Source organism: Thalassophryne amazonica, chromosome 19, assembly GCF_902500255.1.
Source record: "Thalassophryne amazonica chromosome 19, fThaAma1.1, whole genome shotgun sequence".
In the NCBI taxonomy this organism is placed as follows: domain Eukaryota; kingdom Metazoa; phylum Chordata; class Actinopteri; order Batrachoidiformes; family Batrachoididae; genus Thalassophryne; species Thalassophryne amazonica.
In genome coordinates, this window is record NC_047121.1 from 10,824,754 (window position 1) to 10,963,090 (window position 138,337).

General features: G+C 43.8%; 3 protein-coding genes and 1 long non-coding RNA gene across 4 annotated transcripts in view; 2 read left to right on the forward strand and 2 right to left on the reverse strand.

The window, feature by feature from the left end:
* cfap100 (cilia and flagella associated protein 100) overlaps positions 1-9,920 on the reverse strand; it is a 61,955-nt gene extending 52,035 nt beyond the window's left edge. Inside the window, exons 1-2 of the mRNA XM_034195174.1 lie at positions 9,842-9,920; positions 6,281-6,319 (exon numbers count right to left, since the gene is read on the reverse strand). Of these exons, the coding sequence (XP_034051065.1) occupies positions 6,281-6,299 (19 nt within the window). The 5' untranslated portion in view covers positions 6,300-6,319; positions 9,842-9,920. The remainder of the gene's footprint in view (positions 1-6,280; positions 6,320-9,841) is intronic.
* Positions 9,921-33,845: 23,925 nt separating this feature from the next.
* Positions 33,846-34,709, forward strand: LOC117501058 (homeodomain-interacting protein kinase 1-like). The gene is made up of 3 exons (XM_034159860.1): positions 33,846-34,109; positions 34,231-34,422; positions 34,542-34,709. Exons 1-3 carry the CDS (start codon positions 33,846-33,848, stop codon positions 34,668-34,670), a joined length of 585 nt encoding a protein of 194 aa, XP_034015751.1. The 3' UTR covers positions 34,671-34,709.
* A 1,502-nt stretch (positions 34,710-36,211) lies between these two features.
* LOC117532136 lies at positions 36,212-38,205 on the forward strand. The gene is made up of 5 exons (XR_004566793.1): positions 36,212-36,315; positions 37,158-37,272; positions 37,371-37,654; positions 37,760-37,923; positions 38,005-38,205. It is a non-coding gene; the product is annotated as an uncharacterized LOC117532136 (long non-coding RNA).
* Positions 38,206-46,617: 8,412 nt separating this feature from the next.
* Positions 46,618-108,068, reverse strand: rin3 (Ras and Rab interactor 3). Its single transcript, XM_034195422.1, is given in 20 exon segments — positions 46,618-48,088; positions 49,800-49,914; positions 52,752-52,918; positions 53,002-53,133; positions 54,768-54,954; positions 56,518-56,639; positions 58,517-58,688; positions 64,452-64,632; positions 77,040-77,924; positions 78,029-78,197; positions 87,110-87,142; positions 87,145-87,200; positions 87,311-87,336; positions 87,338-87,388; positions 87,475-87,552; positions 87,555-87,587; positions 88,718-88,992; positions 88,995-89,022; positions 89,024-89,285; positions 107,757-108,068. Coding segments are annotated over 20 exon segments (3,267 nt in total). The 5' UTR covers positions 107,792-108,068; the 3' UTR covers positions 46,618-47,828.
* Between the last annotated feature and the right edge of the window lie 30,269 nt (positions 108,069-138,337).

The window sequence follows — 138,337 nt, forward strand, 5'->3', positions numbered from 1 at the left end:
ACCAAAAATTGTACTCTAAAAGTTCTAAATGACTTTAGGCCTACAGCTTTGACGTCCATTGTCATGAAAACCTTTGAGAAATTGGTGAGAACTGAAATTATTAATCAAGTAGGTGCCAACTTGGACCCTATGCAATTTGCCTATAGGCCAAATAGAGGGGTCGAGGATGCCACAGTCACTTTAATGAACTTACTTTTCAGACACCTTGAAGGGAAAGGTGCACATGCCAGACTTTTATTCATTGACTTTTCTTCTGCTTTTAACACAATTCAGCCCCACATTTTAGCTTCAAGACTTTTAGAACATTTTAATCTAAGTTGCAATCTTGTGGGCTGGATTCTGAGCTTCCTCACTAACAGGACACAAAAAGTTAGAGTAAATGGGGTCTTGTCTGATCAGACCCAGTCCTCCACCGGGTCACCACAAGGTAGTGCTATCTCTCCACTTTTGTATATTTTATACACTGATATCTGCAGAAGTTGGAGGGATGGTAGGACTATTCTTAAGTATGCAGATGACACTGTTATTGTCAGCCTGCTACAGGCCAATGAGGCTGGCCATGGTCCTGTTGTAGATGATTTCTTGGACTGGTGTGAGAAGTCTTTTCTACAGATGAATGTATTGAAGACTAAAGATATGGTCATTGACTTTAGGAAGGGTGCCCACAAACATGGAGCAACTCTCCTAAAAGGTCAGGCTGTAGAAACTGTGAGCACCTATAAATATCTGGGTAATGTCATTGATGACAAACTCACCTTTGAGTCTAATTGTGAAGTGGTGTGTAAAAGAGGATACCAGCGCTTGTTCTGTCTTAGAAAACTGGCGTCCTTTCACATTGACAAATCACTGTTAACTATGTTTTATCGTTGTTATATTGAATCTGTTTTATCTTTCTGTCTGTTGTCATGGTTTGGAAATTTGTCAGTTAAAAACAAAAAGTCTGAATCAGATTTTAAAATGGGCGAGCAAAATCACTGGAGGAGAGTCTCAGTTGTATCCAGCCTCTCTGTACATGAGGCAGGTCCAGAGATTGGCTGAGGCTAAAGGACACCTCACATCCTCTTTTTGATCAGTTTGAACTGCTCCCTTCAGGACGGAGGTATAAAGCTCCTTCCTGCAGAACTAAGTGCTACAAGAGCACTTTTATTCCTGCTGCTATTAGTGCTCTTAACAGATGACTCTGAATGTATATTTAATTAATTTATCTGCTACTTTGCATTGAGATGGCAGGCACATTGTGACTTTCTTCTGGATGCCATGCTATTGGCCTGTACTTGCACTGCTCATTGTATTTTTATTATATTTATTGTATTTTTTTTATCGGTATTTATGTGTTTATGTGATTGTTATGAATGTAGTGACTCACTGCCAAACCAAATTTACCTTTTGGTACAAATAAAGTAACCTTGAACCTTGACATTGACAGTGAAGGGCTCAGACTGGAGTCCTCCCATGACAACTCTGGCTTGCATTCCATCGTGTAGTTACTTTAAAATAGAGAGGAACTTGGGTGCCACACCGAGTTTGTGGAGTTGTTTCCAAAGCATGCCACGATTTATGGTGTCAAATGCTTTGCTGAGGTCGATAAATGCAATGTAAAGGTCTCTGTGCTGCTCTCTACTTTTTTCAACTAGTTGCCGCAGAACAAATATCATATCAGTTGTGGATCTGGACTTTTGGAAGCCACACTGCGTTTCAGGTAGAGTACATTCTGAGATGTACTCCACCAGCCGAGACAACATGATTTTTGCGAGTACTTTTCCTGCTGTGGAGAGGAGGGATATTCCGTGACTGTTTCCACAGTCTGCTCTGTCCCCTTTCTGCTTGTAGAGGACAATGATGTTAGCATCCTTCCAGTCCTGGGGTACTATCTCAGATTTCCAAATTTGGGTGATTAGAAGGTGTACACGGCGTGTGAGGAGATAACCTCCATGTTTGAACACCTCTGCTGGGATACCATCAGGTCCTGGGCTTTTGTTGCTTTTTAAGCTCCTGATGGCCTTGGATGTTTCACTGAAGTCAGGAGGGGTGTCTAAGTGTTGCATCTGAGGCATAACTGGCGCCTTGTCAAGGTTGTTAGGATCTGCAGGGTTGGTGTGATTAAGTAGGCTTTGAAAGTGATTGGCCCAGCGGTCAAGGATCTCTTGGCGGTCTTTGAGAAGACTGTCTCCAGCAGCAGTTCGGACAGGGGTGAATATCTGCTTCCTTGGACCATATAAGGCTTTGATGGCATCGTAGAAGCTGTGAGTGTCATTGCAATCAGCAAGGTGTTGAATCTCCTTTGCTTTTTCCAGCCACCAGGTGTCTTTCATGGTCCTCAGTGCCAGTCGTGCTTTGGCTCTAGCCTTAGCGAAGTTAGATTTTAAGCTGGGGCATTGTGGGTTAGAAAGTAGAGCTTTGTGAGCCTGCTGTTTTTCTTGTAAAACCGTGTGGATATGAAAGGAGTTGTTGTCAAACCAGTCTTGATGCTGTTTGGTCTTGGTGCCTAGGGCTTTTGATGCTGCAGACTGGATAGCTACAGATAGAGCTGGCCAGTCATTGGCATCAGTGTCCTCCTGGATATGGGAAAGGTTGCAGGCAAGGTGACGTCGGAGGTTGGCAATGGTGTCTGGGTTGGAGAGAGCTGCAGTGTTCAGTCTTTTCTTTGGGGCCGTCTTAGGGCGACAAGGAGGAATGTTCAGGTGTAGTTTGGATCTGACCATGCAGTGGTCAGTCCAGCACTCCGCCCCGTGCATGGCTCTGGTGATGGTCACGTCCTGTCTGTCTCTTTGGTGGACAATGATGTAGTCCAGGAGATGCCAGGGCTTAGATCTGGGGTGTTGCAGGTGGTTTTGAGATGTTTCTTCATCTGGAAGATAGTGTTTGTAATGAGCAGCTGGTGTTCTGCACAGAGGGATAGCAGCCGATGCCCATTGCTGTTCATTTTCCCTACCCCATGCTGTCCAATGACCTTGTTCCAGATTAGATGTTCAGTACCCACTCTAGCATTGAAGTCACCCATAAGGAGGAGTTTGTCTGTAGCAGGGATTTTCTGGATGACTGCATCAAGGCTCCTGTAGAAGTCTACTTTCAGTGTGATATCTGCGTCCAGGGTTGGTGCATAAGCGCTGATGATGGTGACAAAGCATTTCTTAACAAGAGGAACACGCCATGTCATGAGTCGCTCGCTGATGCCAACAGGGGATTCTGGGATATTCTGCAGCAGTTTGGTTTTCACAGCAAAACCCACACCGTGGATATGACGCGTGCCTTCAGGAACCCCTTTCCAGAAGAAGGTGTAGCCTGCACCCACTTCTGTCAGGGAGTCCTCGCCGTGTAACCTGGTCTCACTGAGGGCTGCAATGTCGATGTTATATTTTGTGAGCTCAAGGGCTGTCCTTCGTTTAGGCCTGTTGGATGGTTCAGACATGTCCAGTAGGGTGCGAACATTCCAGGTGGCAATGTTCAGATGAATATTCTTCTTAGTTTTTTGGCTGCAGTAAGGGATGCTCTGATGGCTGCGGCTGCCCATCCAGAGTATTGGGGGAGCAGACAATTTTTAGACCACCTTCTCCAGGTCCTTCCCCGTCAGGGGTGAGCAGTGTGGAGCTGCTCAGTCGCAGTGAAAGCTGCCGAGGTGATGCGCTGCCCCATCCCGCAACACAACGACCGTCGCTCCACTGCCGCCTGTGTGCATGGTTTGACTAGGCACTCCCAGCCACATCCTTGGCCTGTGCGTACTGCCATTCCACATCACCACAGGGCTTTGGTGGGGGGCTTGGGGGGTGGGGCAGACAGGAAAGGGAATGGATGGAACAAGGAGCTTACACAAAGGAAAAGATTAGGGTGAGGGTATGGGTGCGCAATCCTTACTCCCACCATTCTTTGCTCAAACAGAGTCATTATATATATATATGTATGTGTGTATGTATGTATGTATATATATATACGAGGGCTGTCAATAAAGTAACGGTCCTTTTATTTTTTTCAAAAACTATATGGATTTCATTCATATGTTTTTACGTCAGACATGCTGGAACCCTCATGCGCATGCGTGAGTTTTTCCACGCCTGTCGGTGACGTCATTCGCCTGTGAGCACTCCTTGTGGGAGGAGTCGTCCAGCCCCTCGTCGGAATTCCTTTGTCTGAGAAGTTGCTGAGAGACTGGCGCTTTGTTTGATCAAAATTTTTTCTAAACCTGTGAGACACATCGAAGTGGACACGGTTCGAAAAATTAAGCTGGTTTTCAGTGAAAATTTTAATGGCTGATGAGAGATTTTGAGGTGATTCTGTCGCTTTAAGGACTTCCCACGGTGCGAGACGTCGCTCAGCGCTCTCAGCCGCCGTCGTCAGCCTGTTCAAGCTGAAAACCTCCACATTTCAGGTTCTATTGATCCAGGACGTCGTGAGAGAACAGAGAAGTTTCAGAAGAAGTCGGTTTCAGCATTTTATCCGGATATTCCACTGTTAAAGGAGATTTTTTTAATGAAAGACGTGCGGACGGGTCCACGCGTCGGGACGCAGCCGCCGCGACGCTCCGCCACAGGAAAAACACCTCTGTTGAAAGCCTTAAGGACAAGTTGGAACATGTCCTGCCTGTTAAACAATTTCTCATATACTCACTCCACTGAAAGCCATCAAAAGCCGCCTGGATTTTACAAATGGTTATCAACACGGAGGTGTTTTTCCTGTGCCGCCGCACCGCGTCGGCTGCGTCCCGATGCGCGGATCCGTCCGCACGTCTTTCATTAAAAAAGTCTCCTTTAACAGTGGAATATCCGGATAAAATGCTGAAACCGACTTCTTCTGAAACTTCTCTGTTCTCTCACGACGTCCTGGATCAATAGAGCCTGAAATGTGGAGGTTTTCAGCTTGAACAGGCTGACGACAGCGGCTGAGAGCGCTGCACGACGTCTCGCACCGTGGGAAGTCCTTAAAGCGACAGAATCACCTCAAAATCTCTCATCAGCCGTTAAAATTTTCACTGAAAACCAGCTTAATTTTTCTAACCGTGTCCACTTCGATGTGTCTCACAGGTTTAGAAAAAATTTTGATCAAACAAAGCGCCAGTCTCTCAGCAACTTCTCAGACAAAGGAATTCCGACGAGGGGCTGGACGACTCCTCCCACAAGGCGTGCTCACAGGCAATTGACGTCACCGACAGGCGTGGAAAAACTCACGCATGCGCACGAGGGTTCAAGCATGTCTGACGTAAAAACATATGAATGAAATCCATATAGTTTTTGAAAAAAATAAAAAGGACCGTTACTTTATTGACAGCCCACGTATATATATATGTGTGTGTGTATATATATGTGTGTGTTATTATTATTGAGACAACTATAAAAATTTCTGACACCGTCTCCCCCAGTAATAAATTACAATTCGCCCTAATTCATCATAACAGAACTGACAAGTTAATTTTGTGCCAGCTGCTACTGAGCTCCAATAAAACATGTGTTAGGTATTTTTTATTATTATTTTTGGAACATAAACTCTTAACATAAAACAAAAATAAAAAACACACTTTTTTTCACATCGTCATTATTGGGTATTGTGTGTCGAATTTTGAGGAAAAAATATAGTTGCTCTTTCGATCTATGTGGTGCATCAAAGTTCACCCGTTCAAAGTTCTTTTAATTAATGCACTGCTTCAGAAAAAAAAAAAAAAAAAAAATACAAACCTACATTTTGATCAAAAGTGTCAGGTGTGAATGAAACCTTTCCTCTGCACTGTCTGTGTTTATGTTCATGATAATGTTATTAGTCGGTTTTCCCATTGGTCCACATTTATTTCTGAATTCTAACAATAAGGAAATCTGGCCCAGTTTATTAAAATAGCAGGCAAAATTAGTGTTTCCCACCATTCCTACTGACTACACCAGAGTTCGGATGAGCCCCATTACATGACTGCTTGTGCATGTGCACCTCCATACAGTCTACGTGGTACTCATGTGGTTATTACCACAGTTTTCCACAAAGCTGAAATGTTTCTGTTAACATCTCAAAAGTGTCTTCGCTAGAAGAACACAATATACTTTATACAATAAGATTATGTTGCAGAGGAGAATCAGGAGGCTTCTTCCCGATCACTGTATGTTGTATAAGTCCTCTACTTTAATGAGTTCTGGTCTTTATTCTGTCTTGTGATCTGTCTCTTTACCAGCTGGTTCTGGTTTAGCTGCCATACAACAGCACTGTCAGGACAAATTCTCAGGTCCTGCTGTTAAAAATACAAATCAAGTCAACAATGTGACGTTGTTTCTTATGTGTGACTGGTGGCATTTTAACTAATTCTTACCTGGTGGTGATGAGGACATCTTGGGGCTTGGTGTGTAATCTGGCAGCAGAAAAAATACACACAGTGACAACCAGTGAGATCCACTGAAAACACACTGAATCAGTAACCTTAAAATGTGAAACATGACCATTGACCTTTACAGCAACTGGTTACGTTTAAATCAAAATCCAATGCTGGACGTAATTCGCAGTCAGGGGATCTTCAGCAGCTTCTCCCTTCCTATATAGGCAAATCCTGCCATTATATTTTTAGTGTGGTTTTTAGAGCTCTCAGCCTGGAGTGTGCCTGCTGTCCAGGAAAGAATTAACTACCTTCCTTCCTAAAAACCTTTCTTTTATTTCAGTGATGTGGGCTCAGGGTTGGACAGTGGATTGTGAGATTGATCTAGAGCTGACTGTTGTCTTTGGTGAAGACACAGGTTCTAATAAAAGTCATGCAACAAAACACAGGAGCATTCAGCTGTTCCTCTGACAAAAAATATCCAATTGCTACACAAGCCAAATGATTACTGGCACAAGTACAGACTTTCAGATTTATTTTGAGGCCATTTATCTGCAACTCAGCATTATGTTGAGGGAGGTGATGTTCTAGTGGTTAAGCGGTGGTCTTCAGAACAGATAGTCCTTGGTTCAAAAGACAGCCAGACTGGAAAATCAATGAGGACCATTTCAATCATATTGAAAACTATACCACATTATTTGCCTGATCATAAAGATTCCAAAAAGGTATAATTTGGACTATCTGTGACTGAATGCGCTGGAGTTATGGGGTAAAAACAGCAGGAATGGTGACAAAGGTCTGTTTCAGTTTGTACAGGGGTCAAAAATTACAGTTGCTCCATTTTTTGGTAAAAACTGATGCAATTATTAATTATGTTAATAGGGTTTTTAAAAAGGAATAGTTTGCACCATGTGTCATGCTTAGTTATCATGTTGCGAGGCAACATACAGTGAGGAAAATAAGTATTTGAACACCCTGCGGTTTTGCAAGTTCTCCTACTTAGAAATCATGGAGGGGTCTGAAATTTTCATCTTAGGTGCATGTCCACTGTGAGAGACATAATCTTAAAAAAAAAAAAAAAAAATCCGGAAATCAGAATGTATGATTTTTTTTATCATTTATTTGTATGTTACTGCTGTAAATAAGTATTTGAACACCTACCAACCAGCAAGAATTCTGGCTCACACAGACCTGTTAATTTTTCTTTAAGAAGCCCTCTTATTGTGCACTCTTTACCTGTATTAATTGCACCTGTTTGAACTTGTTACCTGTATAAAAGACACCTGTTCACACACTCAATCAATCACACTCCAACCTGTCCACCATAGCCAAGACCAAAGAGCTGCCTAAGGACACCAGGGACAAAATTGTAGATCTGCACAAGGCTGGGATTGACTACAGGACAACAGGCAAGCAGCTTGGTAGAAGACAACCACTGTTATGATTATTTATTAGAAAGTGGAAGAAACACAAGATGACTGTCAATCTCCCTCGGTCTGGGTTTCCATGCAAGATCTCACTTTGTGGGGTAAGGATGATTCTGAGAAAGCTCAGAACTACACAGGAGGACCTGGTCAATGACCTGAAGAGAGCTGGGACCACAGTCACAAAGATTACATTAGTAACACATGATGCTGTCATGGTTTAAAATCCTGCAGGGGAGCAAGGTCCCCCTGCTCAAGCCAGCACATGTCCAGACCCTCTGGATGATCCAGAGGAGGCATGGGAGAAGGTCATGTGGTCAGATGAGACCAAAATAGAGCTTTTTGGAATCAACTCCACTTACCATGTTTAGAGGATGAGAACAACCCCAAGAAAACCATCCCAACTGTGAAGCATGGGGGTGAAAACATCATACTCTGGGGGTGCTCTTCTGCAAAGGGGAGAGGACGACTGCACCGTATTGAAGGGAGGATGGATGGGGTCATGTATTGCAAGATTCCCTCAATAAGAGCACAAAAGATGGGTCATGGCTGGGTCTTCCAGCATGACAATGACCCCAAACACACAGCCAGGGCAACTAAGGAGGGGCTCCGTAAGAAGCATTTCAAGGTCCTGGAGTGGCCTGGCCAGTCTCCAGACCTGAACTCAATAGAAAATCTTTGGAGGGAGCTGAAACTCCAAACCTGAAAGATTTGGAGAAGATCTGTATGGAGGAGTGGACCAAAATCCCTGCTGCAGTGTGTGAATGCAGTATGTGAAAACCTGGTGAAAAACTACAGTAAACGTTTGACCTCTGTAATTGCAAACATAGGCTACTGTACCAAACATGAACATTGATTTTCACAGGTGTTCAAATACTTATTTGCAGCAGTAACATACAAATAAATTATTAAAAAATCATACATTGTGATTTCTGGAATTTTTTTTTTAGATTATGTCTCTCACAGTGGACATGAACCTAAGATGAAAATTTCAGGCCCCTCCAAGATTTCTAAGTGGGAAAACTTGCAAAATCGCAGGGTGTTCAAATACTTATTTTCCTCACTGTATGTCACATGTCATAGAATCCAATGGATGTTGAGCTGCTTGTTTGACCTTTACTTTGGAGACCAAGCTTTCAACACTGTAAAAACTATTCCATTTATTGATCCTATTAGCTCAACCAATAATTTCAATTTGACTGGAGCATTTTTAAATTTTGAAAAGTTAAAGCTGCTCCAATTTTGGTAAAAAGTGATGCAAATTGCTCCAATTTTGGTAAAAAGTGATGCAAATGATCATATATATTGTTTTTATCAATTGTATATTATATAATTATTTATATTATTAGGGCAGCACGGTGAATTAGTGGTTAGCACTCTTGCCTCACAGCAAGAAGGTCATGGGTTGTTTTCCCACCTGTGGCCTTTCTGTGTGGAGGGATAAGTCAATTTTTGTCTGTGTTTGCGCGGGTTCCCTCTGGGTGCTCCGGCTTCCTCCCACATCCAACGACATGCAGGTTTGGTGGATTGGAAAATGAAAAAAGTGAATGTGTTTGTCTATATGTGGCCCTGTGACAGACTGGTGTCCTGTACAGGGAGGGGGTGAACCCCCCCCCCCCCTCACACCCCATGACTGCTGGAATAGGCTCCAGCCCCCCCCGTGACCCCTAATTGGAGTAAATGCTTGAAGATGAGTGAGTGATGTGATATATATATAGAGAGAGAGAGAGAGAGAGACATAAAAACAGTCAGAAAAACTCTCATTAAACAATACAAAATATAATATAATTTTCTATCAGGCTAAAATAAAAGAAAAACTGTATGTGTGTCCCTAAATATGTGAATGTTTAATTTTATTCAATTATACAGTACATGCATGCAAATTCAAAGGGTTAAACTGTCCTCTCTGTCTGTGGTTTAAGTGATAAAACAACAGATAATTCATATGGCTGTTTTTTTTTTTTCTTTCATTTTGTAAACAAATCGTATAACAAACGTCAGAATAAATCAGCAGGTGTGTTAACAATCTAAACAGCGTTCCCGAGTTGAGAGTTATACATTTAAAAGTGTAATCAAATGGGGAACATGGTTGCTTAAGTATTTGTAATAAAATAAAGTAGTTTTAAAGTTGACCTACCGTCAAAAAGCTTCAAAGAAATTTTGCCGTTTGTGTACCGTTGGCACGGTAACCGTCAGCTGCTGCCCCATTGGCTGTGTTGCCAGGCAACACACCGGATCTCACAGTGGTTTCCCCCTCCCCTCGTGTGATTCGCTTGTTGTTGTTGTTGTTTTTGAACGTTGGTGACGTTGGAGCCTGAAACCTGCTCAGTCTGCGCTGGAGACCCCTAGAAGACACAAACTACACGGAGCTCCATTAAAATCACGAAAATGTCATCCTGGTCATATGCAGACACAACTGGTAAGTTAATTTTGCTTCTAATCTCTTAATGTGACAGTTAATTTGAACAAAAAAGTGCTAATGCTTAATTAATTTATTCCTTGTTAACAGTGTTGTGATGGTTTTATTAAACTCACACCACTCTGGGATGCCTCCCTTCTTTATCACCAAACATTCTGCTCCTTAAATGTACAAATTAAACAGCAATGCAAACACTTAAACTTCTTTTAAAAAGTCAGAACTGCAAAAACTTAATTTTTCTGTATTATTGTCATTTACTTAATATCACTTGCAAGCTTATAAACAGTGAACAAAAAAGTAGCAGTGGCTGTTTTCACAAATATGTTAAAAAAAATTTTAGTTAATTTTTTTTCTTAATTCTCACTTCTGAGTAATCTGTTTATTTTGGTTCCTAGTTGCACTTGATTGAACGCTTCTCATTTGTCTTGTGTGTGTGTGTGTGTGTGTGTGTGTGTGTGTGTGTGTGTGTGTGTGTGTGTGTGTGTGTGTGTGTGTCAGTGTGTGTTCTTATTTAATATATCTGACACTTTGTTCTATTTTTTTCCTCTGGACCTCAATAGAGGACATCACGGGGAAATAAATTACTGACTGATGGTGCGTTCACATGTCGACGGTATAAAAACTGTCAAAGCGAGAGAGAAAACTGACCCACCTTTCGTCAAAAAAGTGACAGCTGCCAATCAAAATCGACTACGTCACTAAGCCCCGCCCCCTCTATGACGTCATAGCCAATCAGAATTGATGACGTCACTATGTCCCGCCCCTAAGCCCCTCCCCTAGTCCCGCCTCCAAGCCCCGCCCCTTATGACATCACAGCCAATCATAATCGATGACGTCATTATGCCCCGCCCCCAATCCCCGCCCCTAGTCCCGCCTCTGAGCCCCCGCCCCTTATGACGTCACATCCAATCAGAGTCGATGACGTCAGTATGTCCCGCCCCTAAGCCCCCGCCCCCGGCTCCTCCCCTAGTTCCGCCCCTGGCTCCTCCCCTAGCCCCACCCCCAAGCTCCTCCCCTAACCCCAGCCAAGCACCGCCTCCAAGCCATACCTCCCCTCCCACCCAGGGTCTAATATTTTAATGTCATTTTATTTCATGAATTAAAGAATGATTAAAAATACCTAGATCTTTTTAATGTATTAAAGAATTAACTAATTCTGAAATAATTAAACATAAATCACTGTCTATTATTTAATGCCCCTTTAATATTTTTAATTCTTAAATTATTACGTTTCCTTTTCTGTTTTTTAATTCGTAAATTAAAGAAGGGGAACAAATAGCCGTCTCTCTCGGCTGTAAGTCTTTGCAGCAAGACGGTCAAATACCCACGCATAGAGCCGCTCGCGGAAACATGACCCCACTGCTGTAAAACCTGTTGCAGACGCTGTGTCTGTGTGAGTGCGTGTGTGTGTGCGTGTGTGTGTGTGTGTGTGTGTGTGTGTGGCGGGACACCCGCTGAGCGGAGATGCTGCCCCGAGGTGATGAACCCGAAGAACAATAAACAATGCTCCTTATCACTCACGCCAGATGATGTTTTCTTTTAAGATATTAGCCGATCGATCATGGGGCGCGGGACACCCGCTGAGCGGAGATGCTGCCCCGAGCCCGAACAATAAACAATGCTCCTTATCACTTACGCCAAACGGTGTTTTTAGAGCAAAAGGTAAGGAATTACGCCCCGCGGACGAAGAAGGGTTTAAAAATCCCCTTTCGACGATAGAGTGACATACAGCATTCACCATGGCGAGACGAACTCCGATCCTCCGCTACATCTGCGAGACCCCGGTTAACATCACCATGACAACAGAAGGCTCGCTTGCCCCAAAAAAAGCGAGAATGTACGTCAGCCGTCTGAGCCAGCCGATACCGGAGGAAGATCTGACGTACAGCCTGGAGGGGCACGAACGTTTAACTTACACGTTCGACCCGTATTATGCCCAAGTAAGTTTCTTCACTCTGGCCGAGGGTGAGACTGCCACTCGAGGAACCCCACGGGTGGCGCTTACTTCCGCCGATTGGGGTGTCTTCTCCGCGGCGGCGGGCTCGATGATTCGCGACACGGTCAACCCTGAACCTCCAGGAGATCGGACGCCGGAAAAGAAGAAAACACGCTTCCAACTCACCTGGCTCAGCGCCCAGGGGCCTCGCTATAGGGTGATATTCCAGCGTGGACCTCCTGACACTGTCTCTGAGGGTGAAATTAAGTTGGAGCGGGTTAGTGCCAGCGGCCACGTCAGAAGCGTCACAGCTGCGGCTGAGAGCTGGCATGAGATGTTCAACACCTGCAACGACAGGATTACGGGCCTCTTTACAAGGTGTCTGGCCTGGAGGGACGTTATCGAAGTCCGAAAAAACTTGGCCCCTCTTTTTACTTAAAAAAAAATAAATAAAAAATAAAATAAAAAATAAAATAAAAAAAAATAAAAAAATAAAAAAACTCTGACGTAGCTCCTCCCCGCATGCACGGGGATTTCTATAAAAACCAGGGGACCACATCTCATTCAAGCATCGGACGACGAACCAGCATGAGCTCCTCAACCTCTCCCATTGCAGCGGCCGACGACATCGCTTGTGACTGCGCGCTCGACTGTGGAAGAGACCAGCCCTCCCTGAGCCAGGCTTCACGGACCCGCGGTGGGTACGAGAGCCCGTGGGGAGTTCAGCTCGAGGCGGTCTGGGGCGAGATCCATCCTTCTCACGCGCTCTCCAGCCCGGGAGGCGTGGGGTCTCTTCCCGCTGTCACGGAGGCCGCGAGTCCGCGGGAGGTACAAGACCTCGAGCCGGCTGAGAAATACGCCACATCTTTCGCATCTGACCGGCCAGACGGGTTCCTGTCAGAGGAATTCCTGAAAACGGTGAAAGTCGGCGTGGCACACTTACTTTTGGCTGTGATCAAAAGTTACAGACAAAAACTCTGTTACGGGTGTGAGATCGATCACCCCAGCCAGCGCCAGCACGAGTGCCTGGACCCGTTAAATGAATATTTCTTTACCGGACATTTTGAGAGATTAATGGTGAGACTCTGGAGACCGACCTTCATCCCAGCTGTGGTAAAGCTCCTAGCCCAGCGCTTCCTCAACCCATCGGCTGCGAGGGTTCAGGGGGCGGTAGAAAACATCCTCACTGAGCTGAAATACACTGATAATTTTGAAGCAAAGATCAACGAACTGTACACATGTTTCGGTGAAGACGCAGATCTCGACCTGGAGGGGATGGTAGCCGTCTATAACCCAGACGACTGAAGAAAAACCTGCTTTTTTTTTGTTTGTTTTTTTTTAAATATCATTATATTGTTTTACAGTCATGGGTAATTGTGTGATGATTCTCTTTCAAAGCTTGCGGGAAGTTTATATTATACGTGGACTCTCGTATAAGCTGGAGCGGGTAGTCATTCGCAGGCTGGAGATCCCAGACGCACCGCCTTTATGCGCTTTGGAGAGGGTCTTCGACGTTATCAGACGTCGCCCCGGGCCCGGAGTCTGGACAGATCATATCTACAGCGCGGCTCTCCATTCATCTGAAAAATCTCTGTACAACGTATTACTGAAAATCTCTGTTTTGACCACTGACGATTTTACACGGTGTAATACGATGCATCTGCTTACATTATACACTCTGTTTGTGGATGTGATAGCGTGCCGGGTGAAACAGATGGGGGTGTCCAGAGGGGAGATTGTTCCTACACTTTTACAGCTGAATACTGAAATAAACCGTAAATGCGGGGGAGATGTATTACTGAGAGTTTTCCAGTTTTGTACGTGAACGTATGCTTTTTTCCTTCACGTATGCTGTGTTTAATAAACATGAACAATTGCTTTTTTCTCTGTGTGTGACTTTAATGAATGTAATAAAGCACATATTCTAAACCTTATACAGCCTGTGTTCTTTCCTATAATATTGTTGAAAAAGGGTGAAATGTTTTTTCATATTGCAAGACAGAGTCATACAAACGAGGTTTTGGTGGAAAAAAGGTGCTCGTATGAATTAATGAGGGGTTTTAACACGGTCTCATTAAAAGCTCGAGGCTGCTCTGTGAGCGCTCTCCGCGGTGCTGAATCAGAGTTCAATTTAACGTTTCCAAGAGCTCCTATTTAAAACGTATACTTTTTTCCTTCACGCATGTTGTGTTTAATAAACATGAACAATTGCTTTTTTCTCTGTGTGTGACTTTAATGAATGTAATAAAGCATATATTCTAAACCTTATACGGCCTGTGTTCTTTCCTATAATATTGTTGAAAAAGGGTGAAATGTTTTACAAATCAAATTTATATAGTGCCAAAACCACAACAAAACAGTTGCCTCAAGGCGCTTCATATTGCAAGACAGAGTCATACAAACAAGGTTTTGGTGGAAAAAAGGTGCTCGTATGAATTAATGAGGGGTTTTAACACGGTCTTATTAAAAGCTCGAGGCTGCTCTGTGAGCGCTCTCCGCGGTGCTGAATCAGAGTTCAATTTAAAACAAAAGACTAATATTTATGGTCGCTAAAACATATAAAAATGCAAAAGGACTATCCGGTTCATCATTCTGAAGAGATCCGTCTTAAAAGATGGGTGATGAGGGTTTAATGAAGGATGTATATTATAGTCCGGTAAATCCGGGGAGTTTTGGAGGGCCGGAGCGTTTACGCAGGGCTCTGCATGATCAACACAGCTCTAAAATTCGTATGAAGCATATCAGAGATTTCCTGTCGGGGGAAGATGCATACACATTACACAAACCTGCCAGGACGCATTTTCCAAGAAATAGAGTATTTGTCACAAACCCGCTTAACCAATTTCAGGCGGATTTATGCAACATGCAGGGGTTATCAGATTTTAACGACGGGTACAAGTACCTGCTGACCGTTATCGATATCTTCTCAAAAAAAGCGTATGCCAGACCTCTGAAGTCAAAGCAAGGGCGCGAAGTCTCACAGGCCTTTGCCTCACTCTTAAAGCAGAGCGGGGTGCCTCTGAAGATGCAGACTGATGCCGGGAAAGAGTTTTTTAACAAACCGTTCAAGGATTTAATGAAAAAACACCGGATTCTACATTTTGCCACCGCAAGTGATCTGAAAGCCTCGGTTGTCGAGAGGTTTAATCGCACGCTAAAGACGAGAATGTGGAGATATTTTACTGCTAAAAACACGAGAAGATACATCGACGTCCTACCGTCTTTACTCACGGCTTATAACGAGAGTTATCATAAAAGCATTAAGATGAGGCCGAATGAGGTTAATGATCGAAATGTCGATCAAGTGTTTCAAAATTTGTATGGGGCATCCACCCTACGCAGGAGGCCTGTGAAGTGTAAATATAAGGTCGGAGATATAGTCAGGGTCTCCAAGCTCAGGGGAGTTTTTGATAAAAAATATGAACAAAGTTTTACAGATGAAATGTTCACGGTGTCAGAATGTATACAACGTACGCTGCCCGTTATAAATTGAAAGATTATGACGGTGAGATCATTGAAGGCTCATTCTATGAACCGGAATTGCAGAAGGTTAAAATAGCAAAAGACAGACCGTATCAGGTTCAAGAAATTATTCGTGAACGTTTTACCAAGGGAAAGAAATTTGTATTTGTCAGATGGAAAAATTGGCCAGAGAAATTTAACTCCTGGGTTCCCGCGGACCAGCTGATGGCCGTATAAATATGAGAACTTCCATCTTCAACCGACATATGAGAAATGGATCGGGATCTGAAACACGGATTTTATATGACTCTGCCTTCAAACGCCAGCCTAAAAGTATTCCCGGACAACACAATTTCATGCTACCAGGTGGACTTGGCTCGACACCTGGATCTAGAGGGTGACTGGGATGTGGCGCTGACGGAAATTTGTTATCCGCACACCTGGTTAAATATCCCGGAAAAGCCTTCCTGTACGTTCCAGGTGATGAAAATTACGGGCAAGAACAAACTCGCCGTTCACTCGCGATATTTTGACACGGGATATTATGATAACTTTGAGGTTATTGCAGGGCTGATAAACCCTCGTTTGAAGACTATAGATCCGAATCTGACTTTAAAATATGACGATATCCAGAAAAAGTTTCTGTGGGAAGGAGACGGTACCAGCCAGGTATATTTTGAAGCCCCGACGGCGTACATGCTGGGGATGCACCCTAATCAATGGCTGAGATGCGGACCCGGGGTCACGAGCTGTCCCCGCTACCCCGATATAAAAGCAGGGATGTATCACCTGTTCTGTTATACAGACGTTGTACACCCTCAGGCGGTGGGTGATGCTTTTGCTCCTCTCCTCCGAGCGTTCGAAATTGGAGGTCGTTTCGGGGAAATAATTACAAAGAAATTCAACCCCGCTTATTACATCCCGGTCTCCAAAAGACATATTGAGACAATACGCATCGAAATCAAAAGCGATCAAGATCAAACGGTGGATTTCAGATACGGTAAAGTGGTTGTGACATTACATTTTAAACCGGCGGGATAAAAAAAAAATGGCTGGGGCAGCGCACAAAGCCGACATTTATAGATTTGTGCCTTACTATGAAAATCAAGTCGGGAACGGCCTTCACGGCTTCCACGGCGCTCCTGTTATGTACGGGCGCGGGCTCGGGAACATATTTTCGAAACTGTTCAAATTTGTGTCGCCGCTGATTAAACAAGGATACACAATCGCCAAACCTCACCTGAAAAACGCAGCCCGAAGCATCGCTTCCGACGTAGTGAGCCGCGTTGTTGAGAGGGCCGGACGGAGTCAGGAGCCCGAGCAGCAGCGGGGGTCCGGGATCATGGTGCTCTCAAGAAGGCCCCGGAAACGCCCCCCGGGGAAACGGGTCAAAACGGTTAAAAAGTGAAAGACCCCCGGAAAAAGCAGAACAGTTCGAAGGAAGCATAAGAAGAGGAGGTTGTCCGGGGATATTTTCTCTTAAACAATGTCTCTTTTGCGAAATAATTCCCCCGAATGCACCATGAGCGAATTGGATTTATTCGCCGTCCCCGGGACCCAGCTGTCCATCGAGCAAAGCCAATACGTTGAAGTCAGCCCGTTATCAGCCCTGACGGACATGGGCCCTATCGAGTTTTTTATCCCCGGAGACGGTGAGAGGTATTTAGACCTCAATAATACGCTGCTTTATCTGCGAATGAAAATTACAAACGCCGACGGGACTGACCTGGCTAATGACGCCCGCGTGGGCGTCATAAATTATCCTCTCAATACGATTTTCTCACAAGTCGACGTGACTCTGGGTGACCGGCTGATTTCCCAGTCCAGCGCGATGCACCCGTACAGGGCAATGATTGAGACGCTGCTGAACTTTTCCCCCGCTTCATTGAAATCGCAGTTCACGGGCGGTTTGTTTTACAAGGACACCCCGGGTCAGCACAATTCGACCGCTGTGGATGACGCGGGCCCGAATAAAGGCCTCGTGAGCAGAGCGCGCTTTAGCGCCGAATCGCGTGAATTTCAAGTTCAGGGTCCGCTGCACGCGGACATATTTTTCTGCGAGAGGCTTCTTCTGAATAACATTGATCTAAGAGTTAAATTAATTCGAGCCAGCGATGCTTTCTGCCTGATGGGGCTGGCGGCCTCCACTTTCAAGCTGAAAATTCTGGGCGCGTCCCTATTCGTTAAGAAAGTCACCGTATCCCCTGCAGTGAGATTGGGCCACTCCGCGGCTCTCATGAAAGGGAACGCCGTGTACCCGTTATCACGAATCAACGTTAAGACTTACGTGATCCCCAGCCATTCCAGGATATGCAACCAGGAGAACCTGTTTTTAGGAACCATGCCCAAATATGTGGTTCTGGGTATGGTGAATCACAATGCATTCAGTGGGAGAAGAGATCTGTCCCCGTTTGAATTTGCACACTATGACCTGGAGTACCTCGCACTCAGTCAAAACGGGAGACAGCTGCCGGCTAAAGCTTTCCAGCCTGAATTTAACAACGAACTCTCTGTCAGGGAGTTTTACAATCTCTACACCGCGACCGGACGACACCTCAAAGACCAGCCTCTCTGTATAGACCGGGAGGATTTTGCGCGCGGCTACGCGCTGTACGTCTTCAATTTAAACCCGGAGGAGGACAGCGGCGCTCTGAGCCCCGTCTCCACAGGCACCCTGCGACTTGAAATGAGATTCAGAGTCGCGACTCCGCATACCACCACGCTGATAGTGTACGCGTGTTATGATTCTCTCCTGGAGATTAATTCCAAGCGACAGGTCCTTGTGGATTTTTACTGATGAACACCCTGGAATTGGACGCTGTTATGAGGGGCTTAATAGGAGACCTGTTTGCCGGTGTTTTTGCGTCTGACGAGTTATTCCGGATCAAGCCGGGCCCTCCCGTATATTTCATTGTAAACACCCACCCTAGACATTTACCGGGAGAACACTGGTTAGCGCTCACCGTTGAAAAAAATGGTCGAGCCACATTTTTTGACTCGTTCGGCCTCAGCCCTGACTTTGATTACTACCCTAAAAGCATCCTGCAATATCTGGAGAATCTCCCAGATGTTAAAAACATTCTGTATCACAACAAGCAGCTTCAGCACGAGTTATCCGACGTATGCGGACAACACTGCGTGTATTATCTGTATAACAGAGCCAGTGGGAAGTCGTACCGGGACGTGGTGTCTTTATACTCCGAAAATACTATCGCGAACGATGATTTGGTTTCTGATTTTGTGAAAAGATATCGTTATTGCCTTAAGAAAAGCTGCAATACCTCCTGTAACCAGCTAGCAGGGCCTCTGCATGAGTTTAAATATTGTCACGGCTTGTGTTAACCGGCGTTCCTATTTTTTTATGTTTTTCCGTGTGAAAATGTAACCCCCGTCTTAGAACGCTCTCCCGATCATACCTTTAAAGTTTTATTGCGTTTGGAAAATTTAAACCCCCGTTTTTTAAACGTAGAAAGAAGCCTTGACCTTTGACCTTTGATTTTTGTATGTGGTTTTTTCGCCTGAAAACGGGGTGGATGTGTGAGAGCGGCCTTCCGATCATACCTTTAAAGTTTTAACGCGTTTGCATAATGTAAACCCCCGTTTTTAAACGTAGAAAGAAGCTTTGACCTTTCGCCTGAAAACGGGGTGGATGTGTGAGAGCGGCCTTCCGAACATACCTTTAAAGTTTTAACGCGTTTGCATAATGTAACCCCCCGTTTTTAAACGTAGAAAGAAGCTTTGACCTTTGACCTTTGATTTTTTTTATGTGTTTTTTTTCGCCTGAAAACGGGGTGGATGTGTGAGAGCGGCCTTCCGAACATACCTTTAAAGTTTTATCGCGTTTGCACGCTTTAAAACATTGTTATTAAGTACAGAAAGAAGTGTTAATCTTTGATCCTAAATTTTTTTTATGTTTTTTTTCGCCTGAAAACGGGGTGGATGTGTGAGAGCGGCCTTCCGGTCATACCTTTAAAGTTTTATCGCGTTTGCATGATGTAAACCCCCGTTTTTAAACGTAGAAAGAAGCTTTGACCTTTGACCTTTGATTTTTTTTTATGTTTTTTGTGAAAAATGTTCCGAATGTGTAGAAAATGCACCCCCGATCATACCTTTAATGTTTTTGCATCGTTGTTATTAAGTAGAGAAGTGTTGAAAGTTGTTTTTTAAACCGTATACCGAATAAAAGTGATGAAGGCCGGAGATGAGTTTCAGTCTGTTTTATTAGTAACAATATACAAAAACGTGACTGACTGCGATGTATTTTAAAGAATCTTGATCATAATATCCAGTCAGTTTTTAATTCGATACCCTCCTTTTATGGTGAGAAACCTTCCCAGCGTTGGAAGTCTTTTTTTTTCTTAAGTTTCTTCCTGGCCGGCGAATCGGTTAAAAGAAGGGATTCATCCGGCGAGCTGCTCCGGCCTTTTTTAAGCTTCTGAAGCTGCTCGCGGGCTTGCGGGTTTGATACGCACGCCACCGGGATGTTCCGCTCCTGTAAAATATTGAGGAACTTCACCCAGCCTGTAGGGGGGCTCGATTTCTTGAACGAGGATCCGAGATGTTTCATAAGATCTATGGCGTGAGACCCCCTCACGACTTTCCCCTTGTAAATAAATTCCCCCGACGGACTCCAGCGCGTATCACCCTTCGATAATTTCCTCATAATATATTCAGCGTTTCTACGCTCTCTGGAGGGGATATTCTTCAGGACCTCTGTGACAGTCTCATCCTCCTCCTCCTCCTCCACCCCCTCCTCCTCAGGTTGCTTAGCGACGCGAGTCTCTTGCGGGGGTGAAACGCGTGATTCAAGTTCCCCCTGCTTGATCAGGGTTAAATAGCGCTGCAGCAGAGCCTCATACTTTTTAATTTTTTCATAAGGAGAGTGAGTACGTTCTTCCAGTATACCTCGCATTCGCGAGTCTAAATCATTTTCCGCTGTTTGTCTGATGTTATTTCCGCTCGGCGGAACGGAATGACTGAGTTGAAGCATCTGCTGTGGAGTGAGTAAAAACATCTTTTGCGCCGCTTTGAACGCCATTATCCTCTGGGTACTATTAGACTCGTTATAACGGGCAGGGCCGCGGCGAGCAGAGGCAGGAGAAAGCCGCCCGTCTGAATCAGCGCTCCCCGCTTCTTTTTATAACTGGTTTTTCTGTCGGCCAGAAGACGTACACTCTTTTTCGTTTTTTCAAGGCCCGGAATTGAGAGTCGCTCAAGGCGATATTCCCCTTTAATATATTCAAAGCGATCTCGGATAAAGTTTTCAGAAGCTCCGGCCTGCAGGTCTTCAGGCTGTGGTGACGCTCCCTCGCCCCGGCTCTGATTAGCGCTTTAAGAGCGGGGGCGTTCCTTTTTAAAAGAGAGCTCATATCCGTTTATCTTTCTGTAAATAAACTGTGGGCCACTCGTGCGGGAGTAATCCCGATCTCAGTCTGAACTGATCTGGACACTCCTGCGTGCAATCCAGTAATAAATACCCGTAAGGTACGCTCGTAGCATCATCAAGTGCCTCCAAAAAAAATTGTTTTCTGCCGGGAAACATTTGCTGAGCCAGAATGTTCATCTGTAACTTGTCTCTGGGATTTTTAAACAGCACCATATAATTACAATTCAAACTGATGGTTCGACTGTATTTCCCTTTATGAAACACGTTCTGTGTGATCATGATGACGCTCATATTCCGGTGATGTCTGTACTGGGTGAAAATTCTTACAACTTCAGGATGATCCGTTGCTTGAAAGATGAGATCGTCCAAAATAACCAGATGGCTCTGACCTTCAGGGAAAAGGCTGTCGTCCAGAAATGAGTCAGGGAGTCCTCTTACAAATTTAATATTTTTATTCTTCAGTTCAGAATACAGAGGTTGTTCAGACGTATACAGCCATACAATGTTGTCAGGCACATATCTCATAGCGTGGCTACAATTTTCCAGCAATGTTTTCACAAACACAGTCTTTCCCGAACCACTCGGTCCAACGATGAGACAGGAGAATGGGAGCTGAAGTCTGGGGTCAATCTCCACCGTATTTCCAGAGTGAGACATGTTTCAAAATCCGAACGGTTCGGTTTCCCCGTCCTTTAAAAGACGCCGCTTGTCATACACCACCCTGAAGGATTTTTGAAATGACACGTTTGTCAAACTGAAACTGCTTTTATGACGTTTAATTCCCTGCTGCGGCGTTATGATAGATGCAGCGAGGGCGGGATCTTTTATATAACCCTCGACCAGATCTTTGACGCTGTCAAAGTTTATTTTCTGACAGCTTTCGTGGGTTTGAGTGATCCCCTTCACACGCATGACCGTTTTACCTCGTGCGGTTTTATATGCGTAACTTTTAGGTCCCGCCGCTGCAAACTCTGTGATGACGTCGCCGTTCAACTCGTCGGTGAGCTGCCCCAGATAATTACCGGTAGGCAGCGGGGTTTCACCCCACCTACAAACGTAAATCAGGCTATCGGTATCATAATACAGAATCCTGTCAGGATTTGCCACAGCCTCCATAAAACCGTACAAGGTCAAACGCGCGTACGCCGTTGTAAACGCCGCAATGAAAATATTGACGGTTTTACCCGGTCGGCTGACGTGCCGCGGGCCGTACCTCCATTGAACCATAGCCGCCTGACTGCTGAGGAATGTTAGATATGTGACCTCGTACTCTTCAGAAAACAGATACCTGAACAGATCGTCAGCATTTTTAACAAGCGCGGTCTGCGTCAGATTTGCCCTCTGGGCGAATTTCCCCCAGAAGGAGTTGAGGCAGATCTTAGCCATCTGTCGTTTTGCCGGATTGTGACTGATTTTTTCTGGGTCTAAACGAATCTTCTGATTCAGCCAGTAGTCCGTGATGTATTTTTCTCTGCTCTCGGAGTCTTTATCAAATTCGGGAGGGAAACCAGAGGCTTCCTGCTTGTGTTTTAAGAAGGTGTTTATGTACCCCTCAAAGATTTTATCACTTTTTTCCTCAAAATGCCAGACTTCAAAAATCTTAGCTACAGCATAGCCTGTATCCAGAGCTTTGTGGAATTCCGGGGTCGTCCAAGTCCCAGACAGAGCTCTCTGCTGCTGACTGTGTGTGCACGCTGCAGCTTGATTATTTTCATCAGCGCAGGTGCGACACAGAGTAAACACCAGTTTACCGTGAGGAGTTCTGTGTGGGAGGACGGGGAATTTTAGCCCCTGGGGCGGGTACACGATGGCTTTGATGAGCCCGAAATAAGTCCTGGGGTCTCGGAAATTTCTCTTGATAATTTCCGGATGCCCCGTGGGATATGTGAAATTTACGTTAACGTAAGGATACAGCGAGGTCACGACGTAATAGACCGTCTCATCTTGCTCAGCCGTGTACCTCAGACGGGCCGCGCAAGTCCGACCGCCGTATAAAGCGTTGCGAGGTTCGAGGGGCGGCGGTAACCCCCTGCGGGCGAGGAAACACCGAACGCTCTCATCCCTCAGCCTCATTTCAAGCCATTGATGCTCCCAAATTACGTTGAGGGTGACGCCCGGCATAGCCCGCAGAAAGGCTATTTTTTTCTGACACGCTGCGTGGAGCTCTCCAAATGAGGTGTTTGTGAGAGGGTTTATTTCATGCTGTGTAAAACACCTTGCACACCCGTGGTAAAAACATCCGAGAAACTCCCACACTTTTATCCGGCCGTCAATCTGAGCATACCCATCAACATAATAACCTCCTATTTTTTTTCTCGCCCCTGTTTAGAGCATGATCGATGATAATGTTTTGCGTCTCAGCAACCCATTCTAACCATTGCACGGCCACGTCCGAATATTTTTTATGCCTCGTTCTATAATTGTCGGCGGAGGGGATCGCCAGCGTTTTTGGAGCAAGAAAGTTAGTTTGGAAGACTTTCATACACGCCGAGGCGATTGTAACGCAGGTAAAAGGATCCACGAGTGTTTCAGCGATGAATTCAGACATAAATTTGGAGCAGGCTGCAGCCAAGATTTTTGTATCGTTATCACAATACATAACGGCCTCGGCTTTAAAATCGAAAATTGCGTTTTTTTTCCGCACGTACCACGCGTTAAATTCCTCTCTTTCTCCCTCTGACATATTTGCGACCCCGTAAGCCGCTGAGTCAGGGTACGGACCGACATAGTTCAGATTTTTTTCTGAACTGAACAGGTGCGGAAAGTAACCTTTGCGGATGATTTCGTCTTTCAGCCGGATCCCCAGGGCTTTAGGCATCTGAGATAAGCACATTGTAAGGAAAGATAACGAATCTATATATTTCTGTTTAAAGGCGGCGTCTGTCATGAGTAATAGTTTACTCCCGGTCATAATCACAGCGGGGGTTACGCCCTGCTGGACTAAATACTTTAGAAGCAAATAGCCGTCAAAACCTTTTGAGTTGTGAGCGATGAACACGTATTCTTTGAATTTTCTCGTTCTAAAATGTTTAAAGAAGCGGGCTACGCAGTCTGTCCCCCATGCGCTCCAAAAATCACCCGTCTTTGTTACAGCGCTGACGTAAAACGGTACGTGTTCCCCGTTATTATCGACATACGTTTCAAAATCATAAAAAACATATTTCTCTGAATGCGTCTCTTCAGCTTTGAGCGGGGTCATATAGCAGAGGTGACCCTCGCTCGGCTCCTGGAGAGCCTCGCCGCATATATGACACCTCTTCTGCTTACACACGTGCGGAGCACTGTTTTTAGAAAACGCTATGTAATACTCACGTTTACATCGAGGGCATTTTTTTCTGTTATCACACACATTAACGAACTTACCGGCGGAAGGACGATACTTCGGCTGTTTATGCAGGCTGTAACAGGTGGGAGAGCGACACTCCTTGTTACATTCGCTGCAGAATACAGGGTTATTTTTCTCATAACACTGCGTGGATTCACAAATTTTACAATATGACGGACAATTATGGGAGGCGTGGTTATTGTACCCCTCAAAGCAAAACTTACATACATATTTCACTCCCAAAAATCTCTTTAAATCGATGATTCCGTAAAAATGATTATTAAACAGAAAAACGAAAAGAGTTTTCTGCTGCGCCGGTATTCCTGTCTGGAATTTTGTCAGCTTTCTCTCCCCTTCGGCTCTGAAAAACACCACAATTTTACAACCCAGAGCGTTTTCAAATTTTCCCACCTGCTCTAAAGATACCGGCGTAGCTTCCGTTAATCCGACGCTATTTTGTAACGCCAGCCCGCGCTGCTCCGCCTCGTGCGTACTCAGATGAGGATTCAATAACTGAACGAGGTTTATCGCGAAACATAAACTGTTGTCAGGATTATACACGATATTAAGGCATTTGGATTTTTTCCTCAGAACCTCGTGATGGAGGAGGTCATCTATTCTGCGCTTCCCCGCGCCGTTCTGGTTGCGGATGACTTGAACCACTAATTCCAGAGACTCGTCGGATAAAACGTTGGAATTTGATTGTATCAATCGTTCTAACAGATTTTGGAAGCCCGTCACATCGCCAGCGTCGTTATATGAGCTGATCAAAGCGGCCTCGTTGTAGACTGAGTCCCCACGAATCTCCATTTGGATAAAGTCCCCGGCCCTGGCGTGTGTTAAAGCCTTTTCGACCGAGTTATGAAGAGCCCCTACGACGTTACGGTAAAATTCGCGTAGTCGGGAATTTCGTCGGCGCGCTGGAAATTGAGAGGCAGCCTGATTTCGATATTGTTAAAAGCAGGTCTCCTGATGACGTTAGCAGCCCCACCGCCCGTCATGGGAGAGTGTCGGCTGGACCCCGGTCGTGCATCATCCCCGTCTTCCATCAAAACAGAGATCGCCGCGTTTATCGGGGTTAAACGAGCTCTGTTTAAAATCTCTTCTCCGCGCGCATTGCGCGGGGAGGGACTTCTTAAAGGTGAAAAAGCGCGAGCGTCGTTAGGCGTTTGATTTAATTCATCCACCGCGGATTGGACGTGAGGATTAACTTCACACGCGAGGAGGTTTACGGCGTTATTTAACGGAGTCAGGCGTACCTGGTTCAACGCCGTGGGACCGGACTCGTCTGGAGGTGAGGTGTGCGGGGGGTCAGGGGGCTCTTCAGTATCAGACTGGACCGTCGAATTTATAGCGTTAATCGCAGAAATGATGTAGGGGTTAATTTCTTCCGATTCTCGTTCAGCCGCTAAATTGTTAAGAGCCTCATTTAACGGTGTTAAACGAACACGACTTAAAAGTCTCTCTCCGGACTCGATGTTATTTCGAGGCGGCGAATTTAACGCCTCGGGTAATGGGCCATCTGCTCCAGGAGCGCTCCCCGCTGAGTCGATTATTGAAGCGTTTAAATCCAATACACGTCCGAAGTTATTTTCCCGATGTGAATTCTCTCCTTCCATCTTTTAAAATCTGTAGCAGGAAGAATCTACCTCAAGAAATTCAGTTAATATACCTCTTCAAATGAATTCTCCCGTTCCATCGGAATAAGAGAAAAAATAAAAAAATAAAAACAGACTACACATTTTCAAGAAAGTTGCGTGATGAGGTTAATCCCAGCTCAGAATATCTTCGAGCCTTGCGTCTCGGTGGAAAATAGACGGTCTCCCTCCACCGCGTGCTGAAAAAAGAGAAAATCGTTAGTTATTAAATATTTAAAATAAATAAATAAATACATAAACTCCGACTCCTTACCGTGTACATCCGCGGATCGTTTTACGGGTCTCTCCCGCTGACCCGCTTCTCCATGGGCTGTGACAGAAAAAATCGGGTTATTCCAGAGTTTTAATCGGGATTTAATCTCGATCGCTGTACTTACATCTGCGTGGTGAAGTCGGGGCTTCCAGCCTTCGAACTTCTTCAGGGGGCTCTGACTTGATTTCTAGAATTAACATAAATAAATGAATACAAAGCATCACCCTCGCAAGCGGATATTCTGTACTATTTCAAATATATTACCGAGGACGGGTCCGAACGCGCTCTGGACTGTCTGCGTGGTTTTGTCTAAAAAAAAAAAAAAAAAAAAAAAAAAAAAAAAGACAGTTTCAGACGGCGTGCATCATTTAAAAACACTCATTTCTATCAAAACAGATTACTTAAATCACTTACCCTGAAAGCTGATGCGGTTTTCGCACTCTGCTCGAAGACAAGAAAACTTAATTAAACAACATGGTTTTCCAGGATTTTTTCCGCAAATTTATTCTATTTTATACCCATAGCTGGGGGTCCAGGCATCTTCACTCTTCACCGGTCGTAGTGGAAATGCTCGCTGACTCGTTCCCAGGGACGTAAGTGATAAGGAGCATTGTTTATTGTTCGGGCTCGGGGCAGCATCTCCGCTCAGCGGGTGTCCCGCGCCCCATGATCGATCGGCTAATATCTTAAAAGAAAACATCATCTGGCGTGAGTGATAAGGAGCATTGTTTATTGTTCTTCGGGTTCATCACCTCGGGGCAGCATCTCCGCTCAGCGGGTGTCCCGCCACACACACACACACACACACACACGCACACACACACACGCACACACACACGCACTCACACAGACACAGCGTCTGCAACAGGTTTTACAGCCGTGGGGTCATGTTTCCGCGAGCGGCTCTATGCGTGGGTATTTGACCGTCTTGCTGCAAAGACTTACAGCCGAGAGAGACGGCTATTTGTTCCCCTTCTTTAATTTACGAATTAAAAAACAGAAAAGGAAACGTAATAATTTAAGAATTAAAAATATTAAAGGGGCATAAAAAAATAGACAGTGATTTATGTTTAATTATTTCAGAATTAGTTAATTCTTTAATACATTAAAAAGATCTAGGTATTTTTAATCATTCTTTAATTCATGAAATAAAATTACATTAAAATATTAGACCCTGGGTGGGAGGGGAGGTATGGCTTGGAGGCGGTGCTTGGCCGGGGTTAGGGGAGGAGCTTGGGGGTGGGGCTAGGGGAGGAGCCAGGGGCGGAACTAGGGGAGGAGCCGGGGGCGGGGGCTTAGGGGCGGGACATACTGACGTCATCGACTCTGATTGGATGTGACGTCATAAGGGGCGGGGGCTCGGAGGCGGGACTAGGGGCGGGGATTAGGGACGGGGCATAATGACGTCATCGATTATGATTGGCTGTGATGTCATAAGGGGCGGGGCTTGGAGGCGGGACTAGGGGAGGGGCTTAGGGGCAGGACATAGTGACGTCATCAATTCTGATTGGCTATGACGTCATAGAGGGGGCGGGGCTTAGTGACGTAGTCAATTTTGATTGGCAGCTGTCACTTTTTTGACGAAAGGTGGGTCAGTTTTCTCTCTCTAAAGCGGTCGTCATTTTGCTCCTGTCATCTTCAGTGGCAGACTTAGGAGATGATGTGAGACTGCATCATTTTTCATTGTCAACAGCACGGACAAAAATTTACTTATTTGAAAGATATAGCAGAGTTTCAGCATTTTCTGTTGGGAAAGTGTAGTGACACGGACCCACAACAGGGGGCGTAAATGAATGGACAATAGAAGGAGTTAAATTAGAACACTTTACTGTTGTGAATGCCACAACCAAACACAGCAGATTACAGAATGAATACAAGTCAGTCAATAAAGGTGTCGTGTGGGCAGGCTCGACGATAGGAGACGCCCGTCTGGAGACGAACCGGAACCACACGATTTCCACCGCCACCGAACCCGAGGGATACTGGAGCTGCTAAGTCCCGAAGTCCCCAGGTGGCCACCGTCTCGGCGTGTCGGATCTGGTACTGCTGGCGGAAAACAAAGACAGTCAAGTGTGGGTGTGTGTACACCCAGTAACAATTATGGTGGGAATTCCACCTCCACCTCTCACTCAATATCTTGCAGAGTACGCAGTGATTCCTCAGGGGAAAAGAGTGCCGTCCAGCACTCACTCAGCTTCCACCGACAGAGGGACCGGTACTCCTGCAAACACTCACAATATACAGATTATACACAAAAGGCTGAGGATATTACCTCTCAATGAAGTTGATATCTCGGCGATGTGGTGGAGGTGTCTTCCTGCTTTTATTCCTGGTGTGAAGTAGATGATCAGTGACAGCTGTCATGGTTGATGGGTGACAGCTGTCACCTCGGCTGTTCCTGGAGGCGGCAGCGCCCTCTCGTGCCTGAAGCCCGCACTTCAGGCAGGGCGCCCTCTGGTGGTGGGCCAGCAGTACCTCCTCTTCTGGTGGCCCACACAACAGGACCCCCCCCCCCCCCTCAACGGGCGCCTCCTGGCGCCCGACCAGGGTTGTTTGGGTGGCGACGGTAGAAATCGGCCAGGAGGGCCGGGTCCAGGATGAAGCTCCTCTTCACCCAGGAGCACTCTTCGGGTCCATACCCTTCCCAGTCCACCAAATATTGAAAGCCCCGGCCCATTCGACGGACGTCCAAGAGCCGGCGTACTGTCCAAGCCGGCTCCCCGTCGATAATACGGAGCCTCACTGCGGTAGGACTGAGGACCTTGAGGATGGTGAATGGTCCGATGTAGCAGTCTTTCAACTTCGGCGACTCGACCTGGAGTGGTATGTCCTTGGTTGATAGCCATACCTCCTGCCCGGGCTGGTATGCGGGGGCCGGGGACCGTCGACGGTCTGCATGGGCTTTTGCCCTCGTCCGGGCCCTCAACAAGGCCAAACGGGCGGTGCGCCACACCCGATGGCATCTCCGCAGGTGGGCCTGGACCGAGGGCACACCGACCTCTCCCTCCACCAAAGGAAACAAAGGGGATTGGTACCCCAGACACACCTCAAACGGGGAGAGGCCGGTGGCAGAGGACACTTGGCTGTTATGTGCGTACTCGATCCAGGCCAGATGTTCACACCAAGCCGTCGGGTGTGCGGAGGTAGTACAACGAAGGGCTTGCTCCAACTCTTGATTAGCCCGTTTGGCCTGTCCGTTAGTCTGAGGGTGATACCCAGACGAGAGGCTCACGGTGGCCCCCAGTTCCCGGCAGAAACTTCTCCACACCTGCGAGGAGAACTGGGGACCGCGATCCGAAACGATGTCTGTAGGTATCCCATGCAGCCGGACGACATGGTGGACCAGGAGATCCGCCGTCTCCTGGGCCGATGGGAGCTTCGGGAGGGCCACGAAGTGGGCCGCCTTGGAGAATCGGTCCACTATCGTGAGAATGGTGGTGTGTCCCCGGGACGGCGGGAGGCCCATGACAAAATCCAGACCGATGTGGGACCAGGGGCGATGAGGCACAGGAAGTGGCTGTAGGAGTCCCTGTGCCTTCTGGTGGTCCACCTTGCCCCTGGCGCAGGTGGTGCAGGCCTGGATGTAAGCCCGGACGTCAGTCTCCAGGGACGCCCACCAGAAGCGCTGCCGGACCACTGCCATGGTCCGTGACAGAAGTCCAGGACGGCAGCTCTGGCCTCTGGTGGGACGTACAGTCTGTTTTTCGGTCCTGTTCTGGGATCCGGGCTCCGTGCCAGGGCCTCCCGGACGGTCTTCTCCACGTCCCAGGTTAGGGTAGCCACGATAGTGGACTCCGGTAAGATGGGTTCCGGTGGATCTGACAGCTCGGTCTTGACTTCTTGTTCGTGCACCCGGGACAGAGCATCCGATCTCTGGTTTTTGGTCCCGGGGCGGTAGGTGATCCGGAAGTCAAAACGGCCGAAAAACAGTGACCAGCGGGCTTGCCTGGGGTTCAGTCGCTTGGCGGTCCTGATATACTCCAGGTTCTGGTGGTCAGTAAAAACCGTGAAAGGCACTGACGCTCCCTCAAGCAGGTGTCTCCACTCCTCAAGAGCCTCTTTCACCGCAAGGAGCTCTCAATTGCCCACGTCATAGGTCAGGGCTGTCAGGGGGCTAACTACCTGACTATAGCCCTTAATGAACCTCCTGTAAAAATTTGCGAAGCCGAGGAACTGTTGCAGCTTCCTACGGCTCGTAGGTTGGGGCCAGTCTCTCACCGCTGCGACCTTGGCTGGATCAGGAGCGACGGAGTTGGAGGAGATGATAAACCCCAGGAAGGACAAAGAGGTGCGGTGAAACTCACACTTCTCGCCCTTCACAAACAGCCGGTTCTCCAACAACCGCTGCAGGACCTGACGTACATGCCGTACATGGGTCTCAGGATCCGGAGAAAAGATGAGTATATCGTCCAGATATACGAAGACGAATCGGTGCAGGAAGTCCCGCAAGATGTCATTAACCAAAGCTTGGAACGTCGCAGGGGCGTTAGTGAGGCCGAACGGCATGATCAGGTACTCAAAATGACCTAACGGGGTGTTGAATGCCGTCTTCCATTCGTCTCCCTTCCGGATCCGAACTAGGTGGCATGCGTTCCTAAGATCCAACTTTGTGAAGATTTTGGCTCCATGCAGGGGGGTGAACACCGAATCCAACAAAGGCAACGGGTATCGGTTGCGAACCGTGATCTCGTTCAGCCCCCGGTAATCAATGCATGGACGAAGACCGCCATCTTTTTTGCCCACAAAAAAGAAACCTGCTCCCATCGGAGAGGTGGAGTTACGGATCAGCCCGGCAGCTAAGGAGTCCCGGATGTAGGTCTCCATCGATTTGCGCTCAGGTCGGGAGAGGTTGTACAGCCTGCTGGACGGGAACTCCACGCCTGGCAACAAATCGATGGCACAATCGTACGGACGGTGCGGGGGAAGGGTGAGTGCCCGATCCTTGCTAAAAACGTCCGCAAGATCGTGGTACTCAACCGGCACCGCCGATAGATTGGGGGGAACTTTGACCTGCTCCCTAGCCTGGGAACCGGGAGGAACCGAGGATCCCAAACACATCCGATGGCAGGTCTCGCTCCACTGTACCACCACCCTGGACGGCCAATCAATCCGGGGATTGTGTTTTAGTATCCAGGGGAACCCCAGAATCACACGGGAGGTAGAAGGAGTCACAAAAAACTCGATCTCCTCCCTATGATTCCCTAACACTACCAGAGTTACTGGTAGTGTCCTGTGTGTGATTAAAGGGAGTAGGGTGCCATCTAGTGCTCGCATCTGCAATGGTGAAGGAAGCGCCACCAGAGGGAGCCCTACCTCCCTGGCCCATCTGCTGTCTAGCAGATTCCCTTCTGACCCTGTGTCTACCAGTGCTGGGGCCTGAAGGGTTAAATCCCCGCTAAGGATTGTAACTGGGAGCCGTGTGGAAATGTGTGTGTGTCCCACGTGAATTTCTTGCCCCACCCTAAGCCCAGTTTCTAGGGGCGGGCGTTGGTGTTTAACCGTTCGGGGCAATTACTCAATTGGTGCTCCATTGAGCCACAAACAAAACACGCCCCGCGGGGAAGCCTCCTCTGTCTATTCGGTGGTCTGAATGTGGCCCTGCTCGTGTCCATAGCTTTGTCAGCAGGGGGAGCTGTCGCCCCACGGGACGTAGAGGCCAGGGAGCGTGGGAAGGGCGGACCTTTTTCGGAACCGGAAGGAAGAGGGACGGCGCGCGCCCGGCCACGCCCTTCATCTCGTTCCCGACAGCGTTCTTCCAACCGATTGTCTAACCGTATAACAAGATCGATAAGCCCATCTAATTCCCGCGGTTCATCCTTGGCCACCAGGTGCTCCTTCAGGACCAATGACAGTCCGTTTACGAAGGCGGCGTGGAGCGCAGCGTTATTCCAGCCGGACCTCGCAGCCGCGATGCAGAAGTCGACTGCATAAGCGGCTGCGCTCTGGCGTCCCTGTCTCATAGACAGCAGCACAGTTGAAGCGGTCTCTCCCCTGTTAGGGTGATCAAACACTGTTCTGAACTCCCTCACAAACCCAGTGTACGTGTGAAGGAGCCGTGAATTTTGCTCCCAAAGCGCCGTAGCCCAAGCGCGTGCCTCTCCCCGAAGCAGAGTAATCACATAAGCTATTTTGCTAGCGTCTGATGCGTACATGACGGGACGTTGTGCGAAGACGAGCGAACACTGCATGAGAAAGTCCGCGCACGTCTCCACACAACCTCCGTACGGCTCAGGAGGGCTTATGTATGCTTCAGGGGATGGTGGGAGGGGTTGTTGAACCACCACTGGAACATCCATATCCTGCACAGGGTCAGCAGGAGGAGGAGCTGCAGCAGCGCCCTGAGCGCTCGCCGCCACCTGCGCGGAGAGAGCCTCCACCCTGCGGTTCAGGAGGATGTTTTGCTCGGTCATTTGATCCAACCGAGCCGTAAAAGCGGTGAGAATGTGCTGTAGCTCACCAATCACGCCTCCTGCAGACGCCTGCGCTCCCTGCTCTCCCATTGGTCGTTCAACAGCCGGGTGACGCCCCTCGGAGTCCATGACGCTGGCCGAGATATCCTGTTGGGAAAGTGCAGTGACACGGACCCACAACAGGGGGCGTAAATGAACGGACAATAGAAGGAGTTAAATTAGAACACTTTACTGTTGTGAATGCCACAACCAAACACAGCAGATTACAGAATGAATACAAGTCAGTCAATAAAGGTGTCGTGTGGGCAGGCTCGACGATAGGAGACGCCCGTCTGGAGATGAACTGGAACCACACGATTTCCACCGCCACCGAACCCGAGGGATACTGGAGCCGCTAAGTCCCGAAGTCCCCAGGTGGCCACCGTCTCGGCGTGTCGGATCTGGTACTGCTGGCGGAAAACAAAGACAGTCAAGTGTGGGTGTGTGTACACCCAGTAACAATTATGGTGGGAATTCCACCTCCACCTCTCACTCAATATCTTGCAGAGTACGCAGTGATTCCTCAGGGGAAAAGAGTGCCGTCCAGCACTCACTCAGCTTCCACCGACAGAGGGACCGGTACTCCTGCAAACACTCACAATATACAGATTATACACAAAAGGCTGAGGATATTACCTCTCAATGAAGTTGATATCTCGGCGATGTGGTGGAGGTGTCTTCCTGCTTTTATTCCTGGTGTGAAGTAGATGATCAGTGACAGCTGTCATGGTTGATGGGTGACAGCTGTCACCTCGGCTGTTCCTGGAGGCGGCAGCGCCCTCTCGTGCCTGAAGCCCGCACTTCAGGCAGGGCGCCCTCTGGTGGTGGGCCAGCAGTACCTCCTCTTCTGGCGGCCCACACAACAATTTTCCACAGTGTTATAATTGAACTATGAAGCCCTGGCCCTGTGAAAGTTAATGTTTTGTGAGATTATAGATGATTTCCTCTCTGTAATATCAAACAAATTATTCACATTTACTGGATTAAAACCAGGTGAGTCTCTGCACTTAAATATTACATCTCTCACTGTCTGTCTTTACTCCTGGTTAAAGGTAAAACAACATCCAGTTTGTCCTTCTCGCAGCAGTAACCAGAAAAATTTTTAAATGTTTAACTTTTGAAGGCCAGTGCCGTCGTGGTGTGCGACTCCCGCACTCACAGCCAGAGGTGGAGGAATTTTTCCACCAGCCTCTCACTGAAAACATCACATTCACTTTACCATCAGCTGCTTACAGCCAACATATGAATGCATCATGAGTGAACACTTGATGTTAAACCAACCAAACTCATCCATTCTATCGGATCTCTCTCCTCTGACAGTGACCCATGATGCACTTCCTGCTCCTTTGCCATGTGAGGTGTATCCAGGACAAACCCTTTATGGATCCTCTCACTACCTCGTCCTCAAATTCATCGGTGAAGGACAGTTTGGCAAAGTGGCCAAATGTCGTAACATCGATACAGCTGCCACCGTGGCTGTTAAGATCCTGAAAAAGGAACAAGCTGCTGAGAGAGAGGTAGATCATCCACCTTTTTTTTCATTGATAATGATTCTAAGGCCTATAATGATGTAATCTGACCTCCTGACTGTTAGCGGTGTCATTTATCTGTGTTACACGTCTTGTTCTTTTTGACCAGTTGGCCATGCTAGATGCCATCAGGGTCCTCAATCCCGTGAAGAGCTGCGTCCTTCAGTTCCATGAGTGCTTTGAGGACCTGGGACGGACCTGTATGTCCTTTGAGATGCTGGACAGGAGTCTGGAAAAGCTGCTGGAGGACAAGGGATGGATGCCACTGCATCTTAAAGAGATCCGGCCAATCACACAGCAGGTATAAATGTGTTTTGGTTGACTGGAGACAATACTGTGCAGAACAACATGTTTGTATTTATGAATGAAAGCAGATGACAAATGGCTCAGAATATTGAGAACTTTGATTTGTTCTTGCAGCTGCTGCTGGTGTTGGAGTCTCTGGGTGGTCTTGGACTCGTCCACTCTGACCTGAAGGTGGACAACATCATGCTGATGGACCAACAGGCTGAACCCTTCAAGGTCAAACTATACTCAACAAAAATATAAACGCAACACTTTTGGTTTTGCTCCCATTTTGTATGAGATGAACTCAAAGATCTAAAACGTTTTCCACTTACACAATATCACCATTTCCCTCAAATATTGTTCACAAACCAGTCTAAATCTGTGATAGTGAGCACTTCTCCTTTGCTGAGATAATCCATCCCACCTCACAGGTGTGCCATATCAAGATGCTGATTAGACACCATGATTAGTGCACAGGTGTGCCTTAGACTGCCCACAATTAAAGGCCACTCTGAAAGGTGCAGTTTTATCACACAGCACAATGCCACAGATGTCGCAAGATTTGAGGGAGCGTGCAATTGGCATGCTGACAGCAGGAATGTCAACCAGAGCTGTTGCTCGTGTATTGAATGTTCATTTCTCTACCATAAGCCGTCTCCAAAGGCGTTTCAGAGAATTTGGCAGTACATCCAACCAGCCTCACAACCGCAGACCACGTGTAACCACACCAGCATGTTCACCTCCAAGATCATCTGAGACCAGCCACTCGGACAGCTGCTGAAACAATCGGTTTGCATAACCAAAGAATTTCTGCACAAACTGTCAGAAACCGTCTCAGGGAAGCTCATCTGCATGCTCGTCGTCCTCATTGGGGTCTCGACCAGTTCGTTGTCGTAACCGACTTGAGTGGGCAAATGCTCACATTCGCTGGCGTTTGGCACGTTGGAGAGGTGTTCTCTTCACAGATGAATCCCGGTTCACACTGTTCAGGGAAGATGGCAGACAGCGTGTGTGGCGTCATGTGGGTGAGCGGTTTTCTGATGTCAATGTTGTGGATCGAGTGGCCCATGGTGGCGGTGGGGTTATGGTATGGGCAGGCGTCTGTTATGGACGAAGAACACAGGTGCATTTTATTGGTGGCATTTTGAATGCACAGAGATACCGTGACGAGATCCTGAGGCCCATTGTTGTGCCATACATCCAAGAACATCACCTCATGTTGCAGCAGGATAATGCACGGCCCCATGTTGCAAGGATCTGTACACAATTCTTGGAAGCTGAAAATGTCCCAGTTCTTGCATGGCCGGCATACTCACCGGACATGTCACCCATTGAGCATGTTTGGGATGCTCTGGACCGGCGTATACGACAGCGTGTACCAGTTCCTGCCAATATCCAGCAACTTCGCACAGCCATTGAAGAGGAGTGGACCAACATTCCACAAGCCACAATTGACAACCTGATCAACTCTATGCGAAGGAGATGTGTTGCACTGCATGAGGCAAATGGTGGTCACACCAGATACTGACTGGTATCCCCCCCAATAAAACAAAACTGCACCTTTCAGTGTGGCCTTTTATTGTGGACAGTCTAAGGCACACCTGTGCACTAATCATGGTCAGCATCTTGATATGGCACACCTGTGAGGTGGGATGGATTATCTCAGCAAAGGAGAAGTGCTCACTATCACAGATTTAGACTGGTTTGTGAACAATATTTGAGGGAAATGGTGATATTGTGTATGTGGAAAAAGTTTTAGATCTTTGAGTTCATCTCATACAAAATGGGAGCAAAACCAAAAGTGTTGCGTTTATATTTTTGTTGAGTGTAATTGACTTTGGGGTGGCCTTCAAAGTCTCAAGCATTCCCCTTGGACTGATGGTCCAGCCTCTGGGTTTCAACCTATGTACGAAAATCATTCATTCATGTGTTTGCAAAGTTTGCTAAGCTTGCTGAGTTTGCGTTGTAATTTGGTGTGGTTTCATTTTGAAAAGTTTAGTTCCAAAACATCATAAAATTTGTTTTAATTGAATTTAATTAATTTAACTTAATTGGAATTTAATTTAAGTTTGGTTGCAAAAACATTCCTCCCACATCCAAAGACAGGCAGGTCAGACGGACTGGAAATGTGTGTGAATGTGTTTGTTTGTTTATACGTATGTGACCCTGTGACAGACAGGCGTCCTGTCCAGGGTGGACCCCGCCTCACACCCTATGACTTGTGGGATAGGCTGCAGACCCCTGTAACTCTTAATTGGAATAAGGAAGTATAGAAAATGGATGGATGGAATAATAATAATTAATTTGATTAATTATGATTATTGGTGTGATTATATGTATTATATGTATTTCAGTAGCGCTGATTCTTCTGTTCCATTGAAATGATCCATTAATAAACATTAATTCCACTAAAACACACAAGAAGTTTAGATCCAAATGCCTGAAACATGAAAGGACGCGGGAGCATACTTGTTGGTTTACATCACTGCAGTGGCCGTCTCTGATTGGTCGGAAGGACATGTTATAGTTTGTGTGCACTGAGCTGTGGCTCTTTTCACGTTATGGAGTGAATGTTTGTGATTACGTGTAAATCTGTTTTGGAAAATAATAATTTGAGACATGTTGGTGTCTGATCCTGACGTCATGACAGCGTGTTTTTGACATTTTTCAAATGGAAACAAACTCTTCTGTTTTCCTGTGCTGCTGTCTGATAAGTTTTCTCACGTGGTTCTTGTCTTCTCCCCTCAGGGCACCAGAGGTTACCCTGGGTCTCCCTCTCTCTCAGGCCATTGACATGTGGGGTCTAGGCTGCATCCTGGTTCACCTGTACCTTGCAGATCAGCTGTATTCGTCTGATGTGGCGGTAGGTGATCTCAGCACTGATGGTGCAACTGCTCACACATCATCATCGACAATCCCAAGTAGGATATCAGCTGATAGATATTTTCTTTCCAAATAAAGGCAGTTGCTGACCTTCTGGACACGCCAGAGGACTGACTCATCAGCAGTGGAGTCGTCACCCAAACCACCACTGCAGAGACTGACGACTGCCACGCTCCAACATGGACACTGAACGTGTCGTACCCAGAAAATAATAATCTTCTAGTTGCTGAATACAATTTTAAAATCAGTAACACATTTATGGACAAGTGTTTCAAGTGTTCTTTGTTCCTTAGAGTCCTGACGAATACGAAGATGATGGGGATCTGGAACATGATCTGTACTGTCTGAACAAGCTGATTGATGTAGGTGTTCCAGATGATCTTTATTCCTCCATCTGTTTGTTTTTCAGCAGCATCACTGAAAGACTGAATCAGGTTTCATCAGGTCGACATTCTTTTCAATTCCAGGTCTATGGAATAGAAGATGATGCTGAGTACGAGGACAGGAAGGCTTTTGTCAGCCTACTTAAACAGCTGCTGCAGCTGGACGCCAGGCAGAGGACAACTGCAGCCCGAGCTCTGAGACACCCGTTTGTGACAATGTCACATCTGGAGAAGAGCAGCAGCTCTTAGTAAGTCCACATGTCTGTGAACACAGAACAAACATCACACACTTTCAGACAGCTAATTGATCATTCCTGTGCTTTCCAAAGTGTGACAGAGTCCCAAGTGCTGATGAGTGTCTGTCCAGAGCCGGATCCAGCAGTTGGAGACAATGAGCTTTTTAGTGATGCATCTCAGGGAACTGATGGAGCTGCAGCAAGTGAGATCTTCAGGTGGAGCTGCAGATGGTGGGATTTTAAGTGGTGTGTCCAGAGAAACCGTTGCCTTTGGTGACGGAGCTACATCTGTTGGGACCTTCAGCCACGGAGCTGTAGCTGGTTGGACTTTATTGACGAGGCTGAAGAAACTGTTTCCTTTTTTCAGGGTTCGGGAAACAAAGTCTGTAAATAAAAAGTCAAAAGGAGAGACTGTCTTTCTGTGTCTTTTCTGTCCTCTTTGCATGAGGACACACAGCGCACACATCAGCCTGAAAGCACAGTATTTTGACATCAGAGGATATTTATAGAGATTGTGAATGAGCGTACGGTGACACTTTACTGCGGAACACACTGAGAGTGAAAGGAGACAACTGTTATAATAATCATAAAAAAAAAAAAACCATTACTGAGTGATGCTCTGTGAAGGTGAGTCAAGGTTAAAGTGGATGATTTCAACATGTGACACAGCTTCATCACCATGTCAATGCCAGCAGCAGACGAGTGGGATCCGAGGACGTGGCCCCCAAGAATAGAATTTAATTGGAAAGTGTGTGTGTGTGTGTGTGTGTGTGTGTACATATATATATATATATATATATATATATATATATATATATATATATATATATATATATATATATATATATATATATATATACACATACATACATGGGTGATTCTTTAACTATGGGCACTATTGGCCTTGTAAATGTAATTTCCACCACACCATTGCCTTACAATATAAAGTGCCTTGGGGCAACTGTTTGTTGTGGTTTGGTGCTATATACATGTGCTGTGATGTCACTGTTTATCTCCATAGAAACTACCCAAACAATCTTTCATACAAACTGTTTAAAGGGACATTACAGTGTTGTGGAAATTACGGCAATAGTGTGGGACAACTACATTTTGTTTAAAAAAATCAACAGTTGTATGACATTGAATACCCCAATTATGTTTTGATTATTTTACTGATATTTTATTCAGAGATATTTTAAAACATTAGAAAAAACGTTTTTTTACCATTCATTTTTTATCATTGAAGATCAAAAGTCTGGGTGTGGGACAAGCAAAAAACGGCAATATTTGCATATAATGATGCTGAAAAAAGGTGAAAAAGTTATCATAGACTATTAGAACAAATTTCTTAAAACACTTTCATTGTAAAGATAACTATAAAAGTGTGAAATTTCCCCTTTTTTCTGTTTTTCATACAATATGATCAAAGGACATAAGTGCCCGTAGTCTAAGAATCTCCCACATACATACATTATATATATATATATATATATATATATATATATATATATATATATATATAAATATTGATTATTCTGCCTAACAGAAACCTGGTTACAGCAGGATGAATATGTTAGTTTAAATGAGTCAACACCCCTGAGTCACACTAACTGTCAGAATGCTCGTAGCACGGGCCGGGGTGGAGGATTAGCAGCAATCTTCCATTCCATCTTATTAATTAATCCAAAACCCAGACAGAGCTTTAATTCATTTGAAAGCTTGTCTCTTAGTCTTGTCCATCCAAATTGGAAGTCCCAAAAACCAGTTTTATTTGTTATTATCTATCGTCCACCTGGTCGTTACTGTGAGTTTCTCTGTGAATTTTCAGACCTTTTGTCTGACTTAGTGCTTAGCTCAGATAAGATAATTATAGTGGGCGATTTTAACATCCACACAGATGCTGAGAATGACAGCCTCAACACTGCATTTAATCTATTATTAGACTCTATTGGCTTTGCTCAAAAAGTAAATGAGTCCACCCACCACTTTAATCATATCTTAGATCTTGTTCTGACTTATGGTATGGAAATAGAAGACTTAACAGTATTCCCTGAAAACTCCCTTCTGTCTGATCATTTCTTAATACATTTACATTTACTCTGATGGACTACCCAGCAGTGGGGAATAAGTTTCATTACACTAGAAGTCTTTCAGAAAGCGCTGTAACTAGGTTTAAGGATATGATTCCTTCTTTATGTTCTCTAATGCCATATACCAACACAGTGCAGAGTAGCTACCTAAACTCTGTAAGGGAGATAGAGTATCTCGTCAATAGTTTTACATCCTCATTGAAGACAACTTTGGATGCTGTAGCTCCTCTGAAAAAGAGAGCTTTAATCAGAAGTGTCTGACTCCGTGGTATAACTCACAAACTCGTAGCTTAAAGCAGATAACCCGTAAGTTGGAGAGGAAATGGCGTCTCACTAATTTAGAAGATCTTCACTTAGCCTGGAAAAAGAGTCTGTTGCTCTATAAAAAAGCCCTCCGTAAAGCTAGGACATCTTTCTACTCATCACTAATTGAAGAAATAAGAACAACCCCGGGTTTCTTTTCAGCACTGTAGCCAGGCTGACAAAGAGTCAGAGCTCTATTGAGCTGAGTATTCCATTAACTTTAACTAGTAATGACTTCATGACTTTCTTTGCTAACAAAATTTTAACTATTAGAGAAAAAATTACTCATAACCATCCCAAAGACGTATCGTTATCTTTGGCTGCTTTCAGTGATGCCGGTATTTGGTTAGACTCTTTCTCTCCGATTGTTCTGTCTGAGTTATTCTCATTAGTTACTTCATCCAAACCATCACATGTTTATTAGGACCCCATTCCTACCAGGCTGCTCAAGCAAGCCCTACCATTATTTAATGCTTCGATCTTAAATATGATCAATCTAGCTTTGTTAGTTGGCTATGTACCACAGGCTTTTAAGGTGGCAGTAATTAAACCATTACTTAAAAAGCCATCACTTGACCCAGCTATCTTAGCTAATTATAGGCCAATCTCCAACCTTCCTTTTCTCTCAAAAATTCTTGAAAGGGTAGTTGTAAAACAGCTAACTGATCATCTGCAGAGGAATGGTCTATTTGAAGAGTTTCAGTCAGGTTTTAGAATTCATCATAGTACAGAAACAGCATTAGTGAAGGTTACAAATGATCTTCTTATGGCCTCGGACAGTGGACTCATCTCTGTGCTTGTTCTGTTAGACCTCAGTGCTGCTTTTGATACTGTTGACCATAAAATTTATTACAGAGATTAGAGCATGCCATAGGTATTAAAGGCACTGCGCTGCGGTGGTGTTGAATCATATTTGTCTAATAGATTACAATTTGTTCATGTAAATGGGGAATCTTCTTCACAGACTAAAGTTAATTATGGAGTTCCACAAGGTTCTGTGCTAGGACCAATTTTATTTACTTTATACATGCTTCCCTTAGGCAGTATTATTAGACGGTATTGCTTAAATTTTCATTGTTACGCAGATGATACCCAGCTTTATCTATCCATGAAGCCAGAGGACACACACCAATTAGCTAAACTGCAGGATTGTCTTACAGACATAAAGACATGGATGACCTCTAATTTCCTGCTTTTAAACTCAGATAAAACTGAAGTTATTGTACTTGGCCCCACAAATCTTAGAAACATGGTGTCTAACCAGATCCTTACTCTGGATGGCATTACCCTGACCTCTAGTAATACTGTGAGAAATCTTGGAGTCATTTTTGATCAGGATATGTCATTCAAAGCGCATATTAAACAAATATGTAGGACTGCTTTTTTGCATTTACGCAATATCTCTAAAATCAGAAAGGTCTTGTCTCAGAGTGATGCTGAAAAACTAATTCATGCATTTATTTCCTCTAGGCTGGACTATTGTAATTCATTATTATCAGGTTGTCCTAAAAGTTCCATAAAAAGCCTTCAGTTAATTCAAAATGCTGCAGCTAGAGTACTGGACGGGGACTAGAAGGAGAGAGCATATCTCACCCATATTGGCCTCTCTTCATTGGCTTCCTGTTAATTCTAGAATAGAATTTAAAATTCTTCTTCTTACTTATAAGGTTTTGAATAATCAGGTCCCATCTTATCTTAGGGACCTCGTAGTACCATATCACCCCAATAGAGCGCTTCGCTCTCAGACTGCAGGCTTACTTGTAGTTCCTAGGGTTTGTAAGAGTAGAATGGGAGGCAGAGCCTTCAGCTTTCAGGCTCCTCTCCTGTGGAACCAGCTCCCAATTCAGATCAGGGAGACAGACACCCTCTCTACTTTTAAGATTAGGCTTAAAACTTCCTTTTTGCTAAAGCTTATAGTTAGGGCTGGATCAGGTGACCCTGAACCATCCCTTAGTTATGCTGCTATAGACGTAGACTGCTGGGGGGTTCCCATGATGCACTGTTTCTTTCTCTTTTTGCTCTGTATGCACCACTCTGCATTTAATCATTAGTGATCGATCTCTGCTCCCCTCCACAGCATGTCTTTTCTTGGTTCTCTCCCTCAGCCCCAACCAGTCCAGCAGAAGACTGCCCCTCCCTGAGCCTGGTTCTGCTGGAGGTTTCTTCCTGTTAAAAGGGAGTTTTTCCTTCCCACTGTAGCCAAGTGCTTGCTCACAGGGGGTCGTTTTGACCGTTGGGGTTTTACATAATTATTGTATGGCCTTGCCTTACAATATAAAGCGCCTTGGGGCAACTGTTTGTTGTGATTTGGCGCTATATAAAAAAATTGATTGATTGATTGAAATATCCATCCATCCATCCATTTTCTTCCACTTTATCCGGAGTCGGGTCGCGGGGGCAGCAGCTCAAGCAAAGCCGCCCAGACCTCCCGATCCACACACACCTCCCTCAGCTCCTCCGGGGGAACCCTGAGGCGTTACCAAGCCAGCCAAGAGACGTAGTCCCTCCAGCGTGTCCTAGGTCTTCCCCGGGGCCTCCTCCCAATGGGACGTGCCCGGAACACCTCTCCAGCGAGGCGTCCAGGGGGCATCCAAAAAAGATGCCCGAGTACCTCAGCTGGCTCCTTTCGGCTCGACTCTGAGCTCCTCCTGAGTGACTGAGCTCCTCACCCTATCTCTAAGAGAACGCCCAGCCACACTTTGGAGGAAACTCACCTTGGCCGCTTGTACTCGCGATCTCGTTCTTTCGGTCATGAGCCAAATCTCATGACCATAGGTGAAGGTCGGAACATAGATCGATCAGTAAATCGAGAGCTTTGCCCCCCTGCTCAGCTGTCTCTTCACCACGATGGTCCGATACAGCGACCGCATCACTGCAGACGCTGCACCGATCCATCTGTCGATCTCATGCTCCATTCATCCCTTGGTCGTGAACAAGATTCCGAGATACTTAAACTCCTCTACTTGAGGCAAGGACACTCCACCGACCTGAAGGGGGCAAGGCACCTTTTTCCGGTCGGGAACCATGGCCTCGGAATTGGAGGTGCTGATTTTCATCCCGGACGCTTCACACTCGGCTGCAAACCACCCCAATGCACGCTGAAGGTCCTGATTTGACGAAGCCAACAGAACCACATCGTCTGCAAACAGCAGAGATGAGATTCTGTGGTTCCCAAACCGGACTCCCTCCACACCCTGGCTGCGCCTAGAAATTCTGTCCATAAAGGCAATGAACAGATCCGGTGACAAAGGGCAGCCCTGGCGGAGGCCAACGTGCACTGGAAACAGGCTTGACTGTTACCGGCAATGCGAACCAAACTCCTGCTGTGGTCATACAGAGACCGGATAGCCCTTAGCAAAGGACCCTGGACCCCGTACTCCTGGAGCACCCCCCACAGGGTGCCCCAAGGGACACGGTCGAACACCTTCTCCAGATCCACAAAGCACATGTGGACTGATTGGGCGAACTCCCATGAACCCTCGAGCACCGATGGAGGGTGTAGAGTTGGTCCAGTGTGCCGCGACCAGGACGAAAACCACACTGCTCCTCCTGAATCCAAGGTTCGACTACCTGTCAATTCTCCTCTCCAGTACTCTGGAATAGACTTTACCGGGGAGACTGAGGAGTGTGATCCCCCTATAGTTGGAACACACCCTCCGGTCCCCCTTGTTAAACAGAGGGACCACCACCCCGGTCTGCCAATCTAAAGGCACTGTCCCTGACTGCCACGCAATGTTGCAGAGGTGTGTCAACCAAGACAGTCCCACAACATCCAGAGACTTAAGGTACTCAGGACAGATTTAATCCCCCTCAGGAGCCTTGCAACCGAGGAGCTTTCTGACCACCTCTGTGACTTCGGCCTGGGTGATGGATGAGTCCGCCTCTGAGTCCCCAGTCTCTGCTTCCTCTTCGGAAGACGTGACGATGGGATTGAGGAGATCCTCAAAGCATTCCTTCCACCATCCGACAACATCCCCAGTCAGGGTCAACAGCTCCCCACCCGCACTGTAGACAGTGCGGGTGGAGAGCTGCTTCCGCCTCCTGGGGTCTCAGAGGGTTTGCCAGAATTTCCTCGAGGCCGATGATAGTCCTCCTCCATGGCCTCCCCGAACTCCTCCCAGACCCGAGTTTTTGTCTCTGCGATCGCACAGGCTGCAGCACACTTGGCCTGCCGGTACCTGTTATCTGCCCCCGAGGTCCGACTTACCAACAAAGAAAGTAGGACTCCTTCTCAGCTTGACGGCATCCCTTACTTCTGGCGTCCACCACCGGGTTCGGGGATTGCCGCCACAGCAGGCACCAGAGACCTTGCGATGACAGCTACGAGCAGCCGCATCGACAATGGAGGTTGGAGAACATGGTTCACTTGGACTCCATGTCTCCAACCTCCCCTGGGATGTTGGAGAAGCTCTCCCAGAAGTGTGAGTTGAAGACCTCGCTGACACAGGGTTCCACCAGTCGTTCCCAGCAGACCCTCACAATACGTTTGGGGCCTGCCAGGTCTGACCGGCTTCCTCCCCTCCCAGCGGATCCAACTCACCACCAGGTGGTGATCAGTCGACAGGCCCACATTGCTCTTTTGGGCTGAGCCTGGCCGGGCTCCGCGGGCTAAGGGCCGACCACCAGGCACTCGTGCGCGAGCCCAAACCCCAGGCCTGGCTCCAGGGTGGGGCCCCGGCTCCGCCATACTGGGCAACGTCTCGGTCCTTGATTTTGTACTGGTCATGGGAGCTTCTGAACTGCCCTTAGTCTGACCCGTCACCTGTTTGCCTTAGGAGACCCTACCAGGGGCACAAAGCCCCCAACAACATAGCTCCTTGGATCATCCGGGTACACAAACTCCCCCACCATGATAAGGTGGGAATATATATATATATATATATATATATATATATATATATATACAACATAAAAACCAAACTAAACTGAATGATCAAAGAAAACAAGGAACTTTTTCCTGTGGTCCTAAATAAAAATAAGTCCAATGTTTTACATATTTTAAAATAAAAATACTTCATTGTTATATTAAATTACAATATTAACAGTGTCAGTGAATAAAAAAACATCCTTTGTCAAAATCATGAAAATGTAAAAAACGTAATAAAACTGAATGATCAAAGCAAACAAGGAACTTTTTCCTGTGGTCCTGAATAAAAACAAGTTCTCCAATGTTTTACATATTTTAAAATAAAATATTTCATTGTTATATTGAATTGCAGTATTAACGGTATCAGTGAATAAAAACAACCTTTGTCAAAATCATGAAAATATAAGAAACAAAACAAAGATGAGGATGTCTCTGTTGTCTTGTCAGAGGGAAACAATAATAACTTTATTTATCACCCTTTCAGAATATATACACTTGTATTAAATGTAAAAAGCAAAATCCTTGAATTCTTTAAACATCAATCAGAAATAACCCCTAAACCTCACTATTGGATATATATATATATAATACACTGGATATAAACAGCACAACGCAAACAATTGAACATTCTTCAGTTGTTACAGTTGTGTTCTTCTGTACACTGAGGACCCCCCATGTCTCTTTGTTTATTTACAGTTTCACTCAAAATAACAAATCTGCACTGAAATTTATGCAAAGAAACCATGAGGTTTTGTGGTGGACCTGTGAGAAGTGATAGAACCTGGAAATTTAAAGAAAGTTTGTTTAATGCTGTCATACAAACAAAAGCTAATGTGTATGTGTTTGTGTGTGTACAAATAAATAAATAAAAACAGTAAGTACCAGGTGTTGATAAATAAATGCCACATCCCAAAGAACATGCTCCATCACAGCCAAGTGAAGAAAATCAACTTTTATTTAAATTATGTTTTGATTGTGAAAACTAATGAAATGGGACGAAAAGAAAAGTACAGTGAGGAAAATAAGTATTTGAACACCTGCCAACCAGCAAGAATTCTGGCTCACACAGACCTGTTAATTTTTCTTTAAGAAGCCCTCTTATTCTTATTGGAGTAAGCAGGTATAAATAATGTGTGGCTACATGAAAAATAATAACTACAACTATTAATAATAATCATAATGTAGACTGGCGTCCTGTCCAGGGTGCACCCTGCCACACACCCTATGAATATGCTTGATATTTGATTTTGTGCAGCACTTTTACATATAATTGAAAATTATTAAATTATTTTTATTATGGACAGAACGTGGGCACCATAAGTGAAAGTTAAACTAGGAATGAGCCTCGTGAGACATTATGTAACCCTTTGCCTGACTTGGCTTAAAATGAATATCATGTGACATACTTTGTTTTATTCATGTCAAAAGAAAACAAGAAGCAGCCACTTGTTGTAAAAGTCCATTTATTTACTGTGGATATATAGAAAACAAAACAAACATAGTAACTGTGCAAATCAGTTGAAAAAGAAAACGGGACCTTTAGTGGCCAAAACTATATTGCATAAAACTCAAAATCTTACCAGGTACACAGGACTGTATTTGTCTAATTTCTAGTCAAAACATCTTAATCAATGTATATCATATAAGACACAACCACATAAGTAAAATATGAGGTGGAAGTACTTGTTTTCTTACTTGCTATTTTGCACAGAGGAGATGGACCAAATGCATCCCCCCCCGCCCCACCACCCAGATTAATAAAATATTCTGATTCTGATATTAGATCATCCACCTGAAATATCTTCAGTGAAAAAATCTTAGAAAGTGCTTCTATTTAAAACACCTTGATTTCATGTTTTTTAAAAATTCATAAATTACATATTTCCTTACCCCAGCAGAAGGTGAGAGAGCATTAATCCCCATCACAATGAAGCAAAAACATAACAAAATCATGACCTGTGATGGTAAAATGCAGTCTGCAGTCCCACCACTAGATGACACTAAATCATACATACTGTAGCTTTAAATATTTAAGATGCATAGTCTAAAACAATTCCTTATATAAGAGAAATTAGATAAACATACTTGGTTGGTTTTGAGTTTTTGCAGTGTACTTCCACAAAGAAAAAATCTGCTGTTTTTAATACTGAAATAATGTGTTTTCTCATTTGATACAAGTACAAGTTGTCTTTGTCTCCTGTATGACGCAGAGATCACATGTTTGAGCATCAGAGGGACAAAATCACTTCTAACTATTCTAACAATAAACATGATGATAATAGTCTGTATGTGCAGTCTGTATTATAATTAGACAGACAGAAAACTGTATCTCCTGCAGTGCCCGGGGTTCCAGACCCCGTGTTGACATCCAGAAGTCTGTGCTGTTTCTTTTTTTTTTTTTTTTGTCGTCTGTCACTGCATGTAGTCTGTGCTGTCAGGATGATTAGCTGCTCCGACATGAAGCATGTGGACATTATGTCCAAACACTGATGGATACTGAAACGGAACACCTCTTTTTATTTTAATCTGTACTTTAAATGACATGAACAGATCTGACATTAAAGCAAAGTCCTAAAATTTTTTTGGCTTCTTGATTTCACTCAGTGCTTTGGGTCAGTCTCCATGTCCATGTCATGACCACAGTGATGCCGGAGCAGTTACAAACTGATCAGACTCTCCTCTTCTGCTGCCGTCGAATCACCAGCTGCCGCGTCAGCGATGCGGCAGCTTTCTGCAGGTTGACCTGGGGGCGGGTCACAGGGGCCGCTGTGGCACCGCAGGTCGTCACCCTGGTTGGCAGGGTGATAGACGAAGCAGTAGGCACCCGGCTGGAGGCTGTTCTTAACACTGAGAGCCAGATCTGTCAGGGCGAGGGGCCGGAGAACACCGTCTGTATACACACTGAGTGTGTAGGAGTCTGAGACACACAGGAAGCAACAAAATAACACAACTGACCAAATGACTCATTTAAATATGAGTCAAAGTGTGAAACAACATATGAAACTAGAGCACAAACCTCCACCAAGACCAGTGTCAAATTCCACAAATTTTTACAATAGAAAAAAATTTCAAGGTCATAGTCTTGTTAGAAGTGGCTTTTCATAAGATAAATTATCATACAAATTCTAATCCAATTACAATTTTTTCCACAAATCTGATTGGTTAATCGTGTGAGATTTAAGGCTGTATAATATTGGGGTAACAGTGGCAAAATATTTGACCATTTCACATTTGGATGTATTACTCTGCGCCCTGACCGCTGTTCTGACGAGATGTCATTCCTGTCGAATATCATTCCTGTCCTCCGCACAACTGTGCATGCATGCGTAGTATTGTCAGGACGTGAAACTGTCGATTTATGTGATGAAACGCACAATTTGACAAAACACCAGCCGCGCGCGCTGCTAGCTGTTAGCTGAGAGCAAGAGAAAGTCGCGTACCGACAACACCGCCGCCGCCGAAATGGGTGAATTTAAGCTACCATACGAAAGTATCGATGTGGATTCTGATACAGAATTACCGTTTCACATTTGATGGATTTTCACGTTTGATGGATTACTCTGCGCTCTGACCGCTGTTGGAGCGATCCTGCCTCGGCTCGACGGTAAGCCTCGCCGACCGAATTACCTACAGAAAAATAAACCGTGCAAACGATGGAATTGAATTCGAATGGGAATAACCCCCTTGTGTCTGATGATTTGCGGACGTTCATGTAGTTATACGGTCACAAATAGCCGTTTTACGGTGATACGTAAAACTCCTTTTTACCCCGCTTACACGTCGCCGGTAAAGTTCAATTTGCGACTGTATAACCAGCATGAACATCTGCAAATCAGACACAACAGGGTTATTCTCTAAATATATCACGGCTGAGTGGATCCTTGTCATTTGATTGGTGCTTTGTATGTCACATGCAACCCAGTCTCACGGCATGTCGTGATTCAGCAGCACAAAATATACATTAATCTATTGGTTTGTGATATTGTGACGAAAATGGCCTCATTTTCGTCACGACAGCACAAATTCATTCTCATTCATTCCGTGATGGCTGCACGAAATTAAAAGTGAAGTGGGGGGGTGGTGGTTAAGGTTAGGGTGGGGAGGAAGGAGTAAGATTAGGCTATGGTTAAGGTTAGGGTTGGGGGTGGGAGTAGGGTTAGTAATAGTGAGTTAAAAAAAAACCCTGTCACGAAAATTTGACTCATTTTGTCACGGGAGCACGAGACTGGGCTGGTCACATGACATGGATCCCATTTGTGCTGCATTGCATTTAGCGTGCAAATTTGGTTCCATACATTTTGTACCATTGTACACTGCGAACCCCACCCACACACACACTATGGAGGTGCGTTTAGCTAAACATGGCAGAGTTTGTTTTGCTGACGGATGATGATTTGTACAAGCTAACACACACACACACACAAAAACATCCACTACACCAGGGTAACCATAGTTTGATTACTGAAAACCAGGACTCATCAAATGGTTGGAATCTGGCTTGGGGTTTGAACTACTTTCAAAGTTCAGCAGCAACTCAAAGTGGCTGAACACTGAAAAATCCTTCATCCCTCAAAGTGTGAAAAGCCTGGTACAGACCCAAACCTCGTGAGCACTGTGCATTAGATCACCTTGTTCAAAGCGTGCAGCGCACTGGTCCGACAGCTGCTGGACTGTTGTTGTCGGGAGGATGCCCAGAGTTTTGGGGTTGATTCCCATCTCAGGACAGCACACTGTTAGGAAGTCCTGCACAACAAACACACAAGTTAAACAAGTTCACCATGTGCGAGTGAGGATCTTTGATTCAGGACGACAGCATGACAGAAGGACACTCTGATTGATGGAGATCCAAACAGACAAAAAGTGTGATAGGAGAGTGATTTAAAAGGACAACAGCTGGAATCATCTTGGCTTTTTAGAATCCTGCAGATATTTGCAGATTCAACATGATTCAAAAAAATCAATGTGTTTTTCTGAGTTGAAAACAGTTTGGATGGTTTGTCATTAAGTAGTGAATCTGAATAACATCGTCTTTGTGCAACAAAGTAACATCACAAGCACTGCATGTGAACTTTATTCAGGGGCCTGAAGGGGGCACTGTTTGTTTACACTGGTAATGGAAGCATTGTAACACTGAAGAGAATGCAGTGAAATTCAAAATCCTTTAACATTGTACACACACACACACACACACACACACACACACACACACACACACACACACACACACACACACACACACACACACACACACACGTCTTAGGTTATGGCTGTCAACCACCCAGGCAGACAACTGGTCCACCATCATCTCTTGAAAGTAGCCCTCTAAGCGCTGCAACCAGGTGACATGTTGATTCCTTTCCAGCCGCTAGGATCATCAACACTGAGGCACTGACATACTGGATCATGTTCAGTGCCACATGACCAAGAGGTCATAGGTGACATCCCTTCACAATGCAAGAGATACAACTCAGGTGCCTCTCTCGACATTACCTTTTGTTTTTGGCCCAAAGTCATTCCAGTGATACCAAAGGAACCTCCAGAGAGACCACGTACAGTAGTGTTCAGAATAATAGTAGTGCTATGTGACTAAAAAGATTAATCCAGGTTTTGAGTATATTTTTTATTGTTACATGGGAAACAAGGTACCAGTAGATTCAGTAGATTCTCACAAATCCAACAAGACCAAGCATTCATGATATGCAACACTCTTAAGGCTATGACATTGGCTATTAGTAAAAAAAAATAGAAAAGGGGGTGTTCACAATAATAGTAGTGTGGCATTCAGTCAGTGAGTTTGTCAATTTTGTGGAACAAACAGGTGTGAATCAGCTGTCCCCTATTTAAGGATGAAGCCAGCACCTGTTGAACATGCTTTTCTCTTTGAAAGCCTGAGGAAAATGGGGACGTTCAAGACATTGTTAGAAGAACAGCGTAGTTTGATTAAAAAGTTGACTGGAGAGTGGAAAACTATATGCAGGTGCAAAAACTATAGGATGTTCATCTACAATGATCTCCAATCGTTAAAATGACAAAAATAAAAAAACTAAAAAAAAAAAACAGAGACGCGTGGAAGACAACGGAAAACAACCATCAAAATGGATAGAAGAATAACCAGAATGGCAAAAGCTCACCATTGATCAGCTCCAGGATGATCAAAGACAGTCTGGAGTTACCTGTAAGTGCTGTGACAGTTAGAAGACGCCTGTGTGAAGCTAATTATTTGCAAGAATCCTCCGCAAAGTCCCTCTGTTAAATAAAAGACGTGCAATTTGCCAAAGAACACATCAACTGGCCTAAAGAGAAATGGAGGAATATTTTGTGGACTGATGAGAGTAAAATTGTTCTTTTTGGGTCCAAGGGCCACAGACAGTTTGTGAAACAACCCCCAAACTCTGAATTCAAGCCACAGTTCACAGTGAAGACAGTGAAGCATGGTGGTGCAAGCATCATGATATGGGCATGTTTCTCCTACTATGGTGGCCTATATATCGCATACCAGGTATCATGGATCAGTTTGGATATGTCAAAATACTTGAAGAGGTCATGTTGCTGAAGAGGACATGCCCTTGAAATGGGTGTTTCAACTAGACAATGACCCCAAGCACACTAGTAAACAAGCAAAATCTTGGTTCCAAACCAACAAAATTAATGCCTCACAGATGTGAAGAAATCAGAAAAACTGTGGTTATACAACTAAATACTAGTTTAGTGATTCACAGGATTGCTAAAAAAGCAGTTTGAACATAATAGTTTTGAGTTTGTATCATCAACAGCAGATGCTACTATTATTGTGAACACCCCCTTTTCTACTTTTTTTTTACTAATAGCCCAATTTCATAGCCTTCAGAGTGTGCATATCATGAATGCTTGGTCTTGTTGGATTTGTGAGAATCTACTGAATCTACTGGTACCTTGTTTCCCATGTAACAATAAGAAATATACTCAAAACCTGGATTAATCTTTTTAGTCACATAGCACTACTATTATTCTGAACACTACTGTACCACAGACATCCAGTCATCCCCTCAGGTCATTGGTTAGTGTCAAGGTTTCACAAGAGGAATCATTAGGATCCTAAAGACTGGGAGCTAAATTCTCCAGAGAAGGTATTAGCATCGCCAAACACCTTTATACAAACCTCATGACTCCATAGGCTTTTCCTAAGTTAGGTTCTTCTTCAGTCTTAAAGGCCAAAGTCCAAGATGTAGTCTTAAAAACGTGATCAAGTTTCATATTTTCATAACTTGATATAACAACAATGGGGAGGTGATGGTCGTCAGTCTAAATCCGTATCAGAGCAGAAAGTCACTAAGGGCCCTAAGGGCCTCAGCCCCCAAGTTACTGCCAGTGTGCAGCTGAGCACCTTGATGACATCAGTGTGTGAATTTGGGGGATGTGAGGTATTACTGTAAAGCGCTTTGAGGTTCTGATTCAGATGGAAATCCAGTCTATTTAACAACAGGAATAAAAAATAGGTCCAATGAATCGTCAGCGTGGTCATGTGACAGCCATCTGATAGTTTGAGTTCATGCCGTTGTGACAACATAGATGCTGACTGGTGTGCACATGAGTGTGTGTACCCGGACAGATGCGTGGGCCATGCGCTCCTGGTTGAGCGTGCGTCGTCTCTCCCAGCGGTGGATGGAGTCCTGAACCTCCCTGCTGAGCTGCCGTGTCGCTGACCTCTGCTGGTCAAAACTCTTTATGTGCTCCAGAGCGCCGTATGTGGTGGTCAGATAGTACGAACCTGCACGCAACACACAATGTGACAGCGTTATGTGGCCATAACACAGCGTGCGTGACAGAAAGTTTGTGTGTGTGTGTGTGTACCTTCTCCTAGTGTGAGCGACGGGTCCATCAACTCCATCATGTATTCAACATCCAGCTGCAAGGCCACCAGATTGGATCTCGCCAGGACGTACATCATTACAGGCAGGAAGTCATCAGCGCCGTGGGCCCGCCCTAAACACACACACACACACACACACACCCATATTGAACATACGTTTACATACAACACAGCTAAAAACCTGAGTTTTAAGTCAGAATGTCAACTTTATTTCATATAATTAAAAAATGTTTTTTGAATTACACTAATATATATATATATATATTATATATATTGTTGAGTATTTTGCATGTTTACATTTTTGTAAGTTGAAACTTACAGGATGTTGGTACAAAATTGTCACAGTTTAAAAAACAGTGTCAGCACAGATTGAGAATGGGTTTAAATTTAACTGTTTGACTGTAAAACCTAATTAGTGTGAAAAAAAACCAATAAGGTAACACTTTGCAGGGACGTTTCTAGAACATAGGTAAAAAGAAGTTAGAATAACTTAAATTAAAAATAAATAATTTTGCTACATAATGACACTAAAAGATTTTAATTAAGTTGGTTCAACTTAATAGTAACACAGAAAGCAAATCAAGTGCACGAAACCACAGAACTAAATGTTTTGCTTCATCTGAGTTAGTCTGATACTAAAAGTCAAACTAACTCAGGTTGTTAGTGAGTTAGAATAAAAAGATACATGCAAATTGTTACCTTATTTTATTTATTCATCTATTTATTTTAAATTTGAGCAGTGCATTCTCTTTTTTTTCAGACTGTAATTCAGAGTTTCAGTGGGTCAACAGTTTCCACACACCGAGATGAATGTAAAAGCTGTGAACAGTTCCACAGATTGAATTGTTGATAAATGTTTTCAACTGACTGGCGGGACAACTAAAATGACTGAGTGGGGTCATTTATGGCACTGTTATATTTTATACTTTTTAAATGGCTCTGTTTATGTTCGTTGCACCTTTTCTGCTTCCTTTATCTTTGACAGATATTCTGAAATGTTGCAATATAATTAATTATTGAATTTATATGATAAAATCAAAGCCATTAATGAAAAAAGATCTTCCAGGGCCTAAAAGACCTGACATAACTTTCCGTTATCCTTTCTGCATCAATGGGACAATTACTGTTTCACAAACAAACAAAAAAGCTGCTGGACAAGTAGACTGACAAATGGTAGGACACATTTTTCTGACTGAAAATATCATAATGGCACACATAAATATTTGACTGGGGTCATAGATCACCCCACTCAGTATCTTGACAGTTAAGAGCCGACTGGAGAATCAGAACCTTCTTAGATTTAAAGGAGGAATAAAATTAAAGACTGAATCAAAGGCTTCCAGAGCACAATTTTGGATCTTCATGAACCAGGTTCCTCTTTAACAGTCCAACAGAACCTCAGGATGAATTAGTAATGACGGTGTTGAAGACAACACACAGAAATCGTGCTCCAGCAACACGAGCTGAAAGGCTGTCAACCAAGGAGGAAGTCTTCTTTTCTTCTTCTTAAAATAGGCTGTGTGGAAACTCCCCTGACCTTGTGGCTTAATGAGGCTGGTTACTGTTCATGAGTTTAGCTAAGTGTTGGGGATTATCCTTGATGTTGTGTAGATTCTTTCATGGAGTAGAACCACTGAGGAGCTCATAAGTGACCTCCTCCTCTGTTTGCTTGGGGTCTCCACAGTGGGCCCATTTACTATGACTGATGTATGTTTTTTCACAGTGTCAATGGTTTAAGGATGATTACCTGGGCAGCTGACAGACATGGAGTCGTAGATGATTTTACAGGCCTTGAGCAACAATTCTATCTTCTTCTGAGGAGAATAATCCAGATGGAGGTTACTCAGTTTAATGCTGATCTTCTCCATAGCAGGAGCCTCAGGGACAGCAGTGGTTACCCCTAAAGCTGTGGTGGTGCTGCCCAGGACAACAGACTGGAACAACAGTACACACAACGTTATCAACACCGCTGGTACTACTACTACTACTACTACTACTACTGCCAAAAGCTCCATAACATCAGTCTGCCCAACCTGGATGAAGGGATGGAACCAAAAGTGCACAATGACTGGACTGATAGATGATTGTAAGGATGGATTCTTGAATTAAGAAATGACATGATGAAAGAATGTATGGATGACAGAATAAAGGGCTGATAAAAGGACGGATGTTGTGAGGTGACAGATTAAAAAGATGAAGTGGTTAATGGAAGGACATCACAGAAAGGAAGAACAAGAGATGATCAATGACAAAACTTATGATGGAATGATGTACAAGGGCAGATTGAGAAGTTTTGAGCCTGACCCTGGAAAAGCAGGGTGTAGTTCTCCATCTTTTATAGTCTGACAATCCAGCATTTCTCGAGAACGTGTTAAGTTTTAACTCAGTGGGTGCAATGTTGAGAAATGTTGGTTTCCCAGAATGCAAAAGATGGAGAACCACACCTTACTTTTTTTGGGTCAGGCTCAAAACTTCTCAAATTGCCCCTCGTGCATATGGACGCAAGAGGCATGGATGGAAAGATGAATGATAGAAAATGATAATGGGTGGGCCAACAGATGGATGGAAGGGCCAAAGAAAACATGGACTGATGGATGGATAAAGGAGTATGTGGGAGATTAATAATGATTCAGTGACACATGATGAAACTAAGAAGGAATGATGAATGATAGAAGGTTGAACAGATAAACACAGTAATGGGTGAAGAAGAAGAAGAAGTAATGCTCTGAAGCCCATCGGGCCCATGCTTAACCCTGGATACCATAGTGTGAAGTAAATTGGAGTCTATGACTCCACCAGGATGGGACACCAGTCCATCACAGGTTACTTCCCCAGGGAAGGCTAGTACCCATTTATAGCTGGGTAGAATGAAACACTGCAGATGGAGCATATTGCCCGACAGACGGGTAGCCTGGAGTCAAACCACAGTCTCCAAATTGTTAGTCCAACTCCTGTCCAGAGATCCACCTGCTCTGCAGTCACTGGATGAAGGGACAGACCCAGTAGATGGTGCATGATGGAAGGATAAATGGCTGAAAGGAACAAAAAACTAATGGATTGATGAACAAAGTAAGGTTTGAAGGCTTGATGGATGGATGTCAAGTAAAGGCTGAAAGTAAAAATGGAAGGAAAGATGACAAAATGAGTAGAAGTCCTACCACATATTTATTCCATCCTGCCACTAAACTAACTGATTCTAACTAGTTCAACTCTTCAGGCAGGTGGATGAGTTCATCAGGGAAATCAGGGGCACAGCTATAATCAGTGGATGAATGGATAGACAGAAGATCATGATGGAGAAGATGGATAATTAAAATGTAGATAAATGGATAGAGAGATACAGTAGATGATGGATGCACAGACTGATGCCAGAAGAATGAATGATGCATGTAGACAGGTGGATGGATGGTTTAGTGTTCCTGCCTTCCTGTACTTCTATTACTGCATCTTTGAAGAGTACTAATTGAGTTATTTGTGCTCCGGTCCACACGTGGCACCTGGTTCTGTGTGAGTTTCTTCAGGCTGCTGTCATTCTCATGCAGTTTTTCCAGACTCTGATAAATGGGCTCCCTGAGGGGCTTCAGCACGCTCTTACACAGAGCCGCTTCCACGATGCTGTCTGCACACACACAAGGACAAAATATTAGGAACACTTTCATTATGAAGCAACAAGACATCTAATCATCACTTTGATCATTAGCTCAGAGTTGAAACATCTTTCTAAAGTACCGTCAGTACAACTAAGTATCACTGTAGACGGCTTTGGCTGAAGAATTCTTGTATTTTATTGCACTGGAGTAGTTGTTTTCCAACTGGGGGATCAGGTTTGCAAGAAGGCAAGTGGGAGTGATGATGGAACATTTTAGGTTTTTAACAATATCTTTCTGTGTGTCAATCAAAAGGTAAGTGGAGACCTCAAAACCAAACGACCTCGGTAACAGCGGTACTGATATGATCTCGGAGCCGCTACATCATTGGAAGCTTTTCAAAGCACAGCGTGTTTTCTGCAGTGGACTTTAAGACAGGTTGAAGAGCGCATGCTGTTCAGTTTTAGAAATGACATTAAAAAAAAGCGGGGGTGGGTGGGATAACAGGAGATTTTCATAGGTTTTGTGTTGTGGTTCCAAGATTGTAGTGGTTCCAAGATTGCTGGTCCCAGGGTCACATGGTTCCAAGGTCTCTAGGAACCAATCAAGAAAGAGGCTGAAGCTGTTGAACAGTTGCTCCAGTCAGATCCATCGGAGCTTCTACTCCTTCAGAGGAGATCTCTTAGTGGCTTCCCTCACTGGTCTCCTTCATACACACTCATTCAGTTTCTGAGGACGTCCTGCTCTAGACAGACTGACTGATTGGTTGAACTGAACTTCAAGACATATTCAGTGACTTGGACATTTTCAATCCTTGACTTGTCTAGTTGTAAAACTTGGTGCTGCTGCACCAAGTTAAAAAATCCACTGGCCAGGCAAAATAATTTTGCATTTTGTGATAAAAGCACCCAAATTTGATACAAAGTAGCCAACATATGAAAAAAAGAAAAATTTGGATATTGTGAATTTTCATCATGGTTGTCATGGCGAACATTTTTCAAAATGAAAATTGAAAAATGCTCCAATCGTATTGAAAAACATATTGCATAATTTGTCTGATTATAAAGAGTCCAAAAAGGTATAGTTTGGACCATCTATGATGGGATGTTCTGGAGTTATGTGGTTAAAAACAGCAAAAATGATGACAAAGGTCAATTTCAGTTTGTACAGGGGTCAAAAGTTAAAGTTACTCCAATTTTGGTCAAATAAATATGTTTGGCTACATCTTTGCCAAAATGTATGCTTTTATCACCAAATGCACAATTCTTATGAAAAAAAAGTTATGCCATCCCACTAACTGTGATGTTTTAAAGGAAATAGTGAGGCCCTTATATAGCCATGTTTCAATGTTATAAATTTGTAATTAATTTAAATGAAGTTCTACATTTTTACCATTTGAGAATTACATTTAATTTCTTTCGTATTATTTTTTTAATTGAGGGGTTCAGAAGCAAAACCCAGTATATCCAAAAAACAAAACAAAACATAAATTCTTAGTTGACACAAACATGCAGTTGGCTGCATCGGTATCTATCAGCGTGCAAAATATTAAAGAAATTTTAACAGGCCATTTTCATTTATCAATGGAAAGCTGGACATTTTCTCGTGCCCTTTTCCTTTAAATCTCCATGTAAAAAATTACTTACTAGGTTTTGCATCTGAACCCTTCAATTATTGCTTTTAAAGTAACTGGATTTTTATTTGTTACATTTTGATTTGGGCAAATCTCTTTGATCTGATGTTAAGATATAACATGTGACACTCAAAGTGCATGATTATTTTTAAATGTGTCTCTCAATGTTGCACACATCACATTCACAGTGTGACAAACTGTTTACACACACAAGTGTAATAAAATGCTGAGGTCAGAGATGAAGCTGGGTTTCCTGTGGGACGTGTGAAGTTTCACCTAGTTTTTCTTGTGTGTACTGGTGTTGTGGTTCCAGCATGACCTGCAGCTCTGTGCTCTGCAGGAGGTAACTCTTCAACTGAGTCATCATCTGTCTGATCTCCTGCAGCAGCTCAGTAGAAGACGAGTGATGCGACATGGTGTCCAGAGTGAATGCACGGTGCTCCTTCACCTAAACACAAACAGACACACAAACACAAAGCTCCTCATTCCTCAACCAGGAATTTTTCTGTCTGTCCTTTGGAACCAGCTACTTCAGAGATCAGTCATACCACGCCATGCAAAGTTCATCTCGGAGCAGAAAGGACTAACTGAATGTTAATGTTTCTTTAATGATGGTGAAAAACAGTGATGTGCATTTGGAGCATGTCCAACTTCAGTTTGCTATTTCTGTGCCATGTAATCTGAGTGTAATATAAAATGCAGGGTGCAAGGCGTAAAAGTTGTGTATTTAGTCTCTTAATCAAGGATGGTTTTTTAAAAGTTTTTTGCAACAAAAATTAGATACTCAATCAGAGCCTGCAGCTGGGGGTAATCACAGGGTAAACGTAGAACATTGTGAGCTATCAGGAAAATTTTAAAACATATTTAAAAAAAAAATTGTTGTGTTGGGATAAATTGAGAACGTCACCTAAATTGAGGATCAGATGTGCTTGTGTAAAAGTAGGTGAAAGTGGACAAAGAGGGTGCCCAAGGTCGGTCCTCAAGATCTACCTTCCTGACACTCTTAGTTGTCTCCCTGTTCCAACACACCTGAATCCAATGAAGGCTCATTAAAAGCCTGCTAACGAGTATTTTCACTGGATTCAGGTGTGTTGGAACAGGGAGACAACTAAGAGTGTCAGGAAGGTAGATCTTGAGGACCGAACTGTGCACCCCTACACATGCTGTAATCTGGACTCCTCCTTCTGATCCTCCTCCTCAACATGAAACCAATAAAAAGGATGTTGCACTCTTCAGTGGAAGACAGTTTTGAAATTGTAACAAACACTTTGCAGGTTTTTGGAAAAGTGTAGAAAAACCCCAGAAGTAAGGTGGGTCATTCCATGTGAAATCATCCGACTTTCATCCGAGTCAGTGACCCGGGAGGGTCACTGACTCGGATTCTCAGGATTTTTTTATTTTACAAGTACCCACATATGTCTGATGAACACATGCAAAATATTTCTGCTTAATTCCAAGTAGTTTTTTAGATATGTTTTTTAATCAGGGTACACCTACGTATTTTACACTCGCAAATACATGTTGAGCTTTTTTTTCATTTTAAAAAGGCATTATCTCAGCTAAAAATGCATATATAAAGCTCAAATTTGGAAAACACCCCATTTGGGCACCCCAGATACAGTAGTAATTTCAAAAATGGGATACAAAAGCTAATTTTTCATTCTGTAGCATCACAAAAATGACAGTTTGTCTGTTCTCCTCGCAAAAATTACAAAATTTCAAAGAGCTGTACTAAAGAAGGGATTCAGTGGATAATCTTCATATTGTAGAATACACAAATCTGGAGTACTAGTTATATGTGTGTAAAACATTGTGGTCATAACCTGAAGGGTTTTTTGAATTATTCACCTCTTGAAAATCGAACAGGATTGTAGAATGTCAAAAATAGACCTCCAGTCTCTTTATGATTTGACCACGTGGGCTCAGCCACTTCATAATTTTTTTGTGGGGAGCATATTGATATACCAACTTACAACTGGAAAAGTACTGCAGATGTGGTGAGAGAGACAGCTAGGACAGTACTGGGTATGACATCTGGACAGTGGAAGGAAGACAAGGAGACTTGGTGGTGGAATAAAGAGGTCCAAGGAGAAAGAGGTTGGCGAAAAAGTTTTGGGATAGTTGGAGAGATGAAGAAAGTAGACAGGAGTACAAGGAGATGCGGCGTAAGGCGAAAAGAGAAGTGGCAAAAGCGGAGGAAAAGGCATATTGCGAGCTGTACAAGAAGTTGAATAGTAAGGAAGGAGAAAAGGACTTGTTGCGATTGACCAGACAAAGAGACAGAGCTGGAAAGGATGTGCAGCAGGTTAGGGTGGTAAAAGATCAATCAATCAATCAATCAATTTTATTTATATAGCGCCAAATCACAACAAACAGTTGCCTCAAGGCGCTTTATATTGTAAGGCAAGGCCAAACAATAATTACGTAAAAACCCCAACGGTCAAAACGACCCCCTGTGAGCAAGCACTTGGCGACAGTGGGAAGGAAAAACTCCCTTTTAACAGGAAGAAACCTCCAGCAGAGCCAGGCTCAGGGAGGGGCAGTCTTCTGCTGGGACTGGTTGGGGCTGAGGGAGAGAACCAGGAAAAAGACATGCTGTGGAGGGGAGCAGAGATCAATCACTAATGATTAAATGCAGAGTGGTGCATACAGAGCAAAAAGAGAAAGAAACACTCAGTGCATCATGGGAACCCCCAGCAGTCTAAGTCTATAGCAGCATAACTAAGGGATGGTTCAGGGTCACCTGATCCAGCCCTAACTATAAGCTTTAGCAAAAAGGAAAGTTTTAAGCCTAATCTTAAAAGTAGAGAGGGTGTCTGTCTCCCTGATCTGAATTGGGATTGGGATTAAAAGATGCACATGGTAATGTACTGACAAGTGAGAAGTGTGTGCTGAGAAGGTGGAGGGAATATTTTGAAGAGCTGATGAATAAAGAAAATGAGCGAGAGAAAAGGCTGGATGATGTGGTGAGAGTAAATCAGGAAGTACAAGAGATTAGTAAGGAAGAAGTGAGGGCTGCTATGAAGAGTGGAAAGGCAGTTGGTCCAGATGACATTCCAGTGGAGGCATGGAAATGTCTAGGAGAGATAGCAGTAGAGTTTCTAACCAGATTGTTTAATAAAATCTTGGAAAGTGAGAGGATGCCTGAGGAGTCGAGACATGGTGTGCTGGTTCCGATTTTCAAGAACAGGGGTGATGTGCAGAGCTGCAGTAACTACAGAGGCATAAAGTTGATCAGCCACAGCATGAAGTTATGGGAAAGAGTAGTAGAAGCTAGGCTTAGAAAACAGGTGAAGGTCTGTGAGCAGCAATATGGTTTCATGCCGAGAAAGAGCACTACAGATGCAATGTTTGCTCTGAGAATACTGTTGGAGAAGTACAGAGAAGGTCAGAAAGAGTTACATTGTGTGTTTGTGGACTTAGAAAAAGCTTATGACAGTTTGCCAAGAGAAGAGCTGTGGTATTGTATGAGGAAGTCTGGAGTGGCAGAGAAGTATGTTAAGGTAGTGCAGGACATGTACCAAAATAGTGTGACAGCAGTGAGATGCGCAGTTGGAATGACAGACTCATTCAAGGTGGAGGTGGGATTACACCAAGGATCAGCTCTGAGTCCTTTCTTGTTTGTAATGGTGATGGACAGGTTGACAGATGAGATCAGACAGGAGTCCCCATGGACTATGATGTTTGCAGATGACATTGTGATCTGTAGTGAGAGTAGAGAGCAAGTTGAGTCTAGTCTGGAGAGGTGGAGATATGCTTTGGAGAGAAGGGGAATGAAAGTCAATAGAAGCAAGACTGAGTACATGTGTGTGTGAATGGGAGGGAGCCCAGTGGAATAGTGTGGTAGAGAGGTGAAGAAGAGAGTGCAGGCAGGGTGGAGTGGGTGGAGAAAGGTGGCAGGAGTGATTTGTGACTGAAGAATATCAGCAAGAGTGAAGGGGAAAGTTTACAAAACAGTAGTGAGACCAGCCTGGTTAGTGCCACCGTCTCTAAACCAGGTTTAGAGACGGTGGCACTAACAAAAAGACAGGAGGCAGAGCTGGAGGTGGCAGAGCTGAAGATGTTGAGATTCTCTTTGGGAGTGACAAGATTGGACAAGATTAAGAATGAACATATCAGTTTTGGAGACAAAGTCAGAGAGGTGAGATTGAAATGGTTTGGACATGTGCAGAGGAGGGACCCGGGGTATATAGGGAGAAGGATGCTGAGGATGGAGCCACCAGGCAGGAGGAGAAGAGGGAGACGAAAGAGGAGGTTTATGGATGTGCTGAGGGAGGACATGCAGGTGGTTGGTGTGACAGAGGAAGATACAGAGGACAGGGTGAGATGGAAACGATTGATCTGCTGTGGCGACCCCTAACGAGAACAACCAAAAGACAAAGAAGATATTGATATACAAACTTTATGTAATTTTTTTATGTAGATCAAATGCCTTCATAATGAAAAAAAAATTGCAAAGTATGGCGTGAACCAATTTGGAACCTGTATCTGCATATTCAGAAAGCAACAAGAGAAAGCTCTGAGTGGAAGCATAAAGCTCAAATTTGGTATTTACAATATTTGGCACCCCAAAATAATGGATCAACTTTGAAAGACAGATTACTGAGCTTATTTTTTCTTTCATGGCATAAGCAATTCAGTCATCAACGCAATTTTGTTCCAAAGTTTTGAAGAGCTGTACTCCGAGAGTAAACTGAGACATAATTTTGATATTTCAGAATTTACTATGCTTCCATTCAGAGTCGGTGACCTGGGAGGCACCTGATGACTTCACACGGAATGACCCATGTGAAATGGAATTGTACATATTTGAGCAAATTGTGCAATAATTGTGAAGTAGATCAAACTAAATTTTGCCTACTCTTTTAAAATATTGGACCTAGTTTCTTCAATTTGTAATATGGTTGGAACTTGGGGCTGAGAATGGGTGAGGGGAGACCACCCTAAGAATAACATGAAATAAAACAATCTGATTTTTTTTTTCTGTTCCTGAGTTTGGTGCATTGTTATTTAGGTGGCACGCTCAGAGTGAGAGGTTATCTAAGGAGAAAATGCCCCCCCCCCCCCCCCGTTTTTTTCCATTTTCCATTACCCCAGTGTCTACAACCAGAACTGTAAAGAGATTGTCCGTGTCCAACTACATGAAATTATGCAAACATGAAACATAAACTAGAGCACCATGCTCGTAGGAAAAAAAAAAAAAATCAAGGTCAGAGTCCTGTTGAAATGGCTTTTTATAATCTAAAATATAATACAAAATATAGATCAAAAAGGCCTATCAATGTTAATATCAAATATCTGCTAAATCCACAATGCGGATCAGATGCAGATCAAACTTAGTGTATTCATTGAGAGTGCCGGTTTGCACCTTATTATCACAAATGAGAGTGACTCAGACACTTTTTATTGATTGAGATGTAATGTAAAATGTCCACCAAATGGGCTTTCAATATTAAATTCAAATGTCTACAAAATCCGCAATTCAGATCAGATCCAGACCAAACTTTGTCAGGCGATAGTGACTGCCAGTCTGCACCTCACTGTCAAATATGAGAGTGATTGGGGCACATTTGATTAAGATATAATGTAAATATACATTAAATGGGGTTTTTAATGTTAAATTTAAATGGCCACAAAATCTGTAATCCAGATCAGCTCCAGATGAAACCTTGTCAGTCGATTAAAGGATACCATCCTACATATTTTTGAAAATTCATTCAATGTTAAGGATAGGGACTTTTCCAGTATTTTTCTTGACTATTGACCTATGACCTTGAAAATTGAATCAGTTGTTACCAATCAGGATATGAATCCTCTGATAGAATTTCATGACAATATATGAAAATTGTGGGCTCCAGGCTGTTCACAATCAAACGGGTGGAAAACATAACCTCCACCCCACTTTGTGGCGGAGGTTATAGTGATGTCTTGCAACGGGTGCTCCTCGATTTTTTTATGTAATCGCGTATGGCTGCACCCCTCAGCTGTAAAGGAATATTGGGACGGGTCTACTCAGTGTTGCATGTGGACATCTAACCTTTGATTTTGTGTGATCAAAACTCTGGTGGACTCACTTTGCATCATTATAGACCAGAGTCATTACAACGTCTGTCTTCAGATAAAAGGCAGATATTCTACAGTACGGCAGGCTGCACCATCACCTCAGATCCAGGTCCTTACGATGGCTAAAGGTCTTCTCTGGTGTACTCACCAGGTTACCAAAATAGCTGGTGGGGTCTCTGGCCAGCTCTACGATCCGCTGTGTAAGGCGGCGGTCGTGGCTGATGAGGCTGGTGAGAACGGTGGAAAGGCGGTACCGGGCTCGGTCCAACATAATGGTGGTGGGGGTTCGCTTCACCGCTGCTTTGGGGCTTCGGCTTCCTGCACAGTGACTAGAGATAAACACAAACTAAATATTTCCTTCATATTTGCTACTATTTCTTCCATGGTTCACTTAAAAAGTTACAAAAGTATGATGTCCAACACACTGATCGGTGTGAGCAAAGATTTGACTGTGCACAGGAAAAGATGAATTTATCTCATTTTGTTTGAAACACAATGGGGTGGGGGGTGGTAACCTTTTCAGAGTCTTGGCACAGCAGTAGGACCTAATAGGATTCTCCTACATTTTGTACACAACAGGACAGACTTTAAAAGTTGCCACTATAAAAGTGTAGTCCAGTATTCATCGGTAAGACATTTAGGGTCTGATTTACTAAAAGACTGCATGGATGTAATGTGTGCAAACACCATACACTCACAAAAAAAACTGTTCCTGCTGATTTAGCAACAGAGCACACTATGGATTGGATCTTTCAAATTAGTGCAGCAGACAACAGGATATTGATAAATGGTGATAGAAGCACCAAATTCAGCACCAATACTCCTTAGACATTACTCTTTAAAAACAAAACAAAACAAAAAACAAAAAACGATGGCTCCATAAATTTCAATAGGCAGCCAGGTAGGGGTCAATTTAAGAATTACACAGGGGTCAAGATGCTCCAATCACATTGAAAACTATACCACATTATTTGCCTGATCATGAATATTCCAAAGAGGTATAGTTTTTTTTTAAACTACCTGTGACTGAATGTTATGGAGTTATGGGGTGAAAACAGCAAGAAAAGGTCAATTTCAGTTTGGACAGGAGTCAAAAGTTAAAGTTGCTCCAATTTTGTTAAAAAGTGATACAAATTATTGGTTGAGCGAATAGGATTAATAAATTGAATAGTTCTGACTGTGTTGAATGTTTGGTCTGCAAAGTAAAGGTCAAACAAGGTCGACGTCCATTGGATTCTATGACATGCGACACGTTACACCATAACGTTATATGACGCATGGTGCAAACTATTCTTAATTCAAGTACTGTGAAATACAGCACGTATTGTCCATTTAGATATGCAAGAATATGCAATTTGGGGTTTGTCCACCCGAATGCACAAAACGGTGGGAGCAAACATGCAAATAGGTGGTTTGCACACACAAGATTTATCAAGGTCAAAAGGTATTACTGAAAATGTCTGTATTTTGCATGTTTGAAACCTTGGCGTTAACTTATTGCATTGACAGACTGCTGTTTCCAGCAGCACCGAGACCGCTGCCTCCTAGAACACATAATAATAAAAAAAAAATTCACTGTAAACATTGGGCATATTTAAAGAGTCAGTGGTATATGTCGTGCTCATTTCTTCAATTATATATGTCTCCATGTGTAACAGGTGGATCACACACAGATTAATCAGAGTCTGCATGAGACATCATGGCACAAAGGTAGCACAGCATGTTGTGCTCATGTGCTGGCTACTACACAAAACAAACAACTATCTTCAAAATGGTAGATTGTTTATTTTAATTACCTGTGCATGAACATGCTCAGTTATGTAGTAGAGCTGCATAACATAAGCACAAGGTGCACATTTTCAAACGACTGATTTCATTTCATTTTGGTGCTTATGGCCATTAACACACACAAATCCTCATTTACATACAGCTCTCTACATCACGTTAGCGCCCACTGCCCATTCCACATTAGTCTTAGTAAATCATCCGCAAACCTGTGCCCCCTCCATTGGGCAAAAGTTTGGATTTCCCATGCAGTTTTGCACTCATTACCATATTTCCTTGATTAAACACCTGACCTTAATTAGGGGCTTGTCAAAACTACATCTGAAACAAATAAACGCCTGACCTTAAATAGCACCGGTCTTGTTTAAAGGCCAGGTCCCTCATGTTAGACGTCTCTTCCTGGCTGATTGTCTGTGTGGTAGGCGAAGGTCAATACGTGGGTACGTGACAAGTGCCCAAATGGCGGCCTCCTGCTCCAGCGTATGTGCTGACGTACAATATACAGTAGTGTTCAGAATAATAGTAGTGTGATGTTAAGACTGAAGAAGAACCTAACTTAGGAAAAGCCTATGGAGTCATGAGGTTTGGATAAAGGTGTTTGGCGATGCTAATACCTTCGCTGGAGAATTTAGCTCCCAGTCTTTAGGATCCTAATGGTTCCTGTGTGAAACCTTGACACTAACCAATGACCTGAGGGGATGACTGGATGTCTGTGGTACAGTAGTGTTCAGATAATAGTAGTGCTATGTGACTAAAAAGATTAATCCAGGTTTTGAGTATATTTCTTATTGTTACATGGGAAACAAGGTACCAGTAGATTCAGTAGATTCTCACAAATCCAACAAGACCAAGCATTCATGATATGCACACTCTTAAGGCTATGAAATTGGGCTATTAGTAAAAAAAAAAAGTAGAAAAGGGGGTGTTCACAATAATAGTAGCATCTGCTGTTGATGCTATAAACTCAAAACTATTATGTTCAAACTGCTTTTTAGCAATCCTGTGAATCACTAAACTAGTATTTAGTTGTATAACCACAGTTTTCATGATTTCTTCAGGCAATTAATTTTGTTGGTTTGGAACCAAAGATTTTGCTGGTTTACAAGTGTGCTTGGGTCATTGCCTTGTTGAAACACCCATTTCAAGGGCATGTCCTCTTCAGCATAAGGCAACATGACCTCTTCAAGTATTTTGACATATCCAAACTGATCCATGATACCTGGTAATGCAACATATAGGCAACACCATAGTAGGAGAAACATGCCCATATCATGATGCTTGCACTACCATGCTTCACTGTCTTCACTGTGAACTGTGACTTGAATTCAGAGTTTGGGGGTGCGTCTCACAAACTGTCTGTGGCCCTTGGACCCAAAAAGAACAATTTTACTCTCATCAGTCCCAAAATATTCCTCCATTTCTCTTTAGGCCAGTTGATGTGTTCTTTGGCAAATTGTAACCTCTGCTGCACATTTGTTTTATTTAACAGAGGGACTTTGCAGGGGATTCTTGCAAATAAATTAGCTTCACACAGGCGTCTTCTAACTGTCACAGCCTTACAGGTAACTCAGACTGTCTTTGATCATCCTGGAGCTGATCAATTTTTGATTTGATTTGATTGTTTATTTAGTCCCCATGGGGGCAATTCAGGTGCAGTCGGCAGTAAAAATTGCATCATAAAACACATCATACAAGTCATAAAAACACAGCAGAATAAATATACAAAGCAAAAACCAAGAAATAAGGTGCAAGTCAGTGTAGACTTAAGTGCAACAGTGAGTCCTTAGGTGTTATTTAGGAGAGCAATGGCTGTGGGAATTAAAGAGTTTTTTAGTCTGTTGGTTCTGCATCTGGGCATTACCAGGCGTCTGCCCGAGGGCAGAAACTTAAGTTGTGAGTGCAGAGGGTGTGCCGAATCCGCCATAATTTTCCTGGCTTTTGACACAACCCTTGTTTCACCAATGGGTGAACCTTTGCCATTCTGGTTATGACCTCCGCCAAGGAGGTTATGTTTTCGGTCGCGTTTGTTTGTTTCTTTGTCTGTCTGTCAGCAGAATAACTCAAAGTTTTAAACAGATTTTGATGAAATTTTGTGGAGTGGTTGGAAATGACAAGAGGAACAAGTGATTAAATTTTAGTGGTGATCACGATCCGGATCCTGATGCTAACGCGTTAGCATGTCTATGGCATTTCAATGTTAAAAGTTAGCATTAACCAGTTGCAGCTGTCATCACGTTCGGGTGCATTTGTTTTCAAATTGTAATATTTCTTAAATTTATTTTTGTTTATATATTAATAATCTAATGATTATTATATACAATTTTAGAGAAAGAGACAGAAAGAAATAGATCACTGTGCCAAGGAGGGGAATCTCTTTAGGGTCAGTGACCCTATGGCCTTGTTTAGAGAAGTGTTTCATAAATGTTAAAAAATTCATATATTTGCAGTTTAGTTGAATAATAAATTGAATTTTGTCTCATTTGTTTTTGTCTATAAGCACATGCAATATCAATATCAGTGCTCAGATGACAGTAGCTTCTGGGAAAGGTGCAAGTTGAAGGTAGATACAGTTTTCAGTTAATTTTTTCTAAGTCTGCTGTGGCATGTTACCTTAAAATCTTAAGATGAAACAGCATGCCAGGGTGTCAGTTGCAGAGGAACAAGTTTTTGTTTTAATGTTTTTTTTTTAGTTATTTTCATGAAGCTTGATAAAACATTTGGCTCTGGCCTTAAGCAGAAGCACTAATGTTTTGTGGCATCACACACCTGGAGTTATGAAGTTGTAACATTGTTTTTGGGGTTCAGTCTAACTCAGACGGACTCGACATTCTGTCTGTGTGTCACCTTCACCTCTGGTCTGCTTTGGTCCACCACGAGTGTTTATTCTGGTCACTGCCTCCTTTTTATAAAAGGTAATCTGGGATCAATACCTCGATATCTAAGCAGTTTGAATGTTCATCTGACTCTAAATGTTGCATCCTGCATGATTATTAAAAGCTGAAATATAAATAAGATAATACCCAGTGTCACGCCAGTTCATGATGCCATCACAAAAACTAAATTAATCTATGGTTCGTGATACCACGAAAATCAAAAATGATGCTTTTCGTGACGGGACCACAAATTAATTTCTTGGCAGGAGCAGGAAATGCGGGGTGATGTGGGGGGGCAGTGTTGGGTTAGGTTATGGTTAGAGTAGGGGTTAATGGAAGGGATTGGGTTAGAAATAGTACAATAAAAAAAAACACGTCACAAAAATGTGACTCATTTCCTGATGGGAGTACGGACAAACAGCATGAGACTGGGCTACCTTTAGCATAGTTGCTGTTGTGAAAGTGTAGTGACACGGACCCACAACAGGGGCGCAAATGAACGGACAATAGGAGAAGTCAAATTTGAACACTTGACTGTTGTGAATGCCACAACTACACACAGCAGATTATAGAATGTATACAAAGTCAATCAATCAAGGTGTCGTGTGGGCAGGCTCGACGATAGGAGACGTCCGTCTGGAGAAGAACCGGAACCACATGATTTCCTCCGCCACCAAACCAGGAGAATACTGCAGCCGCCAGGTTCCAATTCCCCCAGGTGGCCACCGTCTCCGCGTGTCGGATCTGGTACTGCTGGCGAAGAGCAAAAACAGTCAGGTGTGGGTGTGTGTACACCCCGTAACAAGTGTGGTGGTTATTCCACCTCCACCTCTCATCCACACTCGTGCAGCTACTGTCTATCACTTATCTGGCAGGATGCAGAGCGAAGCAGTCGCGGCATACGTCGGTTCTTCAGGAAGCCGGTTCTTCAGGAAGACAGCTGCAACAACGTATTTACTGAAAACGTTAGTAACACTCAGGCTGAGAAAGTTACCTCCTTGGTAGAACGATATCTCGGCGACGTGGTGGAGGTGTCGTCCTGCTTTTATTAGGGGTGAGGCGCAGATGATTGGTGACAGCTGTCATAGCCGATGAGTGACAGCTGTCACCCCGGCCGCTCTTGTGGGGCGGCAGCGCCCTCTCGTGCCTGAAGCCCGCACTTCAGACAGGGCGCCCTCTGGTGGTGGGCCAGCAGTATCTCCTCTTCTGGCGGCCCACACAACAGGACCCCCCCCCCCCCAACGGGCGCCTCCTGGCACCCAACCAGGCTTGTCTGGGTGGCGACGGTAAAAATCGGCCAGGAGGGCCGGGTCCAGGATGAAGCTCCTCTTCACCCAGGAGCGTTCTTCGGGTCCATACCCCTCCCAGTCCACCAAATAATGGAAACCCCGGCCCATTCGACGGACGTGCAGGAGCCGGCGCACAGTCCAAGCTGGCTCCCCGTCGATGATACGGGCAGGAGGCGGCGCCGGGCCGGGTGTACAGAGGGGTGAGGTGTGATGTGGTTAGTCTCGACACATGAAATACCGGATGGATCCGCAGTGAGGCCGGGAGTTGGAGCCTCACTGCGGCGGGACTGAGGACCTTGAGGATCTTATAGGGCCCAATGTACCGGTCCTTGAGTTTGGGGGAATCGACCTGGAGGGGGATGTCCCTTGTAGATAGCCACACCTCCTGCCCAGGCTGATATGCGGGGGCCGGGGACCGTCGACGGTCTGCATGGGTCTTCGCCCTCGTCCGGGCCCTCAACAAGGCCGAACGGGCGGTGCGCCACACCCGACGGCATCTCCGCAGGGTGGGCCTGGACCGAGGGCACACTGACCTCTCCTTCCACTACAGGAAAACAAAGGGGGGCTGTACCCCAGACACACCTCGAATGGGGAGAGGCCGGTGGCAGAGGACACTTGGCTGTTATGCGCATACTCGATCCAGGCCAGGTGTTCACTCCAAGACGTCGGGTGTGCGGATGTAGTACAGCACAGGGCCTGCTCCAGCTCTTGGTTAGCCCGTTCTGCCTGTCCGTGTGTCTGTGGGTGATACCCAGACGAGGAGGCTCACGGTGGCCCCAGCTCCCGGCAGAAACTCCTCCAAACCTGCGAGGAAAACTGGGGACCACGATCTGAGATGATGTCTGTTGGTATCCCATGCAGACGTACGACATGGTGGACCAGGAGGTCCGCTGTCTCCTGGGCCGACGGGAGCTTCGGGAGGGCCACGAAGTGGGCCACCTTGGAGAACCGGTCCACTATCGTGAGGATGGTGTGCCCCCGGGACGGCGGGAGGCCCGTGACAAAATCCAGACCGATGTGGGACCAGGGGCGATGAGGCACAGGAAGCGGCTGAAGGAGTCCCTGTGCCTTTTGGTGGTCCACCTTGCCCCTGGTGCAGGTGGTGCAGACCTGGATGTATTCCCAGACGTCAGCCTCCAGGGACGCCCACCAGAAGCGCTGCCGGACCACTGCCACGGTCCTTCGCACCCCTGGGTGGCAGGAGAGCTTGGAACCGTGACAGAAGTCCAGGACGGCAGCCCTGGCCTCTGGTGGGACATACAGTTTGTTCTTTGGCCCTGTTCCGGGGTCCGGGCTCCGTGCCAGGGCCTCCCGGACGGTCTTCTCCACGTCCCAGGTAAGGGTGGCCACGATAGCGTACTCCGGTACGATGGGTTCTGGTGGATCCGACAGCTCGGTTTTGACTTCATTTTCATGCACCCGGGACAAGGCATCCGACCTCTGGTTCTTGGTCCCGGGGCGGTAGTTGATCCGGAAGTCAAAACGGCCGAAGAACAGTGACCAGCGGGCTTGCCTGGGGTTCAGCCGACTGGCAGTCCTTGATATACTCCAGGTTCCGGTGGTCAGTAAAAACCGTGAATGGCACTGACGCTCCCTCCAACAGATGTCTCCACTCCTCAAGAGCCTCTTTCACTGCTAGGAGTTCTCGATTGCCCACGTCATAGTTCCGTTTTGCTGGGGTCAACCTGCGGGAAAAATAGGCACACGAGTGAAGAACCTTATCGGTCTCTCCGCTCTGGGATAGCACGGCTCCTATCCCTGAGTCAGAGGCATCCACTTCAACCACAAACTAGTGACTGGGATCGGGCTGCACCAAGACGGGTTGCAGTCGAGAAGCGCTGTTTCAACTCCCTGAACGCGGCATTGCACCGATCCGACCAGGTGAAGGGAATCTTTGGTGAGGTCAGGGCTGTCAGGGGGCTAACTACCTGACTATAGCCCTTAATGAACCTCCTGTAAAAATTTGTGAAGCCGAGGAACTGTTGCAGCTCCTACAGCTCGTAGGTTGGGGCCAGTCTCTCACCGCCGCGACCTTTGCCGGATCCGGGGCAACAGAGTTGGAGGAGATGATAAACCCAGGAAGGACAAAGAGGTGAACTCACACTTCTCGCCCTTCACAAACAGCCGGTTCTCCAACAACCGCTGCAGGACCTGACGTACATGAGTCTCAGGGTCCGGAGAAAAAATGAGTATATTGTCCAGATATACGAAGACGAATCGGTGCAGGAAGTCCCGCAAGATGTCATTTACCAAAGCTTGAAACGTCGCGGGGGCGTTAGTGAGGCCGAACGGCATGACCAGGTACTCAAAATGACCTAACGGGGTGTTGAATGCCGTCTTCCACTCGTCTCCCTTCTGGACCCGAACCAGGTGATATGCGTTTCTAAGATCCAGCTTTGTGAATATTTTGGCTCCATGCAGGGGGGTAAATACCGAATCTAACAAAGGCAACGGGTATCGGTTGTGAACCGTGATCTCGTTCAGCCCCCGATAATCAATGCATGGACAAAGACCGCCATCTTTCTTGCGCACAAAAAAGAAACCTGCTCCCATCGGGGAGGTGGAGTTCCGGATCAGCCCGGCAGCTAAGGAGTCCCGGATGTAGGTCTCCATCAATTCACGCTCAGGTCGTGAGAGGTTGTACAGCCTGCTGGACGGGAACTCCACGCCTGGAATCAAATCGATGGCACAATCGTACGGACGGTGTGGGGGAAGGGTGAGTGCCAGATCCTTGCTGAAAACGTCAGCAAGATCGTGTTACTCAACCGGCACCGCCGACAGATTGGGAGGGGACTTTGACCTGCTCCTTAGCCTGGGAACCGGAGGAACCGAGGATCCTAAACACACCCGATGGCAGGTCTCGCTCCACTGAACCACCACTCCGGACGGCCAATCAATCTGGGGATTGTGTTTTAACATCCATGGGAACCCCAGAATCACACGGGAGGTAGAGGGAGTCACAAAAAACTCTATCTCCTCCCGATGATTCCCTGACACCACTGGTAGTGTCCTGTGTGTGATTAAAGGGAGTAGGGTGCCATCCAGTGCTCGCACCTGCAATGGCGAAGGAAGCGCCACCAGAGGGAGCCCTACCTCCCTGGCCCATCTGCTGTCTAGCAAATTCCCTTCTGACCCTGTGTCTACCAGTGCTGGGGCCTGAAGGGTTAAATCCCCGCTAAGGATTGTAACTGGGAGTCGTGTGGAAATATGTGTGTGTCCCACGTGAATGTCTTGGCCCACCCTAAGCCCAGTTTCTAGGGGCGGGCGTTGGTGTTTAACCGTTCGGGGCAGTCTCTCAATTGATGCTCAATTGAGCCGCAGACAAAGCACGCCCCGCGGGGAAGCCTCCTCTGTCTATTCGGTGGTCTGAATGTGGCCCTGCTCGTGTCCATAGCTTCGTCAGCAGGGGAGCTGTAGCCATACGGAGCGTAGAGGCCGTGGAGCGTGGGAAGGGCGGACCTTTTTCGGACCCGTAAGGAAGAGGGACGGCGCGTGCCCGGCCACGCCCCTCGTCTCGTTCCCGACGGTGTTCCTCCAACCGATTGTTTAACCATATGACGAGGTCGATAAGCCCATCTAATTCCCGTGGTTCGTCCTTGGCCACCAGGTGCTCCTTCAGGACCGACGACAGTCCGTTTACGAAGGCGGCGCGGAGTGCAGCGTTATTCCAGCCGGACCCTGTCTCATTGACAGCAGCACAGTTGAAGCGGTCTCTCCCCTGTTAGGGTGGTCAAACATGGTTTTGAACTCCCTCACAAACCCAGTGTACGTATGAAGGAGCCGTGAATTCTGCTCCCAAAGCGCCGTAGCCCAAGCGCGTGCATCTCCTCGAAGCAGATTAATCACATAAGCTACTTTACTAGCATCAGACGCGTACATGACGGGACGTCGTGCAAAGACGAGCGAACACTGCATAAGAAAGTCTGCGCACGTCTCCACACAACCTCCGTACGGCTCTGGGGGGCTTATGTATGCTTCAGGGGATGGTGGGAGGGGTTGTTGAACAACCAGTGGAACGTTTATGTCCTGCACAGGGTCGGCAGGAGGAGGAGCTGCAGCAGCGCCCTGAGCACTCGCTGCCACCTGTGAGGAGAGAGCCTACACCCTGCGGTTCAGGAGGATGTTTTGCTCGGTCATCTGATCCAACCGAGCCGTAAAGGCGGTGAGGATGTGCTGCAACTCACCAATCACGCCTCCTGCAGACGCCTGTGCACCCTGCTCTCCCACTGGCTGTTCAACTGCTGGGTGACGCCCCTCGGAGTCCATGATGCTGGCCGAGATATCCTGTTGTGAAGTGTAGTGACACGGACCCACAACAGGGGGCGCAAATGACGGACAATAGGAGAAGTCAAATTTGAACACTTTACTGTTGTGAATGCCACAACTACACACAGCAGATTATAGAATGTATACAAAGTCAATCAATCAAGGTGTCGTGTGGGCAGGCTCGACGATAGGAGACGTCCATCTAGAGAAGAACCGGAACCACACGATTTCCTCCGCCATCGACCCAGGAGAATACTGGAGCCGCCAGGTTCCGAGTCTCCCAGGTGGCCACCGTCTCCGCGTGTCAGATCTGGTACTGCTGGTGACGAGCAAAAAACAGTCAGGTGTGGGTGTGTGTACACCCCGTAACAAGTATCGTGGTTATTCCACCTCCACCTCCACCTCTCATCCACACTCGTGCAGCTACTGTCAATCACTTATCTGGCGGGATGCAGAGCGAAGCAGTCGCGGCATACGCCGGTTCTTCAGGAAGACAGCTGCAACAACGTATTTACTGAAAACAACGTTAGTAACACTCAGGCTGAGAAAGTTACCTCCTTGGTAGAACGATATCTCGGCGACGTGGTGGAGGTGTCGTCCTGCTTTTATTAGGGGTGAGGCACAGATGATTGGTGACAGCTGTCATAGCCGATGAGTGACAGCTGTCACCCCCGGCCGCTCTTGTGGGGCGCAGCGCCCTCTCGTGCCTGAAGCCCGCACTTCAGACAGGGCGCCCTCTGGTGGTGGGCCAGCAGTACCTCCTCTTCTGACGGCCCACACAACAGTTGCTTTGTGATGTCACAATGATCTGAGCGGATAATAGTATGGTTGATGGCTGATAGGCATTCTGGAGCAGAAAGTGGCAGTAATGCACCATTAAGCTGCTTGCCAACTGCCATAAAACAAGAATGACAATGATGATGATACTACTACTACTAGTTGAAGTAGTAATAATAATACCTGAATGAGGATGTGCTGGGTCTTAGAGAATGAGTGAAATTAATAAGCATGCTCTCAAACTGAAAGACAATGCTCTTGAATAAAGAGAAGGAATAAAGGAATAACGTTCATACGCTGTTGAATCGAGGGGGAATAATCTTCATGCTACCCTGGACTCAACTTGTTTACATTTTGTGTGACAGCTGTCACTCATCGGCTATGACAGCTGTCACCAATCATCTGTGCCTCACCCCTAATAAAAGCAGGACGACACCTCCACCACGTCGCCGAGATATCGTTCTACCAAGGAGGTAACTTTCTCAGCCTGAGTGTTACTAACGTTGTTTTCAGTAAATACGTTGTTGCAGCTGTCTTCCTGAAGAACCGGCGTATGCCGCGACTGCTTCGCTCTGCATCCCGCCAGATAAGTGATTGACAGTAGCTGCACGAGTGTGGATGAGAGGTGGAGGTGGAGGTGGAATAACCACAATACTTGTTACGGGGTGTACACACACCCACACCTGACTGTTTTTGCTCTTCACCAGCAGTACCAGATCCGACACGCGGAGACGGTGGCCACCTGGGAGACTCGGAACCTGGCGGCTCCAGTATTCTCCTGGTTCGATGGCGGAGGAAATCGTGTGGTTCCGGTTCTTCTCTAGATGGACGTCTCCTATCGTCGAGCCTGCCCACACGACACCTTGATTGATTGACTTTGTATACATTCTATAATCTGCTGTGTGTAGTTGTGGCATTCACAACAGTAAAGTGTTCAAATTTGACTTCTCCTATTGTCCGTTCATTTGCGCCCCCTGTTGTGGGTCCGTGTCACTACACTTTCAGAACAGGATATCTCGGCCAGCATCATGGACTCCGAGGGGCACAACTTGTTTACATTTTGTTGCACTGCTGGTGCAGTCCTGCACTGCTGTCTTGCTTGTTGCAGGTGCAACAGCTAGGCTAAGGTAAGGCTAAGCAACAACTGGAGAACAAGCAATTTACTTTTGAGTCATTCGCGCCTTACACAACAGCATTAATTAGCTTATTAGATTTTGCTTGCTAAGGCGGTGTTCACCTTTTAAATAAAAAAATAAATAATGGGCTAATTAAATACATTTCTGCTCATGGAGCATGAACTGGTAGCACGTTTAAATGTGACATGTATGTTTTTTCAATAGCTTGTAGACCAAAAACTGACATTTGGATTGGTAAGCTGAAAGCCCTGATTTAAATCCCAGAGAAAATGTGTGTACTTTACTCAGTGAAAGGAGAAAAAAAAAAAAGCCCACAATCTTGAATGATTATCAACAGTTCTTTGAAGAGGAATTGGTCAAAATTCCAACAGAATACCGTGAGAAGCCTGTGGAACCAACCGACTGAGACTAGTTAAGCAATTAAAGGTAATACCATTAAATACTATCAATGTATATAAAATTTGGAAATAAAAAATGGAAATAGTCTAATTGATAAACCTGTAATATTAAATGTGTGGAGGTTTCAGCCAAAGTAAATTTACAACATCCACTTAATGGAAGTGAACCAGCAACCTGTCTGTTTACACTCATCAGGCCTGTGTAGACCTACTTGTGGTTTTGGACCTGCTCCTGGTTCGGCTCTCCTTCTTCCTCTGTGCTACTGGTAGAACAGGAGTCAGGATCAGTCCCCAGAGCAGTGCCCCCTTGTGGAGAGTACAGCGATACGTCTGGGCGTCTTGCTGGGGAGGGCGGTGGCACTCTCATCCCAGCCTTCTGACTGGCTGGACCTCCTGCAGCTTGACTGGGGCACACAGGTGGCTCTGGGGCACAGGGTTTCCTCCTGGGTGGGGGACCGGACGGGACGGTCTCTTTACCAACGGCTGAGGTCTGGACGCCGGGTTTCTGTTTGTCTTCATTTCCTTCCGGATCGATTGTCACCTCTTTTTCATCCTTAACTTCCTTCTCCGATTGTCGTCTGCCCCTTTTCATCTCCTCCTCCTCCTCTTGGTGACCGTCTTGACCATCCCTCTCACACACGGGAGCTGGTTGACTCCCAGTCATCTCCTCTCCTCTCGCTCCTGTCCCCTCTCTGGCAGAGTTGTGTTCCTTCTCTCCCTCCGTCGCCTGCGCTCTCTCTCGGTCACTACTCTTCTGAGAGGAGTTGCGGCGTAGAGGAGCAGGAGGCAGACGAGGAGCAGCTCTGCTCTGAGCTGGGATAGGAGGCCTCAATGGAGGAGGTGACGTTGACGTGGTCTTCCTCTCCTCTGTGCCACCTCCTCCTCTCTTTCCTTCCTCTTTTCTCTCCACTGCAACAGAAGAGGAACTCTGAACCGAGGAGGAGGAGAACAGGAGGCCCATGCCTGATGCTGATCCGAGGCTGGGGGGTCGGGGTGGGGGTCGCTTGTATTTATTAAGTGACGTTTCCTGGTGGGATGTGCTACGACCTTTGACCTCTGGGCTGACCTTCACTGGCATTTCTCCATTCTGCAGAGAGGAGCTGACGACGTTCTGAGAGGAGCTGATGTTCTGTGAGGAGGTGACGACGTTCTGAGAGGAGCTGAGAATGTTCTGAGAGGAGAGGTGACGATGTTCTGAGAGGAGCTGATGTCCACTTTGATGACAGCGGGCTGCTGTGGCTCCTTGCTGACGTTCTCCTCCACAGGAACTGGGTTGATGTACACGTACAAGCTGGACTGATCTTTGTGGTTTGGATCCAAAACCAAGTCCTGATTCTTTGGCTGCTGGTTCAGATCAGAGGTCCAGAATTCTGCAATGCATGAAATTTAGTTTTGTCATTTACTGTTCCACATTATTGGTAAAATTATTGTTTGTTTGCTTTCATGTTAAACAGCATTATTTCACTTGTTTTTTATTTCATATGGATGATTTTTGACAACTCAGCCACATGGGGTGTGCAGCCAGTACATTCTGAGTGCCGGTCCCAAGCCCGGATAAATGAGGAGGGTTGCGTCAGGAAGGGCATCCGGCGTAAAACAAGCCAACCCAACTATGCAGACTCAGAATCGAATTCCCATACCAGATCGGTCGCGGCCCGGGTTAACACGTCCCGCCACCGGTGCTATTGCCCACAGGGTGCCGGTGGAAATTGGGCTACTGCTGGGCGAAGACGACGAAGAAGAGGAGGGAAACGTTGCCATGAACAGCGGGAAGAAGAGGAAAACTAGAAGGGTGGAAATGAGAGTGGGGACTTTGAATGTTGGTAGTATGACTGGTAAAAGGAGAGAGCTGGCTGATATGATGGAGAGGAGAAAGGTAGACATATTGTATGTGCAAGAGACCAAGTGGAAGGGAAGTAAGAGCAGGAGCATCGGCGGTGGGTACAAGTTGTTGTACCATGGTGAGGACAGGAGAGAAATGGTGTTGGGGTCATTTTAAAGGAAGAGTATGTTTAAAAGTGTGTTGGAGGTTAAGCGAGTGTCTGACAGGGTGATGAGTGTGAAGTTGGAAATTGAAGGGGTGATGATGAATATCATCAGTGCATATGCCCCACAGGTAGGTTGTGAGATGAAGGAGAAAGAAGATTTCTGGAGTGTATTAGATGAGGTGGTGGAGAGTGTGCCCAAGCATGAAAGAGTGGTGATAGGAGCAGACTTCAATGGGCATGTTGGTGAAGGGAACAGAGGTGATGAGGAAGTAATGGGTAGATATGGTATCAAGGATAGGAATGGGGAAGGACAGAGGGTAGTTGATTTGGAAAAAGGATGGAAATGGCTGTGGTGAATACTACTTTAAGAAAAGGGAGGAGCACAGGGTAACATATAAGAGTGGAGGAAGGTGCACACAGGTGGACTACATTCTTTATAGGAGATGCAAGCTAAAATAAATCACAGACTGTAAGGTGGTAGCAGGAGAGAGTGTCACTAGACAGCATAGGATGGTTGTTTGTAGGATGACTTTAGAGGTAAGAAGAAGAAGAGAGTGAGAGCTCAACAAAGGATCAGATGGTGGAAGCTGAAGGAGGAAGACTGGTGTGTGAAATTTAGCGAGCAGGTGAGAGAAGCCTAGTTGGAGGGGAAGCAATTTTGGACAACTGGAAAAGTACTGCAGATGTGGTGAGGGAGACAGCTAGGGCTAGTACTGGGTATGACATTTGGACAGTGGAAGGAAGACAAGGAGACTTGGTGGTGGAATGAAGAGGGTCCAGGAAAGCATAAGGAGAAAGAGGTTGGCGAAAAAGTTTTGGGATAGTCGGAGAGATGAAGAAAGTAGACAGGAGTACAAGGAGATGCGGCGTAAGGCGAGAAGTGGCAAACGCAAAGGAAAAGGCATATTGCGAGCTGTACAAGAAGTTGAATAGTAAGGAAGGAGAAAAGGACTTGTACCGATTGGCCAGACAAAGGGACAGAGCTGGAAAGGATGTGCAGCAGGTTAGGGTGGTAAAAAGATGCACATGGTAATGTGCAGACAAGTGAGGAGTGTGTGCTGAGAAGGTGGAGGGAATATTTGAAGAGTTGATGAATAAAGAAATGAGCAAGAGAAAAGGCTGGATGATGTGGCGAGAGTAAATCAGGAAGTAAAAGAGATTAGCAAGGAAGAAGTGAGGGCTGCTATGAAGAGGATGAAGAGTGGAAAGGCAGTTGGTCCAGATGACATTCAATGGAGCAATGAAATGTCTAGGAGAGATGGCAGTAGAGTTTCTAACCAGATTGTTTAATAAAATCTTGGAAAGTGAGAGGATGCCTGAGGAGTGGAGAAGAAGTGTGCTGGTTCTATTTTCAAGAACAAGGGTGATGTGCAGAGCTGCAGTAACTACAGAGGCATAAAGTTGATCAGAGCCACAGCATGAAGTTATGGGAAAGAGTAGTAGAACCTAGGCTTAGAAAACAGGTGAAGATCTGTGAGCAGCAATATGGTTCATGCCGAGAAAGAGCACTACAGATGCAATGTTTGCTCTGAGAATACTGTTGGAAAAGTACAGAGAAGGACAGAAAGAGTTACATTGTGTGTTTGTGGACTAGAAAAAGCTTATGATAGGGTGCCAAGAGAAGAGTTGTGGCATTGTATGAGGAAGTCTGGAGTGGCAGAGAAGTATGTTAGGGTAGTGCAGGACATGTACAAGAATAGTGTGACAGCGGTGAGATGCGCAGTCGGAATGACAGACTCATTCAAGGTGGAGGTGGGATTACACCAAGGATCAGCTCTGAGTCCTTTCTTGTTGCAGTGGTGATGGACAGGTTGACAGATGAGATCAGACAGGAGTCCCCATGGACTATGATGTTTGCAGATGACATTGTGATCTGTAGTGAGAGTAGAGAGCAAGTTGAGTCTAGTCTGGAGAAGTGGAGATATGCTTTGGAGAGAAGGGGAATGAAAGTCAGTAGAAGCAAGACTGAGTACATGTGTGGTGAACGAGAGGGAGCCCAGTGGAATAGTACAGTTACAAGGAGTAGAAGTGGTGAAAGTAGATGAGTTTAAATATTTGGGGTCAACTGTTCAAAGTAATGGAGAGTGTGGTAGAGAGGTGAAGAAGAGAGTGCAGGCAGGGTGGAGTGGGTGGAGAAAGGTGGCAGGAGTGATTTGTGACCGAAGAATATCAGCAAGAGTGAAGGGGAAAGTTACAAAACAGTAGTGAGACAGCTATGTTTGTTAGGGTTAGAGACAGTTGGCACTAACAAAAAGACGGAGGCAGAGCTGGAGGTGGCAGAGCTGAAGATGTTGAGATTCTCTTTGGGAGTGACAAGAATGGACAAGATTAGGAATGAACATATCAGAGGGACAGCTCAGGTGGACCGTTTAGAGACAGAGATTGAGATGGTTTGGACATGTGCAGAGAGGACCCAGGGTATATAGGGAGAGGATGCGAGGATGGCGCCACCAGGCAGGAGGAGAGGAAGAGGGAGACGAAAAGAGGAGGTTCGTGGATGTGCTGAGAGAGGACATGCAGGTGTTGGTGTGACAGAGGAAGATACAGAGGACAGGGTGCAGATGGCAAACGATTGATCTGCTGTGGTGCGACCATCCTAACCGGGAACCAGCCGGAAAGACAAAGAAGAAGAAGAAGAAGAGGGATGATTTTTGACGTGTGTCCATCTGTTAGACTGTGAGTGACCTTCTTCTTTAATGAACCACGACTTGAGTAAAGTCTTCTGGTTGTAAACTCTACTACTTTTACCTTAAGTTACTGAGACTCAGATTAATTTAGTAAAATTTGAACATGCTAATGCTTGAGTTATATGCTGATAAGTAATCCAAGACACGGGCATCTCGGTATCAGTGGACAGTGGGACCTGGCTCCACCACTAGATGTCACTGTGGAGAAATGAAGCTCAAACATTACAGTAATTAATTTCTTTGTGCATTCACTATATGTATGACAACAGTAACACTGTAAAAAAAATATTTAAATGCTGCCAAGGATCAAAACGTACACATAGTATCATGGCACAGCATTGGCTAATCCCATTTGCTGCCATATCAACTGAAAATGAATTCATTCATGGATTGGTGGAGATTGATAGAGAACGTATGGACGTCTGTCAAGATGAAAAGTCAACATGCATCTTCCCTTTTTCAAACAATGAACATCAGTGATGAGTCTCCTGCAGAATGTGTGTGTGCACACGTCGAAGGCGTGTCCACCCAACCCAGTTTCACGGCAAGTCGTGATTCAGCAGCACAAAATATACATTAATCTATTGGGTTGTGATATTGTGACGAAAAGCACCTCATTTTCATCACGGCAGCACGAATTCATTCTAATCATTCTGTGATGGCTGCACAAATTAAAAGTGAAGAGGGGGGTCAGGAGTGGTTATGGTTAGGGTGGTGGTATGAGTAGGGTTAGTAATGGTGAATTAGAAAACCCCGTCATGAATAATTTGACTCATTTGTGACAGGCGCACAAAAAAAAAATAAACGTGAGACTGGGCTGGTCCACCACACCACAAAACAGCCGCTGGTCTTAGATGGAAACCACCCAGGCAGACAACGAGTTCACTGGCACCTCTCCAAAATAACCATCTATCGTCCATCAGCAGATGAGACGAAGGAATCCCTGTGGTATTTTCCTGATGCTGGAGTCCTCAACATCGAGGTAACTGCATGCTGGATAATGCCCAGAGAAACGCGCCATATGGCCAAAATGTAGCTGGCGTTCCCTCACCTACAGAAGTCTCCCTCAGATGCAAATTTGTTCCAGTGGTACCTGAGGATCCTCCAAAGAAAACCGAGTTCAAAGATCTAGTCATCCCGTTGTAGCGAGTCAGCTGGGGTCTCACAAGCATACAATACGACAGAAACACCGAACCCGAACAGGCTTGGATGTAATTACATGCTATTTTGGATGTACATTGAAGCCCGAAGGCAACGGTGTTTTAAGCCTTTTTTTCTCAGTGAAGGTATGCGCTCTGTGAGTGCTGTAGTTTATTTATCGCCCCAAAACCACTAGTTTGATGTGCTGATTCCAGCAGTGTCCCGAGACTTTTTTCTGCTCCCAGTATTCCCAACTTGTAAGCGTTACAACCACCAACAAGCATTTGCATTTATAAAGATGGCATTTATTAGTGTTCATCAGACAAATGCAGAAGTTAAAATAATTAATGAACTTTCAAGATTGATCATTTAAGTAAAAACAAAAAATATAAAACCAAGTTTTACATCCCCGGTTGTGCTAAAGCTATCAAACCTGTGCTGTTTCCTAATGCTGTTAAAATATTTTTTGTTATCGTTCTGATTAATTTATTTTGAATTTTATTGTTTCAAGTTCTGTGTTGTATTGACTGAAAAATTTATGCCATGATTCCACACAGTCCGATACAGTAGGTGGAAGTATGCATGTATGTAATGTAAATTAGCCCATTTTTAAAAAGCCTGCCTATAACTTGACAGTTAAAGGCAGTAAAATCTGCCAGCCCACAGAGTTGATGTGACCCACTTACATTCACTCTCAAGCACCTAAACCAGAGTTGAGTCAGATGGAAAGGAAGAATCAGTTTGTCCGAGTCGCTGTGCAGCTACAGCATTTTTTTTGTGTGTCCCTCAAGAATCGCTTTGAAAAATCTTTCTTTCGCCATCATTGCACAGTCAGCTTCGACTCATGATGAGATATAAACTAAATTTAAGAACACTGACAAAGTTAAAAATAATTTTGGATGACTTATAGCAAGTCACTTGGCACTTCAAGCACAACGCTCTAGATAACTCTGGGACTTCATGAGATAACTACGGTGCTAATAGTCAGGTTTAAACTCGGATTTTGATGAACTTATATCAAATCAGTTGATACCACAAACCACGCTGTGGCCTCATAAGCTAGCTAAACACGCTAATTAGTCATGTTAAAATTAAATGCCGATTATCCCAGTAGATGGAAGGAAGGGACTTCTGGGAAGGAAAGGGTGACTGCCTGGACCGCCACAGCTACCGCACACTAACCTCTGTGGCGGTTAAGGTGCTAGCCACAGGATCAGTCCCAGCATTAGCTGCCAGAAACCAGAGCAATGTGGCTTCACACCAAAGAAGTCAACCTCTATGGCATCCTAGATTTGTGAGTACTCAATGAACAGAAGCAGAATATTGACAGTTCTTCCCTTGCAGCCGATGTTTATTTTTGCATAATGTTTGATTGGGTTGACAGGGTAAACCAATCAAACATTGGGCAGGTAGGATCCCCCAGAGCGGGGGATCCTACCTGCCCAGATGGAACGTATCTGCGGGCTATGTTCTCGACTCCTGGGGGTCTTGGCGTATTGCATGCTTGGCACCTTTCTACATTGAGGACGTGAAGGATTTATTCATTTTTGGTCTTATGGTAGCAGGGCTGGTACTTTCTGGCTTATGTGCTGCCCCAATTTACCGGAAAATTGGCAAGATGGCGGCATCAAGAACCACAGCCCCTCACTTGTCTGTCATGATTAATGAGGTTGGCAAGGCAGTGCATTCTCAGACTGCGATGACTCTTGATGATGCAAATTGGATGACATCTTGGAGCAAATGCGTGCCTTGCAGTTGAAGTTGAAGGTTTCAGAGGCCGGTGAATATTCTTAATTCATAATTGGGATTTGGTTGTTCAAGTGGAACTATTAACAAGTGTTTTTCACTGCTCAACCACAACACTCCAGGCTTATCAAGCCTGAAGGACAAATTGCCCGACTGTTTTTCCTCCAGAGGAATGTCTTTGGCTTTGGTGAGATATTCGGCTCCTTTCTTATCTCAACCCACAAAGACAGTAAACTGACAGACTTCCACATGGACAAGACTGAAGCATGCTCCATTTTTTCCCCTATACTATACCTCCCTTCCTGCCCCCCCCCATCACACACCCCATCCCAGCCACCACTCATGCCACCCCATTTCCCCTCTGGGGGCTGCGCGGTTTTTAGCTGCGGCAGGTTCCCGTTACCCCCAAGCTAGCGGCGATGCGACTCAGTTGCAGCGCCTTCACCCACTTTGCCTCAATCGGCTGACGGACTGCTTCAAGTTTAGTGCACATAAACAATGTCAAATGTATGTGTTGTCTTTAATTCTGATGTGTGCCATTATTACGGTAACAAGTCATAATTGTGGATTAATTGCTGTGTCATGAGGTACTTGGAGCTTAAACGTAATTGCCCTTTTTGGGGATCAATAAAGTTGTCTGACGTCTGACGGGTTAGTGTCAGGCACATCCTGACAATTCCCAGGATCTCAGCATGTTGCTGTTCATCGTAGCTGGCACAGGTACTATGAGCATTGTGAAGCGCACAAATGTCTCACATGTTCCCGGTGAATATGGTGTTTGTCGTGGTTCCTTCATGCTCTGGTCAATGTTGCTTGGTCTTGGTGTTGGACAGGGTTGTGTACAACATGGCTTGTGTGCCTTCTCAGAAAGAAAAGCTACGGACTCCGACTTTGTTTGATGATACTGTGTGGAATCGACTGCAGCAATCCAAAGGCTGAGTGAGGTATCAGACTGTCCTGAATTAAGACAAGATCCAGCCTTTCAAAGACTCCCGGACTCAAGCAAGTATAGCTGTGTCGCAAAGTGTCAACCTCTAGAAACCTTCCGTTATCAGCAGTGATGTTCTTGTCTCTGGGTCTTTGGCCTTTGAGTGGAGAGGTGTTGGGGTACAGCTTAAGCCCTCCTCCCTTTATACTGGATGGCGTCCTTTCAGAATCCCTTGTATGTCCAAAGAAATGGCCAGGATGCACAAGGGACACACAAGGATGAAAAATGTTTCTGTGTAATGCTCCAGCGTCCTTTGAGGGTTGGTTCTGTGTTCTAAAATGCAATTTTTTGGCATTCTGTTAGCGACCCTACATGTCCACTGAGCTTCCTCTGTGCGACCACTGTGATTTCCAGCTATCTTGACGATCATTCTGCTTCCTCTGTGCTTCTCTCTGCATCCCCTTTGCTTCCTTTGTACCATGTATGTTTGCAGGGGTGGGAGGGGGGCAGAAGAAAAGAGCAGAGCTTTCCATCACGTTCTCAGCAAGAATTCGAGAACGCGCTATGACAATTCTGGTGCTTAAGAATGCAGTGTTCCATTCATTCGTAGAAAACGTTCAAGCCTACTGCTCCAGTGAGTCGTCATGAAAAGAAAACACCAACAAAATATTTTTCAGGCGTTTGGCAATAGTAGAATGCATACTGACAGCAGCGGATAGATGGCCGCTTTTTGAGAGATGAGGAGGACCAGTCTCTTCCTGGGTGGTTTCCATCCAGGATTTGTGGCAGTTGTGTGTTGTGATGGATGCTGCAGTGAGCAGCACTGGTACATGATACCTGAACTGATTCATATAGTTTGTGCGAACTGACATTATTGAGCCCTTCTCAGATTGTAGCGGACCACAGGTTTCGCCACTATCCCCAGACCACACATTCTATTTATTCTTTAATTCTGGTTCTAGTTTCTCTTTTGTTCACTTTTTGCCAACATACTTGGCATCACATTTCTCCCTACGGTTGTCTGCTTGTTAGCTGGGCGTGGTGACTAGCACACAATGTGTCCACTATTCAGCATGCAGGCAAGTGACATGTGATATTCAATGACAGTTACATTTATCCCCCACAACCCGTTCCTGGATAAGCGGTTGAAGATGAGTGTGAGTTAGGTTTATCCATCCATCCATCCCATCCATGCGCTTACTCCAATTAAGGGTCACAGGGGAGGGGAGCATCAGGGGGCTGGAGCCTATCCCAGCAGTCATAGGATGCGAGGCAGGGTACACCCTGGACAGGATGCCAGTCTGTAGCAGGGCCACATATAGAAAGACAAACACATTCACACCGCATGCCACACCTACAGACAATTTAAAGTTTCCAATTCGCCTAACCTGCATACGTCTTTAGATGTGGGAGGAAGCCAGATCACCTGGGTGGGAAGTGACCCCATGGCCTTTTTGCTGCAAGGCAGCAGTGCTAACCACTAAGGCACTGTGCTGCCCAATTATGTTTCAACAGTAACCCAGCATCCAATAACCATTCATAACTTGTTAACTGACACCCACATGAAAGCAGGTGTCTCCACTAACCAGCCAGCAGGTGGCTATGGGATATTAGGTAGGTAAAAGAAAGCTGCTCATTCAATTCATCTGAAGACTCAAATATTACAGATGTGATAAGCTTTGTCCTCATGATATAGTAAGTCCCTTCGGCTGCTCCCTGTTTGCACGCGGGGTTGCCACAGCAAATCCAAGGTGGACAAAATTATTGCACAGATCTAAATGCAGCGTTATTACCTGCTCCCAGAGCAGAGACGACCTCCAGCTCTCTTTTCTGGTTGCCATTGGTAACGACCTGGGTAACCTCAGTGGGACAGGCAGGATGTCCCTGAATGGTGGATTCAGGAATAAAGAGCAAAGAGTATTGAGATAAAGCGCATGATTCTGTGTGGACTGCTGATTTTTGTGTGTAGTGGCGTGTGCGCCACATGCTGACACCAGTAGAAGGACACCAGTTTAAAGACTGTCATCAAAAACCAGAGTAGAGCCGTCTAAGTGGAGAAATGAAACAGAAAACTGTCTGACGATGGCCAGAAAATGGTCCGCAACGTGTGCAGTACAATCCAAGCTTTGCGGGTACATTGCAACTGTGTAACACTCACCTGTCTGTGTTGTTTGACCGTCAGGTTTTGCACAAGCGGGATGCCGTCCTCATCAGGCAGGCGGAACGGACAGCTCCGTGACCCCGTCCTCGGTTGCCGTGAACCATGAAGGCCTGGAAAAGTCAACATCAGTGGTTACAAGACTGAGGTCAGAGAAAAAAACGCTGACTCAGGTGCTGCAAAATCTGCAGTGCACATCGAAATCCAGGACTCATTATTTTTTTTTTCCCATTTAACCAAGCAACACCCTGATTCTAAATATCTATGAACAAAATAATCAACCAAATCCTGAGCCTGGATTTATATTGCAGTAGGCTGAGTACTCAAACTTTAGTCAAAGACTAAAACTGGTGGTGTGATATGTGGACAGACGAGGCAAGTCAGCCCGTCCACATGGAGACGTGGACTTAGACGTATTTGCAAAGTCTTGTGTCGTTATAGGTGTTTCATCACACAAAACCAGCGTTTTCAGAGTCCAAAACTGCTACTTTTAAAAACAAGTCTCAGGGTTGATAAATCTGAAAACCCCAGATTCGTGTTTTCGTGTGGACAGCCTTACACAGAACCTTTCTGAAATTCTGATGTCATAGGCGCCTGTCTGTATCCTCCAGCTGGTCATAAAAATGACATGTTAAGAGTGTAATTTAACCTATAACATTTAACATTTATTACTTCTGCCTACTCCATTTTGAACCAGGAACTTCTGCACTGGAAAACAAGTGTTCTTAACCAAATAATTATCAATCATAATGACTCAATCACCATGATATTCTTGCAAGTTTTTGCAATGCTCATCATTGATTTGACATTTAGTCACTTTTCACTGTTGGTGGAAAGCACAGCAGGCCCATACGTATTTGGACAGCAGCACAATTTTAGTATTTTTGCATCCATTTCATTTTAAGTCCATTGTGGTGGAGTGGAATCAAGACGTGTTTATACTGCAACAGACGGGTGTCCTGTCCAGGGTGCACCACCATTCACCCTAAGACTGCTGGGACAGACTCCCAGCCCCCCATGACCCTTGATTGGAGTAAATTGATTCATGAATGAAGATGTGCTTGTAGTGTCAACTTTTAGGCCCATTTGTATACACAGTGGTGCTACTTTTGACAGGAGGACTTCCATGTGAAATATGCTGAAAAATAAGTTACCAAGGAAAGTCATTCCAAAGAGTACTTAAGTTTGACTTGGAGCCTTTCACCCAGCCATTGTTGAATTTTTGTGTAAGCATGCATCTTACCCCCGTCATCTCCTTCTCCAGGATACTCCTGGTTTTGGTTTTGCTGAGTCCTTTGGGTTTCCATACTGAAGTGGTCTGAACTAAACAATCTGTAGGGCTCAGTGCTGGACAAGCTAGACAGGATGGGGGGAGGAGAGAAGGAGGTAAAGGGCAAGAGGACAAAGAAACTGTGGGATTTTAAAGGAGGAGGAAGACAAGGAGTGGAGTCAGAGGAACAGGAGCAGGGGTAGCAGTGGTCAGTAGGGGAGAAGGTGTCGGGGAAACGGGTGTAGGGAGAGAGGAGGTGGAAGAGTGGGGGGAGGATTGTTGGAGAAAGAGAGGAGCCAAAGGTTTAGAGACGGGAGGAAGAGGAGGACGGCAAGGACGGCGGAGAGTGGATGGAGGAAGAGGAGGACGAGAGGGGAGCAGGGAGGGCTTCACGGTTACTGGCAGAGGTTTGGGTCGAGATGGCCGCGAGGGAGGCTGTGAGGAGGGTAGGGGAGGTGCAGAGAGAGGAAGAGATGGAAGGATAAGGGCTGGAGCAGCATTGGAAGGAGGGTCCAGTGCGCCACTCTCAGGGCTGGTTTGGCTGTTGACAAAAACAGAAGGAGGAAGTCAGTCTGGAGGTGCAGGAGCACATGCTGAGGCTGTGTTAAGACCTCAGTGATTCATCTTTCACTGGCTGGACTTAACGGTTTCAGACCACAAGTATTTAAGTTGGTGATGTTATATTAGGGTTTATAACCCATAAATTTGTAAATTTTGTGTTAATCAAGGTCATATTTTTTGGCCACCTCAAAGCACAAATCTTAATTATGATTCAGAGGTCACCATCAATTTTGTGTTTTGGTAATGCATCCATCTATCTAGTATATATCTATCTTTCTATCTATGGTTTAGCAGACCCCATTGCAGAGAACCACAGTGATGGAAAGGAAAAGTAGGTTTATTGTCCCTACAGGAGAAGAAGCAGACAAACAGACTTGGTGGTTAACAGGCAGAGTTCAGGCACATGGATGATCAGTCCAACAGGTAACAGTCTGTTGAACGAAGGCAGCAGAGGGTTATAAAAAACAGGCAAAAAGTTAGCAACAGAGAGTTCTCATATCAAGCAATCCATCCAAACAAGGAACACAGGACGTCACCAAAGGTTTCTATCAGGAAGGCAAAAACTGGAAACAAGAACTGGGATATTAATGTGAGAAAGCAGGACAAACCTGTACAATCTGAGAATGAGGGAATGCTCTAACAGTGCTTAAGTAGTCAACCAAACAATCAAATGTGAAAGTGTGGAAATGTGAAACCAGAAGGCCAGACACACGAAGTTAAGCTACACTAAACAAACAGAAGAACTGTCAAAGTAAAAACTCAGCAGGATATTTATCACAGAGCAGAATTGGCCAGATAACACGGCGAACAAGAGCAATCCAAGATTTTTAATGTTTGCCAATCTGGATCCAGATCACCTCCAAAAATCAGTGGAGTCTTCCATGCCCTAATATCTATCTGTGGTGCAATTTTGGTGAGAATCCATGAAGCAGTTTTGACGTAATCCTTCAAAGCCTATGTAAAGTGAAATCATGATCCAGAATCCAGATCCGTATTATCTAAAACTTTAATGGAGTCTTCCATGCCCTAATATTTATCTATGGTGAAAATTTAATCAAAATACTTGCAGTAGTTTTGATGTAATCCTGCTATAACAGACAGACAAATAAATAAATAAATAATCGTCAATGATTTTATTGCATCCTTGGTGGACATAATAAAAGTAACACATGGAGAAGAATACTAGAGACAGATTAACGCAGAGAATATCACCAGAACGTGACCCATGGCACCATCCCACAACGAAACGTCCACTACCAGCAAGGCAAGTTGTATAGTTTTACGGACACACTCCTGCCACAGCATTGTCAAAATGAAAAACCTTTCAAAACACATAATTTCAAACTAAATTAATGCAATATGTATTTATCATTATGAGTCTTTTTGGAACAATTTTACTAACTAATACTTTTTGTCCAGGTAACTTGATCCTCTTCTTTCGACAAATTTGGATGTTACATAGAGTTATATTCTCTCAAAATTCTACAATGCCAGAATTATTATGTAAACTCATAACAGGAACTTATGGTTATTAATGTTTCAAATTACATCACGTTACAGCTCAGCTTGTTATTATGTTTTCCCCTTTCGTCCATCAGTGTTCGCTCACTACTGTGGATGTGGTATAGAGCCGCTTGGGATTTGGCTCAAGTTTTACACTGGATGCCCTTCCTGACACAACTCCAGCTCCACATGGACAAACATGGCTGCGACAGTACTGTAAAACTGTTCCAATGTAAAATTCACATATGCCAGGGCCAGGCACAGTGGCACAATATTCATACTGTACATAAAATGACATCAGTAGGGAAAAACTGCCTGAAGCCATCAAATCACAAAGTAAGCCTGGACGTACCTGCAGAACACGTAGTGCCACATCAAGCTTACTGTTATCAAAAAAACACACAAACACATTTGTTCAACAATCTTAATTCAAATAAAGTGCATGCTTTATGAATCAAAGGCCAAATTCAAAACCAAACCCTGTATTATTACCGTATGTCATCTGTTAATTCCCTCCTGTGTTAGACTGTCTTTGGTGAATTCTTCCATGTTTGTTCCGTGTATCTTAACTTCCTGTTTCTGGCCTTCTGGGTTCATTTACTCTTGCTTTCATTGTTGTTGTTGCCTTAATAGCTGCCGTTAGAGCATTCACTCTGTGCCAGATTGTCTAGGATGGTTCCTGCTTTCTCGCATTCTGATTGCCAATGTTTTTGCCTCTTTCTTGCAGACCCACATTGCCTGTTCAAGGTTGGATAATGTCTCTGCTGCAGCCTCAGAAAGACTTACCTGTTGGACTGATCACCAGTGTACCAGAACTCTGCCTGTTTCCTGTTGTTTAACTGCCAATTATCTCTGCAGAACAATACACATGCTTTTACCAGCCTTCCACTGTAGTTGTCTGTATAGGGGGACCTCTGTGCTCAGTTGGTTACACTTGCATAATTTTGTAATTGCTTACTGAATTTAAGTGCAGTAAGGGAACATGTTAAAAGGGAAGTTATTAAGCACATTTTATTAACTTTATTTATTTATTTTTTGATTGCACAACAAATTCACACTGACACACATACCGGTGCTGACTGAGTTCAGGATTTTGATGGGTTGTGGTAAAGTTGGTATTGTTTTTCTCCTGTAATTTTATTCCCTGTTCATACAGTGCTCTCCTAAAGTATTGGAACACTTGGTATTTCACACATTTTAATTTGTTTATGGCCATTTCAAATACAAAAAAATAAAAACACAAAAACATACTAAAATCTAATCTAATAATATCTTCCTTAAAATTGCTTAATTAAAATATAAAAGCCAAGATGATGAGTTGCATAAGTAATGGAGTATTTTGATATAATACCACTAAATAATCAGTTTTAATTTAATTTAATTAATTTAATTAGCTTATAATGGGCCAAATCACAGCAAAAGCCATCTCAAGGCGCCTTACATAAAACAAGTCAACATAAAATTGAATAAATAATTAAAAATGAATAAAAAATTCAAATACATAAATAAAAACAGAAGTAAAAGAATAAAATAATAAAAATAAAAACTATCCATAAGAAAGAGAATAAAAATAGGTTTTGAGTCTTGACTTAAAAATGTCCACAGACTCAGACTGCCTCACAGACTCAGACTGCCTCACGGTCGCAGGAAGACTGTTCCACAGGGTGGGTGCACGATACGAAAAGGCTATTCTTCAGTTTTATTGCCAGTTTTCTTCAGACAGGTCAGGGGATGGATACATGAACATTTCCAAGTCACTGAATATGTTTTGGACTTTATTCAGATCAATTATGAAGAAATACAAATAGTAAGGCTCTCTGTGGTAAATCCGTGTGGAGTAGACAGTTCTCAAGAACTATCACATTGATGAGCTTATAACAAGTCAAAGCTCTGTATGAAAACAGGCATTTTCATACAGAGCACAACACAACCATTATTTTCTGTCTTGGAGGGACTGTTTATGGTCTTTTTAATGAAGGTTTTCATTACTCTAAACAGCAAAGATGTAGGTGTCAGTTGATGGATTTTAATTGGTCATGGTTGGATAGCTGTAAAATAATGTGAAAAGGAGGATCTAAAGTTGAATTCAGGATAAACAGTTTATTGGTTTTTGCACTTTGGTTAAATCTCGGATAACGACAAACTTTGTTTTTACAAAGAAATGGAAGCTCTCCCATCTTCTGAAAATAGAATTTAATGGTTGGTTGGAACTTTCTGTGCCTATTGTTTAATGTCTTAGATTTTTTTTGTTTGTTTGTTTTCACGTCATTTATTTTCTATTCTGCTTTTACCGTTATACTATTTAGTTTGTATATTAATTTGTAACTCCTCCTTTTTGAGGATGTAACTTTGAGGACTGTGTATATATATGTGTATATATATATATATATATATATATATATATATTTGCTTTTAATGTTACTAATAATTCAAAATGTAAAATTTTCTCTCTCTCTCCCTTTGTTTTTTGTCCGCCATAGCAATTGACAGATTTGCTGAAAATGAACAAAATTACAGTTTACAATTCAGAAATTTCATTTAACACAGCTGTTAAGTAGATTAAACAATATTAAGTCCCTTCGGCTGCTCCCTTGTTTGCACTCAGGGTCGCCACAGTAAACCCGAGGTGGATCTGCATAAGTTTCACTCCGGATGCCCTTCCTGATGCAGCTACACATTACATGGACAAAAAGTGTCAGGGGTGGGATTTGAACCAGGAACCTTCTACAATTCAACCGGTTGAATTGTAGAAGAGACCAAGAGATTGTCATGGCGGTGCACAGAATTGCAGCGGCTAAGTGCCTTAGAGGTCGGTGCTATGTGTGGATGTTTATGTACGTGTCTTTCTTAATTTTGTGTACGTTATGTCGAGCAAATAACGCCTACAACAGACATGATCTTCTTAAGATTGGACTTCGCAGTGAACAAGAGACAAGTGAGTTCATCAAAATACATAAGATTCCAGTGGAGTTAGCAAGGAGCCCCGGCTCTCCTGTGGTTTACTATTCCAGCAAGGAGGAAGTGCAGGTGGCGTGGAAAAAGAAGGCAGAAGCGAGGCTGCTGAGCTGGCGCGCTAGTAAGGCTACGGAGGCAGCCACTTCGACCACCGCTTCCCAGCCTATTTCTCACGAATGCAAGATCCCTTGTGAACAAAATGGATGAGTTAAGATTACAGTAAACAACACTGTGAAGGACGCATGCATCCTGCTCTTCACATAGACGTGGCTTCAGAGTTCAATTCCGGACTCTGCTATCGAGATAGCAGAATTGAGATATTCCAACATTAAGCTGGGCTACAGGGCAAGGGCACTTCTACATCTTGGCCAGTGTGACCACCTGTCCTTACTGCTAATCCCTGCATATGCCCCCGTCAGAAAAACTGCTTCCATCATCACAAAGACTGTTGCCGCATGGCCAGAGGGTGCCTCCCAGCAGCTGCAGGACTGCTTTGAGAGGATCGACTGGGGTTTTTTCGAACATCATGACCTGGAGGCGTTCACAGACAGGGTTCTGTGCTACATCAAACACTGCATAGACACTGTCACAGTGAACAAAATATCGACCTACAGACAGGAGGTGGAGCAGCTCTCAACATGGTGCAAGGCTAATAACCTGCTCCTCAACACAGCAAAAACTAAAGAACTCATTATTGACTACAGGAGGAAGAAAACAGAGGTCACACCACTATTTATAAACGGGGACTGTGTGGAGAGGGTATAGCAGACTTTTGCTTTCTTGGAGTGCACATCGAAAAAGGCCTTCCCTGAAGCGTGAACACCACTGAGCTGCTGAAAAAGGCCCAGCAGAGATTGTACTTCCTGAGACTACTCAGGAGGAATAACATCACACAACATCTGCTGGTGACCTTTACCATGCCTGCATAGAGAGCATTTTAACATACTGCATGGGCGTATGGTATACAAGCTGTGCAGTGGCTCAGAGGAAAGCGCTCCAGCGGGTCATCAATACCGCCCAAAGGATTGCCCTCTCACCACACTTGAAGAGCTACACAGTGACCGTTGTCTCAAAAAAGCCAAGAACATTATCAAGCACATACACCATCCAGGTCACTCCCTGTATGACTGTTACCATCAAGAAGAAGGTACAGGTCACTGATGTAAGGACAAAGAGACTCAAACACAGCTTTTATCCATCTTCAGTAACTATCCTCAATGCCATTAGAGGACAGTGTGACTGTGCCAACTATGTATGTGGAGGTGTGTGTGGTGTGAATGTATGTATGTATGTATTATGTATGTATGTATGCATGTGTGTACAGTATATGGGGACGTGGGTATACAGTGTTTATGTATGTACTCGTATATGCTGTTTTTACCCATGTGGACTGGGTATGTGTGCGCTGCTATATGTTCCTTTTTTTTAGAACTAGTAATTTTAAGTGTTTAATTGTTTTTATATATGGATTTGGTGCTTAGGGCTTGTTCTTGCCACGATCAGAGCCTCTGTGCTGTTCTTTTCTAGTCACTGGTCTCCTCTATCTGTCGATTGTACATCCCATGGAGGGGCTTGGTCTTCCATAATATCTCCTCCTCCATTTCCTTATCACTGTCTGTCTTCAGCATTCTTGCAGCAGCTGATCTCAGGGGGCCATCTTTCTGATGTATTCATGGCTGCTCCTCCCCTCATCCTGGATTATGGCTCTGACACTCAGTAATCCTCACCCTCCCTCCTTGTGTTGCTCATAGAGCCTCAGGGTACCTGCACTTTTGGGTGGAAACCTCTGTGCATTGTGAGGAAGTTTTTGTGTTTTGACATCAGTGGCATCTACACTCAACAAAAATATAATGCAACACTTTTGGTTTTGCTCCCATTTTGTATGAGATGAACTCAAAGATCTAAACTTTTTCCACATACACAATATCACCATTTCCCTCAAATATTGTTCACAAACCAGTCGAAATCTGTGATAGTGAGCACTTCTCCTTTGCTGAGATAATCCATCCCACCTCACAGGTGTGCCATATCAAGATGCTGATTAGACACCATGATTAGTGCACAGGTGTGCCTTAGACTGCCCACAATAAAAGGCCACTCTGAAAGGTGCAGTTTTGTTTTATTGGGGGGGGATACCAGTCAGTATCTGGTGTGACCACCATTGCCTCATGCAGTGCAACACATCTCCTTCGCATCATCCGTGAAGAGAACACCTCTCCAACGTGCCAAACGCCAGCGAATGTGAGCATTTGCCCACTCAAGTCGTTTACGACGACGAACTGGAGTGAGGTCGAGACCCCAATGAGGATGACGAGCATGCAGATGAGCTTCCCTGAGACGGTTTCTGACAGTTTGTGCAGAAATTCTTTGGTTATGCAAACCGATTGTTCCAGCAGCTGTCCGAGTGGCTGGTCTCAGACGATCTTGGAGGTGAACATGCTGGATGTGGAGGTCCTGGGCTGGTGTGGTTACACGTGGTCTGCGGTTGTGAGGCTGGTTGGATGTACTGCCAATTCTCTGAAACGCCTTTGGAGACGGCTTATGGTAGAGAAATGAACATTCAATACACGAGCAACAGCTCTGGTTGACATTCCTGCTGTCAGCATGCCAATTGCACGCTCCCTCAAATCTTGCGACATCTGTGGCATTGTGCTGTGTGATAAAACTGCACCTTTCAGAGTGGCCTTTTATTGTGGGCAATCTAAGGCACCCTGTGCACTAATCATGGTGTCTAATCAGCATCTTGATATGGCACACCTGTGAGGTGGGATGGATTATCTCAGCGAAGGAGAAGTGCTCACTATCACAGATTTCGACTGGTTTGTGAACAATATTTGAGGGAAATGGTGATATTGTGTATGTGGAAAAAGTTTTAGATCTTTGAGTTTGTCTCATACAAAATGGGAGCAAAACCAAAAGTGTTGCGTTTATATTTTTGTTGAGTATATGTCCTCCTGTGGCCAACTTACTATCCCAGTTGGATACCTGATGACTGATAGGGTGTATGTATTGATATATATGGGCAGCACAGTGGTTTAGTGGTTAGCACTGTTGCCTCACAGCAAGAAGGTCATGGGATCAACTCCCACCTGTGGCCTTTCTGTGTGGAGTTTGCATGTTCTCCCCATGTTTGTGTGGGTTCCCTCCGGGTGCTCCGACTTTTTCCCCACATCCAAAGACATGCAGGGTAGGTGGATTGTAAACTTTATACTAAGTAATTGTCCAGGTCTCGCTTGTAAACGAGATCTTGATCTCAATGGAACTAACCTGGTTATATATATATATTCCCTTCAAAATTCTTCACACAACACCCCATAATGACAATGTAAAAAAAGTTTTTGAGATTTTTGCAAAATTATTACAAATAAAAAACTAAGACATCACATGTACATAAGTATTCACAGTGTTTGCCATGAAGCTCAAAATTGAGCTCAGGTGCCTCCTGTTTCCACTGATCATCCTTGAGATGTTTCTACAGCTTAATTGGAGTCCACCTGGGGTAAATTCAGTTGATTGGACATGATTTAGAAAGACACACACCTGTCTACATATAAGGTCCCACAGTTGACAGTCAGAGCACAAACCAAGCATGAAGTAAAAGGAATTGTCTGTAGACCTCTGAGACAGGAATGTCTCGGGGCACAAATCTGGGGGAAGGGTACAGAAAAGCTCTGTCCACCTGGAGTTTGCCAAAAGGCAGCTGAAGGACTCTCAGACTATGAGAAAGAAAATTCTCTGGTCTGATGAGACAAAGATTGAACTCTTTGGTGTGAATGCCAGGCATCATGTTTGGAGGAAACCAGGCACCATCCCTACAGTGAAGCATGGTGGTGGCAGCATCATGCTGTGGGGATATTTTTCAGTAGCAGGAACTGGCAGACTAGTCAGGATTGAGGAAAAGATGAATGCAGCAATGTACAGAGACACCCTGGATAAAAACCTGCTCCAAAGCACTCTTGACCTTAGACTGGAGCAACAGTTCATCTTTGACCCTAAACACACAGCCATGATATCAAAGGAGTGACTTCAGGACAACTCTGTGAATGTCCTTGAGTGGCCCAGCCAGAGCCCAGACCAGAATCCGATTGAACATCTCTGAAGTGATCTGAAAATGGCTGTGCATTGACGCACCCCATCCAACCTGATGGAGCTTGAGAGGTGCTGCAAAGAGGAATGGACAAAACTGTCCAAAGATAGGTGCACCAAGCTTGTGGCATCATCTTCAAGAAGACTTGAGGTTGTAATTGCTGCCAAAGGTACATCAATGAAATACTAAGCAAAGAGTGTGAATACTTATGTACAACTGATTTCTTAGTTTTTTATTTTTATTAAATTTGCAAAAATAATAATAATAAAAAAAACGTCATTATGGGGTGTTGTGAGTAGCATTTCAAGGGAAAAATGAATATATATTTTGGAATAAGGATGTAACATAATAAGATGTGGAAAAAGTGAAGCGCTGTAATTGTTGAAATCTTGGCATTGCAAATTTCTGGAGAGTCTGACCAGTTATACAGCATCAAGATGTGAAATTTCAGATAGTTTGTCTGAAGGCACATGGAGACTTAAACCTGGACTCAACATGTTTTATTGAATGAATGAAGATACTTCTCTGTGCCATTCCAGCATGAAGCTGTTCATCTATCCCCTGACAACTGGCTGTAAAAGTGATGATGATCTGTCTTTCAAATAATCCTTATATTTACTTTGTCCAGTTACTTTTGGATGCTGAAATAATGTATTCATAATTTCAAAATGGTTAATGTGATTTTTTTTAAACCCAAGCACATATTTGCTTCACAGGAACTCCATTTTGATGGTGAACTGAGGCAAAACGACAAAAAACTGTATCAGTGTCAAAGTAGTTTTGGACCTGTCTGTATGTCCATCAGATTGGTGGAGTAGCATTGGTCTAAATTTTGATATAATGGGCATCAGTTGCAGGTTTAGTACTAACATCATTCCGTACTCCATCATCCATTCCATCATTCCACTGACTGCTCACTGAGATCTAGCTCCAGACAAATGAGTAAAGTCAAGCAATTCCCATTTATACCTCCATCAGTGTGGAATTTAAAAAGAACGATGCATGATGCTGATCCATGCCCTAAAAGCGCTACACACTATGTTATAAATGTACATAAACATACATGTGTCTGCAATGGTGTTTTTGAATACGTATGACTTCATTATGAAGTCATTTACACCAATAAATGACAAATATTTTGCTGATCAACATACGCTTTAGCTCATCCATTGAGGCTTCTTGGTTGTTGGGATATAACAAACTAGTGTGTTGCCGTGGGGATCCATGGGTTCTAGATTGGGTCATGTTTGTAAAACAGGGAGCTGACATTTTTCAAGGGTGGTAATAAATTATGCAATTTTTTTATAAAGAAAAATCATTATAAAAACTTTTCATGATTTCTAGTACTTTCACTTAAAAAAGTGAAAGTATTGGAAATTAAAAAGAGACCGTTTTGTGAATAATTGTATTTATTATCAATCAATCAATCAATTTTTTTATATAGCGCCAAATCACAACAAACAGTTGCCCCAAGGCGCTTTATATTGTAAGGCAAGGCCATACAATAATTATGTAAAACCCCAACGGTCAAAACGACCCCCTGTGAGCAAGCACTTGGCTACAGTGGGAAGGAAAAACGGCCTTTTAACAGGAAGAAACCTCCAGCAGAACCAGGCTCAGGGAGGGGCAGTCTTCTGCTGGGACTGGTTGGGGCTGAGGGAGAGAACCAGGAAAAAGACATGCTGTGGAGGGGAGCAGAGATCGATCACTAATGATTAAATGCAGAGTGGTGCATACAGAGCAAAAAGAGAAAGAAACAGTGCATCATAGGAACCCCCCAGCAGTCTACGTCTATAGCAGCATAACTAAGGGATGGTTCAGGGTCACCTGATCCAGCCCTAACTATAAGCTTTAGCAAAAATGAAAGTTTTAAGCCTAATCTTAAAAGTAGAGAGGGTGTCTGTCTCCCTGATCTGAATTGGGAGCTGGTTCCACAGGAGAGGAGCCTGAAAGCTGAAGGCTCTGCCTCCCATTCTACTCTTACAAACCCTAGGAACTACAAGTAAGCCTGCAGTCTGAGAGCGAAGCGCTCTATTGGGGTGATATGGTACTACGAGGTCCCTAAGATAAGATGGGACCTGATTATTCAAAACCTATAAGTAAGAAGAAGAATTTTAAATTCTATTCTAGAATTAACAGGAAGCCAATGAAGAGAGGCCAATATGGGTGAGATATGCTCTCTCCTTCTAGTCCCCGTCAGTACTCTAGCTGCAGCATTTTGAATTAACTGAAGGCTTTTTAGGGAACTTTTAGAACAACCTGATAATAATGAATTACAATAGTCCAGCCTAGAGGAAATAAATGCATGAATTAGTTTTTCAGCATCACTCTGAGACAAGACCTTTCTGATTTTAGAGATATTGCGTAAATGCAAAAAAGCAGTCCTACATATTTGTTTAATATGCGCTTTGAATGACATATCCTGATCAAAAATGACTCCAAGATTTCTCACAGTATTACTAGAGGTCAGGGTAATGCCATCCAGAGTAAGGATCTGGTTAGACACCATGTTTCTAAGATTTGTGGGGCCAAGTACAATAACTTCAGTTTTATCTGAGTTTAAAAGCAGGAAATTAGAGGTCATCCATGTCTTTATGTCTGTAAGACAATCCTGCAGTTTAGCTAATTGGTGTGTGTCCTCTGGCTTCACGGATAGATAAAGCTGGGTATCATCTGCGTAACAATGAAATTTAAGCAATACCGTCTAATAATACTGCCTAAGGGAAGCATGTATAAAGTGAATAAAATTGGTCCTAGCACAGAACCTTGTGGAACTCCATAATTAACTTTAGTCTGTGAAGAAGAGTCCCCATTTACATGAACAAATTGTAATCTATTAGACAAATATGATTCAAACCACCGCAGCGCAGTGCCTTTAATACCTATGGCATGCTCTAATCTCTGTAATAAAATTTTATGGTCAACAGTATCAAAAGCAGCACTGAGGTCTAACAGAACAAGCACAGAGATGAGTCCACTGTCCGAGGCCATAAGAAGATCATTTGTAACCTTCACTAATGCTGTTTCTGTACTATGATGAATTCTAAAACCTGACTGAAACTCTTCAAATAGACCATTCCTCTGCAGATGATCAGTTAGCTGTTTTACAACTACCCTTTCAAGAATTTTTGAGAGAAAAGGAAGGTTGGAGATTGGCCTATAATTAGCTAAGATAGCTGGGTCAAGTGATGGCTTTTTAAGTAATGGTTTAATTACTGCCACCTTAAAAGCCTGTGGTACATAGCCAACTAACAAAGATAGATTGATCATATTTAAGATCGAAGCATTAAATAATGGTAGGGCTTCCTTGAGCAGCCTGGTAGGAATGGGGTCTAATAAACATGTTGATGGTTTGGATGAAGTAACTAATGAAAATAACTCAGACAGAACAATCGGAGAGAAAGAGTCTAACCAAATACCGGCATCACTGAAAGCAGCCAAAGATAACGATACATCTTTGGGATGGTTATGAGTAATTTTTTCTCTAATAGTTAAAATTTTGTTAGCAAAGAAAGTCATGAAGTCATTACTAGTTAAAGTTAATGGAATACTCAGCTCAATAGAGCTCTGACTCTTTGTCAGCCTGGCTACAGTGCTGAAAAGAAACCTGGGGTTGTTCTTATTTTCTTCAATTAGTGATGAGTAGAAGATGTCCTAGCTTTACGGAGGGCTTTTTTTTATAGAGCAACAGACTCTTTTTCCAGGCTAAGTGAAGATCTTCTAAATTAGTGAGACGCCATTTCCTCTCCAGCTTACGGGTTATCTGCTTTAAGCTACGGGTTTGTGAGTTATACCACGGAGTCAGGCACTTCTGATTTAAAGCTCTCTTTTTCAGAGGAGCTACAGCATCCAAAGTTGTCTTCAATGAGGATGTAAAACTATTGACGAGATACTCTATCTCACTTACAGAGTTTAGGTACCTACTCTGCACTGTGTTGGTATATGGCATTAGAGAACATAAAGAAGGAATCATATCCTTAAACCTAGTTACAGCGCTTTCTGAAAGACTTTTAGTGTAATGAAACTTATTCCCCACTGCTGGGTAGTCCATCAGAGTAAATGTAAATGTTATTAAGAAATGATCAGACAGAAGGGAGTTTTCAGGGAATACTGTTAAATCTTCTATTTCCATACCATAAGTCAGAACAAGATCTAAGATATGATTAAAGTGGTGGGTGGACTCATTTACATTTTGAGCAAAGCCAATAGAGTCTAATAATAGATTAAATGCAGTGTTGAGGCTGTCATTCTCAGCATCTGTGTGGATGTTAAAATCGCCCACTATAATTATCTTATCTGAGCTAAGCACTAAGTCAGACAAAAGGTCTGAAAATTCACAGAGAAACTCACAGTAACGACCAGGTGGACGATAGATAATAACAAATAAAACTGTTTTTTGGGACTTCCAATTTGGATGGACAAGACTAAGAGTCAAGCTTTCAAATGAATTAAAGCTCTGTCTGGGTTTTTGATTAATTAATAAGCTGGAATGGAAGATTGCTACTAATCCTCTGCCCCGGCCCGTGCTACGAGCATTCTGGCAGTTAGTGTGACTCAGGGGTGTTGACTCATTTAAACTAACATATTCATCCTGCTGTAACCAGGTTTCTGTAAGGCAGAATAAATCAATATGTTGATCAATTATTATATCATTTACCAACAGGGATTTAGAAGAGAGAGACCTAATGTTTAATAGACCACATTTAACTGTTTTAGTCTGTGGTGCAGTTGAAGGTGCTATATTATTTTTTCTTTTTGATTTTTATGCTTAAATAGATTTTTGCTGGTTATTGGTGGTCTGGGAGCAGGCACCATCTCTACGGGATGGGGTAATGAGGGGATGGCAGGGGAGAGAAGCTGCAGAGAGGTGTGTAAGACTACAACTCTGCTTCCTGGTCCCAACCCTGGATAGTCACGGTTTGGAGGATTTAAGAAAATTGGCCAGATTTCTAGAAATGAGAGCTGCTCCATCCAAAGTGGGATGGATGCCGTCTCTCCTAACAAGACCAGGTTTTCCCCAGAAGCTTTGCCAATTATCTATGAAGCCCACCTCATTTTTTGGACACCACTCAGACAGCCAGCAATTCAAGGAGAACATGCGGCTAAACATGTCACTCCCGGTCCGATTGGGGAGGGGCCCAGAGAAAACTACAGAGTCCGACATTGTTTTTGCAAAGTTACACACCGATTCAATGTTAATTTTAGTGACCTCCGATTGGCGTAACCGGGTGTCATTACTGCCGACGTGAATTACAATCTTACCAAATTTACGCTTAGCCTTAGCCAGCAGTTTCAAATTTCCTTCAATGTCACCTGCTCTGGCCCCCGGAAGACAATTGACTATGGTTGCTGGTGTCGCTAACTTCACATTTCGCAAAACAGAGTCGCCAATAACCAGAGTTTGATCCTCGGCGGGTGTGTCGTCGAGTGGGGAAAAACGGTTAGAGATGTGAACGGGTTGGCGGTGTACACGGGGCTTCTGTTTAGGGCTACGCTTCCTCCTCACAGTCACCCAGTCAGCCTGCTTTCCCTGCTGCTCGGGATCTGCCAGGGGGTAACTAACGGCGGCTAAGCTACCTTGGTCCGCACCGACTACAGGGGCCTGGCTAGCTGTAGAATTTTCCATGGTGCGGAGCTGAGTCTCCAATTCGCCCAGCCTGGCCTCCAAAGCTACGAATAAGCTACACTTATTACAAGTACCGTTACTGCTAAAGGAGGCCGAGGAATAACTAAACATTTCACACCCAGAGCAGAAAAGTGCGGGAGAGACAGGAGAAGCCGCCATGCTAAATCGGCTAAGAGCTAGTAGCTACGCTAAGCTAGCGGATTCCTAAAAACACGCAAAGTGAATAATGTGTACATAATTTAGAGGTGATTCAGCAGAAGGAGTACTTTAGTTAAGGCACGTAAAGATTACACTGGGAAACAAATTGTAATCTAGATAACTAGATCAATCTAACTGCGCAGATTAAACAGCTAACAGATACAGAAAAACACCGCTGTGCTCCGGAACAGGAAGTGATACAATACCGCAGTGAGAGCCAACCACCAGTAGAGGAAAATTTGGGCCATTTAGCTGATGTCATGTTTAACAACTGAAAGGTTGAAATATTTCCTTTGTTCAGAGCTTGTCTGGTTACCAGGGACTGAATAATGGTGATATCAACATTCATTGTTCACTGTTGTTACCTAATATCCCTAATTTCTCCAAAAAATATTAGTCTTATCAACTTTCCGTTTTGACAGCGTTCATCCTTGACCCAAAATACATAAACATACCAAACAGCAAATGTCAGCTCTCCCCAGTTTCTCTGTGATTGAAGTTACACACACACACACACACACACACACACACACACACACACACACACACACACACACACACACACACACACACACACACACACACACACACACACACAGGCCACTTGGCTTGTAATATATATATACTCAACAAAAATATAAACGCAACACTTTTGGTTTTGCTCCCATTTTGTATGAGATGAACTCAAAGATCTAAAACTTTTTCCACATACACAATATCACCATTTCCCTCAAATATTGTTCACAAACCAGTCTAAATCTGTGACAGTGAGCACTTCTCCTTTGCTGAGATAATCCTTCCCACCTCACAGGTGTGCCATACCAAGATGCTGATTAGACACCATGATTAGTGCACAGGTGTGCCCTAGACTGCCCACAATAAAAGGCCACTCTGAAAGGTGCAGTTTTATCACACAGCACAATGCCACAGATGTTGCAAGATTTGAAGTATCATGCAATTGGCATGCTGACAGCAGGAATGTCAACCAGAGCTGTTGCTCGTGTATTGAATGTTCATTTCTCTACCATAAGCCGTCTCCAAAGGTGTTTCAGAGAATTTGGCAGTACATCCAACCAGCCTCACAACCGCAGACCACGTGTAACCACACCAGCCCAGGACCTCCACATCCACCATGTTCACCTCCAAGATTGTCTGAGACCAGCCACTCGGACAGCTGCTGAAACAATCGGTTTGCATAACCAAAGAATTTCTGCACAAACTGTCAGAAACCGTCTCAGGGAAGCTCATCTGCATGCTCGTCGTCCTCATCGGGGTCTCGACCTGACTCCAGTTCGTCGTCGTAACCGACTTGAGTGGGCAAATGCTCACATTCACTGGCGTTTGGCACATTGGAGAGGTGTTCTCTTCACGGATGAATCCCGGTTCACACTGTCCAGGGCAGATGGCAGACAGTGTGTGTGGCGTTGTGTGGGTGAGCGGTTTTCTGATGTCAATGTTGTGGATCGAGTGGCCCATGGTGGCGGTGGGGTTATGGTATGGGCAGGCGTCTGTTATGGACGAAGAACACAGGTGCATTTTATTGATGGCATTTTGAATGCACAGAGATACCGTGATGAGATCTTGAGGCCCATTGTTGTGCCATACATCCAAGAACATCACCTCATGTTGCAGCAGGATAATGCACGGCCCCATGTTGCAAGGATCTGTACACAATTCTTGGAAGCTGAAAATGTCCCAGTTCTTGCATGGCCGGCATACTCACCGGACATGTCACCCATTGAGCATGTTTGGGATGCTCTGGACCGGCGTATACGACAGCGTGTACCAGTTCCTGCCAATATCCAGCAACTGAAGAGGAGTGGACCAACATTCCACAGGCCACAATTGACAACCTGATCAACTCTATGCGAAGGAGATGTGTTGCACTGCATGAGGCAAATGGTGGTCACACCAGATACTGACTGGTATCCCCCCCCCCCCCAATAAAACAAAACTGCACCTTTCAGAGTGGCCTTTTATTGTGGACAGTCTAAGGCACACCTGTGCACTAATCATGGTGTCTAATCAGCATCTTGATATGGCACACCTGTGAGGTGGGATGGATTATCTCAGCAAAGGAGAAGTGCTCACTGTCACAGATTTAGACTGGTTTGTGGCCAATATTTGAGGGAAGTGGTGATATTGTGTATGTGGAAAAAGTTTTAGATCTTTGAGTTCATCTCATACAAAATGGGAGCAAAACCAAAAGTGTTGCGTTTATATTTTTGTTGAGTATAATGATTTACTGCCCCCTGCTGGAATGGTGTGAGTCCAGAATTTAATTATTAACATCCAAGAACTCAATGGTTCTTGGGCTGGTACTTTCTGGCTTATGTGCTGCCCTGATCTACCGGAAAATTGGCAAGACGGCGGCATCAAGAACCACGGCCCTTCGCTTGTCCATCATAATTAACGAGGTTGGCAAGGCAGTTCATTCTCAGACTGCGATGACTCTTGAACTCAGACGCAAATTGGATGACATCTTGGAGCAGATGTGTGCCTTGCAGATGAAGTTGAAGATTTCAGAGGCCAGTCAATATTCTTAATTCATAGTTGGGATTGGGTTGTTCAAGTGCAACTGTTAAAAAGTGTTTTTCACTGCTCAAACCATAACACTACGGGCTTATCAAGCCTGAAGGTCAAGTTGCCCGACTGTTTTTCCTCCAGAGGAATTTCTTCGGCCTGGGGATCATTTGGCTGTTTCTTATCTCAACTCACAAAGACAATAAACTGTTTTCATAGGACTGAAGCATGTTCCATTCCCTCCCCCCACCCCCCTCCTATCCCCCATCAACACCACCCACTCCGGCGTCTGCTCACGTCACTGCTTTCCCCTTCTGCGGGGGCGGAGCAGTTTTAGCTGCAGCCCCCGTTCTTCCCCCCAAGCTGACAGTGGCACATCTCAGGTTTGCTGCGTGACCTTCACCCACTTGCCTCAATTCGGATAACGGACTTCTTCAAACTTAGTGCACATAAACAATGTCAAATGTGTATGTGCTGTCTTTAATTCTGATGTGTACCATTATTACTGTAAACAAGTAATAATTGTGGACTAATTGCTGTCTGAGGTAACTGGAGTGAAAACATAATTTCTCCACTGTGAGATCAATAAAGTATATCTCATCTCATCATTCACTGTTCTTACCTAATATCCCTAATTTCTCCAAAAATATTAGTCGTATCAACTTTCTGTTTTTGCACCGTTAATGCTTGACCCAAAATACATAAAACATACCAAATGGCAAATGTCAGCTTTCCCCAGTTTGTCCATGATCGAAGTTGCACATGCACGTACACAGAGGCCATTGGCTTTTAATATATAGAAGGTGTTTTTCGGACCATGTGTTCCTTGACCTCTGACCTTTGCAAAACTATGCCAAATTCTACTCACCTCTGGATATCTATCCCAGTAATATTCCCACCAAGTTTGAAGAAAGTCTGTCTAGCTGTCTTTAAGTTATCTTTTACACACACACACACACACACACACACACACACACACACACGAGTCTCGGTGATAGCAATAGTAAAGGCCTTTTACTGTTGCCGCTTCACCAACATGCACCGTAAAAAAAAACAAACAAACAAAGAAACCAAAAAAATCAAACTCTCTGGGCCTGCCAGTGGAAATCTTTTTGGATGATCTAATTGCAAAATCAAAATCTGCCTGATTATCTTCACTAAACCCAAGTCATGAACTGACACCTCGCTTGAAATCAGTGGGTTTTATTTTGTTTTTTTTACTGTGAAAAGTCAAACTGTCTCCGTGACCCACATTCAAACTGCAGAAAAGTTCCAGCAAACTGACTTCATATTATTCCCTGAGGGTTTCTAACGGTCTGATCCGTGTCAGCCATCAGCTGTGAGAACAAACACACACCAAACACACACAGTTCAACACAGCCAGCGTCAGTCCAGAAGTCACATCTGAAAGCAGGATCTGATGTTTCCAAGTGGAAAACCCGGAGCGGCCGGTGACCTATATACCGAGGCAGTGAGTCACCCCATCTGTCTGACTTTCAAAGCCCCTGATCCGTCTCCCCTCCGTGACGGCCGGATCGAAGCCCCCGCCCGGTGCTCACCCCGTGTCTCCGGCGGTGACAGTGCTGTCCTCCATCAGGCTTCCACAGGCTGAGGGTTCTACTGCCGTGTCAGTCCGTCTGCTCCATCTCAGAGCCCGCCTCCTCTGGGCCCACTCGACCTCCGCCTGTTGCACAGAGCAGCACTGAATAAGGAAAAAGTCAAAGGGAGAGAAAATATGTTAGTCAGTGTGTCAGCCCTCCTCCTCCTCCTGAACTGGTCTCTGCTTCCTGCTCTGATCATCAGGAAGGAAGAGGCCGAGCGCTGTGGTCTGTGGGACACGGACACACACGCACATACACACATATACATACACACTTTCTTCAGCACTCTGCTGTATTGCAAAAAAAAAAAAAAAATCTCTCACACACACACAGAAATATGACTCCGCTCGATTTCCACACAGACTCCTAAACGTCCGAAACACCTCCTCCTTTTCCTTGGACCCTCCCCACTTTAAGGACTTCCAGATGCTCCTCAGCTTAAACTGTGGAATGCACAACTTCATGTTTTTTGCGAGCGCGCCTGTTCTTTTTGCCCTCCATGTTTGCCTTGATCCTCTGCACCACCTCCTCTTAAACCATTTGCATGAAACGCCTCATTTTTCTCCTCCTCGCCTGCTTGACTTTCCTTATCTTGCTGTCAGTTAGAATGTCTCCTCTTTCTCACAGAGGAAGCAGCCTTGGCCTCAGACTGAAGGAGCTTTAGACTTCTGTGGATGTGATTGGAGAAACACTGTGACCACTGTGGTCTTTACCTTCCACGTCTGTTCTACTTCTTCCTTCAGACCCTGGTACTTATTGACCTTCTCTTGCTCTTTCTTTCTGATGCTGCTTTCACTTGGAATTGCCAGCATGCTTTTTACACCCAGTCCACCATGTGCTGGACACACACACACACACACACACACACACACACACACACACACACACACACACACACACACACACACACACACACACACACACACACGCGCGCGCGCCCTCTCCAGGGAGGGTGGTATGTTTGATCCTCACGCTTGGGTCCTCAGGTTTGGTGCAGTATCTTAGCTGTTCCTCAGACCGCACTGGACTGTCTCTGGGGCACATTTGCACAGACTGCAACTTGGGTCCTGTTGGCTGTGGTAGACTCCTGCCTCTATGGATCTGGTGCTTAGGGCTTGTTCTTCTGCTGCCATGCTGCCATGGTGACCGGCTGTGCAGCTCCTGCTTCCTATAAATGGCTTCTTTCTTTCAAGTTTGCCTTCAGCAGATGAATTGCGTGGATTTAATTAGGCTGATTGACTCAGCCAGAATACATCATTGCACTTCCTTGACTTTAGCCGTTATGTTCAAAATTGCTTTTAACATGCTGAAGGGAAAAGCCACTTGGATGATGAGCAGTGAAATGTCTCAATGTCTGGTTTGGCTTTAAACATACTCAGTTTGATGCCAGTGCATGTTGCTGTAAATGTCAGGACTTAAATAGTTCATTTAGACCGCCGTACGTAGGTTCTTGGTTGCTCTGCGTGATGCAAAAATAGCACTTTTGACTTGCTTTTGCAGTCTGTTTTGGGTTATTATCAGTGAGTTGAATGCGTTTAATTTAGCAGAATTCATACATCTGGTTCAAGACATCACAATGATATAAACACGCACGATAAACCTCATCTCACGAGCAGTTCCTTCTCTTCCCCTCCCATCTGTTCTTTTCATGAATTTGGTACGAGTTGGTTCTGGTCTTGCCTGCCGGTTCTGAGTGCTGCTGTGACATCAGGTCCGAAAGCTGGTTCAGATCCAGTGATAACACCCTACACAGAATGTGGATTTACATTTAGATTACAGCTTTCTGTACTTGATTGCCAACCTTGTGAACTAGCTGGTGCTGTTTGTGACCAGGATGGCAAATAACTACTATGATAAACTATATTTGCGGTATTGTGTACTGCACTATCTGGGAAAAGAGATTTTTATGAAATTTAATTTTTACTTAGTGGAGAATTTTTTTTCTGCTGATGCTTGTGAGAGAACAACACTGCAAAGACAAAATTTTAACCTTTTATTACTGCTTCTTCGGAAGTATTGTTTGTCAAGAAGCTCACATTTGGCGCATTACTGCCACCACCTGGACTAAGGGTCATGTTGCATTCTAATTTTGGTGACACACCTTTTCCTTGTGTTCTGGCTGCATCTGACACCTTCTAGGATTGATTCACCTGCTGCTCCTCCACACATCTGCAGCCTCTCTGCCAATTATTGCACAGCTTTTAAGGCACTCGCACTATATTGTTCCATTCTGGTGTATTTGCTGTTGTTTGTTTTGGCTTCCCCGGATCTGAAACCTGTCTCTTTATTTTGCTCTGTCTGCTGACAGCTGTTGACTTTTGAGGATCGTCTTCCTGACATTAGTCGTATTCGATTGGGTGATTTGGTGCTGCACTTTTTCACATTCATGAGCACATTCACATTCATGAGCATGAATTCATGTCTTGTGTGTGATCAGCTTAATTTCAGTTATTAATATGCATCTATTCCTGCATTTCACACCTGCAACACATTCATAAAAAAAGTTGTGATTTTAAAGAATTTATCAATCAATCAATCAATTTTTATATAGCGCCAAATCACAACAAACAGTTGCCCCAAGGCGCTTTATATTGTAAGGCAAAAGCCATACAATAATTATGTAAAACCCCAACGGTCAAAACGACCCCCTGTGAGCAAGCACTTGGCTACAGTGGGAAGGAAAAACTCCCTTTTAACAGGAAGAAACCTCCAGCAGAACCAGGCTCAGGGAGGGGCAGTCTTCTGCTGGGACTGGTTGGGGCTGAGGGAGAGAACCAGGAAAAAGACATGCTGTGGAGGGGAGCAGAGATCGATCACTAATGATTAAATGCAGAGTGGTGCATACAGAGCAAAAAGAGAAAGAAACAGTGCATCATGGGAACCCCCCAGCAGTCTACGTCTATAGCAGCATAACTAAGGGATGGTTCAGGGTCACCTGATCCAGCCCTAACTATAAGCTTTAGCAAAAAGGAAAGTTTTAAGCCTAATCTTAAAAGTAGAGAGGGTGTCTGTCTCCCTGATCTGAATTGGGAGCTGGTTCCACAGGAGAGGAGCCTGAAAGCTGAAGGCTCTGCCTCCCATTCTACTCTTACAAACCCTAGGAACTACAAGTAAGCCTGCAGTCTGAGAGCGAAGCGCTCTATTGGGGTGATATGGTACTACGAGGTCCCTAAGATAAGATGGGACCTGATTATTCAAAACCTTATAAGTAAGAAGAAGAATTTTAAATTCTATTCTAGAATTAACAGGAAGCCAATGAAGAGAGGCCAATATGGGTGAGATATGCTCTCTCCTTCTAGTCCCCGTTAGTACTCTAGCTGCAGCATTTTGAATTAACTGAAGGCTTTTTAGGGAACTTTTAGGACAACCTGATAATAATGAATTACAATAGTCCAGCCTAGAGGAAATAAATGCATGAATTAGTTTTTCAGCATCACTCTGAGACAAGACCTTTCTAATTTTAGAGATATTGCGTAAATGCAAAAAAGCAGTCCTACATATTTGTTTAATATGCGCTTTGAATGACATATCCTGATCAAAAATGACTCCAAGATTTCTCACGGTATTACTAGAGGTCAGGGTAATGCCATCCAGAGTAAGGATCTGGTTAGACACCATGTTTCTAAGATTTGTGGGGCCAAGTACAATAACTTCAGTTTTATCTGAGTTTAAAAGCAGGAAATTAGAGGTCATCCATGTCTTTATGTCTGTAAGACAATCCTGCAGTTTAGCTAATTGGTGTGTGTCCTCTGGCTTCATGGATAGATAAAGCTGGGTATCATCTGCGTAACAATGAAAATTTAAGCAATACCGTCTAATAATACTGCCTAAGGAAAGCATGTATAAAGTGAATAAAATTGGTCCTAGCAAAGAACCTTGTGGAACTCCATAATTAACTTTAGTCTGTGAAGAAGATTCCCCATTTACATGAACAAATTGTAATCTATTAGACAAATATGATTCAAACCACCGCAGCGCAGTGCCTTTAATATGTATGGCATGCTCTAATCTCTGTAATAAAATTTTATGGTCAACAGTATCAAAAGCAGCACTGAGGTCTAACAGAACAAGCACAGAGATGAGTCCACTGTCTGAGGCCATAAGAAGATCATTTGTAACCTTCACTAATGCTGTTTCTGTACTATGATGAATTCTAAAACCTGACTGAAACTCTTCAAATAGACCATTCCTCTGCAGATGATCAGTTAGCTGTTTTACAACTACCCTTTCAAGAATTTTTGAGAGAAAAGGAAGGTTGGAGATTGGCCTATAATTAGCTAAGATAGCTGGGTCAAGTGATGGCTTTTTAAGTAATGGTTTAATTACTGCCACCTTAAAAGCCTGTGGTACATAGCCAACTAACAAAGATAGATTGATCATATTTAAGATCGAAGCATTAAATAATGGTAGGGCTTCCTTGAGCAGCCTGGTAGGAATGGGGTCTAATAGACATGTTGATGGTTTGGATGAAGTAACTAATGAAAATAACTCAGACAGAACAATCGGAGAGAAAGAGTCTAACCAAATACCGGCATCACTGAAAGCAGCCAAAGATAACGATACGTCCTTGGGATGGTTATGAGTAATTTATTCTCTAATAGTTAAAATTTTGTTAGCAAAGAAAGTCATGAAGTCATTACTAGTTAAAGTTAATGGAATACTCAGCTCAATAGAGCTCTGACTCTTTGTCAGCCTGGCTACAGTGCTGAAAAGAAACCTGGGGTTGTTCTTATTTTCTTCAATTAGTGATGAGTAGAAAGATGTCCTAGCTTTACGGAGGGCTTTTTTATAGCGCAACAGACTCTTTTTCCAGGCTAAGTGAAGATCTTCTAAATTAGTGAGACGCCATTTCCTCTCCAACTTACGGGTTATCTGCTTTAAGCTACGAGTTTGTGAGTTATACCACGGAGTCAGGCACTTCTGATTTAAAGCTCTCTTTTTCAGAGGAGCTACAGCATCCAAAGTTGTCTTCAATGAGGATGTAAAACTATTGACGAGATACTGCCCCTCCCTGAGCCTGGTTCTGCTGGAGGTTTCTTCCTGTTAAAAGGGAGTTTTTCCTTCCCACTGTAGCCAAGTGCTTGCTCACAGGTTGCGTTTTGACCGTTGGGGTTTTACATAATTATTGTATGGCCTTGCCTTACAATATAAAGCACCTTGGGGCAACTGTTTGTTGTGATTTGGCGCTATATAAAAAAATTGATTGATTGATTGATTGATACTCTATCTCACTTACAGAGTTTAGGTAGCTACTCTGCACTGTGTTGGTATATGGCATTAGAGAACATAAAGAAGGAATCATATCCTTAAACCTAGTTACAGCGCTTTCTGAAAGACTTCTAGTGTAATGAAACTTATTCCCCACTGCTGGGTAGTCCATCAGAGTAAATGTAAATGTTATAGAGAAATGATCAGACAGAAGGGAGTTTTCAGGGAATACTGTTAAGTCTTCTATTTCCATACCATAAGTCAGAACAAGATCTAAGATATGATTAAAGTGGTGGGTGGACTCATTTACATTTTGAGCAAAGCCAATAGAGTCTAATAATAGATTAAATGCAGTGTTGAGGCTGTCATTCTCAGCATCTGTGTGGATGTTAAAATTGCCCACTATAATTATCTTATCTGAGCTAAGCACTAAGTCAGACAAAAGGTCTGAAAATTCACAGAGAAACTCACAGTAACGACCAGGTGGACGATAGATAATAACAAATAAAACTGGTTTTTGGGACTTCCAATTTGGATGGACAAGGCTAAGAGTCAAGCTTTCAAATGAATTAAAGCTCTGTCTGGGTTTTTGATTAATTAATAAGCTGGAATGGAAGATTGCTGCTAATCCTCCACCTCGGCCCGTGCTACGAGCATTCTGACAGTTAGTGTGACTCGGGGGTGTTGACTCATTTAAACTAACATATTCATCCTGCTGTAACCAGGTTTCTGTAAGGCAGAATAAATCAATATGTTGATCAATTATTATATCATTTACCAACAGGGATTTAGAAGAGAGAGACCTAATGTTTAATAGACCACATTTAACTGTTTTAGTCTGTGGTGCAGTTGAAGGTGCTATATTATTTTTTCTCTTTGAATTTTTATGCTTAAATAGATTTTTGCTGGTTATTGGTGGTCTGGGAGCAGGCACCGTCTCTACGGGGATCTAATATCTTTCTAATATCACCATTCTGTCTCACAACACTTGCATTAAAAAAAACTACGCATTTTGGCGTTGAGGAGCTCAAGCGATGAAACATTTCAGGTGTTATTTTGTCCCATTCTTCATGCAAATATCTTAAAGTGTGCAAAAGTATGCACTCGTCATTGCTGCATTTTTGTTTCAAAATTTTCTATACATTTTCTATTTGGGTCACGTCAGGACGGCCAGTAGACAAGTCCGGTAACAGTGTTCTCTTCTGACACAGTCTTGTCTTTGCAATGTGTGCAGAATGTGGTTTTGCATTGTCTTGATATAAAATGAATGGACATCCCTGGAAAAGATGTCATCTTGAAGACAACATAGTATGTTGCTCTAAGTGCCCTTTTCTGTATTGATGCTACCATCACAGAAGTGTAAATTACATTTGCCAAGGGCACTGATGTAACCTCAGACCCTGGCTTTTTGGACTTATTGCTGATTACAGTCTGGGTGGTCCTTCTCATCTTTTGTCTGAAGCACAGTGTCCATTTCTTCTAATAGCACAGCAAATAACTGAAGCAATCCTTCAAATGGTGATATGTGCACCAAATTTGGCAAAAATACACCTTAGACATTACGCTTCTAAAAAAACAAAAAACAACAACAACAAAAAAAACCAAAACAACAGCAAAAAAAGACAAAACAACTGGCCACTTGAATTTTCAATAGGCAGCCAGGTAGGGGTCCACTGAAGAATTACACAGGGGTTAAAATTTACAAATGAAGAGTTCAGATGCAAAACCCAGTAAGTCCTTTTTTTTTTTCAAATGGAGAAAAATGTAGTTGAAAATGGAAATTTAAAGGAAACCCTATGTGGAAATACACAGGCTTTCATCAATAACATGAAAACAGTTTGTTCAAATTCTTTCATATTTTGCACACTGATGGTCCCCTTGACAGCCAAGTACATGTTGGTGTCAACTAAAAATTTATGGTTTTGGAGATACTGGGTTTTGAATATGAACTCTTCAAATGCTCCAATCATATTGAAAAAAATATACCACATTATTTGTCTGATCAGAAAGATTCCAAAAAGGTATAGTTTGTACTATGTGTGACTGAATGTTAAGGAGTTATGGGGTAAAAACAGCAAGAATGGTGACAAAAGGTCCATTTCAGTTTGTACAGGGGTCAAAAGTTAAAGTTGCACCAATGTTGGTAAAAAGTGATACAAATTATTGGTTTAGCTAATAGGATTAATAAATGGAATAGTTTTGACAGTGTTGAATGCTTGGTAGCCAAAGTAAAGGTCAAACAAGGTCAACATCCATAGGATTCTATGACATGTGACATATGTGACCCTGTAACATGATAACTAAGCATGAGAGATGGTGCAAACTGTTCCTTTTTAAAACCCTATTAACTCAACTAATAATTTGTATCACTTTTTACCAAAATTGGAGCAAACCAGATGCCTCGAAGCCCAGAGAAGTTGACACTTCTGGACAACATTAACCTAAACCTTCTTTTTTGCACAGTAAAGACTTTAGTGTCATTTGGGAATTTTACTCCATGCTGTAGTGCTTGACAAAGGTTTTTTCAATGTCTTGCTTCTGTCCAGGATGTACCGTATTTTCCGCACCATAAGGCGCACCTAAACGCCTTAAATTTTCACATTTTCACAAAAATCGGCCGTGCGCCCTATAATCCGGTGCGCCTTATGTGCGAACTGAATTCCAAAATCTGTAAAAACGACCGACGTTGTCTTTGACCGTCGGAATATCGGACCATTTCCCGCTGACACAGGGACGTAATACGTAAAGTACGTACGCTGGCAGCGTAGAGTACGTGCCCTGGCAGCGATAAACCAATCGGAGAACATTACGTAATACGTAAAGTACGTACGCTGGTAGCGATAAACCAATCGGAGAACATTACGTATTACGTAAAGTACGTACGCTGGTAGCGATAAACCAATCGGAGAACATTACGTAATACGTAAAGTACGTACGCTGCCAGCGATAAACCAATCAGAGAAGAGTCCGTGGTACGTACACTTACCTCCGCCACTCCTCCGGTAGTTACCGTATACTACAGGTATCCTGCAAAACAACATTTGTTTGTCGAGGGACCCCGGAAAATGGCGTCAGCGAAGAGACATGCTTACGAGGCACAATTCAAACTGCAGGCTATCAGTTACGCGGCTGTTCATGGGAATAGAGCAGCTGCAAGAGGAAACAAGAAAATGAACTGCGCCAAGTTAAAAGGACCAAACGGAGTTTCCGCGGAAACAAAGTTGGCCACAGCTAGAAGACCAACTCGAGCAATGGGTCATTGAACAAAGAACAGCCGGGAGAAGCGTCTCTACAGTCACCATTCAGCTGAAGGCAAAAACGACAGCGATGATGAGAGGGAAGATGAGCGGGAACCTGGCGTGTTTGATGGCGAAATTTCCCAGCTGTTCAATTCAGACACAGAAGATGAGGACTTCGATGGATTTGTGACAGAACCATAATAAAAAATAATGTGAGTACCATATTGTTGAATAGTTCAAAGTTGTTAAAAAGTTAAAATACACTCACCGTTTTGCTTCATGACCTTTTTTTTTTTTTTTTTTTTTTTGGTAGACTATATGTTTTAGCGTGCGCCTTTTATAAGGGTTAAGTACCCTCCAATTAAGGGCGCGCCTTATGGTGCAGAAAATACGGTACACTAAAAAACCTGACTCACTGGATGAACTCAATTCAGTTATGATAATAAATGTAGTCTAAATTAAATGAAGAAGTCCAAATCAGAGCTCATCATTACGTTTGCTCACCACACAACAGTTTTCTGGTCCTTCAGTACCTCCTCTGTAACCAAAAACCACAACAGCGCCTCCACTGCTGAGGCTGAAAAGAGCCGGTCGACCATCCTGACCACCTTATACAGAGGCATTGTGGGAAAACATTCCGAAAACATCCTGCCTTACTGCACGGTACAGAAACGACAGAGCAGCAGAACACAAGGCCCTGCAGCACAGTCAGTACTGTGCTGCCACCTGCTCAACGCTGCCACCTGCTGGGTGGGTAAGCAATGTGTATCCATATCAAATTATGAAATTCATAGTTAAGCCCAGGGTGTGTGTGTGTGTGTGTGTGTGTGTGTTCTGATTGCTTTGATAATTGAACTACTCCTCTGAGGTGGTTGGACAGGTTACACCAAGCTTCTTGTGTGCAGAATTGTCCTTAAGGAGTTTGTTTTGGCAAAGCTTAAGGTCATTGAGGTCAAATGTCAGCTTGCCGTTGGCCTTCCTGTCTGTGCAGACTGTCACAGAGTGAATGTAAAAACTTTAAACTGTGTCTGATTTCACCCCCACACATTAACGGCAACCAGTGCACCTGCATATACTTATTCAGCTGACATTCTGTGTAACTATACATTTATCTTCAATTTCATTTATTTGAATTCAGTTTGGTTAAATTCTGTGGGCTCCTTAATTATTCTTATGGGGTCTGATTGGACCCCAATTTATATCAATGGCATCTGGTTGGATTTTGAGCTTCATGTCAATTTTTCATAACTACTGACATGTCAGAGGAGTTTTTTTTTCCTATCAGAGGAACTGCAGGGAGTCTGTAAATATTAAAAAGTCAAGAGAAAAAAAATGATCCAAAGACTTGTTTCAGAATAGCTGCAAACTGATCCTGTCTAATTTTACTGCAGATACTTATCAGAAAGGCACAAATAAAAACATGTTACTAGGTTTAGGAAAACAAGAAGTTCTGCTGGTTCTACTGATGAGGGTTAAAGCACAGCATGTTCACTCATTCATACGATTAAAAGTCCAAGGTCTGGTCAGGCTCCTCCCTCGACCTTGTGCCAGCTGCTTGTGTCTTTGAACCAAACCAAAGCTGGTGACATGCAAGCTGTGTGTGTGTGTGTGTGTGTTACCCTGCAGCGTTCCCAGCCGTGCTGCACGGACACGTCAGGTGGTTTTCTGGGTAAAGGCTCTCTGCTTTTCTTTTCGACAGTCTTTGAGTGTGAGATCTTTAATCGAGCCCCTGCATGTGTCTGTGTCCTTCTGACAGAGTCAACAGCGCCTGATCTCAAACAGTGAATGAGCTCAGCTCAGAGTCTGACTCACTCTCTGTCATTCATGTATTATTTTAGAGTCTTGGAACACTTTTAACAGGACTGTGCTAACAAATACTGTGGCCCACTCTTGGGCCGACTGTGCTGGAAATTATTAATCTGTCATTAACCTCTGGATCTGTTCTGAAATGTTTTAAATCTGCAGTGATTAAAACCATTACTTAAGAAACCTAATCTTGACCCTAGTGTATTGAAAAATTACAGGCCGATATCAAATCTATCATTCTGTTCCAAAATTTTAGAAATGGTGGTTTCACGGCAGCTTGTAGACCACCTCACTGAGAATGATCTTCTTGAGCCGCTGCAGGTTGCTTTTAGGAAATATCACTCCACAGAGACAGCGCTCACTAAAGTAGTGAATAATCTTCTGCGAGCAATGGACTCAGACACCACTACGGTTTTGGTGTTGTTAGATCTCAGTGCTGCATTTGATACCGTGGATCATCATATTTTGCTTGATAGGTTGGAGAATTTTTTGGGGATTACCGGAAGTGTCCTTGCCTGGTTGATGTCATATCTGTCCAGTCATTCTCAATGTGTCTTGTATAATGGCACTACCTCTGACCTTGGTGACATGAGATTTAGGGTTCCACAGTGATCTGTTTTAGGCCCCTTGCTTTTCTCCCTGTATGTGGCACCCCTTGGGCGTATACTGCAGAGTTTTGGGTTTGCCTTTCATTGTTACGCTGATGATACTCAGTTGTACATGCCGATAACTGTGGGAAATCTCACTCCCATAAAATCCCTGGAGGACTGTCTTCTATCAGTGAGAAGTTGGATGTCTAGTAACTCCTACTTTTAGACTTTGATAAGACTGAAATGATGGTTCTTGGTCCAGCGAGACATCAGCATTAGTTTGACCAGCTGGCGCTCAGTTTGGGTTCGTGTGTCATACATCATACGGACAAAATGAGGAACCTTGGGGTAATTTTTGATCCCACGTTGTCTCTTGACCTCCACATCAGGGATGTTACTAGGACTGCTTCTTTCCATCTGTGAAATATAGCGAGGATCCGCCTCATCCTGTCTATGGCTGATGCTGAGACCCTGATTCATGCTTTTGTTTCTTCTAGACTAGATTATTGTAATGTTCTATTTTCAGGGTTGCCGCAGTCCAGCATCAGGGGTCTTCAGCTGGTTCAGAACGCTGCCGCCAGACTTCTGACACGTAGCAGAAGGTCTGAACATATCACACCCATTTTGGCATCGTTGCACTGGCTCCGTCTCTGTGAGAGCAGATTTTAAGGTTTTGTTATTGACTTATAAGGTTGTTCATGGACTGGCGCTGATCTGGTGGAACTTTATGTGCCGGCCAGGTCTTTGCGGTCACAGGATGCGGGACTTCTCTGTGTTCCCAGGGTGAAGAAGTCAGCAGGTCAAAGAGCCTTTTCGTATCGTGCACGCACCCTGTGGAACAGTCTTCCTGCGACCGTGAGGCAGTCAGAGTCCATGGACATTTTTAAGTCAAGACTGAAAACCTATTTTTATTCTCTTTCTTATGAACAGTTTTTTTTTATTTTTTATCTGTTTTATTCTTTTATTTCTGTTTTTAATTATATATTTGAATTTTTTTTAATTCATTTTAAATTATTTATTTAAATTTTATGTTGAATTGTTTTATGTAAGGTGCCTTGAGATGGCTTTTGCTGTGATTTGGTGCATTATAAGCTAATTAAATTGAATTGAAATTGAAATACACAAAGAAACAGACATTTGCTGACTTTCAGACCTCCATATTATTTGATATATCAGGGTTTTTTTCTCCCAGGCTTTTGGTCTCATCTGACCACATGACCTTCTCCCATGCCTCCTCTGGATCATCCAGATGGTTACTAGCAAACTTTAAATGGGCCTGGACATGTGCTGGCGTGAGCAGGGGGACCTTGTGTGACCTATTGTATTTTAAACCATGACAGCATTGTGTAATGTAATGCCTAACAGGGCTCGCAAAATCACTAGCCCGACGTCCCGGGGCTATGTACTTTTTCACTCGGGCTACTAAATTTTTACACCCCCTGCCCGATGGGCTACCTAAAAATATACCCGATATCTTGGCTGGCTGAGGATGAGAGGAGACGGTGCCGTCCTTCTGTGTGTTACGTGCGCAGCCAGACACCCGCTCGCTCTATTCAGAATTGAAGCATCGCAGACACTCGCCAATATAGACGTCTTTTGATGGTAGGTTAATAAAGTAAAAAAAAAAAAAAAAAAAAAACGCGCATGTGCGAAACAGTTGTATTTATTTATTTAATTCATTTATTCTTTTTTTGAACAGATGGATTTACGTTGATATTTTAGTTCTGTGCAGCCAAAAAACACAGGTCAGAATGAAAAGGGGGAAGAGAAAGAGGGACAGTCCAGCACAGATGAGCAGGCAACCACACAGGACCAGGCCAGTTCAGCCATTAGTACACTGTTCCTGAAGATTATTGACAACACAGTTAAGTACATGGACAACAGATTTAAAAAGTGCCATTAGTACACTGTTCCTGAAGATTATTGACAACACAGTTAAGTACATGGACAACAGATTTAAAAATCTTTCTCAAAAACCCTTGTCTTGTTTCCAAGTTTTTGACCCTTCTACTCTTCCCAGCTCAAGACAAGAGCTGTCAACTTTTGGGGATGAAGAGGTGGACTGTCTTGTCAAACATTTTGACACTTTGCTAAATGAGGAGGAAAATGGCAAAATTCCAGAAGAATGGATGGATCTAAAAATGTGGCTTTCAGCACACCGTGGTAGCAAACTAGACACCTTGTACAAAGATCTCTTATCTGAGAATCCTGAAAACCTGTCCCATGTGTTGTTGCTAGTGAAGTTAATGCTGACACTAAGTCCAAAAACAGCCATTTTTTGAGAGAGGATTTTTCTGCATGAACCGTGTGAAAACAGTATACCGCACAAGTCTCCAGGCTGAAACACTGAATGACCTTATGCACATCTCCATAAATGGGAAATCAGTGGAATCCTTTTGTCCTGAGACAGCAATTCATTTCTGGATGTTGAGCACAAAGGGCACAAGACATATTGTACACAAAACAGGAAAAACAGTGAGCAGAGAAGAGGAGACTGTGGCACAAGAGGAAATGTCTGAAGATGATGAGACTGTTCCCTCAACAACAACTGGCATTTTCTAATTTGCCAGAATAATCCATTTTCTTGTTCTGTGTTAATAAAAGTTCCAAAAATGTTAATTAGTTAAATGTGTTATCACTTGCATTAAAACATTAAAAACAAAAAATGGGCCAGTTCATTTCATTTCGGGCTACCAAAACCTGAAGAGTGTCTGCCCGAAGGGCTACTAGGGATTTTGAAATTTTGCAAGCCCTGCCTAATGTAATCTTTGCAACTGTGGTCCCAGCTCTCAGGTCATTGACTAGGTCCTCCTGTGTAGTTCTGGGCTTTCTCAGAATCATTCTTACCCCACAAGGTGAGATCTTCCATGGAGCTCCAGACTGAGTAAGACTGACAGTCATCTTGTGTTTCTTCCACTTTCTATTAAATAATCATAACAGTTGTTGTCTTCTACCAGGCTGCTTGCCTGTTGTCCTGTAGTCCATCCCAGCCTTGTGCAGATCTACAATTTTGTCCCTGGTGTCCTTAGACAGCTCTTTGGTCTTGGCTGTGGTGGACAGGTTGGAGTGTGATTGATTGAGTGTGTGAACAGGTGTCTTTTATACAGGTAACAAGTTCAAACAGGTGCAATTAATACAGGTAAAGAGTGCAGAGTAGGAGGGCTTCTTAAAACCAAACTAACAGGTCTGTGAGAGCCAAAATTCTTCCTTGGTTGGTAGGGGATGAAATACTTATTTCATGCAACAAAATGCAAATTAAGTATTTAAATGGTAAATGGTGTTGTATGGCTGGGGGGCCTGGCTGCCTTTTTGTTTCTGTCTTTTGTTTTTCCTTCCAGGTGGCTTGCATTTGGGACTGAGTGGCTGTGTTGCTGAGGTTATCAGGACCTCACCCTGATCACCTGCGGCTCGTCAGGACTCACAGCTGAGGTGCATCTATATGGATTGGAACATGGTGGCATTTAAGACTGGAGTATACAGTGTGTATTTGCCAGAGACTCGACCTTGTGACCAGACGGGTGAGATCGTCGTCTCGGGAGCCATCTCATCATCAGTGGATGCAGAGAACGTCCAGGGTTTGATGCACGGTCTGTGAAAGAGGAGGGGGTGAGGTCTCACGCTCGTCAGCACACTTCCTGAGGTATGTTAGATTTTGTGACTAACATTTATACAGTCAGTAAATGTGGTGTCCCTCACACCTTTTTATATTGAGCTGTATGTTAGTCATGTATGGGCTTCCACTGCAGTGGAGTTTTGTGAACTGGATGTTCCATGCCTGCAGGCTGGGAAGCTGATTAGTAATCAAGCCAGGGAGTGTTTGCTGTTTGTACAGCTTTAAGTGTTCTCTCTGTGTGTAGAGTGTGGACTCACATAATGGTTCCTTCTTTCACAGACTCGGTTTGTTGCGGCCACCTGGGGGGTGTCGGCGGGGTCCGAACAGCTTCTGGCTCCGGACCGTTAGCGCTGCTGGGAGCGCACCACGCCAGACCGCACTTTCTTTTGTTATTTTTTGTATCACTGTTATGTATTAAATTCAGTTAGCCTTTGTACCGTGCTCTGCTTATTTCATACTGGGTCCTTCAAACGCTGGTCGGTTCTCCGAGCTGCGTCCGACACATAACAAATGGACTGCATTTATATAGCGCTTTTCCATCTGTATCAGATGCTCAAAGCATCTGGGTGTCAGGGTGCTGCCATACAATGCGCTCACTACACACCGGGAGCAATAGGGGATTAAAGGCCTTGCCCAAGGGCCCTTAGTGATTTTCCAGTCAGGTGGGGATTTGAACCCATGATCTTCTGGACTCAAGCCCAACACCTTAACCACTAGACCATCACCTCCCCACCTCCCCTTCTCTTATTTAAAAATCATACAATGTGATTTTCTGAAATTCTTTTAGATTCTGCGTCTCACAGTTGAAGTGCAGCTACGATAAAAATTACAGACCTCTACATTCTTTGGAGGTGGGAAAAACTAGCATATATCCCAATTTTCCTCTCATTTCAAACTCCTATTTTTCAACCCTGTGTCTGTCCTTATTGTACATCAAAACATAGTCTAACTTTGAGTATAGTGAATGAGGTGAGGAGAAATGTGTCTAATCCCTCCCTGTGGGATTGAGGTCCCTCCACACATCAGCAAGTCCCCACTCTGCCATCAATCCTAGTGGAGTGGACTTTTTACTAATTGTAGATTTCTGCATCGTCGTGGGTTTAGTCTGAGATTTAGGTCTCCTCCACATATCAAAATACTGTATTTTGATATGTGGAGAAGAAAGGTATTTTAAATACCTTCCCTGTCTGATGTCATCAAATAAAACACCCAGTCTGAGAATATTGACTGTCTCTCCCTATCTCCTCTTAATCAATATGTATCTTTCCTGTTTGTCTGATGTTTCTGAAAGTTTTTCAAATGTTATTTTCCCTGATATTATCACGGCCACTCCTCTCCAATGACCTCAGTATTGATTGAACCCATTTCGTTTAAGCTTTTCATGTTTCTTCTCCATCAGGTTGGTCTCTCACAACCCAAACACCCCCCCCCCCCCCCCCCACCTCTTCTTTTCTCATCTTCCCTAATATCTTGGACCTGTTTCATTTAGTTAAGTGTCTATTTGGACACTTTGCTTTGATCTTGGTTCAGGTGTGGTGACGAAGTGGTTAGTGCACAGTGGGGAAGGTTCCCGGTTCAAACCCCACCCTGCCACATTTCTCCATGTAATGTGGAGTTGAATCAGGAAGGGCATCCGGTGTGAAACTTGTGCCAATTCAACAGGCAGATCCACCTTGGAGTGAAAACAAAGGACTTACTTCTGTTTGGGTGTTTGTACTGTTTTTGCATGGCTGGCATAGCCAGGTTAGGTGTTTGATCAACTCTTGTTTGCTCCACAGGTTTGGAACCGTCACCTGAGAGCCTCTCCTCGCCATGTCTCTCCAGCTATATTGTAAACGCAGGTTTCTCCCTCTTAAAACACCCGTAGTCTCACTGAAAACGGTGTTTGGAAGCATATTTTCTTCTCTCTCAAAGTTTTTGTTTTGTCTCTGTGTATTCCTTCCGCTTTCTCAGCACCTCTGGAGTTGTTCAAAAACACTTTTTGCCACTTGTACACGATGCATTACCTCTGCTTTGTCTCTGAACATCGTGAATCTCACCGCGATAGATCTCGGTGGGTAATTCGGGGGTGACAGCAGAGCGTGGTTGGCTCTCTGTCTGGAGGTGCAGGGACAGAGGCAACTCCAGCTTTTCTCTAAGAAGATTCACCAAGATTCATAAAATCTATCATACAGCTGGTGTTGCCCCCCCCTGCCACTCCCTCCTTCACTCCGTGACATTTTCCCTCCTCAAGCGTTCCTCTTGATCCACCAGCCTCGTTTCAAACTCTTTCCGTAGCTCCAGGAGTTCGAGTGTAACGTCCTTTGTGTACTGTGAACGCTCCTCTGTTTCTACGATCCACCACTCAGTGTCATCGATCTCGTTGTTCGCCACTCTCCTCTTTAATGTCTTTAAGAGTGTCCCTTGAGGATTTGTGTCCAAGTTTTCTGTGTTTTGAGTTTCCCGGCCCTCCCCATGTTGGCCGCTATCGCTCCGTTGATTGGGTTAGCTCTTCCTCCTGATCCGTTAGCACTGATGCTAACGTATTTTGTTCATCATCTCCTCTGATGTATAACTCAGGTTTTTGAGACTTTTTTTCCTGATTTTCTTCTCTTCCTCTCTTCTGGTTGCACTCTGCTGCCTCCATTATTTTTTTTTTTAAATTACGTCTGCAAAGGACATAGTAAAATCATCGGCATTTATTTATTTATTTGTCAGTTCATTTGTCAGTTCAATTCAATCTATTTCATTTATATAGCGCCAAATCACAACAAAGTTGCCTCGAGGCACTTCACACAAGCAAGATCTAACCTTTGTCTGTCTGTTAGCAGGATTATGTCAAAAGAACTGCACAAATTTTGATGAATGTTTCACCACAGACAGATATTAGGCCATGGAAGACTCCACTGAATTTTGGAGGTGATCTGGATCCAGATGGGAGGACCTGAAATCTTAGATGGCTTTTGTTTGTTAATTTATTTATTCTATTTTTTGTTTTTACCATTTGTGAAGTGCAACAAACACCATCTAAATTACCAGTGATGCTTTATCAGTTCTGATTGTTTTGTTTGGAAGAACTAATCACTGTGCACAAAACTTGGTTATTAACTTTGTGAAATTTCCACAAACGAGCTTGTAAATAAGCTGATTTTAATGAGTTTTGATGCCTGTCATAAGAAGCTTATCTGCTCCCTCAGTTCTCTTCTCCACTTGGGTGTCATTTAGTTTGATTTTATGACACTTCAAGACCTCATGGACCATGATGAGCTAAAATGTCACTGACGTTCTGGTTAATTTTACCATTAACGTGCACCAGGCTGATATATTTGAGTTAAAAATGGACAAAAATCTATTCTTGGGGTCGTGTCCATGGATCCCACTCGTCTGCTGCTGGCATTGACATCGTGATGCAGCTGTGTCACATGTTGAAATCAACCACTTTAACCTTGACTCACCTTCACAGAGCATCACTCAGTAATGTTTTTTTTATTTTTTATTTTTTATGATTATTATAACAGTTGTCTCCTTTCACTCTGTGTGTTCCGCAGTCAAGTGTCACCGTACGCTCATTCACAATCTCTATAAATATCCTCTGATGTCAAAATACTCTGCTTTCAGGCTGATGTGTGCGCTGTGTGCCCTCATGCAAAGAGGACAGAAAAGACACAGAAAGACAGCCTCTCCTTTTGACTTTTTATTTACAGACTTTGTTTCCCGAACCCTGAAAGGAAACAGTTTCTTCAGCCTCGTCAATAAACCATCCAAACAGCTACAGCTCCATGGCTGAAGGTCCCAACAGATGTAGCTCCGTCACCAGAGGCAACGGTTTCTCTGGACACACCACTTAAAATCCCACCATCTGCAGCTCCACCACTGAAGATCTCACTTGCTGCAGCTCCATCAGTTCCCTGAGATGCATCACTAAAGAGCTCACTGTCTCCAACTGCTGGATCCGGCTCTGGACAGACACTCATCAGCATTTGGGACTCTGTCACACTTTGGAAAGCACAGGAATGATCAATTAGCTGTCTGAAAGTGTGTGATGTTTGTTCTGTGTTCACAGACATGTGGACTTACTAAGAGCTGCTGCTCTTCTCCAGATGTGACATTGTCACAAACGGGTGTCTCAGAGCTCGGGCTGCAGTTGTCCTCTGCCTGGCGTCCAGCTGCAGCAGCTGTTTAAGTAGGCTGACAAAAGCCTTCCTGTCCTCGTACTCAGCATCATCTTCTATTCCATAGACCTGGAATTGAAAAGAATGTCGACCTGATGAAACCTGATTCAGTCTTTCAGTGATGCTGCTGAAAAACAAACAGATGGAGGAATAAAGATCATCTGGAACACCTACATCAATCAGCTTGTTCAGACAGTACAGATCGTGTTCCAGATCCCCATCATCTTCGTATTCGTCAGGACTCTAAGGAACAAAGAACACTTGAAACACTTGTCCATAAATGTGTTACTGATTTTAAAACTATTCAGGAACTATAAGATTATTATTTTCTGGGTATGACACCTTCAGTCTCCATGTTGGAGCGTGGCAGTCGTCGGTCTCTGCAGTGGCGGTTTGGGTGACGACTCCACTGCTGATGAGTCAGTCCTCTGGCGTGTCCAGAAGGTCAGCAATTGCCTTTATTTGGAAAGAAAATATCTATCAGCTGATATCCTACTTGGGATTGTCGATGATGATGTGTGAGCAGTTGCACCATCAGTGCTGAGATCACCTACCGCCACATCAGACGAATACAGCTGATCTGCGAGGTACAGGTGAACCAGGATGCAGCCTAGACCCCACATGTCAATGGCCTGAGAGAGAGGGAGACCCAGGGTAACCTCTGGTGCCCTGAGGGGAGAAGACAAGAACCACGTGAGAAAACTTCTATCAGACAGCAGCACAGGAAAATAGAAGAAGAGTTTGTTTCCATTTGAAAAATGTCAAAAACACACCGTCATGACGTCAAGATCAGACACCAACATGTCTCAAATTATTATTTTCCAAAACAGATTTAAACATAATCACAAACATTCACTCCATAATGTGATAAGAGCCACAGCTCAGTGCACACAAACTGTAACATGTCCTTCCGACCAATCAGAGACGGCCACTGCAGTGATGTAAACCAACAAGTATGCTCCCGCGTCCTTTCATGTTTCAGGCATCGGATCAAATCTTCTTGTGTGTGTTTTGAATGGAATTAATGATTATTATTGGATCATTTCAATGGAACAGAAGAATCAGTGCGTCTGTCTCCAGTCTGTAATAAACACAGACCATCAATGGACAATCAAAAATAAAAAAATCCATCATTCTGCCCTGATTATAAAAATGATTCATTTATTCAGTCCTGCTGGAGTGAAAAACAATAGAATGTCACATATAAATTCAATCTATGTTTAGTTATTTTATAATAAACAGAATATTAAATATGTTCAGTGAATTAAATGGACACTTAATAGAATAAATTAACAGAAAACATTGTACATTAATCTACACTATTTTAATGTTGCTGTGGAATAATGTGAGACAAGACATCCATCAAATTTAATATATTATTGCAGATATTATCATAAATATGTTTATATAATGGTAGATCAAACATAATATATATTTAGAACTTTTGACATTTATTCCACCTCAACAGTCCACAAGCCATCAAATAAATCTAAAATTAAATTATCCTCATTCACGTGTACATTCTTGGCTTTTGTGAGGGAAAAGTTCTAGTTTAGAAATGCTAATGATGTGTGTGTGCGTGTGTCCTTGGTGTGAACGGTCTGTGTTTGTGAGCAAACTCCTGTCCTCCTCTGTCTCTGGTTGTCTTATGCGATTGTCTCCCCCCCCCACAAGTGGATTTGTCTTGTTAACATTTCAAACCATAAAAAATAATAAAAAACATAAAAAAATTGTTTTTCTCAGAACAAAGAAAATGGATATATAACATTTGGAACCAAACTCTTCAAAATTAAACCATGAACACTGAATTGAAACTCAAACTTATCAAGATGTTGCAAACACATGAATGAATGATTTTCGTAGGTTGAACTGACCTGAAACCCAGAGGCTGGACCATCAGTCCAAGGGGAATGCTGGAGACTTTGAAGGCCACCCCAAAGTCAATTAGTTTGACCTTGAAGGGTTCGGCCTCCTGGTCCATCAGCATGATGTTGTCCAGCTTCAGGTCAGAGTGGACGAGTCCAAGACCACCAAGAGACTCCAACGCCAGCAGCAGCTGCAAAAAACAAATCAAAGTTCTCAATATTCTGAGCCGTTTGTCATCTGCTTTCATTCATAAATACAAACATGTTGTTCTGCACATTATTGTCTCCAGTCAACAAAAACACATTTATACCTGCTGTGTGATTGGCTGGATCTCTTTAAGATGCAGTGGCATCCATCCCTTGTCCTCCAGCAGCTTTTCCAGACTCCTGTCCAGCATCTCAAAGGACATACAGGTCCGTCCCAGGTCCTCAAAGCACTCATGGAACTGAAGGACGCAGCTCTTCACGGGATTGAGGACCCTGATGGCATCTAGCATGGCCAACTGGTCAAAAAGAACAAGATGTGTAACACAGATAAAAGACACCGCTAACAGTCAGGAGGTCAGATTACATCATTATAGGCCTTAGAATCATTATCAATGAAAAAAAGGTGGATGATCTACCTCTCTCTCAGCAGCTTGTTCCTTTTTCAGGATCTTAACAGCCACGGTGGCAGCTGTATCGATGTCACGACATTTGGCCACTTTGCCAAACTGTCCTTCACCAATGAATTTGAGGACGAGGTGGCGAGAGGATCCATAAAGGGTTTGTCCTGGATACACCTCACATGGCAAAGGAGCAGGAGGTGCATCATGGGTCACTGTCAGAGGAGAGAGATCCGATAGAATGGATGAGTTTGGTTGGTTTAACATCAAGTGTTCACTCATGATGCATTCATATGTTGGCTGTAAGCGGCTGATGGTAAAGTGGATCTGACGTTTTTAGGTTGGCAGAAAAATTTCACCACCTCTGACTGTGAGTGCGCCAGCCACACACCGCGATGGCACTGGCCTTCAAAAGTTAAACATTTCCAATTTTTGCTGCTTACTGCTGTGAGAAGGACACACTGGATGTTGTTTTATCTTTAACAAGGAGGAAAGACAGACAGCGAGAGATGGAATATTTAAGTGCAGAGAATCACTTGGTTTTAATCCAGTAAATGTGAATAATATTACAGAAAGGAAATCATCTATAACCTCACTAAACATTAACTTTCACGGGGCCAGGCCTTTGTAGTTCAATTATAACACTCTGGAAAATGCTGAACCTGTGTTATATCTTTCAAATAAGTACATTTTTGTCCATGCTGTTGACATTGAAAAATGACGCAGTCTCACTTCATCTCCTAAGTCTGCCACTGAAGATGACAGGAGCAACATGACGACCACTTTGACAGTTTTTATACCGTCGACATGTGAACGCACCATCAGTCAGTAATTTATTTCTCCGTGACGTCCTCTATTGAGGTCCAGAGGAAAAAATAGAACAAAGTGTCAGATATGTTCAATAAAAAAAAAAAACACACACACGACAAATAAGTACTGGAAGTGTCCAATCATGTGCAACTCGTAAACAAATAAACAAAATAAACAGTTTATTCAGAAGTGAGAGAAAATTTAACAAAATTACCTGATTTTTAAAAACATATTTGTGAAAACAGCCACTGCTACTTTTTTGTTCACTGTTTATAAGCTTGCAAGTGATATTAAGTAAATGACAATAATACAGAAAAAGAGTAAGGAAAGGTTTTGCAGTTCTGGCTTTTTCAAATAAGTTTAAGTGTTTGCATTGCTGTTTAATTTGTACATTTAAGGAGCAGAATGTTTGGTGATAAAGAAGGGAGGCATCCCAGAGTGGTGTGAGTTTAATAAAACCATCACAACACTGTTAACAAGAAAATAAAAAAATAAGCAGCACTTTCTTTTTGTTCAAATTAACTGTCACATTAAGAGATTAGATTTAAATTACCAGTTGTGTCTGCATATGACCAGGATGACATTTTCGTGATTTTAATGGAGCTCAGTGTAGTTTGTGTGTCTTCTAGGGGTCTCCAGCGCAGACTGAGCAGGTTTCAGGCTCCAACGTCACCAACGTTCAAAAACAACAACAAACGGAATCACACGAGGGGAGGGGGCGGTAACCATGCCAACAGTACACAAACTCGATGAAGTTTTCTCTGGGTGTAGTAAGATGGCCGCCGTCGACACTTCCGGTAGTTGCACTTCTCTCTGTGAGCGCTAGGTGGGAGTGGTGCGATGCAGTTAGCTAAACTCAGACGATACTTAATGCTTTGAACAAAGATAACGGCAACATATTTTAAAGTAAACATTTTATGCTGAACTATTTCAACAAGATATTTGCTTGCTGTAGCTGTGACATTTATTAGTGTTAAAATGATCAAATATTCAACTTCAGCCAAGTTGGTCAAAACAACCAGATACATGTATTATTTTAACAATCTAAATGTAGACAAATTCATTTTGCAGCATTTTTCGATTTAATTTAGTGGTACAAATTATGGTTTTGTCACATATGTGGTGCATTTTTTTTAATTTTTTTTTTACATGCATGTATTGTCAAGATAAAAACAGCAATAATTATATGATGATTACTTGTGCTTTTCTTTACTATAAGGTAAAGTCTGTCCTGTAAAAAATGTTAATGAAATATCTGAAGGTCAAAGACCATCTATATGTTTCTTTTTCTTTGAGGCTTTACTCTTAATTGTATCTGTCCAGCTGTCAATTATTTATTGAGTCTATATGGCCAAAATGTGTTTGTAAATATCATATATAAGAGACAAATACAGTGCTATTTACAACATAAAATCTTAATACACATTTATCTCAGAGTGCAGAGTTCTATTCTTTTCATCAGATGTAGTTTATCTCCTTTCGGCTGCTCTAGTTAGGGGGTGCCATAGCAGATCGATCATTTGCATCTCACTCTGTCCTCTGCATCTTCATCTGTCACACCAACCACCTGCATGTCCTCCCTCAGTACATCCATAAACCTCCTCTTTGGCCTCCCTCTTCTCCTTCTGCCCGGTGGCTCCATTCTCACCATCCTTCTCTCTCTGCCCCTCCAGACTTCCTCATACAATATCACAACTCTTCTCTTGACACCCTGTGATAAGCTTTCTCTGAATCTACAAATACAGAATACAACTCCTGACCTTCTCTATACTTCTCAGTACTTTCAGAGCAAACATTGCATCTGTAGTGCTCTTTCTTGGCATGAAACAATATTGCTGCTTACAGATTACAGACCTTTTTCTAATTTGCATATTTATACTAATTATAAGTGCATATTTGGCTGTACAGGGCACTACGACTGCCTCTGAGTGGACAGAGAGGAGTTTGTTAGCGGTATCTGCCATTAGGTGACACCCCATCTGTGGTCTAGTGACCTTTGACCTCCTTAACCTACTGCACACTCCACTGCAGTTATGAGAGATGATGGTTCAGTCCTGACAGATGGCTCTGCTGTGCTGTTACGTTGGGCTGGTTACTTTGAGCAACTGTACTTGTATGAGGCTTGTCCTCCTGTTGGGATGTTAGACATCTCTTGTGGCTGATTCTCCAGCCAGCTCTGAACCACCAAATATTAGTGAGATCACAAAGGCTGTGTAACAGTTTGGGGGGGGGGGGGGGGGCTCCAGAGATCTCCAATATCTGAGCTGAGTTCCTCCAAGGGGGTGGAGATGCTGTTCTTGCATTGCAAACAATCTTTGTTTCAATTTGGGAGACAGATATCATCCCTATGGAATGGAAGAAAGTACCTCTTGTCCCATTCTGGAAAGGAAAGGTTGATCACATGGCTTTCAACAGCAGTAGAGTCCACTGCTCTCTGTGCCAGGGAAGGTGTGATTAAGTGTGTCTGGCAGCACGAAGAAGATGCCTGTAGGGATACACCTGGCCACTCAGTGGCTGATCATGATGCTAAGACAATGAAAAAGAGGATGATAATATCATCCTCTTTTTTTAGCACTCTTGTCATTCAGTCTATACTTGTCGATTATTATTGAAGTGTGTTTTCTGACATTCATAAAAGGAGAAGAATTCAGGAAGTCTACTTCCAAAGTAATATCCAAATATTTAGATAGTTGGATCGTGGCTGTGTCTTTGTTCAGGGTGTGAATAGTTCTAAGTGTGTTCTCAGTGTCCCACGAAACTCTTCAGGTATTCAGACACAACAGAGTCCGGACATAAAACATTCTGAAATAAGAGGGTTTAGCCCAGTATTTCCCAATCCTGCTCTTTGGTCTTTTTGTATTTGTCCCAAAACTAATTGGAGTAGATTAGAGTGTTTCATTGGTCAGTCAGCTATTGACTAGCTGAACACACGCAACTGAGCCTGTCTAATGTGATTAGTTTAAGAACTAATGAAAGTACTATGGGTCCCGAGGACCAGGGGCCTCATGTACAGAGCATGTGTACGCACAAAAACATGGCGTACGTCTGTCTGCACACTCATGTTCAGATATATTAAAATATGGAAATGCGTAGTGCGTCACGCAAAAATCCTGGTTGGCGTACACACGTTTCTACAGCTGTTGTGTCATCTCCGACATGTACAGGTGATGTAGGGAACCGTTAATAGTGTGAAAAGAAGAAGTCATCAGAGTGATGTGCACATCAGAGACACACTGATGAACATTTGCAACTATATGGATGGATATAAAAGCAAGCTCAAAGTGATGCGTAAAATTGCACTAACTTGGGATGCACCGATCCACATTTTTCACTTCCGATCCGATCCCGAGACCTGAATTTGGATATCTGTTGATACTGATACTATTCCGATACCAGAGCTCTGTTTGCTATAATATTATTATTATTATTATCATTATTGTTGTTTTTATGAGGATATTCTGTATTCCCATTTATACAGCTTCATGATGAAGGTTTTAGAGGAGGATTTTCTTAAAAAGAAGACCTGAAAGTTCAGCTGCAATTTGCCAGAAGGTACATCTAAGATGCAAGCCTGGATTTGATGTTTTGGTGAAAAAATTAACTACTTTTATTGAGAGACTTATTTTTATAGACTTAAAAGAGAAAGTGAATCTCTGCACTTAACTATTCCGTCTCCCGCTGTCTGTCTTTCCTTAAAGATAAAACAACATCCGGTTTGTCCTTCTCACAGCAGTAAGCAGCAAAAATTGAAAATGTCTGTCTGTCTCTCTCTCCTCTGTTTCGGTGGAGCTTTATTGACATGGGAAACACATGCTTACATTAAGTGTTAAAGTAAACATTTTAAATCGAGTCTTCTCTCTCAAGTCAATTTCAATTGAAACATTCGTTTACATTGTCAAAGCAAGTGTTTAAGCAAAACAAAAAAAAGTCCTCTCCCTCTTATTTGTGCTCAGTTTCCTCCCCCCCCCACTCTGTCTCTCACACATGCCCTCTCCCGCTCTCTCCCTCCCTCGTTCTCCCTCTCCCTTGCTTGTCATTTTCCTGCTAAGACAAACTTTTTGGAAACACAAAGGCTTTCACTGTAAAATAAACCATAAATTTCTAAATGTATCATCAGCCAGGCTCATGTGAGGAACTCTGGATTAATTCTGAAGTCCTTTGGCCGGTCAGCTGCCTCAGTACCGGGTTTCTTATCCAGTTGTTCAGTTTTGTGATAGCTGGGAAATATTCACTAACTAACTGTTTCTGAGGAACAGCAGTTGTGCAACAATGTTGTCCTGTACTCCATCAGTGAAGATCAGGATGTTTACAGACAGGAAGCTCCAAATTTGGGAAAGATAAAACATCACCTGTCTTGACCTTGATTTTGAAAAACCCCATATTTTTCATCATTGTGTTGATTTTGTTCTTTTCTAACTTCTCAGTTTAAGACATTTTAAGCCACAAGGTTCTGTATAATTGTGGATGTGGTAGGTTTGAGTGGCAGCTGCTGAGCCCAGTGACTCCTCCTCTCATAGCCTCCGACTGTCGTCTGCTCGATGCGTTGGTAAGGTTAGACCTTACTTGTGTGAAGCACCTTGTGTCAACTTTGTTGTGATTTGGTGCTATATAAATTAATTAAATGAAATAAATTATGGTAGACACAGTTGCTTGCTAATTTTGTGGCTCACCGGCATTTGCGATGACATCACAGTAAACTCTTTAAATATGGCAGCTGTTTACAATGATTGATTTTTTTTTTTCTTCCAGCCGTTGACAAGTACAGACTGAATGCAGACACTGTTCCCACGTGGCTTCTATTGTCTTGCCTTTTCATCATAACTTGTCTGTCACAATCTTTTTCATGCTTTATTCAATACTGAGCACATTTTGTTTGGACGTGTGAGACCTGAAAATTTGGACATCTACAAATAGGGCCTAATGTAAATGTCTACTTTCACATCAATTCAAAACCCAAAAGATGCTTCAGAGATGCAGACAGGAGCACTGGACCCATGTCTCCTCTCAGCTTTTCTGCCCATCTGCATCTGCTCTGAAAACACACAAAGCAGAGTTTAATATTTGGTATCTGTTTGATGCACTCTTGTGATGAATACGACATAAAAACCATAAATAGTAACCTGTTAGTTAGTACGTATAAAAAAATTTATCTGGATATGTCTTCTGACAGCTTTCTGTCAGAAGACATAGTCATATTCATGTTTGCTGCCCTGGAAAACCCATGGTTAGTGAGATCTGTTCTTTATTGGAATCTTTTGGCCTTACCCAACACATTAATCAGCCAACTCACGTTCATGGCCACACTTTAGATCTCATTTTAACCTATGGGTTTTCCATTGATTCCATGTGCTTTGAGGACATATCTATTTCAGATCATACGCCTATTGTGTTCAATGTAAAGTTATGTCATCCCGTGTTTACAACCAGATCCTTGGGCCATTATTCCCGTCACATTAACTCTTGCACTGTAAAGAATTTCTCTGAATTTTATTTAACAAATGACATTACCACTAGTCTTTCCACTGCACATCAGCTCCTCTCGAGTCCAGAGGAGTTGATGCTTCTTTTCAATAATTCCTGTGTTGCCATCTTAGACACTGTGGCCCCTCTTAAATTCAGACGTGCGAATTTCAAATTCCAACAGTGGCTTGATGAATCTACCCGCCGCCTCAGGCAGGTTTGCCGTAGAGCTGACCGGAAATGGAAGAAAGACCACCTTATGGTGTCCCTAGAAATTTTCATAACTTCTCTGTTAGATTTTCAGTCTGCTGCTAAGAAAGCTAGAGCTAAGCATTATTCTGACATCATAGAAAAACACTCCCACCGGCCAAAAATTTTGTTTAATTGCATCAATTCCATTGTTAACCCCCAGGGGTCCCCAGAGGTCCCCAGAGGTCGAGGCATCCACTGACCTCTGTGACAAATTTCTGAAGTTTTTTATTGAGAAAATTAACCACATTACGGCACAGTTTTCTCCTGCGGTATCTGAAACCCTCCCACACTTCTTCAGTGCCACAGCTATCTTTGACTACTTTGAAGCAGTTTCATATACTGAATTGTGGCATATTGTTAAACACATGAAAACTTCAACAGCTCCTCATGACCGTATCCCCTCCCAAATGATCAAAGATGCATTTGATGTCATTGGTCCAGGCATTCAAATCATCTTAAATTCCTGCCTTGCTAATGCTTTTGTTCCCACCTGTTTTAAGCATGTGGTAGTTCAGCATATGCTTAAAAAACATAACCTTGACCCAAAGTGTTTAAAAGATTTTAGGCCCATTTCCAAACTACCATTCATTTCCAAAATTATGGAAAAAGTTGTGTTAACACAGCTGCTTTCCTTTCTTAATTCAACAGAGATCCTGGAGCCATTCCAATCTGGCTTTAAGGCCCACCATAGCACTGAGACAGCCTTGTTAAAAGTAACAAATGACCTGCTGCTCACTCTCGACTCTGGTGACAATGCTATCCTTATCCTGTTGGATTTCAGTGCAGCATTTGACACTGTAGACCACACAACCTTGCTGACCCGGCTTGAACAGTGGGTTGGGATTAAGGGTTCTGCACTAAAATGGTTCCATTCATACCTCCAGCAAAGAACCTTTTCTGTGTCTATTGGCCAGTACTCCTCACTCCCTGCCCCTGTGTCTTGTGGGGTCCCTCAGGGGTCCATCCTGGGTCCTGTTCTTTTCTGTTTATATATGCTTCCATTGGGGAACATAATCAGAAAATTTAATATTTCATTCCACTTTTATGCTGACGATTCTCAGTTGTATCTTCCACTCAAATCTGGAAATTCCCTGCAGCCTCTCCTGGATTGTCTGAAAGAAATTAAAATCTGGATGGCCAATAACTTCCTCCAGTTAAATGAGGATAAAACTGAGGTTATAATTTTTGGCCCCCCAAAATCCATTAACTCCATCTCCAGGAATGTTGGCTCCCTCACTCCATTTGTCAAAACTTATGCAAGAAACGTGGGTGTAATTCTAGACTCTCAACTCAATCTTGACAAACAAATCTCTTCTGTTGTTAAAACTATCTTTTATCAATTAAGAATTATTGCAAAACTCAAATCTGTTCTGTGTTACAGTGACCTGGAAAAAGTTATCCATGCCTTTATAACTTCACATCTAGACTACTCTCTTTACTTTGGTCTCCCTCAAACACTGGTGTCACGGCTTCAAATGGTCCAAAATGCTGCTGCTAGGTTGCTTACTAACAGGAAAAAACATGAACATATTTCACCTGTCCTAGCCACATTACAGTGGCTTCCTGTCCAGTACAGGATCCAATTTAAATTACTGTTAATGGTTTTTAAAGCTCTTCATGGCCTGGCCCCTAACTACATAGCTACTGCCATTCATCCTGCTGTTGCTCCCAGGTCTCTGAGATCTTCCAGTAAAGGTCTCCTTCATGTCCCCTGAACTCGTATCAAGTTAAAAGGGGACAGAGGTTTTGCAGTCGCTGGTCCCCGACTGTGGAACCATCTGCCTCCTGATATCAGAGATACTCCATCTATTACTGTTTTTAAATCCAAGCTCAAGACATACCTTTTTACACTAGCATTCCCTACTAATTAACCGTTAACTGGTTATGCCATGTCTTGTCATGTCAATGATTGTTGTATTTGTATCTTGCTGCTGATGTTGTAATCAGTTGTTTTGTTTCTTTGAATATTTCTTGCTTATTTATTTATTTATTTATTTATTTATTTATTTATTTATTTTTAACTATGTACAGCAGTTTGGTCAGTGTAAATTGTGCTTAAATGTGCTTTAGAAATAAATTTTACTTACTTACTTACTTCTGCATCTGTGTGTTTGTCTGGTAATGAGTTAATCAGCTCATTGGGTGCACCTGGACACATTTTGGAGGCCTAAAGACAAGTGTAGCAGTACTTGTCCCATCACCACTTTTGTGTCTGTCTGGCTGGTTCTTGGCCTTTTAACTTGTTTTTAATAAGATTGGGAGTTTTTACTGGGCTGGTTGTGTCCCCTGTTTCTTGATGTGGCCTTGCAAGCTGATTCATAGCAATCTGTAACAAAGTATAAATTGTAGAATTAGTGAAAACATAGTAATCAATAGGAACTAGTTAAACTGAGCAGCAAGCAACACTTTCTCAAAAATTTGAAAGTAACTCAATGCACTGTGCTGTTGTTTACACGTTAGGTAGGTGCCTACCTAGTAGCTGTTCATTTTAGGCTAAAAATAAAATATCACATTGCAGGGATACAAGACTGGAGAGGCTGAGGCTACATACTAAAACTCTGGTCATGAATAGCCTGTTACCCTATGAAGGACTCTGACTCATCCCATCTATAACGCTATACCTTGGGCCCTTGGACTTGACCTTAAGATTGCACTTTTATACTCTTTGTTTGTAATTGATTATAACTTTGTAACTGTTAGAATGGCCTAAGTGATGGCCACCCCTCTGAGTCTCGTCTGGTTGAGGCTGCTTCCTTAGAAATGTCAGAGAACGTTTTTCCTTACCACTAATGCCTATGTGCTTGTTCAGGGGGGTTGGTGGGGTTAGACCTTACCTATGTGAAGTGCCTTGGGGTGACGTTTGTTGTGATTTGGTGCTATATAATTAAATTGAATTGAATTACCCCATCACAGTTGATTTTTGGCTGTGAGCCCATCTTA

Bases quoted from the DNA above. Each gene is read 5' to 3' on its own strand.
- LOC117501058 (XM_034159860.1), top strand. From the start codon at position 33,846: ATGAGTGAACACTTGATGTTAAACCAACCAAACTCATCCATTCTATCG. The intron at 34,110-34,230 runs GTAGATCATCCA...CTTTTTGACCAG, and splicing joins AACAAGCTGCTGAGAGAGAG to TTGGCCATGCTAGATGCCAT. The intron at 34,423-34,541 runs GTATAAATGTGT...TTGTTCTTGCAG, and splicing joins TCCGGCCAATCACACAGCAG to CTGCTGCTGGTGTTGGAGTC.